The 144,179-nt window shown below is 45.2% G+C and overlaps 1 protein-coding gene, 2 long non-coding RNA genes and 1 other non-coding gene across 6 annotated transcripts; 2 read left to right on the top strand and 2 right to left on the bottom strand.

Moving 5' to 3' along the window:
• Positions 1-20,370: 20,370 nt before the first annotated feature.
• Positions 20,371-63,409, top strand: LOC135231624 (uncharacterized). 2 transcript variants are annotated; one of them, XR_010322411.1, is made up of 5 exons: positions 20,371-20,989; positions 22,857-23,032; positions 55,656-55,897; positions 60,827-60,908; positions 61,669-63,409. It is a non-coding gene; the product is annotated as an uncharacterized LOC135231624 (long non-coding RNA). The 2 variants fall into 2 exon arrangements; XR_010322410.1 differs by lacking the exons at positions 55,656-55,897; positions 60,827-60,908; positions 61,669-63,409 and adding an exon at positions 23,870-32,750 and having other exon boundaries at positions 20,378-20,989.
• LOC111753200 (small nucleolar RNA SNORA73 family) lies at positions 55,406-55,610 on the bottom strand. The gene has a single exon (XR_002788087.1). It is a non-coding gene; the product is annotated as a small nucleolar RNA SNORA73 family (small nucleolar RNA).
• Positions 63,410-66,592: 3,183 nt separating the features above from the next.
• On the top strand, positions 66,593-140,412 carry SLC22A11 (solute carrier family 22 member 11). Of its 2 annotated transcripts, XM_064287862.1 has the most exons (11): positions 66,593-66,690; positions 115,069-115,359; positions 116,890-116,993; positions 119,222-119,376; positions 119,459-119,627; positions 121,360-121,483; positions 122,917-123,032; positions 129,312-129,526; positions 130,707-130,815; positions 131,210-131,413; positions 132,691-140,412. In XM_064287862.1, the coding sequence occupies exons 3-11, from the start codon at positions 116,926-116,928 to the stop codon at positions 132,755-132,757; spliced, it is 1,227 nt and encodes a 408-aa protein (XP_064143932.1). In that variant the 5' UTR covers positions 66,593-66,690; positions 115,069-115,359; positions 116,890-116,925; the 3' UTR covers positions 132,758-140,412. The 2 variants fall into 2 exon arrangements, with proteins under 2 accessions (XP_064143932.1, XP_064143931.1); XM_064287861.1 differs by lacking the exon at positions 66,593-66,690 and having other exon boundaries at positions 114,941-115,359.
• LOC135231623 (uncharacterized) lies at positions 106,929-111,468 on the bottom strand. The gene is made up of 4 exons (XR_010322409.1): positions 110,380-111,468; positions 109,865-110,077; positions 109,498-109,706; positions 106,929-108,168 (listed from the first exon to the last, which is right to left on the bottom strand). It is a non-coding gene; the product is annotated as an uncharacterized LOC135231623 (long non-coding RNA).
• Positions 140,413-144,179: the final 3,767 nt, after the last annotated feature.

Raw genomic sequence — 144,179 nt, 5'->3', positions numbered from 1 at the left:
TTAAATCTGCTGTGGGCTTAGCAACTGTCTCACCAAGCTCATTAGTCTGTAGGTTAAGAAGTTTAATCAGGCTCTGAGAGGTGAAAATGCTGTCCTAACAGTCAAGCTCCCAAGCTTCAGAGTGTGGGCTCATGGTGTCGTTTTTGGTCCCCAGAGACATTCTTTTCTACTTATTTGGGAATTACTGTTCCAGACTGTAAAGTTGCCAGAGAGCCTAGTTTCCCAAATTTCAGGGAACTGTGGAGTGATCGTGTGACACCTAAATCTGAGAGGAAAGAGGCCGCTGTGCTCTGGATGTGTCAAGCTCTGTCATGTTGAGCACTGGGAGCTGCGTTCTGAGGAGCAGTGATGAACCAGGGAGCATTCTGAGGAGAGAAATGAGGATAAAGAAGCCTCAGAAAACAGCATCCCATGAGGCATGGATGCAGTGACTGTGTGTATCAATCAGCTTTTGCTGGGTTATGTTGAATAGCAAGCAACTGCCCACACTCAGTGACTTGTGATAACAAAGACTTGCTCTTGCTAATGTTGCCTGTTGCCTGCAGTGGCTGTGCCCTCTTCCATGTCCTCTCCATTCTAGGATTCAGGCTGAAGGAGCAGCGAGGAAATTGCTGTTCTTGAGGCAGAGGGAAAAGAGTGATGGCAGAACCATGCAATGGCTGTAAAGCTTCTTAGTCACATGACCAAGCCTGTCATCGATGGCAGTGGAGACATAATACTCCCATGGGGGGTGGCGGTGGCTATTTGGCTGGAACAGAGTAGATGCTCAATAACCGATTGCTGAATGAATAAATGGATTCTCTGATCCTGAAAGTGTTTAAGCAAAGGATGGATGCTCATCTGTATTATCTATGGTGGCATAACAAATATTCAAAAACTTAGTGGCTTAAAACAACAATAAATACTTATTATCTTACAGAGCTTTTGTGTGTCAGGAATTCAGGGGCAGCTTAGCTAGATGGTTCAGATTTGGGGTTTCTCATGAGGTTATAGCCAAGACGTCAGCCATGGATGCGATCATCGGTAGGCTTGACTGTGCTGGAGGATTTGCTTCCAAGATAGGTTGCTAACAAGGAGGGGGCATTGATGCTGATTGTTGGCAGGAGGCCTCTCTGGTCCTCACCATGTGAACATCTCTATACAGGTGGTTGAGTGTCCTTGTAACATGGAGGCTGTCTTCTCCCAGAGTAAGTGATTCAAGAGAGAGGTAAAAGCCAAAGTGTCTTGTATGACCTACCCTCAAAAGTCACAATCATCATTTCTACAATATCCTATTTGTGACACAGATCTTCCTTATTCAGTGTAGGAAGGAACTACACAAGGGCACGAACACAAGGAGGTGGGGATCATTGGGGACCATCTAGGAGAGATATGGCTTATAGTATGGGGGGGGGAGAGGAATCTCCCACATGTGAATACTTCCTTCTAAGGTCCCAAAATTCTCATCCTATTACAGCTCAATTTCTAGCATCTCATCATCTAAATCAGGTCCAAACATAGATGAGACTCTTTGTGTAAAGATCTTCAAGCACAGTTTCTTGAGTAGTTTCTCTTTATCTGAAGACCTGTGAGCTAAAGAAACAGCCAGTTTTCTGCTCCCTCATTCCCTAACATACAATAGTGGGAGAGGCATAAGATTACCATTATAGACACTTTTCATTCAAAAAAGGAATCAACAGGAGTCGCTGGTCAATAGAAGTTGTGAAACCTAGCAGGACACATATTGGAATTCCCTTCATTAGGACTTGAGAGCTGGAAAGAATTCTCTGTAGCTCTTGGATTGCTCTATGGACTCTTGATTTTTCTTTCTAAGCTACCTTTCTTTTTCTATGAAAGGTAGCTTAATTAAGCAGGTGATTGTTTTTCTAAGCCTTCTTCCTGCCTATAGAAGTTTGGGAATCCATTTTGTACTATCTCTGTCCCTTTCAGTCCAAGCTGGCAGTGTTTCTGCCAGTAAAATTCTTGTAAAAAGTTTGTGGGTCTCCTATGAACTTTATTGGCGTTTGCTCCAATTAGATATTGTTGAGAAAGCCGTTCTGTGCCTTGGGGTTCTGTTGAGATTGATGAGGGATAATACCTTTAAGCTTCTCAGAAGCCTTATTTAATTGAATGGTTTTCTGATGCATCTCCTTAGATTTTCTGAGGACATAGTAAGATTTTATAGTCACATTCTTGGCTTCATCTTTAGACCATGTTTTCCTGATAGTGCCCTGAATCTTATCTTTTCCTGGAAACTATTTCTTAATTTGAGTATCATTTGTCATCTGAAGCTGGGGATTTTCAAATCCAGAAAGTTCTGACTCCTTTATGTTTAACAGTTCTTACTTTAGTTTATTTCTCTCCTGTATAATTTTACTAAAACAGTCAAGAAGAAATGAGGTGGCAACATTAATACTGTGCCTGGAAATCACCTTAGCTAGATCACCTAGTTTATTAAGTACATTTTCTACTTTCCATTTTTTTTTATAGGTAACAGTGCTGCTAAACTTTCTGGAACTATATAATAAGGATCTCTTTCCTCAGGTTTCCAGTAACATTTTCCTTTAAGTCCTCACATACAACCTCCTCAAAGACTACCAGACTTTGACTAACAGTTGAAGTTCCTAGTGGGATATTAGAATTGCAATGGGTCAGTGACTCCTTTGTGCCCCATCCTCCCCCTTCCTCAAATTTGCAAGTCAATTTCTTACTCAGAACATTTGAATTTGCTTTTCTGTCTGTTTGTGATGCACTTCTTATGGGTGTTCTCATGGCTTGCTTTCTTGCTTAATTCAGGTTGCCACTTAAATGTCACCTCTGGAGAGAGGCTGTCCCTGACTATCTAAAATAGCATCCCTGTTCTCTCTTTATGCTCTGACCCTGTTTATTTTTCTTCACAGCACTTTTCACCGCCTGACATTATACTATACATCTATTTATTTGTTTATTATGTCACCGACATTAGAATGTAAACTCATTTGGGCAGGAATCTTGTCTGTTTTACTCACTGCTAAAATCCGAGTGATTTTAGAGCACTAGGAACAGTGTTCTTGAGACATTACCTGGCACATAATGGGTGTCCAATAAATATTCTCTAAATGAATGAATAAAGTGGGCTCTGCAGAGGCACATAGCCTAGGTAGACAAGGCTCCTATTGGGATTCATAAATCTGTTCTCTTAAGGCCAGTCTGAGAAAGAGGTCATGGGAAATAAAAGGTAGAACCATAGCAGGTTCTGGGGCAAGGATGCTGATGGCAGATTTGGGACTCAAAACAGGGTCTTCCCTGCCAAGTCTGGCCTCCTGTTTTCCCAGAAGGGGTAAAACCTAGAGTGTGATCAGGGGATCTGAGCTGCTTTCCTGGGGAGGGGGGCAAGGCAGTATTTCCTTTTCTAAGAGATCACACCAGTACCCGTTTGGCCCACTGCTCAGCCTGAACAGGGTTTGTGGACGTAAAGAGTCTTCTAAGGCAGGGGGTTTTCAGAGGGATATTAACAGATGAGCGTCAAACACCAAACATCTTCAGTCCCCCTGGGCTGGGCTGAAGTACATGTGTTGGGGCCATAGATTATGGCAGAGATGGGCTTTTGTATGGAAAGATGGACGTGGGGAAGGATGTGGCTGAAGTTTCAAGGATGTGTGTCTGGGGAGGGGTCCATGGAAAGGGAGAGGGCAGAGGCCCCAAAGCAGACAGAACTGGCTAGAGACTCAGCTCCACCAAACCTAACCTGAACAGATGAGAGGCTATTTATAGTCTTTATTTCCCTCAATGTGAATATTCGTACATTTTTGCTATGGAAATATTAATATGTTTGATTACAGGCTGCTGGGGGTGTTACATAATACACAATGAATGCACCACACTGCTTTTCTAAAATGTGAAGAAACCTGATTTCGGAAATATATCTGGTGCCAGGGCTTTTGGAGGAAGATCTGTGGATCTATGAAAGCATTCACTTCCCAGGGATGTTGTTTAAGGGTTGCACAAGAAGATATCTATCAGCTGCTGAGCAAAGGCTTGGTAAATTGTAGGTGCTCAGTAATTAGAATTTGTTACTATCTAGCAATACCTTGATTTCTTTTTTTTTAATATTTATTAATTTATGCATACTTCACAAAGAACCCATTACATGTTTATAAAAAACTACATATTTTTGTGAAAAAATTAGTGTGAAGAGTGGCATACAATTTTACAAATCTCTTTAATATCAAGGTTAACATCAAGGGGGCAGGATCCTCGTATCTGCTTCCGCATTGATTTGCTTCAATAAGCAGTTAGATTGAAGTCCATGGAGAAAATTCAGCTGCAGATAGATATGAGGAATATGCTTTTTCTGATACTACATCAAAACTTGAGAAGTGTTAATTTCCTAAAAGTTAATTGCAATGTGAAATCTGGAAATATATCAATGAATTTCTTGTACTATGTTATGCTGGTCAGTCCTGTATTTTGAATGGATCTTTTACCTCTGCCTGATTTTATAACATCATGCATTGGTCATTTGGAGCCCTGGTGGCACAGTGGTTAAGAGCTTGGCTGCTAACCAAAAGGACGACAGTTGGAATCCTCCAGCCACTCCTTGGAAACACCACGGGGCAGTTTTACTCTGTCCTATAGGGTCACCATGAGTCAGAATCAACTCAACAGCAAAGGGTATATATTGGTCATTTGGAAAATATTGGTACACGGAGTTATACCGATCTTTCATACACGGGTGCATTGCATTATACAATATCAGAAAAAATTATATTTGTTATTATCACTACCCATCTCATTAGAAACATCTTTAAGTATTGAGAAGCTGTCAAGCTCAGAGTAATGGATACACATTTTTCCATATTTCTCATTATTGCTTGAAAGTTCCAACATTGGCAACAAATACTATCAGTTGTTTTTCTTTTTTTAATAATTTTTTGTGCTTTAAGGGAAAGTTTACAGTTTAAGTTAGTTCTCATACAAAAATTTATACACACATTGTTATGTGACCCTAGTTGCTCTCTGTATAATGTGACAGCACACTCTTTCTTTTCACCCTGGATTTCCCATGTCCATTCAACCAGCTCCTGTCCCTTTATGCCTTCTCATCTCGCCTCTGGACAGGAGCTGCCCATTTAGTCTCATGTATCTACTTGAGCTAAGAAGCACTCTCTTCACAAGTATCATTTTATGTCTTATAGTCCAGTTTAATCCTTGTCTGAAGAGTTGGCTTCAGGAATGATTTCAGTTCTGGGCTAACAGAGAGTCTGGGGCCATGTCTTCGAGGGTCCCTCCACTCTCAGTCAGAGAAACATCTTGATTTTTAGGAGAGAGGAGTATACTGAAATTTGAAGGACATGCTTCCCAAGTAAGTAAAAGGAAGAATTGTATAGGATGAGGGCCAGGCTAAGTGAGGATAGAAGTTAAATGCAGTCAGTCTCAGGAAAGGCCTGGGAAGTTACTCCAGGTGGCTGGGAGTTACTGCTCAGTGAATGGATGGTCTCATCTGGAAGTCCAGGAGAAAAGAAGGGTGCCGGTGTATTCTTGGAAGAGCTGATCTCTCCCAGTTCTAGCCCTAAGCTGGCCCTTCTGGGAATCTCTGGCCTTTGGGGAGGAGGTGAGGGTGTATCTTGGAACCTGGGGACCAGTTCAGACAGTGTTACCCGCTGAAAGAGGAGCTTATTAGAGTCAGCGGGAAATTGATGGGATGAACTGGAGTGACCTCCCCCTGAAAGATGGTTTGTGAGAGATGCTGAGGAAACCAGACTGATGCTACTAGAGGGAGCCCCTGTGCTGTCAGGGGTAATTCACACTCAAAGGGGTTGTCTGCCTCCCTCTCAGTAAGACACTAGATAGGGTTTCTCCAATGCCTTCGCATTATAACCAGTGCACACAAGACACTAGAAGGTGTATTAAAAAAAAAGGAAAAACAAAAGCCTCTTTACAATTTTTTTGTACTTGTAGCAACATTAGAAAAAATGGAGGAAAAATGAATTTTTCCACACCTTTGCCTAAAACCTCACCACCTAGGCACCCTTAGATGTCTATGCTTCCAATTTATCTTATACAATTAGGTGCATATATTTGAGATATATACGTGTGTGTGCCTAATCTAAGGTTATGATATTTACATTTATCTATGTTTTCTTTTAAGAGTTTAATAATTTTAGCTCTTACATTTGAATCTTTGATCCATTTTGAGTAAATTTTTGTATATGGTGTGAGTAGACATCCAACTTCATTCTTTTGTATGTGGCTATTCAGTTGTGCCTGAACTATTTGTTGAAAAGACTATTCTTTTCCTCAGTTGAACTGTATTGGTACCCTTGGAGAAAATCTATTGACCACAAATGTAAGGGTTTATTTCTGAACTCTCAGTTCTAACCCATTGATCTATGTGTCTATTCTAATGCCACTAGCACACTGTCTTGATTACTGCACTTTGTAGCAAGCTCTGAAATCAGGAACTATGTGTTCTCCAACCTTGTTCTTTTTTTTTTCAAGATTGTTTTGGCTATTCTGTGTCTCTTGCATTTCCCTATAAGTTTTAGGATTAGCAAAAACTTCTGCAGAGATGCCAGCTGAGATTTTACAGGGATTATATAGAATCTGTGAATCAACTTGGGGAGTATTGCCATTTTCATATTATTAAATCTTCTGATCCATGAACATGGGATGTCTTTCCATATTTAGGTCTTCTTTAATTTCTTTCAACAATGTTTTATAGTTTTTCAGAGTATTAGTTTATGTTTCTTTTATCAAATTTATTCCTAGGTATTTTTTTTTGATGCTATTGTAAATGAAATTATTTTTTAAATTTCATTTTCAGATCGTTCATTACAAGCTATAGTATAGAAATGCAATTGATTTTTGTATTCTGATTTTGTATTCTGCAACCTTGCTGAATTTGTTTGCTTTAATGGTCTTCAAGTGAATTTCCTAGGAATTTTTATATATAAGATCATGTCATCTGCAAATAGAGATAGTTTTACTTCTTTCTTTCCAGCCTAGATAACTTTTTATTTTCTTGCCTAATTGCCCTGGCTAGAACTTCCAGTATAATGTTGAAAAGAAGGGGTAAGAGTGGACATCCTTGTCTTGTTCCTGTTCTTAAGGGGAAAACGTTCAGTCTTTCACCATTAATATGATGTTAAAACCCAGTAAACCAGTGCCGTTGAGTGTGGGTTTTTCACAGATGTCCTTTATCTGATCGAGAAAACTCTCTTCTTAGTTTGAGTGTTTTTGTCATGAAGAGGTGGTGAATTTTGTCAATGGCTTTTTGTGCATTTATTGAGGTGATCATGTGGTCATCTCAGTAGATGTTCTACTTCTACTTTATGGTGTATTGCATTAATTGATTTTCAGAGGTTAAATCAATCTTGCATTTCTGGAATAAATCCCATTCGGTCATGGTATATAATCCTTTGTAGATGTTGCTGGATTTAGTTTGCTAGTATTTTGTTGAGAATTTTTGTGTCTATATTCATAAGAGATATTGGTCCGTTCTGTTTTCTTGTAATGTTTTTGTATGGTTTTGGTACCAGGATAATTGTGGCCTCATAAAATGAATTGGAAATGTTCCCTACTCTTGTATTTTTTGGAAGAGTTTGTGAAGAATTGGTATTAATTTTTCTTTAAAGAGTCGGTAGAATTCACCAATGAAATCGTTTGGGCCTGGACTTTCTTTTGTGGATAGTTTTTTGATTACTAATTCAATCTCTTTCCTTGATTTATGTCTGTTAAGATTTTTTATTTCTTCTTGAGTCAGTCATAGTTTGTGTCTTTCTAGGAATTTATCCATTTTATCTAGCTTATCTAATTTCTTGGTGTATTGTTTATATTCATTTTTAAGAGCCCTTTATAGTATTTGACTGCTGATGGCTTCTTTCTTCTTGAAACTCTCTGTTCTTTGTTTTTAAGACACTCTTTCTTAACAGTCATGTGACTTTGGATAAGTCATTTAACTTCACTAGAATGGGGATTATCACAACACCTCATCATTGGGTTGTTATGAAGATTCAATGAAATGACACCTGGGAAGTACGGAGCATGGTGCCTGGCACTTTGGAAAGGAATACTTGTTAATTGCTATCGGGACTCTCTCCTGGTCTTCTTTCAGTTCCCTGACAATGCATCCTTAATCTTAGAAGGTATATTTTAGGGCAGTGGTTCTTAAATGGGGGTCAATTTGTCTCTTAGAGAACATTTGGCAATGTCTGGAGACTGGCAACTATTGGGTAGAGGCCAGGGCTGCTGCTAAAACCTTGTACGTACAGGACAGCCCCTGGCAGCGAAGAATCTGGCTCAAATAGCAATAGTGCTGAAGTCTCTATGGAAACAGCTCTACATAATTATTGTAGGAAGAATAGAAGATACGGATAAGCCAAAAAAGAAGAAACCAAACCAAATACATTGCCCTCAAGTTGATTCCGACTGGACAGCACCTAACAACAACAAGACATTGTTTTTATTTGATATTAAAATGACATTTAGGAAAACAAAATGACAATGAGTCATGAATTACTGGGAATCTCGGTGGTTGAAAGTTTAAATTTCACCTCTGTTATTGATTTTGTTGGTATATGATTCTACATCTCTTTGCTCCTTGGTTTAAATTCTGTAAAATGAGGGCTAAATGTTTGTTTTATACAAAGGTGAGGTTACAGTTAGCAGAATCTCAGAGTAGGGCCTTGGCCCAGTGCCCAGTTCCCTCGTGGTTTACACATGAGCCCAGAGCAGTGGGAATTCTCCTAGCATTTGTTGCTCAGATGAGGTTGAGCCCAGGGATCCTGATTCCCAGGCCAAAAATATTCCTTGTACATTCCTTTACCTCCCAGGAGGCTCTGAGTCAGGCCATCTGAGGTTCATGGGGCTACAGACACCCTGTACTCAGGCCCTGAGACTCTAGGACCAGGGGCCTTCAGAGCCAGGCAGTCTGCAAACCCAGGGAAAAGAAATTTAGATGTGGGCCAGGAGTGGGGACTGCTGATCTAGCTGTCCTCGCCCCCCTTTATTTTTACAGAAGAAGCAGCTAAGACCCAGCGTGAAGGAGGACTGGCCATTACCAATCCATCCCCCAAAGGCCCTTGGCTGTCATATCAAGACAGCGATGGCTGATACTTGTTCTCTCTCATGTATGCCTGTGTGTGCGTGTGTGTGCGCATGTACGTGCCATATATTTATATGACCTTCTTCCCTTTGTCTGCTTCCCTGATGCAACACGTAGTCTGCAGAGTCTCCTTGATGCCGATGTCACACCACAAAAGGGACAGAGCCCTGGGGACTGGCGACCCTGACGGTGCTGGGCGTCAGGAGCTGGAATCTGTGGTCTCTCTTGCAGAGCAGAGCCCCCAGTTAACAATAGGAGGGGTGGAAGCCTGCAGCATAGACATGCGGCCCTGGCTCTGCGAAAGGTGACTTTGAAAGGCTGCATTTGTTCTTGGTGAAGCCCGGGCAGCTGAGCTTCACTGTGACAAATTGTTCCAGCTTGAGGCCACACTGTCAGGAGCAGCGGGGGAGACAAGGCTGCTTCTCTGTGGCTCGCCTTTAACATTTTTCTTTTTATTATTAACAATTTCAAACAAGTAGAGAGAATAGTACAATGAAGCCCATGTCCGCATCACCCAGATTTGATAATTACCACCATTTTGCCCCGTTTGCTTCATCTATCCTCCTTCCTTCCTTCCTCCCTTATTTCTTATCTTCCCCTTCCTTCCTTCCTATTTTAAATTAAACCTCAGTCATATCACTTCATCCCTATATATTTTCTTTAAAAAAGTCATATTCTTACATAACCATAAAGCTATTATCACACCTAGCAGAATAAATAATAATCTCCTGGGATCACCCAATACCCAATCCACAATCAATTTCTCCTGTTTGTCTTGAAAATAGCTTTTACACTACAGCTGTTTCCTGGGAATCTGGACTCAAAATAAGCCCACATGCAGTGCTTTATCCTTAGGTCTCTTATGGCCTTTCCAGTCCAGGCCTGATCCCCTCCCTTCTTCTCCTCCATTCTCCTTCTTCTTCTTTTTTATTTTTCAGGGTCATCCACTTATTGTAGAAACCTGCTCAGTTCTTCTGAGGATTCTTCCACATTCTAACTCTTCCATTTGCTTCATCATAGTATTGCTACCTCTCCCCTACTAAACAAACAAACGAACAACCAAACCTGTTGCTGTCGAGTTGATTCCTACTCATGACGACCCCACGTGTGACAGAGTAGAATTGTTCCATGGGATTTTCTTGGCTCCTGTAAATGGGAGTTAGCATTAGAGCTCAATTAGAATTATGTTCAACTTGCTTTTTACAAGAACGTTCCATGATGGTGCTGGGTGCTTCCTGTTGCATCCTTTTAGGAGGCACACGTGGTCAGCTGTCCCCCCTTACAGTGATGCTGAAAATGATCAGTGGGTTCTGATGGTGACAGCCTGTCCATTCCATTGTAAAGTTCCTCATTTGGGAGTTGGTCTCCAACGATGGCCCCCCCCATGAACTACTCCTCCCAGAATTCATGTTTTTCCCTTCCCTTGAATCTGCGCTGGCTCTATAACTTGCTTTTGGCCACTAGCATGCAGTTAACGGTGATAACATGTGATTTCTGAGGCTAGGTCATAAGAAGCCTTGTAGCTTCCCCCTTAATCTCTCAGAACACTCACTCTGGGGGAAGCTGGCTGCCACATAAGAAGTCTGACTAGCCTGAGACCACCATGCCGTGAGGAAGCCCAAGCTAGCCACGTGGGGAGATTATGTGAAGAGAGACAGAAATTCCCAGTTAGTCCCCACTGCTCCTGCCATCTTGGCTGAGGCATGAGATATGTGAATGAAGAAACCATCCTGGATATCCTGCCTAGTTGAGCCTTCAGATGACTCCAGCCCCAGCCACCATCTGACTTCAACTCTATGAGAGACCCCAAATGAGACATGCCCAGCCGAGCCCAATCAACTCATGTCAGTCAACCTTGAATGTGAGTAAGAATGTGAGAGATAACATTAAATTGTTGTTTTTAGTCACCAAGTTTTGGAGTGTTTTGTTATTAATTGGTGCACCGATCAACTTTTCCTCTGAAGGTTTCAACCATGGGTGATCATTACCTAAATTGATTATTTTATTACCAAAACAAAACAAAAAAACCCAAACCTGTTGCCGTCGAGTCAATTCCGATTCATAGCGACCCTATTATTTTATTAGAAGTTACAAGATGGTGATTTTCTAATTTACCATTTCTCCGCATGGCTAGGAGGAGTTCGCGGGAATTCTCTTCCTCAACAATTAGGGCTACTTGTTGTTTATTGTTGTTAGGTGCTGTCGAGATGGTTCCGACTCACAGTGACCCTATGTACAAGTGAATGAAACACTGCCTGGTCCTGCGCCATCCTCACAATCGTTGCTATATTTGAGCCCATCGTTGCAGCCACTGTGTCAATCCATCTCATGGAAGGCCTCCCTCTTTTTCGCTGACTCTGTATTTTACCAATCATTATGTCCGTCTCCGTGGACTGATCCCTCCTGATGACATACCCAAAGTTCGTGAAACGAAGTTTTGCCATCCTCTCTTCTAAGGAGCATTCTGGCTGTACTTCTTCTAGACAGATTTGTTCTTTCTTCTGGCAGTCCATGATACAGTCAATATTCTTTGCCAATACTATAATTCAAAGGCTTAAATTCTTCTTTGGTCTTTCTTATTCATTGTCCAGCTTTTGAATGCGTATGAGGTGACTGAAAATGCCATGGCTTGGGTCAGGCAATCCTTAGTCCCTCAAAGTGACATCTTTGGTTTTGAATACTTTAAAGAGGTCTTTTGCAGCAGATTTGCCCAATGCAATATGTCGTTTGGTTTCTTGACTGCTGCTTCCATGGGTGTTGATTGTAGATCCAAGTAAAATGAAGTCCAACTTCAATATTTTCTCCTTTTATCATGATGTTGCTTATTGGTCCAGTTGTGAGGAATTTTGTTTTCTTTATGTTGAGGTGTAATCCATACTGAAGGCCGTAGTCTTTGATCTTCATCAGTAAGTGCTTCAAGTCCTCTTCACTTACAGCAAGAAAGGTTGTGTCATCTGCATACCACAGACTGTTAATGAGTCTTCCTTTAATTTTGATGCCAAGTTCGTTTTCATATAGTCCAACTTCTCAGATTATTTGTTCAGCATACAGATTCAGTAAGTGTGGTGAGAGGATACAACCCTGACACACACCTTTCCTGGTTTTAAACCATGTGGCATTCCCTTGTTCTATTTGAATGACTGTGTCTTGGTCTATGTACAAGTTCTGCATGAGTACGATTAAGTGTTCTGGGATTCCCTTTCTTTGCAATATTATCCATAATTTGTTATGAACCACACAGTCAAATGTCTTTGCATAGCCAATAAAACACAGGTAAACATCTTTCTGGTATTCTCTCCTTTCAGATAAGATCTATCTGACATCAGCAGTGATATTCCTAGTTCCACATCTTCTTCTGAACCTGGCTTGAATTTCTGGCAGTTTCTTGTTGATGTACTGCTGTAACTGTTTTTGAATGACCTTCAGCAAAATTTTACTTTGCGTGGCTTCTAGCATCAGAGCAGCACACAAGCCACTACAGTATGACAAACTGACAGACGACTGAGTGGTGGCTACTTGGTTACCCCGAAATATGGTCCCTAGAGGAAAGGCAGGAAAATTGTGGGGTTCTCTCTTTTCCACTGATGACCCCACTTTTAAAGCAATGACCTGACCCTTCTCTGATCTGTGGCCCAGAACAAGGCAGGAGAGAGCGATGGAGACAGAGAAGAAGACATCTGAAGAATGTGGGCAGGAGACTTGGTTTCCAAGGAAATCACAAGGTAATCATCACTGGGCCCTCTGAAGACCATTATTTCTTTGTCCTTCTAAAAGCCAGATGCTGTCACCTTCTAAGTCAGCTTAGACACTTGAGCAGGCACCAAGATGGGTCCCAAGGGAAGGAGACAATGGGGCTTGGAGAGCCTGTGGGGGTGACTGCTCCCTCTTCTGGGCCCAGCTTCCTCTGACATGGCCTTGTAGATTCCCTCCCCTTCATGGAGTCAGAGTACCCTCTCAAGGGCACATCCCCTTGACCCCAATCTTCTCAGGCCATGAGAAGTGCCTAGTTCTGGGGTAAGGACTACATAGAACATTTTCTTCCCTCAAGCTCTGTGGTGTGATGGATCACTTTTGTGTGACCTTTCTAGCCATGGTCTTGTAATTTCCACCCAAATGGTTGGGCGGAGATATGTGATAGGGTAATTGTGGCCCACCTGAGGGGTTGGTTAGCATTGCGATCCTGCTGGGCTTGAGTTGAGCCATCCCAGAGGCAGGAAGGAGAGGTGCCCACTATCGCCAAGGAAGGAGAGACCTGTAGGAGATGGCACAGTGGACTTCTCAGCCCATGGAGTGAGAAAGCTGAGTGCCTTTGGGCAGAGACTGAGGGCCAAGGAGAGGTGTGCCTGTGAGCACGACTAGGAAGAGGCTGTCCTCATGGAAGAACTGTATCCTGAGCATTCTTGAGCATGAATTGTAGCCTGTTACTTCCCTAATAAATCCCATAACTGTGTGTATAGTCTATGAGTTCTGTGTGGCCATTGCAATGAATTATCAAACCCAGCAGAGAAGTAATGAGTGTTGTGGGAGGGATGGTTGGTGTCAGAATTGGTAAAGATGGTGGAGAGAGGAGGCATGTCTGACTCCTGCCTCACAGGAATCAGCCTTGGGCTGTTGAGCTTGATTCTCTTTCCCCCTTGTGAAGTTAGAGGAGGTCAGACACTGCCCCATGCCGTTTTTACAAGCTTCCAGGAACAAGGAGCCTATGTGGATCAATCAAATCTACTTTTTCTGGCACCAACTATGGGGATAAAAATCAACATAAATCAAAATACCTATTTTTCATTTCTGACACCAACTCTATATGCAGCACTTTTTCCTCTTACCCTAACCACCTAGAGCTAGGTCAAACCCACAAGTTAAAAGGTACAGTCCTGCAGACTGCCAAGTCTGCCCAAGACCTCAGATACCAGCTGCTAGCTTGGGAGTCCTCAGAGCACCCTCACTTCTGACCTGCTAGCTACAAATTCAGAGTTTTCCGACTACTCCCTCAAGATGTCCACTGCAAGCTCTGAGAATCCCTGGACTCCCTCACTTCTGACCTGCTGGCTACAAATTCAGGAGTTCCCTCTACCCCTGCAGGATATCCATGGAGCTTCCGTGTCTAGAGCTTTTATTGGGGGACTCATTATGTAATCCTTTTCTGTGAAGTCAGTTGATAGGAGGTGATCATGAACTATCACATGGTGGGTCTTTCTGGCCTGGCCAGCCCTCACCCCACAGTCATCTCATTACTTCACCTGCATAACCTTAGTTAGGTGTCGTCTTGGAGTTCTTATCAAAGACACATGAATTTCAAGTTTTCTTTTTTCTTTGAGATTATCTCTCATGAACTGAGGACAAGGATCAAATTCTTTGGATAAAGTTAATGTAGACTCCTCAAAGGCCTTTACTCAGAGACCTGCCCTGGGCCTCCACCTGTGCGAATTCTAGATTGAGGACCCTGCCTGATCTCATGATGAGGACTGTCAGGCCTGAGTCCCGAATCCTCCAGATAGGAAACAAGCAGTGACCATGTAGCCAATGACTAGGTGGCTTCAGAGTGAGCCAGGTTACAGTACAGCACCTGCCTGAGGCCACTATTCAATGAGCACTTTTACTATGTTTCAGACACCGCACAGGGCCGGTGTAGAGCTGTAGACATGTCATATCATAATTCTCACAAGAATTCATGAGCTGGATGTGTCCATCATGCTCAGTCTGCAGATGTGGGATGGAGGCCCAGTGAGGTTGAGTCACTTGCCCAAGGTCATCCAAAGTACTCCCTGCTGTCTGCTTGTAAAACCTGACTCAGACTTTCTGTCCTTGCCAGGTCCCCTCCTGCTGGGAGATGTTCTGGTGATGGGAATAACCATGTTATTTTATTATCTACCTGGGGTCACCATGAGTCAGAATTGACTTGATGGCAGCTGGTTAGTTAGTTAACCCAAAATGTGTATAAAGGGTCAGCAGGAGTCATACGCCAATGTGGTGCCCAAGTTCTGATTGTGGCTCAAACAGACAACAGTGTGCTTGGGGCCACGGCAGTCAGGGCATTTCTGAGTTCTGATTGGCTGGTTTTGCTTTGGTTCTGATTGGTCTAGGCAAGGTCTGTAATGCACGTTCCGATAAGTGCTGGGTGCAGTAGCTGCCTGGGCAGTGGAGTGGTGGCTGCGGAGCTTTTGACTCTTCCCTGGTGCAGGATAGGATTTACATTCTAATCCTTCTGGCTCCAAAGCCTATACAGTGAAACCTGTGAGAGCCGGCATTCGATGGAACTGCCTTGTTTCCCCAGGTCTCACAAGTTTTCCACCTTCGACAGGGTGCGGTCTTACCATTTTTCTGTTGCTCTCTAACAGTGGAGAATATTCGAGTTTTCCTTCTCTGACAGGTTTCCACCTTACACAGGTTCTGGCTTTCATAGGTTTTATTGTGTTTTTTTCATTGTACAAGAAACCTTCTGTTCTCAGCTGACAAAGAGACTTTACTATCACTGATTCATTAAGACTCTTCTTAGATATTTTGTTTGATCACAAAGGTCTTACCTCCTTAAATATGGAAATTTGAGAAAACAGAGAAAAAGGGAAACATAGAAGTCACTTTCCCACCATCCAGAGAGAAAACATGTACATCCTTGGACAAGCACTCCTCAGATGGGATGGTGACAAGATGAGAATGTAAGTGAAAATCACTGGGAGGGCTTGTTGGAAACCCAGACTGCAGCCCACTCCCAGAGTGTCCGCTCCAGTGGGTCTGGGCTGGACTAAGGATCTGTGTTTCTAGCAGATTCCGACATGACTCTGATGGTGCCGGTCTAAGGGCCCTACTTTGGGAACCACTGCTCCAGATCAGGGTTTCTCAACTGTGACGCTATTGACATTTGGGGCCGGATCATTCCCTGTTGGGAGTCCCTGGGCGGCGCAAATGGTTGCTTAGCTGCCAGCTGCCAACCAAAAAGTTGGCAGGTCAAGTCCACCAAGAGGTACCTCAGAAGAAAAGCCTGGTGATCTACTTCCAGAAAACCAACCATTAAAAACCTTATGGGGCACAGTTCTACTGTAAAACACACAGGGTTGCCACGAGTCAGAACTGACTCAGGCTCCGCTGGTTACTGGTAATTCTTTGTAGTGGTGGGCTGTCCTGTGTATTGTAGGATGTTTAGCAGCATCCCCGGCCTCTACCCAGTAGATGCTAATAGCAACCCCTCTCCCCCAGTTGTGACAACCAAAAATGTCTCCAGACGATGCCAAGTGTCCCCTGGGGAAGCAAAAAAAACCATATCTACTGCTGTCAAGTTGATTTCCACTCATAGTGACCCTGTAGGACCCTATAGAACTGCTCCATAGGGTTTCCAAGGCTGTAAGTGGAAGCAGACTGCCATATCTTTCTTCCACAAGTGGCTGGTGGGTTTGAAGCATTGACCTTTTGGTTAGCAGTCCAGTGCTTTCACCACTGCGGGAGGGGGGACAAAATTGCCCCAGTTGAGAGCCACTGCTGTGGACTTGCTTCCTAAGTATATTTATGTTCACGCAGAGACACACGTGCTCTCTGTCTCTTACACACATTTTCCTCTCCTCAAGAAAATGGCAAACTATAAATACGGTTTTATGACTTGCTCTTTTTCACCTAACAACACATTGCCAATTAACTCAGCAATTAGGTCTGCTGGCAGCAGAGAGAAACAGGTTTTCCACACAGATGATGTGGAAAGTGTGGCCTCGAGCCTAGCAAGCAGCTTTCAGCCAAGAAACAGGCAGTGGAGGGAGGGCTCTCAGGTCAAGAGTCCTCAGCCAGGCGCAGCTTCCAGAACCTCTGACTTCAGGATGGTGTTAGGGCAGGTGTGTTGACGGCTCACACAGCTGTCTGTCTGGCTTCCCAAAGCCCTGGGCTTCTCTTGTAAGGAAAAGGAGCCATCTGATGAGAAGCCTGTGAACTACGGCTGAAGTAGTCAGGGAGACAGGGCTCTCCCTGCAGCCACGCGCCTTCTCCCAAACTCATTGGGTTCCAGAGATGGTCCAGGAGACCTAGAGCTTGTGCGGACTGTGAAGTAAAAGGCCCTAGCCTTTTGCCTCAGGTGCCACCAGGTCTGTGACTGTACCAGGCAATAGCTGCTCATGCCACATGGCCGTGATGATAGGCCTGTGAGGTGGCTCCTGGGATTCTCTCTGAGACGCTGGCCTCTGCTGTCCCTGGTTATCCTGTTGTCCCTTGTCATGGACTAAATTGTGTCCCCCCCGCCCAAAGTTATGTCAAAATCCTAACGTCTGTACCTTTCTTGTTTGGAAATGGAGTCCTGGTGGTTCAATGGTTAAAAACTCAGCTGCTGACCAAAAGGTTGGCAGTTTGAATCCACCAGCTGCTCCTTGGAAACCCTATGGGACCGTTCTACTCTGGGGGTTTGGTTTGATTTTTTTGGTGTTTGGGAACAGGGCTTTCTTTTGTTATGTTAGGAAGGTCATGCCGCAAGGATGGGTCCTAAGCCTGATCACTTCTGAGTGGTGTCTCATAAAAAGAGCAGGACAGACACAGACACAGGGGGAAGACGGATGCTATGTGATAATGGAGGCAGACCCGTGATGGGCCCAGGAACCCCAAGATTGCCGGCAGCTACTGGAAGTTGTTATACACAGGGTTTTCACTGGCTAGTTTTTGGAAGTAGATAGCCAGGCCTTTCCTCCTAGTCTGTCCTAGTCTGGAAGCTCTGCTGAAACCTGTCCACTATGGGTGACCCTGCTGATATGTGAAATACCGGTGGCATAGCTTCCAGCATCCCAGCAAGACACAAGCCGCCACATTACAATTAACTGACAGACGGGTGGGAAACCCTCAACGAGGTGGATTGACGCAATAGTCACATCAATGGACTCAAACATGGTTAAATGGGCCATGAAGATGGTGCAAGACTGGGCAACATTTTGTTGTGTTATATATATATATATATATAAAGTCATGATCCATAAAATCAGTTGTATTTCTCTACATTTGCCAAGACTGGACTGGATGGTGGGTGTCTTGACTTACATTTGGTTCTACTGGTGTCCTGGCTGCCCAAGGGGCTCAGATATCCGGTGGAAGTGGGATTGGATGAGTCTGAGCAGGATTTTGGCTTGTTCTCCTGGGATTTCCCCAGAAAAGATATGGTAGACCCACGTATTTAGGGAGCAATGATTCCATAGCTATGGAAACCAAACTGTTCTTTTTCTCGGCAATCTCCCAACCCTAATCCTGTGCCTTTAGTCTCTTTTGTACCAAAGAATGTGGAGCAAACCAGAATGTAGCAACCTGGGGAAATGGAGGAGATGGCCCAGTTTTCGGGGCATTTCTGAAAGGAACAGAGAAGCTATTTTCTGTGTTCCGTACGAGGTGTACACAGCTAGCACCCGGGGACAAAGCCAGAAGTACATCTAGTCAGCCTTCCTGCAGCTCTGGGAGTTGCTTCTGGTCTTTAAGAGAAAAGCCTTTGCAATCTGGCTTCTTTGTCTATTGTGCTGTGGAAGCAGTTTTCTGGAAGGTCATGTCTGTCCTCCAGCTGATGAGTGCAGGGTCCTTGCTCGGCCCCCCTCTCCTTTGTCCCTGCTGCAGTGTCTGCTGCCATCCCCTCCTTCTAGAAGCAATGCCTTCTCTTGGCCTTTGGGGTGTTTCCTCTCTGGTCTCAGGCTCCTTCTATGGCTCCTGACTGGGGGCTCCTCTTCTTCCTCTTGACGTTCCCCCTTGATTTTGTCATTGGCTCTCTGTCTTCTATACCCCTCCGTGATTTCACATTTCTCTATGGTTTCAAAGAGGGTTGTGAGCTCCCCAACACTGAAAGTTAAAGAAAAAAAAAAAGACACCCACTCACTGCAGGGCTGATAGAGATTCAGGGACCCTGCAGAGCAGGGGTCTCAAACTCCAGTGCTGGAAATGGCCAGGCGGGTGATATAGCGGAGTGACCTGGGCCAGGTGTGAGGAAATAGGGAGCGAGGGGGCCTGTGGCAAACTAGACAGAGGGTGTGCTGTGTACACGGCAAAGGCTGCTGAGCTCTAGCTCGCCACTGCCCCAGGTGCTGGCCCAGGGCCTCACCACCTTTGCTGGGACACAGGGGCCAGGACAGCGCGGTGTGGCCATGATTCAGGCCAGCGGGTGGACGCTGTATGTCTGCCTCTTGCCTGGGCCCTGGGGCCCCCACTCCTGCTGTAGAACATCCAGTGCCAACCACCAACCACGTGTGCCAGCAGAAGCAGGGCCTGGCTTCTCTTTGGCGCTCAAATCTTGCTCAGGCGCGGCCACTTGGCAGAAGCTAGGTCATGTGCAGACCCGAGTGTGAGGGTATCTGGAAAATGCATTTTGCTTTCCAGCAAGCAGTGAGGCCCTCTTCAAGGGGTTGGAATGCTACGTTCATTCCAATTCTTTTACTTTGTTGTCTTATTTTTCCTTTCTTCTCTTTTACTGGCTTGAACAACCACCCCCATTCCTGATTTGGAAGTTTACCGTGCTTCCCTCATTCTACTGGTGGTTAACTCAAACCTCTAATTCTCTATTACCATATTCAAATTAAATATGAAAAATACACTAGCCCCTACCATTTTACTTGTCCACTCTGCCCACACCATCCCAACTGAGAACTTTTACTTCCTCTCTCACTCCCCTGCTGCTTTCCCAACTCAACTCCTGGTTTCCAGTCTCAGGCTGTTTATCATTAAGTTTCCTCTTGTAATATGCTTCTTGGGTTCCAATAATCCCTCCTAAATAATTGTACACCTACTCCTCACTTATCGACTCTCTTGTTGTCCGACACTCTGCATTTACGACAATAGTAAAAAATTTATTGTCTATTTTGCATATTAACGATGTATGTCTGGCAGTAACAGAATCCTGAGGTGCAAGGAGAGGGTAATGTTGGCTGGTTATGTGGGTAGGTTATGTGTCAGTGTGGCTGGGCCATGATTCTCAGTGGTTTGGCAGTTATGTAACGATGTAATTTGGCAGTTATGTGATGATGTAGTCATCCTTCATTTTTTAATCCGATGTGGTAATCCTCCATTTTCATGTAATGCCAATTTTTGCATAATGACCTGGCCTTTGGAACTTAACCGTGTCAATAAGTGAGGAGTGGGTATAGTATAGCCCTTAGCACACTATCACCCATTTAACTGTTTTTTATAAACAGGCTTTACCAGTCGTCGCAGCTTCTTATACTCTCTGTCTCCCATTCTTTTAAGACTTTTGTTCTGATACAATTTTCAGCTTGTTAGAGTACTTCTCCTACCACCTGTCTGTCAGTTTGTGATACTGTGGTGGCTTGCATATTGCTGTGATGCTGGAAGCTACATCATAGGTATTCCAAATACCAACAGGGTCACCCTTGGTGGACAGGTTTCAGCAGAGTTTCCAGACTAAGACTAGGAAGAAAGGCCTGATAATCTACTTCCAAAAATTAGCCAGTGAAAACCTTGTGTGGATCATAACAGAACATTATCTGACTTACTTGCTTTGGACACATCATTAGGAGGGATCAATTGCTAGAGGAAGACATCATATTTGGTGAAGTATAGGGCCAACGAGGGCATGGGAGACCCTCAGTAAGATGGATTGCCACAATAGTCACAAGGATGGACTTGAACATGCCAGCGATTCGGAGGATAATAGCCAGGACCAGGCAGTGTTTCATTCTGTTGTACGTTTGGAGTCGGCTCCACGACAGGCTACTTTGTGTTATGTGCGACTTGGTCACATGTGTGGGATTCTTGCTGACTTCTACACAAAGGAGCCTTTCTCTAGCTGCCTGGCTGGGGCCTGAGTCTCTTCTCCTTCTCTTATTCGTCTGTAAACTGGTTTCCTTCCTTCTCGCTTCCCGGGACAGGAAGCAGATAAAAAGTCTGCTTCTCTCTTCCTGGGGCTTTCCTGTCTGGAAGCTCCTGTGACTACGTCTCTCTCAGGAGACTTCAGGCATCTCACTGGGCTGCATCCAGGTGTGTATTTTTTATTCATTGCTCCTGCCTGGAGCCCTTTCGAAGCTGGAGATTCACATCTCTCTTCATCTCTACTATTTCCTAAATGACTCCATCTCTTTTTGTTCGTTTTCCTCCTTTTAGAAATCCTATTACTCACAATTTAGGGTCCTGGATCTGATCTCCCAGCCTCTTATCCTTTTCTTGGTGATTTCTTGTCTTTGTGTTTTTGCTCTCTGTTGGGAGCAAGCTCTTCCATCTGATCTTCCGAAATACAGCTTTTGTTCTCAGAGGCCTTTCTTCTTTTCACTTCCCCTACTGAATTGTTAATTCTGGAAGTCATGTGCGTGTATTTTGAGTTCTTGAAGGCCTTCTTCCCGTGTCCTGTTTGCATCCCCCTGTCGGTTCTTGTTCAGATCATAGAGTTCCCTTCCATGCCTGCGGTTAGATGAGTCCCCTGTCCAACATGGGTTGTCACTTTGTTTACAAGCGGTTCTCTTGGCATCTACATGGCCCAGGGGCTGGGGTCTCATGGCCACTTGCAAACCTGCAGAGGGTAGAAGGCGAGGGCTGGTGGTAACCCACAGGGCCAAACTGGGACAGTTCAGCGAGGTGTGTGCAGGCGGGCTCTTTGTATTCTCTCAGGTTTTTGTTGGGGGAGGAGAAAGCCAGTGGCAAAAGCTGTAAGACCCCAACAAGGGCATGACCCCAATACCTACTTCAGATGTGGCAGAGAAGTTTCATGCAAAAATATCCAAGGGCCATGGAGAGCAATGAAAGGGGAACCGTGCTGAGAGAGAAGGTTAGGGCCCCTTCTAGGAGTGGTCTCTCTGCGCAAGGAGGAGTCAAATGGATATGTGGTCATCAGAAGGGCAAACTGTGGCAAGGACAGTGCTTGGTGTTCACTAAATTTGGCTTATATTCTTCCTAATTGGAGCCCTGTTGCCACAGTGGTTAAGAGCTTGGGCTGCTAATCAGAAGGTCAGCAGTTTGAATCCACCAGCCACTTCTTAGAAACCCTATGGGGCAGCTCTACTCTGTCCTGTAGAGTCACTATGAGTCTGATGGGACTCGACGGTAATGTGTTTTTGGTATCCTTCCTAAATAAGCTAAACGATTGTTCGGTTTAGAGAAGACTTTAGGGGATATTTTTGGTTCAAGGTCTAAAGATTGTCTCAGGGCAGTATTTTCCGGGGTTCATCCAACTTCAATAGCCCCAGGAAGTCTGTGATCCATAAGGTTTTTATTGGCTGATTTTTGGCAGCAGATTGCCAGGCCTTTCTTCCTAGTCCATCTAGGAAGTCCATCTGGAAGGTCTGCTGAAATCTGTTCAGCATCATAGCAACACACAAACCTCCACTAAGAGATGGGTGGTGGATGTGAGTGAGGTGCATTGCTGGGGAATCAAACCCAGGTCTCCTCATGGAAGGTTCTACCACCGAACCACCACTGCCCTCACGACTTCTATTACGGAAGCTGGAAATGTCAAGGGCTTGCTTTCCCAGCCTCCCTTGCTGCTACGAGCTGCCCCTGAAACATACACACTCCCATTATTTGGACGTTCTTCATCCTGGACCAATCCTCTAATTTTATTATGTATTTCTTTACCGTTTTCTATTTATTTGACTTTTTATTCTACTTTCTGGGAGATTTCCTTATTCTTATATTGAGTGTCTCATTTCTGCTCTTACATTTTCAATAACCAGGAGTTTCCTCTTCATCTCCAAATGTTCCTTTTCTTTCGTCATCTTGCTTTTGTTTCATTGACGCAAAAATCTTATGTCTCTTAGGACATTAATTAGAGTTTTAGAAACGTTTTCTTCTGCTCATTCATTGTCTTGGTTTTCTCCACATTCCCTTTGTCAGTTTTTTTTTTTTTTTTCCTTAGTTTTGAAGTTTTCCTCAAGTGTTGCCTGGCCCTTGGCTGCTGACTCATGCGTACCGAAGAGTGCCTAAAGTGGAAATCGGAGGCACGCAGAGAATAGGACGTGCCCCCCTCCTGATCTACCAGGATGTCAGTTTCTTCAACAAAGCCTTCTCCAGTGGGAGGCCAGTGATGGCAGCGTGAGTGTTGGGCGTGGAGGGCCTCATTGTTTTAGTTTATTCCCTTGTTTTCAGACAACTTTCAACCCTGCCTTCTTTGGTAATGGCGCCTCAATTCTTGAGCCTTCCTGGGGTTCTGCCGGCTGAAGGGCCTTGCTTCTTCCTTGTATTCCCCTTTGCAGAGACTTCGATTCCAGCTTTCTCTGCTTTGTTGCCAATGACCACACCTCCAGCCGCTTTGCATTGGTCCCTGAATTTTGGCTTTGTGTGTGTGTGTGTGTGTGTGTGTGTGTTTTCTTTTCTTCTTTTTCATTGTGGGGTCATCATACTTTTTAGTGAGTGGGGTCTCAGAGGGAATGGAGATCAAGACAGGTGGTCGAACGATGGTTTTGCCACTTACTAGCTGTGTGACACTGGGCAAGTTACTGAACCTCTCTCTGCCTCTGGTTTCCCATCTATAAAATGGAAAATAGCAGCATGCACATTGTGTGTGTGTATGTGTTGAAGGACACAATACGTGTAAAGCACTTGGTGCAGTGCCTGGCACATGGGAAGGGTGCATAAGAGTTACCTGTTCTGATGACAGGTTAGTTTGCCAGGGGTAACCAAATGACTTTAAATTGCCTTTTTTTTTTTTTTAATAAAGCTTTTGTTTTAAAACAGTTTTAGATTTACAGAATTACTGTGCAGGTGGCATTGAGAGTTCCTGTATGCCCCATACCCAGTTTCTTCTGTTATTAATAGGTACATTTCTCACAATTAATGAATTGGTTTTGATTCATTATTATTAACTAAAGTCTATATACTTTATTCAGGTTTTCTCAATTTCCCCCCAATGTTCTTTTTTTTCTGTTCCAGGATCCCACTCAGGACACCACATCACATTTAGTCGTCATGTCTCCTTAGCCTCCTCTTGGCTGCCATGGTGTCTCAGACTTTTCTTGTTTATGACGACCTTGACAGTTTTGAGGAGAACTGGTCAGGTACCTTGTAGAATGTCCCTCAGTTGGGATTGGTGTGATATTTTACTCGTAACTGGACTGGGGTAATATGTTTTTGGAAGAAAGACCACAGAGAGAAAGTGACATTCTTGTCACATCATATCAAAGGTACATGCTATCACTTTGAGGTATCATTGTTGATGTTGACCTTGATCACCTGGCTGAGGTAGTGTGGGTCAGGCTTCTCCACTGTAAACTTACTCTTTCTCCTTTTCCATTCTGTGCTCTTTGTAAGAAAGTTATTATTTGCAGCCCACACTTAGAGTGGGGAGTTACACTCTACCTCCTTAAGGGGAAAGTATTTACATAAATTATTTGGAATCAATAGATTTTTTTTCATTCTTTAAAAATTTTTTTATTGTGGTAAAAAATACTTTAAAAAACGTGCCATCTTGACAATTTCTACATGTATAATTCAATAACAGCATCAATTGATTTGTAACACTTAAAAATTTGACGATCATTTCTTAGGATTATCAAACATCCTGTCAATATTCAAATTTCCAGTGATCTCATATACGTCATAAAGGTTTAATAAAGACATTTTAACACTGTCTGTTTGATTCAGAATCCAGATAATGTCCACACTCTGTGATTGACTGATGTATCTTTTAAGCCTCTTTTAATCCATACCAAAACCAAAAAACCAAACCCATTGCCATCAAGTTGATTCCGACTAATAATGACCCTATATGGCAAAGTAGAACTGCCCCATAGGGTTTCCAAGGAGCAGCTCGTGGATTCGAACTCCTGACCTTTTGGTTAGCAGCCAAGCTCTTAACCACTGTGCCACCAGGGCTCCTTTAATCTATAGGCCCCTCCATTTCTTTTTTTTGTTGTTGTTGCAATTTATGTGTTAAAGAAACTGGTGGTTTGTCCTGTAGCATTTTCTGCAGTCTAAATTTTGTTGGTTGCATGCCCTTGGTGCTATTTAGCATGTTTCTCTGTCCCCTATATTTTCTATAGTATTGTAGTTGGATCTAGAGCAGGGGTTGGCAAACTTCTTCTCTGAAGGGCCAGATAGTTAATATTTTCGGCTTTACAGGCTGTATGGTCTCTGTCACAATTCCTCAGCTCTGCCATTGTAAACAAACGAGCAGGGCCATGCTCCAGTAAGACTTTATTTGGGACCCTGGTTTGCAGACCCTGATCTAGAAGCTCGATCAGATTCAGGTCTGATTTTTTCGGCAAGCCTGCCTCATTCGTACCGTGTTCTCTCACTAAGAAGCTCTTAATGTTTGGTTGTTGCCAATTGCTTAACTTGAAAAATGAAAAAATAGCTCAAAAATGAAAGTGAAGTTCACCCATGATCCCACCACATTTTTGGGGAAGTGTACAAATTAAGAAGTGAAATCTCTCTTCTCCCCCTCCATACCACTCCCTCCCCCTAACAGAGCCTCAGTTAGCAGTTGGGTACAGTTTCTTCCAGACCTTTTAATATATGTATAAGAACATTACAGCCCTGGTGGTGTAGTGGTTGGCAGTTTGAATCCACCAGTTGCTCCTTGGAAACCCTATGGGGCAGTTGTACTCTGTCCTATAGGGTCACTATGAGTTGGAATTGACTCGACAACAACAGGAAAAAAAAAAAAATTATCTGCATACAGATATACGCATGTAATCTGTGTGGAAGTTGCTTCCTGTCTGCCTCACAAGATGTGTCTGGGGAGGAAATTGGAGTAACTGACCCCCATCTCCACCTCTGGGTGACTGCTGACTCACTTACCCTCTTTGCTGCCTGAGAGACCATAGTGAAGAAGTGGGAGTGGACTAATGTCCCCCAGACCACTATGGAGAGGGGGCATCCTCTCTTCTTTCTGAATTCTGTCTTAATCTTTTCTCAGAATAAACACTACACCCCAGAGAATTTTAACGGACTCCTTCTTGGAACGTTCAGGAAATTTCCCACAAGGATTAAGGGAGGGGGCAGAAACTAGACAGGCCCCTGGTTGGGCCAATTTGCTCCCTTATGCTGGGCAGAGGCAGGCTGGGTGGGGCTCATGGTGGCCCATGGGAACTCCTTGGTTCATTCATTTTCCCAAGTTGGCTCCCTTTTTGTCCTTTGTTGTCAGGCACCTTGTCCCACTCCTCCCCTGGATACACCATCCTACGGTATAAGAAGTCCTAGCACCTCCAGATGTCATGAGTGGGAATGGACTCAAGCAACCAACAACAAAGCACTTGCAGTCCCCTTTAGGGACTTGCAGAGTCAGCTGCCCATGGCGTCCACTAGATGGCGCTCTCTGCCACTCAGTTCTCCAAGCTTCGCTTTGGGTGATGGTGGGGAGAGGGACAGAGCTCTGGTGTGTTTCTGTTGATTCTGGGGGCCAGGGAGGGGTAAGCCCTGGTGCAGAGGACAAGAGATGGGGCAGTCAAAAGCTGGAAACATGCAGCTCACAGACTGGGGTGAACCCACTGAACCCACTGCCGTCGAGTCAATTCTGACTCATAGCGACCCTATAGGACAGAGTAGAACTGCCCCATAGAGTTTCCAAGGAGCACCTGGCGGATTTGAACTGCCGACCTTTTGGTTAGGAGCCGTAGCACTCACCACTGGGGTGAGAAGGTGTGACTCTCAGACTCTGGCCAGTTCCACATCCCGAAGAGACTTGCAAAGCTGGTCATGGAGAACTGGCTTTTGAACTCCTAGGTGGCCACCCTCCCCTGCCCCCAGCCTATCAAAGAGGTGGGGAGGCCACAGGTGAAACTGGAATTTGGAGAAACTTCTTTAGTGAGAATGGACGGTGGCCTGTAAGTGTCCCACCCCTTCCTCAAGTTTCAACATGGAAAGGCATTACCAGAGCCACTCAGGGAGCTTGATTTGTGTCCCCTGTGAACATGGCAGGAGCCCTGGTGGCACAGTGGTTAAGCGCTGGGCTGCTAACCTAAAGGTGGGCTGTTCAAACCCACCAGCTTTTCCATAGGAGAAAGATGTGGTCGTCTGCTTCTGTAAAGATTTACAGCCTTGGAAACCCTGTGGGGGAGTTCTACTCTGTCTTATAGGGTCAACTTTGAATTAGAATCGACTCTGGCAGAAGTGGGTTTTGCGGGGGACATGGCCAGTGGGTGTTTGACATGCACAAGAGACAATGAAATTGTGATTGGTTGGTGAATCTGCCTGAGGCATCGGAACAGAAGGCTGTGGGTCGGAATTAGGGATTCTGCACCTCCTCGTGGCTGCTGTTGTGCTGTGGTTTCCTGATCAGATCTTTTCCCGGGGGCTGCTGCCCCTGCCCCCTGCTCTGGGGAAGTGGCCTCAGCTGGAAAGTTCTGGAGATAGTCCACAGCCAGTAACTAACTGATAAACTAAAACCAAACCAAATCCGTTGCCGTCGAGTCGATTCCAACTCATAGTGACCCTACAGGACAGAGTAGAACTGTCCCATAGAGTTTCCAAGGAGCACCTGGTGGATTTGAACTGCTGACTTTCTGGTCAGCAGCCGTAGTACTTAACCACTACGCCACCAGGGTTTCCAACTAACTACTGATATAGGGACGTAAAAGGCTGCTCTCTTAAATGAGAATGCGGGGGTTTCTGCACGTGGATCTCCTGTTGGCCAGCTGGTCATGAGGCCCCCATCACTGGTGGAGGGTGGACCTGACTGTCCCTGGCATGTGGTAGTGGTGCAGTTGCTCAGACCTGGGACAGGATACAGGTGGCCAGGAGATGTGGCTTGGGCAATATCCTAGGTGTTTGAGAGATATTGGGAACAATCATAATCACGAAGACTGTGGAAAGGGGGGAGGAGGGGCTGTGGTGGATATCATGGATACTTTGTAAAGAGAAAGGGTAGGTCCAGGGCAATGGATCACCAACGGAAGGCAAAGGGAGTCAGGAGGATTCCTTGGCAGCACTGAAGGAGATGCTGCTCTTCTATAGCCAGAGGCAGAGAGCTGCAGAGACAAGCCCAGGACTTGCCTGGACTAGTAAGTGTCAGAACTCCAGAGCAGGCTGAGTTCTCAGCCCAGGGAAGCCTCCCCTCCTATACGCAGGGGGCTCCTGAAGGGGAGGGAGTGGGACCCTGAGGCCTGTGATGGAGCTGTCCGGGGAGATGTCTTGAGAACCTTGAACCCCCAGATTCTCCTCTGCCCTTTGGTTTGCAGAAGTGACCCACTCGCCATGTTGGAAGATAGAAGCCTCCCCTCTTGTTTAAAAACTATGCAGCAACCTCAAATAAAGGAAGCTTCTTTATTACACAACACTTATCTTCCCCAAACTGGGGCCAAATCTCAGCATGACCTGACCAGAGTAGTGCTTTGTCTGCTGTCATGGGTTGAATGGTGTCCCCCTAAAATATCTGTCAACTTGGCTAGGTCGTAATTCCCAGTATTGTAAGGGTTGTCCACCATTTTGTCATCTGATGTGATTTTCCTGTGCTGTGAATTCTATCACTATGATGTAATGAGATGGATTAGCAGCAGTTATATTGATGAGACCTATAAGATTAGATTTTTATAAGATTAGATAGGGTCTTAAGCCAAGCTCTTTTGAGATGTAAAAGAGAGGATCAAGCAGAAAGATGGAGGGACCTCATATCACCAAGAAAGCAGCCCCAGGAGGAGACCTCGTCTTTTGGACCCAAGATTTCTGCTCAGAGAAGCTCCTTGACCAGGGGAAAATTGATGACAAGGACCTTTCCCCAGAGATGAAAGAGAGAAAACCTTCCCCTAGAGCCGATGCCCTGAATGTGGACTTTTAGCCTACTAGGATCTGAGAGAATAAATTTCTCTTTTTTAAAGCCATCCACTTGTGGCATTTCTGTTATAGCAGCACTAGATGACTAAGACACCTGATAAGGGAGAAGAGGGACTAATCAGCAAAGAAGCAGTAGAACCTGGCCAACAGGGGCGGGTAGGGAGTGGAAGACTATTCCTAGGAGTGGATTCTGAAGGTTCTGGATCAAGGGAGTCTGAATATAAACTGGATAAGGGAGAGTTTATCAATACGGAGATACTATCTTATGACATAGACTTTAATCCGGATAAAACCAAACCCCTTGCCATCAGATCAATTCTGATTCACGGTGATCCAATAGACAAGGTAGAACTGCCCCGTAGGGTTTCCAAGGCTGAAATCTTTACAGAAGCAGACTGCCATATCGTTCTTCTGCTGAGCAGCTGGTGGGTTTGAACTCCCAGCCTTTTGGTTAGCAGCTGACCACTTAACCAGGACTTGCCATAGGCTTTAATCCCCTAGAAAGCAAGGCTTCGAATCAGTTCGGAACAGTTCAGTAATTGCTGACATAAGTGAGGGCAGCATACATGTTGCATAGTGACCAAATCTGCTGCCCATTAAATTTTGACCTGAGTTGGAAACAAACCAAGAATAGGTTTGACACGTTGAACCCTAATGACCGACGACCAGATGATTTTTGGAATGATATCAAGGACATCATACATGAAGAAAGCAAAGGGTCATTAAAAAGACAGGAAAGAAAGAAAAGACCAAAATGGATGTCAGAAGAGACTCTGAAAGTTACTTTTGAATGTAGGTAGCTAAAGTGAAAGGAAAAAACGATTAAGTAAAAGAGCTGAACAAAAGATTTCAAAGGGCAGCGAGAGAAGGCAAAGCATTGTAGTGAAATGCACAAAGACCTGGAGGTAGGAAACCAAAGATCGGGAGGTAGGTAGCATTTGTGAAGCTGAAAGAACTGAAGAAAAAACTCAAGCCTCAAGTTGCAATATTGAAGGATTCTATGGGGAAAATATCAAACAACACAGAAAGCATCAAAAGAAGATGGAAAGAATACGGTCACTGTACCAAAAAAGAATTGGTCGACATTCAGCCATTTTAGGAGGTAGCATATGATCAGGAACCGATGGTACTGAAGGAAAGGTCCAAGCTGCTCTGAAGGCATTGGCGAAAACAAGGCTCCAGGAACTGACGGAATACCAATTGAGATATTTCAACGAACAGATGCACTGCTGGAAGCGCTCACTCGTCCGTGCCAGGAAATTTGCAAGACAGCTACCAGGCCAACTGACTGGACGAGTTCCATATTTGTGCCCATGCCAAAGAAAGGTGATCCAACAGAACGTGGAAATCAATGAACAATATCAATAGTATTACACATAAGTATAATTTTGCTGAAGATCATTCAAAAGCTACTGCAGCAGTACGTCCACAGAGAACGGCCAGAAATTCAAGCCGGATTCTGAAGAGGATGTGGAGCCAGGGATATCATTGCTGATGTCAGATGGATCCGGGCTGAAAGCAGAGAATACCAGAAAGATATGTACCTGTGTTTTATTGACTTTGCAAAGGCATTCAACTGTGTGGATCATAACAAATTATGGATAACATTTCGAAGAATGGGAATTCCAGAACACTTAATTATGCTCATGAGGAACCTGTACTTAGACCAAGAGGCAGTTATTCAAACAGAACAAGGGGATACTGCATGGTTTAAAGTAGGAAAGGTGTGCATTAAAGTTGCATCCTTTCACACTACTTATTCAATCTGTATGCTGAGCAAATAACCCAAGAAACTGAACTATAGGAAGAAGTACGGGGCATCAGGATTGGAGGAAGACTGATTAACAACCTGCGTTACACAGATGACACCACTTTGCTTGCTGAAAGCGAAGAGGACTTGAAGCACTTACTAATGAAGATCAAAGACCCCAACCTTCAGTACGGATTACACCTCAACACAAAGAAAACAAAAATCCTCATAACTGGCCAATAAGCAACATCTTGATAAATGAAGAAAAGATTTCATTTTACTTGGATCCACAATCAATGTCCATAGAAACAGCAGTCAAGAAATCAGCCATAAAAAGGAAGGAAGTACTGACAGATGCTACCGTGTGACTGAACCTCGAAAACACTGCGCTAAGTGAAAGAAGCCAGACACAAAAGGTCACACATTGTACGATTCCATTTATATGAAATGTGTGGAACAGGTAAATCCACAGAGACAGAAAGCAGAGTGGTGGTTGTCAGGGGCTGGGGGTCGGGGGAGGATGGGAGTTACTGCTGAACGGGTATTGGGATTTCTTGTTGGGATGATGAACATGTTTTGGAACTTGATATAGAAGGTGGTTGTACAACATTGTGAATGAGCTAAATGTCACTGAAATGTTCACTTTAAAATGTTAATTTTATGTTATGAGAATTTTACCTCAGTAAAGAAAAAAAATCTCTTCTCCCTCATCTGTCTTTCTTTCTGTCTCTATCTCTGTCTCTGTCTCTGGAGCGCGTGTGTGCACACACTGGCCACTGCCATCTTCCTGCTTGCACCAGGGTGAAGGGCAGCTTTAAATGAACTGGAGGGCTGAATTATCACCTGGTCTTGGGTGTAGTAATTACTGAACCAAGACTGGTCTTGACTTGAGAAGTGGCATGTGACTTATATAATATGTCTAAGACCTGTGGGCCGGCCTGTGATTTTGATCTAAGTGGCTGGGAAAAAGGAGCCTCGGAGCAAGAACAGAATTATGCTGCCTTGAGGTAGTATCTCCCGTCCCGTTCTAAGTAGCAGCTGCTGATATGTTGATGGGCTCCCCAAAACCCTCTGTGGAGCTTCAGGGGAGCCTTTCCTCCCATTAACAGAACACTTTCTTTCTTCTGACTTCTATCCTGGCTAAACTATTCATCTTTTCAGATCCTGGTTTTGTTACAAAGCTTTCTCTCATTAACTGATAAGCATGAGTAGGACCAGATCCACCTCTCCAGAATCAGGGGTTTCTCTGGATCCCTCCCTGTTCTCCCAGAGAAGGCAGGAGGCAAGACTGAGTGTGTTGGGAGGTGTCATGGATTGAATTATGTCCCTCTCCCCCGCAAAATGTATGTATTAACTTGGCTAGGCCATGATTCCCAGTATTCTGTGGTTGTCCTCCATTTTGTGATTGTAATTTTATGTTAAAGAGGATTAGGGTGGGATTGCAGCACCGTTAAAAGGTCACATCTGTGATCCAATACAAAGGGAGTTTCTCTGGGGTGTGGCTTGTACCACCTTTTATCTCAAGAGATAAAAAGGAAAGGGAAGCTAGCAGAGAGTTGGGGACCTCATACCACCAATAAAGCAGTGCTGGGAGCTAAGCTTGTCCTTTGGACCTGAGGTTCCTGCGCTGAGATGCTCCCAGACCAAGGGAAGACTGATGACAACGACCTTCCTCCAGAGCAGACAGAGACAGAAAGGCTGCCCCTGGAGCTAGGGCCCTGAATCTGGACTTCTAGCCTACTGGACTGTGAGAGAATAAACTTCTCTTTGTTAAAGCCATCCACTTGTGGTGTTTCTGTTATAGCAGCACTAGATGACTAAGAAAGGAGGTGGGAAGCAAGAAGGAAATTTCAGCTCATCCCTACTCTTAAAAATAGGGTTACGCTAATGTAAAATGGTACAACCACTTTGGAAATCGATTTGGAGCTTCCTTAAAAAGCTAGAACTAGAACTACCGCACAATCCAGCAATCCCACTCCTTGGAATATATGCTAGAGAAGTAAGAGCCTTCACACGAACAGATATATGTACACCCATGTTTATTACAGCACTGTTTACAATAGCAAAAAGATGGAAGCAACCAAGGTGCCCATCGATGGATGAATGGCTAAATAAATTATGGTATATTCACACAATGAAATACTAAGCATCGATAAAGAACGGTGAGGAATCTGTGAAACATTTCATAACATGGAGGAACCTGAAAGGCATTATGCTGAGTGAAATTAGTCAGTTGCAAAAGGACAAATATTGCATAACACCACTATTATAAGAACTTGAGAAATAGTTTAAACTGAGAAGAAAACATTCTTTTGTGGTTACGAGAGGGGGGAGGGAGGGAGGGCGGGAGAGGGGTATTCACTAATTAGATAGTAGATAAGAACTACTTTAGGTGAAGGGAAAGACAGCACACAATACAGGGGAGATCAGCACAATTGGACTAAACCAAAAGCAGAGAAGTTTCCTGAATAAACTGAATGCTTCGAAGGTCAGCGAAGCAGGGGCAGGGGTCTGGGGATCATGGTTTCAGGGGACATCTAAGTCAATTGGCATAATAAAACCTATTAAGAAAACATTCTGCATCCCACTTTGAAGAGTGGCATCTGGGGTCTTAAATGCTAGCAAGCGGCCATCTAAGATGCATCAATGAGTCTCAACCCACCTGGATCAAAGGAGAATGAAGAACACCAAAGGCACAAGGTGCTTACGAGCCCAAGAGACAGAAAGGGCCACATGAACCAGAGACTACATCACCCTGAGACCAGAAGAACTAGATGGTACCCGGCTACAACCGATGACTGCCCTGACAGGGAACACAACATAGAACCCCTGAGGGAGCAGGAGAACAGTGGGATGCAGACCCCAAATTCTCATAAAAAGACCAGACTTTGTTGGTGCCCAGCCACAATCGATAACTGCCCTGACAGGGAGCACAGCAGAGGACCCCTGAGGGAGCAGGAGATCAGTGGGATACAGACCCCAAATTCTCATAAAAAGACCAAACTTAATGCTCTGACTGAGACTAGAGGAATCCCCGCGGCCATGCTCCCCAGACCTTCTGTTGGCACAGGACAGGAACCATCCCCGAAGACAACTCATCAGACATGGAAGGGACTGGTCAGCGGGTGGGAGAGTGACGCTGATGAAGAGTGAGCTAATTATATCAGGTGGACACTTGAGATTGTGTTGGCAACTCTTGTCTGGAGAGGGGATGGGAGGATAGAGAGAGAGGGAAGCTGGCAAAATTGTCAAGAAAGGAGAGACTGAAAGGGCTGACTCAAGAGGGTGAGAGCAAGTGGGAGTAGGGAGTGAGATGTATGTAAACTTATATGTGACAGACTGATTGGATTTGTAAACGTTCACTTGAAGCTTAATAAAAGTTATTAAAAAAAAAAAAGACCAGACTTAATGGTCTGACTGAGACTGGAAGGGCCCCAGTGGTCAAGGCCCCCAGACCTTCTGTTGGCCCAGGACGGGAACCATTCCCAAAGCCAACTCTTCAGACGTGGATTGGACTGGACAATGGGTCGGAGAGGGATGCTGGTGAGGAGTGAACTTCTTGGATCAGGTGGACACTTGAGACTATGTTGGCATCTCCTGCCTGGAGGGGAGATGAGAGGATGGAGGGGGTTAGAAGCTGACGAAATGGACACAAAAGAGAGAGTGGAGGGAGAGAGCCGGCTGTCTCATTAGGGGGAGAGTAATTGGGAGTGTGTAGCAAGGTGTATATGGGTTTTTGTGTGAGAGACTGACTTGATTTGTAAACTTTCACTTAAAAAAAAAAAACACTTAAAGCACAATAAAAATTATTAAAAAAATAGGGTTACGCTATACATCTTGTTTTTAGTAGCTCAAAAGAATGTTTTAAAAATTATTATATATAATATTTCATATTTATTATATACAATATTTAAAAATATCTTATATATAACATATATATGTACTGTCCATACAAAAACATTTGCCATTTCAACATGTTTTACCTGTACAACTCTGTGACATTAGTTATATTCGTCATGTTACATAGCCATCACCATTATCTGTTTCCAAATTTTTGTATCAACCTTAAAAGAAGCTCAGTGCCCCCAAAGAAATGATTCCCTCTTCCCCCCTCCCTCCCTCCCACCCAGAGTCTATTAGTAATAGTCTATTAGTCCATTCGTAACAGATCCTGGCTGAAAGCAGAGAATACCAGAAGGATGTTTACCTGTGTTTTATTGACTATGCAAAGGCATTCGACTGTGTAGATCATAACAAACTATGGATAACACTGCGAAGAATGGGAATTCCAGAACACTTAATTGTGCTCATGAGGAACCTTTACATAGACCAAGAGGCAGTTGTTCAGACAGAGCAAGCGGATACTGATTGTTTTAAAGTCAGGAAAGGTGTGCATCAGGGTTGTATTCTTTCAACATACCTGTTCAATCTGTATGCTGAGCAAATAATCCAAGAAGCTGGACTATACAAAGAAGAACGGGGCATCAGGATTGGAGGAAGACTCAGTAACAACCTGCGTTATGCAGATAACACAACCTTGCTTGTTGAAAGTGAAGAGGACCTGAAGCACTTACTAATGAAGATCAAAGACCACAGCCTTCAGTATGGATTACACCTCAACATAAAGAAAACAAAAATCCTCACAATTGGACCAATGTGCAACATCACGATAAACGAGAAAAGATTGAAGTTGTCAAGGATTTCATTTTACTTGGATCCACAATCAACAGCCATGGAAGCAGCAGTCAAGAAATCAAAAGACGCATTGCATTGGGTAAATCTGCTGCAAAGGACCTCTTCAAAGCGTTGAAGAGCAAAGATGTCACTCTGAAGACTAACGTGCGCCTGACCCAAGCCATGGCATTTTCACATTATATGCATGTGAAAGCTGGACAATGAATAAGGAAGACCGAAGCAGAGATGACGCTTTTGAATTGTGGTGTTGGCGAAGAATATTGAATATACCATGAACTGCCAAAAGAACGAACAAATCTCTTGGAAGATGTGCGGCCAGAATGCTCCTTAGAGGCAAGGATGGCGAAGCTGCGTCTTACATACTTTGGACATGTTGTCAGGAGGGATCAGCCCCTGGAGAAGGACATCGTGCTTGGCAGAGTACAGGGTCAGTGGAAAAGAGGAAGACCCTCAACGAGGTGGATTGACACAGTGCTGCAACAATGAGCTCAAGCATAACAACGATTTTGAGGATGGCGCAGGACAGGGCGGTGTTTCGTTCTGCTGTGCATAAGGTCACTATGAGTCGGAACCGACTCGACGGCACCTAGCAACAACAACAACAATAGACTTTCGTCTCTAGGTATACATCTTTTTCTACAACTTGCTTTGAAAAATTTTATAGGGCCTTCTGGGCATCATCACAGAAACCACAGTCAGCTGTCACCTTCTCAAAGAGGCCACCCTGAACTCCCCGTTTCATTACACCCCCCCAATTCCATCATACACCCCTGATTTATTATCTGTGTTTCCGTAACATTTATGATCTAAAGTTATTTATATGTTTGTTCCTTATTTATTGCCTGTTTCTTCTACAGGAAGTCGGCCCCGTGAGGGCGGGGATCTTATCTTTCTTGCTTGCCACTGCTTCTTCAAGCTTCCTTCTGTGAGAACTGTGTCCAACACACATAGGTGCTCAGTCAATATTTACTGAGCAAATGAATAACTCTAGGTCAACGCAGGTTTATCCACTCCTGGCCTTATTTATCATTATTTTTTTTTATACACATATTTTGTTTATCTTTATTTTTATTTTCTTATTTATATTATTTATACTCACTTATTATCAAATTCTTTATTGACAGACATTTAGGTTTCCACTTTTTTTCTTTTTACAGTTGTTGTTGTAAGTGCCATTGAGTTGGTTCTGACTCATAGCCGCCATGTGTACAACAGAACGAAACACTGCCTGGGCCTGCACCATCCGTACAATCGTTATGCTTGAGCCCATTGTTGCAGCCACTGTGTCAATCCATTTCATTGAGGGTCTTCCTCCTTTTTGCTTTCCCTCTATTTTACCAAGCATGATGTCCTTCTCCAGGGACTGATCCCTCCTGACAACATGTCCAAAGTATGTAAGACGCAGTCTCTCTGTCCTTGCTCCTAAGGAGCATTCTGGTTTTACTTCTTCCAAGACAGATTTGTTCATTCTTTTGGCAGTCCATGGTATAGTCAATATTCTTTGCCAACACCATAATTCAAAAGTGTCAATTCTTCCCACTAATGATACAGAAAAACATGTCCTTTAATACATTTTTTAAATACTCATGCTGTTATTTCTGTCAGATACATGTCTAAAAGTGGGATGACAGAGTTGTAGAGTATAAGCATTTTAAATGTTTCTAGATGTCACCAAATTGTTCTCCCAAAAGGTTGCAGCAGAAGGGTTTGAGCATACCCTCCCTCCCACACTAAGTATTCATTTGGCCAACCTGATGGATGAAATGTGATTATCTTATTGTTTTAATTTACATTTTCCCTTGGCATTATTGAGGTAGAACATATTTTTTCTTTCTCGGTCACTTATATTTTTTATTTTGTGCATTTCCTTTGTGTAAGTACGGTCTATGAGATCTGTGAGGCCACTGCAATGGATCATTAAACCCAGAAGAGAAGTAGACAGGCTGTAGGAGGGAAGGCTGGTGTCCGATTTGGTAAAAGGTTGAAGAGTGGAGGTATGTCTGACCTCCACCTCATGGGAATCAGCTGTGTGCTGATGGTGATTCGCATTATTCCCTATGAAGTTAGGTTTTGATCTTACCACTGCCGCTATTTTACAGATATTCGTACGTACTGTGGTCATGATCCTTTCCTGCAATTCAAATATCTTTTCCTAATCTGTAGTTGGCTTTTTGCATTGTTTAATAGAAGTACTCCATTCTAATGTAGTCACCTTTATCAATCTTGTCCTTTTTGATGCGCTTTTCACATCTCATTTAAGAACTCCTTCTCCTACGCATAGACATGCTCTCCTATATTTTGGTAAGGTATGTATCTTAGTATTAGTTACCCAAGGCTGCTGTAACAAAGTACCACAAACTGGGTAGCTTTAAACATTGGAAATTATTGTCTCACAGTTCTGGAGGCTAGGAATCTAAGATGAAGGTATCGGTAGGGTTGGTTCCTTCTGGAGGCTTTGAGGGAGAATCCGTTCCATGTCTTTCTCCTAGCTTCTGGTGGCTCCCAGCAGTCCTTGGTGTTTCTTGGATTGCAGCTGAATCACTCCAATTTCTGACTCCATTTATACATAGTCGTCTTCCCTCTGTCTCTCCTCCTTTTTTAGAAGTACAACATTCATATTGGATTAGGACCTACCCTACTCTATTATGACTTCAAGTTAACTGACACCATATTCAAAGACTATTTCCAAACAAGGTTACGTTCACAGGTACCAGAGGTTAGGACTTCAACATATCTTTTTGGAGGGCACAGTTTCATCTATAAGACCCCAGAAGCAGACCCTGAGACAAGCATTTGGATGCAAGCAATGAGAAGGGGAAAGAAAGAAGTCAAAGAAGAGCGTGTTGATGAGCAGGTTACTTACCATTGTGGCAACTGAGGCTCAGTCTCCCTGGGGACATTGGGGAGATGATATAGAACATGCCTCAGAGTTGACCTTCTTGAAGGTGAGGAAGCAGTGGTATTTATCCATCACTGAATGAGCACTGTTGCAGGGGTATTAACTTCCTGGCTCTTCCAGCTGCTCCTATAGGGTGAGAGGAAGCCCTTGGGTGTCAGAGTCCCAGGTGCTTGTAGGTGACACCTTTGTATATACTGGAGCAGTGAGTGTGAAGGGGGAGTGGTAGGGCACCCATGTGTCTTCTACTATGTAAGGCTGGAACCAAAGTTTATTTTGTTCCAAATGGACACCCAGTTGGCCCAGCATGATTTATTGCATAGTCTGTCCATTTTCTTACTGGTTTTATTGTATCAAGTTTCTGGGTTCTCTATTCTGGGTATGTTTGCCTAGCCTTGTACCAATATCACGGTGTTTTAATTATTATAGCTTTGTAAGTCTTGAAAATCCTGCCCTTCCCCCTACTTGTTCTTCTTCAAAATTGTCCTGTTTTTCTTGCCCTTTACTTTTTTCCATTTGCATTTTAGGATTATTTGTCAAGTTCCTTGAAAAACACCACTCAGAATTTGATTGAGATTGCATTAAATTTGTAGATTAATTTGGGGAGAACTGTTATGTTTATGATATTGAGTCTTTCTGTCCATAAACTTGCTAGTATATCTCTTTATTTATTCACGTCATCTGAGTTGTGCAGTGTTATTTTGTAATTTACTCTGTAAAGGTCTTATACATATCTCTTAAATTACAATTTCTAATGGTTATTGCTGTTATTCTAAGTGATACTTTCTTCCATTATATTTCCTAATTGGTTGTTGCTGGGGATAGGAATATTATTAATATTTTCTATTGATCTTGTATCCAAGAACTTTTGTTATTGTTGTTGTTTGGTGCAACTGAGTCACTTCAATGTATAGCAACCCCATGTACAACAGAACAAAACACTGCCCAGTCCTGCACCATCCTCACAATCGTTGCTATGCTTGAGCCCATCGCTGCAGCCACTGTGTCAATCCATCTCGTTGAGGGTCCTCCTCTTTTTTGCTGACCACTTACTTTACCAAACAAGATGTCCTTCTCCAGGGATTGGTCCCTTCTGATAACTTGTCCAAAGTACATGAGACCAACACTTGCCATTCTTGCTTCTAAGGAGTATTCTGGCTGTAAAAAAAAAAGTTCTTCCAAAACAGATTTTTTCATTCTTTTGGCAATCTATGATATATTCAATATTCTTCACCAACACCATAATTCAAAGTTGTCAATTCTTTTTTGATCTTCCTTATTCATTGCCCAGCTTTTGTACCCACATGAAACAATTGAAAATACTAGGGCTTGGGTCAGGCACACCTTAGTCCTCAAAGTGACATCTTTGCTTTTTAGCACTTCAAAGGGGTCTTTGCAGCAGATTTACCCAATGCAATACGTTGTTTGATTTCTTGACTGCTGCTTCCATGGTGTTGACTGTGGATCCAAGTAAAATGAAATTGTTGACAACTTCAATATTTTTTCTGTTTATCACGTTGTTGTTCATTGGTCCAGTTGTGAGGATTTTTGTTTTCTTTATGTTGAGGCGTAATGCATACTGAAGGCTGTAGTCTTTGGTTTTCATCAGTAAGTGCTTCAAGTCCTCTTCACTCTCTGCAAGTTTTTGTCATCTGCATATCACAGGTTATTAATCAGTCTTGAATTCCTTCAGTCCTGATGCCGAGTTCTTCTTCATATAGTCCAACTTCTTGGATTATTTGCTCAGCATAAAGATTGAATAAATAGGGTAAAAGGATACAACCCTGACACACATCTTTCCTGATTTTGAACCATGCAGTATTGCCCGATGGAAAAGCTCAATATCATCAGTCAGAACAAGGCCAGGGGCCAACTGTGGAACAGACCATCAATTGCTCATATGCAAGTTCAAGCTGAAACTGAAGAAAATCAGAGCAAGTCCACGAGAATCAAAATATGACATTGAGTATATCCCACCCGAATTCAGAGACCATCTCAAGAATAGATTTGACGCATTGAACACTAGTGACCGAAGACCAGGCAAGTTGTGGAATGACATCAAGGACATCATCCATGAAGAAAGCAAGAGGTCACTGGAAAGACAGGAAAGAAAGAAAAGACCAAGGTGGATGTTGGAGGAGACTCTGAAACTTGCTCTTGAGCATCGAGCAGCTAAAGCAAAAGGAAGAATTCATGAAGTAAAAGAACCGAACAGAAGATTTCAAAGGGCCTCTCGAGAAGACAAAATAATGTGTTATAATGACATGCAAAGAGCTGGAGATGGAAAACCAAAAGGGAAGAACACACTCAGCATTTCTCAAGCTGAAAGAACTGGTGAAAAAATTCAAGCCTCGAGTTGCAATAGTGAAGGATTCCATGGGGAAAATATTAAATGATGCAGGAAGCATCAAAAGAAGATGGAAGGAATACACAGAGTCATTATACCAAAAAGAATTAGTCGATATTCAACCATTTCAAGAGGTGGCATATGATCAGGAATCAATGGTACAGAAGGAAGAAGTCCAAGCTGCTCTGAAAGCATTGGTGAAAAACAAGGCTCCAGGAACTGTTGGAATATCAGTTGAGATGTTTCAACAAACAGGTGCTCACTCGTCTATGCCGAGAAATATGGAAGACAGCTTCCTGGTCAACTGATTGGAAGAGATCCATATTTATGCCTATTCCCAAGAAAGGTGATCCAACTGAATGTGGAAATTATAGAACAATATCATTAATATCACACGCAAGCAAAATTCTGCTGAAGATCATTCAAAAACGGCTGCAGCAGTATATCGACAGGGAACTGCCAGAAATCCAGGCCAGTTTCAGAAGAAGACGTGCAACCAGGGATATCATTGCTGATGTCAGATGAATCCTGGCTGAAAGCAGAGAATACCAGAAGGATGTTTAGCTCTTGTTTTGTTGAGTATGCAAAGGCATTTGGCTGTGTGGATCGTAACTCACTATGGATAACACTGTGAAGAATGGGAACTCCAGAACACTTAATTGTGCTCATGAGGAACCTTTACATAGATCAAGAGGCAGTTGTTCAGACAGAGCAAGGGGATACTGATTGGTTTAAAGTCAGGAAAGGTGTGCATCAGGGTTGTATTCTTTCACCATACCTATTTAATCTGTATGCTGAACAAATAATCCAAGAAGCTGGACTATATGAAGAAGAATGGGGCATCAGGATTGGAGGAAGACTCAGTAACAACCTATGTTATGCAGATGACACAACCTGGCTTGCTGAAACTGAAGAGGACTTGAAGCACTTACTAATGAAGATCAAAGACCACAGCCTTCAGTATGGATTACACCTCAACATAAAGAAAACAAAAATCCTCACAACTGGACCAATGAACAACATCATGATAAACGGAGGAAAGATTGAAGTTGTCAAGGATTTCATTTTACTTGGATCCACAATCAACAGCCATGGAAGCAGCAGTCAAGAAATCAAAAGACGCATTGCATTGGGTAAATCTGCTGCAAAAGACCTCTTCAAAGTGTTGAAGAGCAAAGATGTCACACTGAAGACTAAGGTGTGCCTGACCCAAGCCATGGTATTTTCGATCACGTCATATGCATGTGAAAGCTGGACAGTGAATAAGGAAGGCCGAAGAAGAGTTGACTCCTTTGAATTGTGGTGTTGGTGAAGAATATTGGATGTACCATGGACCGCCAAAAGAATGAACAAATCTGTCTTAGAAGAAGTACAACCAGAATGCTCCTTAGAAGCAAGGATGGCAAGACTGCATCTCACATACTTTGGACATGTTGTCAGGAGGGAGAAGGACATCATGCTTGGCAGAGTACAAGGTCAGCGGAAAAGTGGAAGACCCTCAACAAGGTGGATTGACACAGTGGCTGCAACAATGAGCTCAAGCATAACAATGATTGTAAGGATGGCGCAGGACTGGGCAGTGTTTCGTTCTGTTGTGCATAGGGTCACTATGAGTAGGAACAGACTCGACAGCACCTAACGACAACAGTATTCCCTTGTTCTGTTCAAATGACTGCCTCTTAATTTATGTACAGGTTCCTCATGAGCACAATTAAAAAAAAAAAAAAACTAGTGCCCACAATTAAGTGCCTGGAATTCCCATTCTTTGAAATGGTATCCTTATTTTGTTATGATCCACACAGTCCAAAGCCTTTACATAGTCAATAAAACACAGGTAAATATCTTTCTGGTATTCTCTGCTTTCAGCCAGGATCCATCTGACATCAGCAATGATATTCTTCATTCTGTATCCTCTTCTGAGTCTGGCTTGAACTTGTGGCAGTTCTCTGTTGATGTCCTGCTGCAACAATTTTTGAATTACTTTCAGCAAAATTTTACTTGTGTGTGATATAAATGATAATGTTTGGTAATTTCTGCATTCTGTTGGATCACCTTTCTTTGGAATAGGCACAAATATGGACTTCTTCTAGTCACTTGGCCAGGTAGCTGTCTTCCAAATTTCTTGGCATAGATGAGTGAGCACCTCCAGCACTGCATCTGTTTGTTGAAACATCTCAATTGGTATTCCATCAATTCCTGGAGCCTTGTTTTTCACCAATGCCTTCAGTGCAGTTTGGACTTCTTCCTTCAATACCATGAGCTCTTGATTATATGCTACCTCCTGAAACGTCTGAATGTTGACCAATAATTTTGGTACAGTGACACTGTGTATTCCTTCCATCTTCTTTTGATACTCTCTGAGTTGTTCAATATTTTGCCCATAGAATCCTTCAATATTGAAACTCGAGGCTTGAATTTTTTCCTCCATTTCTTTCAGCTTGAGAAATCCTGAGTGTGTTCTTCCCTTTTGGTTTTCTAACTCCCAGTCTTTGCACATTTCATTATAATACTTTACTGTGTCTTCTCAAGCCTTGCACTGAAGTCTTCTGTTCAGCTCTTTTACTTCATCATTTCTTCCTTTTGAATTAGCTGCTATATGTTTAAGAGCAAGTTTCAGTCTTTTCCAACATCCATTTGGTCTTTTCTTTCATTCCTGTCTTTTCAATGACATTTTGCTTTCTTTATGTATGATGTCCTTGATGTCATCCCATAACTCGTCTGGGATTAATGTTCAATGGGTGTCATGGATTAAATTATGTCTCCCCCAAGAATATGTGTCAACTTGGTTATGGCATGATTCCCAGTATTCTGTGGTTGTCCTCCATTTTGTGATTATAATTTTATGTTAAAGAGGGTTGAGGTGGGATTGTAACACCATCCTTACCCAGGCTGCATACCTGATCCAAAGTAAAGGGAGTTTCCCTGGGGTGTGGCCTGCACCACCTTTTATCTCTCAAGAGATAAAAGGAAAGGGGAGCAAGCAAACAGTTGGGGACCTCATACCACCAAGAAAGCAGCACCAGGAGCAGAGCATGTCCTTTGGATGTGGGGTCCCTGCAACTGAGAAGCTCCCCTACCATGGGAAGATTGAGGACAAGGACCTTCTTTCAGAGCCGACAGAGAGAGGAAGGCTTCTCCTGGAACTGACACCTTGAATTTGGACTTTTAGCCTACTTACCGTGAGGAAATAAATTTCTCTTTGTTAAAGCCATCCACTTGTAGTATTTCTGTTGCGGCAGCACTAGATGATTAAGACAATGGGTTAAACCTCTTCTGGAGATGGGATATACTCAAAATTGCATTTTGGCTCTCATGAACTTGTTTTTAATTCTCTTCAGCTTCAACATGAACTTGCATATGAGCAGTTGATGGTCTGTTGCACACTTGGCCCCGGCCTTGTTCTGACTCTTGATATTAACTTTTCCATGCTAAACTTTTATGAATCTTTAAAGTTGGTAGAAGATTTTGGGTTTTCTGTGTAATTATAGTATCAGCAAAGAATCTTTTTTTTGGCTCTTTTCTCCTATTATTATACTATTTTTTTTTGTTTTTCTTGTCTTATTGAATTGGCTAAGACCTCCTCTACAATGTTGAACAGAGCAGTGGTGCTGGCATCTTCATTTTACTCCTGAATTTTAATGGTAATGATTTTTAGTATTTTAACATTAAGTATGATATCTGCTGTGGGTCTCTGGAAGATATCTATTGTGAAACTAAGGCAATTTCTTTCTATTTTTAGTTTACATCATGAATAAATATTGAATTTTAGTATATATTTTTTTTCTGCATCTCTTAAAATGGTGATGTTCTCTTTTCTTTAGTCTGTTAATGTGGCAAATTTTATTTAAATATTTTTCTAAAATTGATCTATTATTCCTATGATAATCCCAAATTGGTTGCGGTGTGGCTATTTTTAAACATTCGACACTGTATTTGTTTTCCTTGCATTTTACTGGAGGATTTTTACATTTATGTTTAGAAGTGAGATTGCTTCATAATTTTCTTTTCTTGTGCAGTCTTTGTCCAACTGGAATATCGTTTTATCTGTCTTCCTAGAATAAGAAGGGATTGTTCTGTTTTTTATATTATTTAAAGACTTTGGATAAAGTTTCATCTAAGATTTAACATTTATTAGATTATGTTGTTCATAATCTTCACTAATGGTTTAAAAACCCCTACTGTATCAATAGTTATGATAGAGTCGTTTCCAGTGCTTATGCCTTCTTTCATTGGGTTGATTGGACTTGCTAGAAAAGTGTTCATTTTGTTGGTGTTTTCAAGGAATTGCATACTTTTCAGCTTTTGATATTGTTGATTTGTTGGGGTTTTTAGGGAACCCAATAAATATCACCTTTTTTTATTAGAGAATTTTTGTACCTATTGAGAAATAAGACACAAAGGCAAGCAGATGGGAGACCAAAATGTCATCTTTATTGCTGATGAGGTTGATACTGGAGAATGAACTTATATATATACGAGGGTAAAGGCACTTCCAGGACTGAACCCTAGAATGAGACAGATTCATGTACCCCATTACAGACAGAATTGGTAAACTATAACCCCTCCCACCTCACCCTGTCCCACCCCACCTTACCCAACCCTTGGAGACAGCATTTTTATGTGGTTAAGAACAATAGAGGACACATTCTTGGCTGGAAGACAGAGAGGGAGGGAAGGACAGGTGGAGGGAAGAGAGGGCAGAGCAGGACAGGCAGGGCAAGGCAAATCAGAATACAGAAGGGAAGGGAGGGGAAGAGACGAGAAGAGGAAAAAGCAAAAGGTGGGCCCAACAAGTCCACACATGCTTTTGTTTCTCTGTCTGTTAGGGGTTAAACTGTGTCCCCCTCCAACTTTTTATTCATGTTCTAACTTCTGGTATCTGTGAAGGTGACCTTGTTTGGAAATAGAGGCTTTGGAGATGTTATCAATTAATTTAGCCTGAGGTCCTACTGGAGTGTTTTTTTTTTTTTTTTTTTTTTTGCTGTTGTGTGCCAGTCAAGTCAATTCTGGCTCATAGTGACCCTACAGAACAGAGCAGAACTGCCCCCAAGGGTTTCCAAGGAGTGGGTGGTAGATTTGAACTGCCACCTCTTGGTTAGCAGCCTGACTTCTTAACCACTTTGCCACCAGGACTCCCCTTTATGAGTAGTGTCTTTATAAAAGAGAAGAGACACAGATGGACAGAGGGAAGACAGCCACATGATAAGGGAGGCAGAAATTGGAGCGATGCAGCTGCAAGACAAGAAATGCCAAAGAGCACTAGCCATCACCAGAAGCCAGGAGATAAGCATGGAGCAGATTCTCCCTCAGAGCCCTCAGATGGAGTCAACACAGAACTTCTAGCCCCTAGAACTGTGAGATAATAAATTTCTGTCCTTATAAGCTACTCAGCTGGTGGTACTTTGTTAAGGCAGCCATAGGAAAGGAATACAGCATCCAATCTGGGAGTTGCTCCTGTCTCCAGGAGGTATGAGGTGAAGGAGAGGAACCCACCATATACCACCCTCTGCTTGGGAGGCAACATCTGGAGTAGGAAGTAAACAGTCTCCCGGCACACCCCCCGCCACACAATGATTATCTCTAGTATTTAAAAGTTCCTATTTCATTAGTTTTTCTTTTATCTTTTTTGTTTCATTTCTTTTACTTCGACTTGCTCTTTAATATTCTTCTAACTTCTTGAGTTGAATGCTTTAGTCATTGTTTCTAATCTTCTTTGTTTTTTTAAATATCATACAGTTAAGGCTATAAATTTAGAACTAAGTCCCTACACATTTTAACTGCATCCCACAAGTTTTGAAAAAGTAGTAATTCATAGATGTTCAGTTCTTAATATTTTGTCATTTACCTGTAGTTTCCTTTATAATCCATTAGTTCTCAAAGACTAATTTCTTATTTCTGAAGGAGTGGGGTTTAAAAAAACACTTAAAATATTGTGGATCTCCAATTTAACCGCATCGTGATAAAAAAAAAAATTACAGCCTACAGGATACAGATTCTTTGATACTTCTTCGGACTCCTCTGTGATCTTGTAAATGGTAAATTTTTATGCCTGTTCAGTGTGTGATGAAAATAATGAATATTGTCTATTTGTTGGGTCCAGAGTTCTATATAGAGTAGATTAAGCTTGTGAATCACATTGGTCAGATGCTGAAAATCATTACAACAATTTTTTCTGCCTGATGTATTAGTTTCTGATAGATTAGTATCAAAATTTTCCTCTGTGCCTATGGCTTTTCCACTTCCTCTAATGATTGAGTCAGTTTTTGCTTTGCGTGTATTGAAGCTATATTGTTAGATGCATATAAATTTGTTATTTGGGGAATAGAGTGCTTTATCATTATGTTATGTATTTATTTATGCCTAATAATACTTTTTGCCAAACCTTCATATTTTCATATTGCCAAGCAAACTTTCATTGCTTCATAATTGCCTGGTGTGGCGGAGGCTTCTAGTTATCATCCAGTATTAATTTTCCCCTGTTTTCTTAGCACCAGAGCCTAAATTGTATTTGGGGTGAAAATGTACTCAGCTAAAGGACTATATTAAACAGCCTCTCTTGTCGTGAGGTTTGGCCCTGGGAGTAAGTTCTAGCTCATGAAATGCTAGCAGGACAGGAAGGCTGTTTGAAGCGTGTCAACCCAGCCGGGAAGGTATCCTTTTACTCTGTCTCCTTTTCTTTGTGCAGCTTGGAACATAAAGTTGCCTTGATGATGGGACCAAGTACTACTGGAATTGTTGTTAGGTGCTGAGTCAATTTCGACTCATAGCGACCATATCTACAACAAAATGAAATGCTACCTGGCCCTGTGCCATCCTCACAATAATTGCTATATTGGAGCCCATTGTTGCAGCCACTGTGTCAGTCCATTTTGTTGAGGGTCTTCCTCTTTTTCACTGATTCTACTTTACCAAGCGTGATGTCCTTCTCCAGGGACTGATCCCTCCTGATAGCATGTCCAAAGTACGTGAGACGGCGTTTCACCATCCTTGCTGCTGAGGAGTGTTCTGGCTGTACTTCTTCCAAGACAGATTTCTTCCCTCTTCTGGCAGTCCATGGTATATGGGTATGGTAAGCAAATAACCTGAGAAGCTTGACTATATGAAGAAGTATGTGGCATCAGGATTGGAGGAATACTCATTAACAACCTGCAATATGCAGATGACACAACTTGGCTTGCTGAAAGTGAAGATCAAAGACTACAGCCTTCAGTATGCATTACACCTCAACATAAAACAAAAATCCTCACAACTGGACCAATAAGCAACATCATGAAAAATGGAGAAAATATTGAAGTTGTCAAGGATTTCATTTTACTTGGATCCACAATCAACGCCCATGAAAGCAACAGTCAAGAAATCACATGACATATTGCATTGGGCAAATCTGCTGCAAAAGACCTCTTTGAACTGCTAATAAGCAAAGATATCACTTTGAGGACTAAGGTACACCCGACCCAAGCCATAATATTTTCTGTTGCCTCCTATGCATGAGAATGCTGGACAACGAATAAGGAAGACTGAAGAAGAACTGATGCCTTTGAATTATGGTCTTGGTGAAGAATATTGAGTGTACCATGGACTGACAGAAGAGCAGACAAATCTGCCTTGGAAGAAGTACAGTCAGCATGATCCTTAGAAGTAGGGATGGAGAGGGTTCGTCTCATGTACTTTATACATGTTATCAGGAGGTACCAGTCTCTGGAGAAGGACGTCATGCTTGGATAAGGTATAGGATCAGCAGAAAAGAGGAAGATCCTCAACGAGATGGATTGACACAGTGGCTGCAACAATGGGTTCAAACATAGCAAGTATTGAGGATGGCGAGAGCAGGACGGGGAAGTGTTTCATTCTGTTGTACGCAGTGCCGTACGAGTCAGAACCGACTCTACAACACCTAACAACAACAAAAATGGCTTATTCATTGCAATACCCTTTTTCAACAATATAAATGGTGGCTGTACAATTGGATCTCACCAGATGGAATACACAGGAGCTAAATTGACTATGTCTGTGGAAAGAGATGATGGAGAAGCTTAATCTCATCTGACCATCAATTGTTGTTGCTGTTAGGTGCCGGAGAGTAGATTCTGACTTCTAGTGACCCTATGTATGACAGAACAAGACACTGCCTGGTCCTGAGTCATCCTAACAATCGTTGTTATGCTTAAGCCCATTGTTGCAGCCACTGTGTCAATCCATCTCATTGAGGGTCTTCCTCTTTTCGCTGATCCTCTACTTTACGAAGAATGAGTCCTTCTCCAGGGACCGATCCCTCCTCCTAACATGTCCAAAGCATGTGAGATGTAGTCTCATCATCTTTGCTTCTAAGGAGCATTTTGATTGTACTTCTTCTAACACAGACTTGTTCTTTCTTTTGAAGTCCATGGTATATTCAATATTCTTCGCCAACACCACAATTCAAAGGTGTCAGTTCTTCTTAGGGCTTCCTTATTCAACGTCCAGCTTTCACATGCATATGATGTGATTGAAAACAGCCTGGCTTGGGTCAGGCACACCTTAGTCTTCAAGGTGACATCCTTGAATTTCAACACTTCAAAGAGGTCTTTTGCAGCAGATTTGCCTAATGCAATGCGTCTTTTGATTTCTTGACTGCTGCTTCCATGGGTGTTGATTGTGGATCCAAGTAAAACGAAATCCTTGACAACCTCAATCTTTTCTCTGTTTATCGTGATATTACTTCCTCCTCCAGCTGTGAGGATTTTTGTTTTCTTTATGTTGAGGTGTAATGCATACTGAAGTCTGTGGTCTTTGATCTTCATCGGTAAGTGCTCATATGCAAGTTCACGTTGAAGCTGAAGAAAATTAAAACAAGTCCACAAGAGTCAATGTACGACTTTGAGTATATCCCACCCGAATTTAGAGACCATCTCAAGAATAAATTTGACACATTGAAGCCTAAAGACAGAAGACCAGATGAGTTATGGGATGACATCAAGGATATCATACATGAAGAAAGCAAAAGGTCATTAAAAACACAGGAAAGAAAGAAAAGACAAAAATGATTGTCAGAAGACACTCTGAACCTTGGTCTTGAACATAGAGTAGCTAAAGTGAGTGGAAAAAATGATGAAGTAAAAGAGCTGAACGGAAGATTTCAAAGGGTGGCTCGAGAAGACAAAATAAAGTATTATAATGAAATGTGCAAAGAGCTGAAGTTAGAAAACCAAAAGGAAAGACCTGGAATAGTGGAGTAGAAAGGATGAATTTTTGGCCCCCCCCCCCTTTTTTTTTGGAAATGGAACTGTTGTACCATTTCTGGATGACCTTCCTTTGCATCTTTTTATGTGAGAGAGAAATATACTTCTACTATGTATTTTTTAATGAAAAAAATTTTCTTTATGGAAAAAATATATGTAACAAATCAACTTATGTTAAGCCACTGCTTTTTTGGACTTTTATATTCACCCAAAATTAGTCCTAACTTAACTCTGATGTATCTTTTTTTCATGTTTGTGCCTTTATTTTCAGTTTTCTGATGTTGCTTTGTTTTAGGTACATCTGTTCACATATTTTGAATACAAACTCTCTGTTTAGTCACACGTATATTAAAAATTGAATAAAAGCACAAATTTGTGAATATTTTCTAAATAATTTTACCATCATTTAGCATTGTGCCTGGGCCATAGTAAGCGCTTAGTAAATGCTGCAGAAAGATGAATGAACAAATGTGATACAAATATTTTCTTCCATCTGTCATTTTTTTAAAAACTGTAATTATGTCTTTTGCTACAGTGAAATTAAAATTTTTATGTATTAAAAAAAATAAGCCTTTTCTTTTTGGCTTCTAGATTTGTGTATAACTTCCTAGAGAGGCCCTACTCATCATCAAATTATAAATTTTTTTTTCTATATTTTAAATAGCATCATTTTCTATATATCTTTATATTTATCTCTCTATATATCTGAATAAATGTATATATAAATATTTAATTAGAATTTTTTTCATGTGTATGGTATGAGGTAGATGCCTAACTTTGTTTTGTTCCAAATGGATAGTTAATTACAAAGCCAAAATTTTCACTGAATGAAATTGTATTATAAATTAAACCAGTCGGTTTCCTTGGTGTTACTTGGGAGAATTAGTAACTAAAAATGGCAAGGTGGCACCTGGCCTTCTGTAATTCACAAGGAGAGGAAAGAGAATCACCATCATCAACATCAGCCCAAGGCTAATTCTTACAAAGTGGAAGTCAGACATGTCTCCTCTCTCCAAACTTTTTACTAAATTCTGACACCAGCCGTTCTTACTACTTCTCCTCTGGGTTTGATAATTTGTTGCAATAGCCATACAGAATTCAAGGACAATACTCACGATTATGGGATTTATTAGGGAAGTAACAGTTTACAACTCAAGACCAGGAGTGACTCAGGATACAGTTCTTTGATTAGAACAGCTTCTTCTCTGCTGTGCCCACATGTAGGCTTCTCTCTTGGCCCCTCAGCCCCTCGGACCTGGCCTCTGCCTCGCTCAGACAAGTGTTACAAAGCTCTCAGCTCTGCCAATAAGTGTCCAGAGGCACCCCACTCCACCAGTAAGCCTTGGCCTGAAGGCACTCAGTTCTCTCGCTCCATACCCTGGCACATCCATGATAGCCACCTTGCTCCAGGAGCTGGGAAGCCCACTGCTGCCTTGTGTTGGTCTCCGGGTTCTGATGCTATTGTTTCTCTGCTGTGCTTGCTGCTGCTTCTCATGTGTCTTAGTTATCTAGTGTTGCCATGACAGAAATACCACAAGTGGATGGCTTTAACAAAGAGAAATTTATTTCCTCATGGTAAAGTAGGCTAAAAGTCCAAATTCAAGATGTCGGCTCCAGGGGAAGGGTTTCTCTCTGTCAGCTCTGGAAGAAGGTCCTTGTCCTCAATCTTCCCACGGTAGAGGAGCTTTTCAGGCACAGGAACACCAGGTCCAAAGGACATGTTCTGCTCCTGGCGCTGCTTTCTTGGTGGTATGAGGTCCCCAACTCTCTGCTTACTTCCCTTTCCTTTTATCTCTTGAGAGATAAAAGGTGGTGCAGGCCACACCCCAGGGAAACTCCCTTTACTTTGGATCAGGTATGCGGCCTGGGTAAGGGTGGTATTACAATCCCACCTCAATCCTCTTTAACATAAAATTGCAATTATGAAATGGAGGACAACCACAGAATACTGGGAATCATGGCCTAACAAAGTTAACACATATTTTTGAGGGGACACAATTCAATCCATTGCATGTGCCTTCTCTAGTGTTATAGCTCTCTGTCTCCTGGGTATAGGAGGTACAGGGACCCCAGGTCCAAAAGACATGCTCCACTCCTGGCTCTTCTTCTTCTTAGTAGTAGTGCGGTCCCCCCTTTCCACCTCTGGAATGGCTCATTTTAAGCCTAGTGGAATGGCAGAACTGACCAGTCCGCTCATTAGGGCTCCATACACACTATTTGCATGGTCTCACCCCCCACAAGGGTGCCATACACTTTATATGAATTATTAGTAAGCTATCCAATATCCTGGGTGGGTCACAAGCACCTTATTTTCATAGTCCCACCCAATCATTTTGTGGGCATCACAAGACCATACATGGCTGTTGTTGTTAGGTGCCCTCAAGTCTGTTCCGACTCATAGTGACCCTATGTACAACAGAACAAAACACTGTCCAGTCCTCTGCCATCCTAACAATTATTGTTATTCTTGAGCCCTTTGTTGCAGCCATTGTGTCCATGCATCTCCTTGAGGGTCTTCCTCTTTTTTGCTGATCCTCTCCTTTATGAAGCATGATGTCCTTCTCCGGGGACTGATCTCTCCTGATAACATGTCCAAAGTATGTGAGACAAACTCTCACCATCCTTAATTCTAAGGAGCATTCTGGCTGTACTTCTTCTAAGACAGATTTGTTTGTTCTTCTGGCAGTCCATGGCCTATTCAATTCTTTGCTAATACCATAATTCAAAGGCACCAATTCTTCTTTACTCATTGTCCAGTTTTCACATGCATATGAGGCGATTGAAAATACCATGGCTTGGGTCAGGCACACCTTAGTCCTCAAAGTGGCATCTTTGATTTTTAGCACTTGAAAGAGGTCTTTTGCAGCATATTTGCCCAATGTAATATGTCCTTTGATTTTTGAATGCAGCTTCCCTGGGTGTTGATTGTGAATCCAAGTAAAATGAAGTTGTTGACAACTTCAAAATTTTCTGTTTATCATGATGGTGCTTACTGGTCCAGTTATGAAGATTTTTGTTTTATGTTGAGGTGTAATGCATACTGAAGGCTGTAGTCTTTGATCTTCATCAGTAAGTGCTTCAAGTCCTTTTCACTTTCTGCAAGCATATTAAGTAATGCACTTTGGCACAGTAACTATCTTTAAATAGACAAGTTCCATGCTCAGCATCCTCTGCTCAGCGTACTATAAAGTGTACCCATGTGAGAAGAAACTTACTTGGCTTCAAATTCAGGTCTTCAGTTTGGATTGCCTTTGCTTGGTATTTTTTATTTGAGGTTCTTTTTTTTTTTTTTCTTTTTAATTGTTTTTATTGTACTTTAAATGAAGGTTTACAAAACAAACTAGTTTCTCATCAAAAGTTAGTACACATATTGTTTTATGACACTGGTTAACAACCCCACGACATTTCAACACTCTCTCTTCTTGACCTTGGGTTCCCTATTACCAGCCTTCCTGTTTCCTCCTGCCTTCTAGTCCTTGCCCCTGGGCTAGTGTGCCCCTTTAGTCTCATTTTGTTTTATGGGGCTGTCTAATCTTTGGCTGAAGGGTGAGCCTCAAGAGTGACTTCATTACTGAGCTGAAAGTGTGTCTGGGGGCCATACTTTCCGGGTTTCTCCATTCTCTGTCAGGCCAACAAGTCTGGTCTTGCTTTTTGAGTTAGAATTTTATCCTACATTTCCCCCCAGCTCTGTATGGGACTGCCTATTGTGATCCCTGTGAGTGCAGTCAGTGGTAGCTGGGCAACATCTAGTTGTACTGGACTCATTGTGTGGTCCATTCGTCCCTTGTATCTTTAGTTTTCTTCATTCTTCCCTGCTCCCAAAGGAGTGAGACCAACGGAGTATACTAGATGGCTGCTTGCAGGCTTTTAAGACCCCAGGTGCTACTCACCAAAGTAGAATATAGAACATTTTCTTTATAAACTATGTTATGTCAATTGAGCTAGATGTTCCCCGAGACCATGGTCCCCACAGCCCTCAGCCCAGCAATTCTGTCTCTCAGGGAATTAGGATGTGTCTGTGGAGCTTCCATGACCTTGCCTTGTACAAGCTGAGGCTCATTTTTGTTTCTCAATTCATGGGGTCAGTACATATGTTGTGTCCTTCCCACAGGCACTGGATTGGACCAAAGGTTCAGCTGCTCTGAGTGGTGACTGCCCATCTGTTTGAGGTCTCTCCAGATGCTGCCCCAAGTGAATTTTATGCATGCCACACAGTCTTTTAAGTCAGAGGATCCCAAACATGCCCTTCAATTATGGTGAATATTCATCCACTGGTTTTTGACCCAGGAGGTAATAGATAACTAAAGTAAACGTCCAGAAATGTTGCTTTATGCACATAGACTCACGTATAACCCAAAACCCACTGCTGTCGAGTCAATTCCGACTCACAGGGACTCTGTAGGACAGAGTAGAACTGCCCCATAGGGTTTCCAAGGACCACCTGGTGGACTGTAGCTCTTAGCCACCACACCAGCAGGGTTTCCAGGCTTATGTATAGATTTAGATTTTTTTCTAGACAATCCTGTTCCATCCCTATGCCAGTACCATATTGATTTAATTACATTAGTTTTAAATTCTGTGCAAGTAAATTTCCTCCATTATTATTGTTTAAAAAATATATTCTTGGTTATTTACCCACACTTACTCTCCCAGAAGGATTCTGTAATCAAATTGTCAGATTCGATTACAATCCTTACCCCAACCAACCAACAAGAACGTCCAATAAACTTTCCCAAACAACCAACCCTATTGCCATTCAGTTTACAATGATATTTAGTATATTCTGGTTAATTTATGAAGGCTTACATCTTTATGATATTAGTTCTCTCTTTCCAAGATCATGATAGGTCTTTCATTCATTTAGGTCTTCTTCAATAAATTTTTGTATTTTTCTTCATACTTTTGTATTTTTCTTCATGTAGGTCTTATACCTTTCTGAAGGTACTTTATAATTTTTATTATTGTTAATGGGGCCTTTTTATTCCCATTTTATTTTCTAATTATTATTACTGGTGTAAAGAAAAGTTAAAAAATTTTTAAATTATCTTATATCCAGCCACCGTGCTACATTCTCTTACTCTTTTCTCTTTATTTCAAGTTAAGCTTCTTTAATTTTGGGGGTATATAGTTGTGATAGAATGGCTTTTCCTTCCTGGAGCCTGATACCTAGCTAATCTGAGGTAATAGAAAGGGGCCTTTTGTAATGTGGCTCTAGGTTAGGACAGAGCTGGGCTAGATAATCTTCATTTGTCCCTTCAGATCCTCTCTCCACCCTTCTCTGCCCTGGGTTGGGCCCCAGGAGACTGACCTCTATGAACAGTATGACCTGGGTTCCCCTACCCTCTGGCTTTTGGTTGGGTTTGGCCAATGCGAGGCACCATCAAGAAGCTGCAGGAGGGAGGAAGAGAGCCAGGGCATTTGTCCTCCTTGCTCCTGCCCTCCTGGGTTGTGGCTGGGCAGTGCTGTTCCACTGGGGCCTGGGAATTGCCTCCTTTCTTTCCTCCCAGGCTGAAGGTGATAACACACAGATCGCTGCTCCATCTCTTGTTCTGCCTAACCTTACTCATCACTCTGTAATACTCCATTTTTTGCACCCTATTTCACCACCCCTTTTAGTTGCCATCTGTTTCTGCTGGAACCCTGAAGCTTACTTACAGAGGCACTCTGGTTTGGGAGAAATGCGCGCAGGAGGTGAATCTATGATGAGAAAGGCCTGCCGGTGACAATGGACAATGTATTCATTTTTTAAGACCTCTATTAAGCCGTCAGTTTTAAATTTTAGTTGTATTGGACGTGCTTCCTGCTTGGTTTGTCTTCTCAGTCATTGTCCACAGGACTCTGAGAAGCTGTAGGAATATGCAGGTGCAGACTCAAGGCCTGGTTTTACTTTCCACATCATGGAAAGGGACTGTACATCACAGGGCAGAGCCTTATGCTCCCGCAGGCCACCTGGACAGAGCCTGGAGAGAGTGACCTCCTGGGAGTATCCACAGCAACTACTCTTCACATCTCAAAGGTATTTGATGCTTTGTGTGTTACAGAGGGCTTTCATGTCCATGACTGCTGTGGATCGTCAACATGACCCTGTGAGGCTGAGAGGGCAGGAACTGACCCTATTGCAGATTGGAAATCTGAGGCCACAGAAGGTCAAATGACTTGAAGCAGCAAGTTAACAGCGGAACTGGGGAAATCCAGGTTTCTACAGGTTCTACCTCTCCTTAGAGTCAGCAATGTAAATGCTGTATTCTAAGACGCATCCACACCAAGAACCCTCCAAGAGCCAGTAAGTCACAAATGTGGGCTGTGTCTGCTGATTTCATTTGAGAGAACCGACACATCACCAGGGGATTCTCTCACCAAAGTCCTACTCCTTTGTGCAGGTAGAGGAATTATCCTTGGATTGTTTTTTCGTGTTCGATACAAGGAATTTTTTAGTTCATAGAACCTGACCAGTTTTCCAAAGTGATTCCAATAAGCGGGCTCTAGGTCTTTTTTTTAATTCATTAACTTCAGGAGTAAGCAATACAGGTGACAAAGCATCGAATTTAAGATGGGTGCCCAGAGGTGTTTTATGTTTTTTTGTTTAAATTGTGGTAAGTATATGTAACAAAACATTTGCCATTCCAACATTTTTGCATGCACAATTCAGTGACATTAGTTATGTTCATCCTGTTGTTTAACCATCATCATTATCCATTTCCAAATTTTTCCATTGCCCTTAATAGAAGCTCAGTGCCCCCTAAGCAATGAATCCCCTTCCCCTACCCCTATCGTTACTGAATGCAATGGATTTGCTGTTTGTATTCTTGTTAAGAATAACTAAGAATCAAGCAGATTGAAAACAGACATAGTTTATTACTTGCAACAAGTAAGGACACAAGAAAATCAGTCTCCAAACACTGTCTCCCAGAACAAAGGGCTGGAGGAAGTTTTTGTTATGCGGGAAAGGGGAAGTCATACATATTCATTAAATTCTTGGGAAGTGGCATGTATATTTATTGTGGGGCCAGGCTAGGAATTAGCATGGAAGTAGCAGATGGACCCCTGCTTCCGAAGTCTGGTGATTTTTGGTTTCTTGGTATGTCTTAGAGCTCAGGCTTAACTTCAAGTCACTGATTGTCTCACAGCACATGTGTGGGGATCTGGTTTCAGCTGGTTTGTCTGAAAAACATTTGTAAGCAGGGAGATTAGAAGGAAAACAGGATGGGGGGCCTCACAATCTTGCCTATAACCTGCTGTCTGAAGTTGTCCTGTAAAATCCTTCACTGGTACAGCCCCTGGCTCAGGGCCTGTCTGTTTCCTAACTGGTCTCACTACCACCCACCCCTGGTAACTGCTAAGGAACTTTCGTCTCTATGAACTTGCCTATTCTAGATATTTCACATAAATGGGTTCATACAATATTTATCCTTTTGTGTCTGGCATTTCCTGCAGCATATGTTTTCTAGGTTCATCCATGTTGTAGCATGTATCAGCACTTCTTTTCTCTTTATGGCTGAGTAGTATTGCACTGTATCAGAGGTTTTTTAAACTTTGGCTTCCCCAATTTGTTGATGCATGAGCCTCATCTACAAATGAGGATGGTACTGTTGTCTGGGAGAGCTCTTTGGAAGCTGTAAATTAAAGGCATGATTAAAATTAATAAGAACGAAATAAAATGAGAATGAACTAGACATAGAGTCTAAATTATTGATAACCACAAAGTACCGTTAGTACAGGCTGAAATAGAAAAAATGCGACCTTCAGACTGCGCTGCGAAATTCAAATCAACTTCCATTTGCCCTGGACACTAATAATTTGATTGAAAGGCGTACTTGTGACTTAGGAAGAATTTGTACACAACCCTGACAGGAAGCTATCTTTAGGACACTAATGAGCCGAGCTGCCTGAGACGTTCCTTGCTGCGGGCCTTATGCAGCAATTGCTGGCATTGCTGAGCTGCATTAAGTGTTTCTTGGGGAAACCTGGGCCCAAATAGGTAGTTCGAAGAGGCTCCCAGTTGGCTGATTACATCGGGCAAACTAGCTCTGGAGTTCCAAACACTGGGAAAAAAGCACAAATGGATGGAAGAAGAAGCTAGAGACACATTGAGCATTGAGATCAGAGAGAAGAGCGTGGTGTTAAGGAGCCCAAGGAGGAAATTTCCCAGGGGCAGCCCCAGCTTTGCAGTTGGAGTTCTTTTAATTAAATTCAAGGGCTCTTGTTTAAGCCTCAGAGTCTTAGATTTATACCGATCAATGAACTGAATTCAAACGTGGAGAGTATCACGGGACATTTGGGGCTGGCACCTCACAGTGGAACAAAGGGCAGCCATATTGGCGCCGCATCCCTGGCGCATGCGCAGTCACGGAAGCCAGGGGGACAGAGCAGGTTGTACGCAATTGCAACACTTTGGAGAAGAACCCTGGCTTTGGCGTGCGCAGGACCAATTCTCTGACTCTTTACCGGCCACTGGCAAAACAACCCTGAGCACGCCATGGTGACTTCGATTTTTCCTTTAGGGCAAGTCGCAGCACTTCACGGCTGGGAAGATGAGATGGAAGAACTGAGCTGGGCAGGTTGGCTGAACAAGCACGGGGGGAAGGCATCAGACGCAGCTTTCTTTTTGTCTCCACTGCCCCATTTAACTTTATCAAGTGGAAGCTGAAACTTTGGATGGCCCTATGACTGGGAGTCCTTGGGTGGTGAAAACGGTTAAGCACTTGACTACTAACCCCAATGAGGCAGGCGTTTCTGAGAGACCTGCGTTGGCTTATCCTCCTACACAGGACAGAATAAACTGCACGTTCTTCTAAAATTGTCCTCAACAGGATAACCACAGAACCGACCATAGATGGCCTCACCCCAGCTCTGGGTAGAGACTTAACATCCTAAACAACCTAGTGAAAGAAAATCAACCTCTTCCTCCCTTCTGGGGATCAAACCCTTTTCTAAAGAAAATGCATAGTCATCCCCCAGCCCTAAGCACCTGGGTGAAGAACAATCCGGAATATTCATGATGAAGTTGCATCTCCCTGTCTGCTCTCTGTAAAAGCCCACCCCCAGCCTGCCTACGAGCAGTCTTGGAGGTAACATCCCTGATTGCTCCTTTCCTTGTACAACGAAGTAAAGGCGTCTTTCTAATCTCCCACCTCGGCCTCTTGTTTATTGGCTGTAACAAGTCATGCCAAGCAAAACCTGGGTTTTTCACCAGGCAACACAAAGGTTGGAGGTTCGAACCCTGCCAGAGGAACCTCAAAAGAAAGGCCTGGCGATCTGCTTCCAAAAAGGTCACAGCCTTGAAAACCCTATAGAGTTGCAGTTCTACTCTGCACGCATGGGGTCTCCATGAGTTGGAATGACTCCAAGGCAACAGTTATGTCTTTTCTGATCACCCCCAGGGGGAAAAGGTCTGAAAGTCTTAAGAAATACCGTCTCAGTTTAGAACTTGGAGGTTTCTGGTCCAATGTATCAGTCCATGTGTCAATATTCGTTCCAGGCTAAGGCTGGCTTGGCCTGGGGAGGGATCTGGCCAACGTCTTCCTCCTCCTTGGCCTCCTCGTCCCCAACTCACCTGCAGTTTCTGACCTTCCTGACCCTCCTAGGGTGGGGCTGGGGAGGCTGGCCAGGCTGACACTGACCTAAGAGAGTTGTGTGCTTTGGGGTCAGCCCCGGGTTTAGAGCTGCCCCTTTCTCTCCTGGGGGCTGGCACAGGTTATATGGAGACCTTCAAGGGCAGGGTCACCCCACCTTAGTCCCTTGCTCTGAGAGGATGTAGTTTATTCCCATGCTCACTTGCTCCCTCCCCACACTCTAGGAATCAGACAGCCCATCTGCAGCCCACCTCTGCCAAGTCTGCTCCTAGGTGGCTCCTGACTGCACTGGCTCTCATATGTCTGGTCAAACTCTGGGCTGCAGACTGGCCCCTGCTTGTAAATGAGCCATGGGAACAGCAAGCCAGCCTCTCATCTCCATCACTGTACCCCTAACTGCCGGGGGCTCCCATCCAGCTCTTTGGGAGGTTCAGTCCCTCCAGGCTTGAGGTGAGAGACAGATACCCTCCTTTACTCTGGCTCCTCTTACGGGAAGTGGGACTCCAAGCCCTCTCTAAAGAAATCCTCTGTCAGACATGTTCCTGTCCTATGCTTTTATAGTCGAGGTATTGATGAATTGTGAAATCTCTCCTTGTCCCCCTGCTCTGATATTCCTGTAGGGAGGCCCTTCTCACACTTCCTCTGCTGTCTGAGATCTGGTGTCTTGGTGCCTCTGGTGGGTTAGGACTTCAGCATATATTTTGGGGGGCCACAATTCAATCCATAATGTCCCAGTACCACTTGACTCTGGTTCTTAATTCTCTGCCCTCAAATCTCAGCCCTGTTGATTCCTTCCTTGTGGGTAGCCTTGAGTGTTCCTTGGTTTCTTGGCTTGTAGACGATCCTCACGTGGCATCTGTCTTCCCCGGTGTGTGTGTCTCTGTGTCTATTTTGGTCTTTTTATAAGTCGGAAGTGATTAGGTTTAGGACCCACCCTACACTGGCATAACCTCATTAATGTAACACAAGGAAAATAATATTTCCAAATAAGCTCCCATCCACAGGTACAAGGGCCAGGAATTCAACACATATTTTGGGGGGACACAATTCAATCCATAACACTATCAGGTAGTAAACATTCTCCACATTTGTTCTTTTTTTTTTTTTAATTCCCCTCCAGACTTGCTTTTGCAATTCTAGGTAGAACCTTGTGTTTCATATAAAATTTAGAATCACCTTATAAAATTTTACAAGAAATCCTGCTGGGCTTTTCGATTAGGATTGCATTAAATCCAAGTTCAATTTGAGTAGAATGAACATCGTAACAATATTGAGTCTTCCAAACAATGAACACGTCCTATCTCTCCATTTATTTAGGTCTTTAATTTCTCAGATGTTTTATCCTGTAAGGAAGAAGGGGCACGTGAAAGTTGGAGAGCCCAGGAGGGACATGAAGAGTTCAGAGGAGCTGCCGTACTGCTTAGGACTGCCTCCCGCCCCAGCCTCTGAGGCCATGAACCACCCCTTCTTCCTCAGCACACTTTACTTCTTAGACGTTGGTTTCTCTTACTCCAGCTTAGCAGGGACTGAACAAGGACACAGGCTTCTCAGTGTACAGGTCTTGCACATATTTTGTTAAATGTACCCTTAACCAATTGCCATAGAGCGATTCCAACTCCTGGCAACTCCATGTGTTACAGGATAGAACTGCTCCGTGGGGTTTTCTTGGCTGTGATCGTTACGGAAGCAGCTCGCCAGGCCCTTCTTCCACAGAGCTGCTGGGTGAGTTCCAACTGCTACCCTTTAGGTTAGTGAATGAATGCAAACTGCTTGCACAACCCCAAAACCAAAAAACCAAACCCACTGCCGTCGAGTAGATTCTGGCTCATGGCGACAGGGACTCTAGATGTACCCTTAAGTACCTCATATCTTAAAAAAAAAAAAATTTAAGGCTAATGTAAATTGCATTTTGAAACTTTCATCTCCCAATTGATTTTAGCTAGAATATACAGATACAGTTGACTTTTCCATATTGACTTTGTATCCTGCCACCTTGCTAAATGAACTTCGTAGTGAAACAGGTTGAGCCCTGTGCTCACTCTTTTTTGGGCTGGATGGTTCAGACGCAGCCTGTACACACACAGTGCCATGGACAAAGTTGCAGATGTAAGGATGTCCTCAGGTCCAGCCATAGGTTGATTTCATCTTATTGCACTCAACAGAGACAAACCAAGATAAACATCCAGGCAAGGCTGGGACTGGGGTGAGGCCAGAGAGGCATAAAATTTAAGGAATCCCTCGCTCTCAGGGTTGTGCCAGTGCCAGGTCGACCTAGAAAGCAGAGAATGCCGCCTTCAAATTTGCAACCTGCTTCCCCGTTATTTTGAAACCCAAATGGAATTCAACTTTCTGTAAACTCCTTTTTCTATTTCCTTTGTTAGTGTTAATCGGAAGATGGAAGTGAATTTGCAGAAAGCAAATAGACCAAACTAGTAAAGTTGAAAAGTAATTCTTAATTTTTTAATCTCTTGTGTACCTACAGGCATCCATGGCATTCCAGCAGTGCACGTGTGTGGACAGCCTCCATCTGGGCAGTACTGCTAGAAGCCAAGACTCCTCGGAGTCGTCCTGCTCACTGCCCAGATTCTCGGGCTGCCCCAGATGGCAGGCTTCTCGCTGGGCTCAGCTGAGGGACATGGGCTTTTCAAAATAGCTCCTTGCCTCCACCCTACTCCCCTAATTTTTTCTGAGGCTCCAACATCTGGTACACCAAGTTCCTTCTTGGGTCCCACCACACATTGCTTTTGGGCAGAGGAATAGTCCTCCAGCTCCTTCTGAACGGTTAAATAAATACCCGTTGTTAGTTGTTACTTGTTACTTGCCATCTGAGTGGATTCAGAATCATGGTGACCCTACATGTTACAGAGTAGATCTGCTCTATAGGGTTTTCTTGTCTGTACTCTTAACAGAAGCAGATCTGCAGTTCCGCTGGGTGGGTTCAAACTGCCAACCTTCAGGTGAATAGTGAAGCACAAACCGTTTGTACCATCCAGGGACCTATGAAGGCTTTTTACTACCAAGGATTTCAGGGAAGGAGGGATGGGGGCTGGATTTTGAAGTTGCCATGTATCAAGTACGAGGCCAGGCCCTTTGCGTTTAACTCTCATAAAAACTCTGTGAAGCAGGTATTCATTCATTCAGTATCTGTTTAGCATTGTAAAAATGGTGTGGGGGCAGCATCTGACCTCCTCTAACTTCACGAGGGGGAAAGAAAATCAAGATCAACAGCCCAGAGCTGATTCTTATGAGGCAGAGGTCAGACACGCCTCCTCTCTCCGCCATCTTTACCAATTCTGGCACCAACCGTCCCTCCCATGGCACTTTCTACTTCTCTGCTGATAATTCATTGCAACGGCCACACAGGACTCACAGACAATACTCATGATTGTAGGGTTTATTAGAAGTAACAGGTTAATTGTCTTGGAAGAAGTGCAGCCAGAATGCTCCTTACAAGCAAGGATGGCGAGACTACATCTCACATACTTTGGACGTATTATCAGGAGAGATCAGTCCCTGGAGAAGGACATCATGCTTGGTAAAATAGAAGGTCAGCAAAAAAGAGGAAGACCCTTAATGAGATGGATTAACACAGTGGCTGCAACAATGGGCTCAAGCATGGCAACAGTTGTGAGAATGGCACAGGACCAGGCAGTGTTTTGTTCTGTTGTGCATAGGGTTACTATGAGTTGGAACCGACTTGATGGCATCTAACAACAATAGGTTACAATTCATGTTCAGGAATGCTCAGGATACAGTTCTTCCATCAGGACAGCCTGTTTTCAGCTGTGCCTGCAGGCATTCCTCTCTTGGGCCCCTGGGCCTCTGCCCTGCTGGGGCAAGTGTTACAAAGCTCTTTTAGCTCTGCCTGTAAATGCCCAGGGAGCCCTAGTGGCACAGTGGTTAAGAGCCCGGCTGCTAACCAAAAGGTTGGCAGTTCATATCCACCAGCTGCTCCTTGGAAACCCTATGGGGCAGTTCTACTCTGTCCTGTAGGGTTGCTATGAGTTGGGATTGATTCAGTGGCAATGGGTTTGTTTGTTTTTTATAAGTTCCCAGTGCCCCCCTGCTCAAAGGCATTCAGCTTTCTTGCTGCATGGGTGGGAAGCCCACCACACAGCCTCCTGCCAATCCCTCCTGCCGCCATTTCTCTGACACTGCCGTTTTCAGTGTTAGAGCTCACTCTCTCTCTTTCTCTTTCCCCCTCTCTCTTGGCCTCCTGGTTCCAGGAATTTCTCAGTGCAGGGGATCCCAGGTCCAAAGGATGCACTCCGCTCTTGGCTTTTCTTCCTTGGCAGTGGTGAGATCCTCTCTTCCCACCTCTAGGATGGCTCGTTTTAAGCCTAGTGGGATGGCAAAACTGACTAATCCCTTTGTTAGGGTTCCATAGACCTTATTTGGATTGTCCCACCCCACATAGGTGCCATGAACTTTATTTACATTATGAGCAAGCTATCCAGTCCTCTTGGTGGGCCACAATTACCTTATTTGTATACTCCCACCAAATCACTTTGGTGTTAGTTAACAAGACCATGATGAGAAAGGCCACACAAAAGTGAACCATCACATTGCAAGCATCAGTATTTGTTCGGCACTGAGGATTCAGCAGTGAACAAATGAGAAAAAACTCCCTGCCCACAGGGAGCTTCTGTTCTAGTGTGTGTAGGGGGAAGGGGGAGGGGGGCAGGACAGACAATAAATGAGGCAAAGAAGTAACATCAACAACACCTCAGATGGTGATAAGTCCTGGTGGGAAATAAGCCAGGGCCAAGGGTATGGCTCCCACATCTTGGAAGAAGTACAACCAGAATGCTCTTTAGAAGCAATGATGGCAAGACTACGTTTCACATACTTTGGACATGTTATCAGGAGGGATCAGTCTCTGGAGAAGGACATCATGCTTGGTAAATTAGAGGGTCAGTGAAAAAGAGGAAGACCCTCAATGAGACCAGTTGACACAGTGGCTGCGAAATTGGACTCAAGCATAACAACAACTGTGAGCACGGCGCAGGACCGGGCAGTGTTTCGTTCTGTGGTACATAGGGTCGCTATGAGTCAGAAGCGACTCGATGGTCCCTAACAACAGCAATAAAAGCAAGGGGTAGGGAATGCTGGACTGCAGTGGAGATCAGGGAGGTCATGCCTAGGTGACATTTGAGGAAAGATCTGAAGGAGGCGACAAAGTGAGGTGTGAGGATACTTGGGGGGAGAAAGTTCCAGAAAGATGGAACGGTTGGTGCAAAGGTCCTGAGGCAGGAGTGTGTCTGGCATGTTGCAGGAACAACAATCAGCCTGTGTAGCTACAGCAGAATGAGCAAGACAGAAAGAACTAAGCCAGGGTCGAGAGTTAACAGGCTGTTATGGATTTGTTTGTGGTCTCTAAAAATATATGTTGAAGTCCTAATCCCAGTGTGACCTTGTTTGGATATAGGGTTTTTCTTTTGTTATCAGTAAAGTTAATGAGGCCATGCTGGAGTAGGTGGGTCCTAATCCCTTCTGAGTTACCATGTCTCATAAAAGGGCACAACACACACACACACAGAGTCACACAAGGGGAAGACACCGTGAGAATCTGTCTATAAGCCAAGGAATGCCAAGAGACGTCCAGAGCTACCAGAAGCTGAAGGAGACAAGGAAGGACCTTCCCCTAGAGCTTACAGAGAGAGCATAGCCCTGCCAACTCCTTGAATTCAGACTTCTAGCCTCCAGATCTGTTCTTTAAAGCCACCCACGTTGTAGTATTTGCTGCAGTGGCCCTAGGAAACAAAGACATGGGGCAGATTATGTGGAGTCTTGAGGGCCTTGATAAGTCCTCTGAGCAAAGGAGGGACGTGACCTAACTTAACTTTACGTAACAGTGATCTTCAACTCAATGAGACCCAGAAGCCCCTTTCCCAAGAGATGTTTTGTGATACCCTCTATACTATCTCAGGAGCCCAGGTTGCACAGTGATTAAGCTCTCGGCTGCTAGCCGAAAGTTTGATGGTTCGAACCCACCAGCCACTCCTAGGGAGAAAGACGTGGCAGTCAGCTTTTGTAAAGATTACAGCCTTGGAAACCCCGTGGGGCAGTTCTTCCCTGTCTTGTATGGTTACTATGAGTTAGAAGCAACTCAACTGCAATGCATTTGGGTTTTTTGGTTCTTTTTTTGGTACTATCTGGAAATTAAATCAGGACAGACTGGGAAGAAAGGCCTGGTAATCTATGTCCAAAAATTAGCCAATGAAAACTTTATGGATCACGACAGAATGTCGTCCGATACGGTGCTGGAAGAAGAGCCCCTGTGGGTAGGCACAAACAATAGCCGCAACAATGGATTCAAACATACCAATTGTCATGAAGACGGCACAGGCCTGGGCAAAGTTTCATTCTGTTATATGTAAGGTTGCTATGAGTTGGAGCCAACTTAATGGCCACCAATAACATCAACATACTCTACCTATAAAAGGTAATTTTTAAAAATCCACGTATTATCCTAACCATAATATAAAGGAGAAATAAGAAAAAAAAACAAATTGTATTAAAACAAGAGTTGTTGTTGTTAGGTGCCATCGAGCTGATTCGGACTCATAGTGACCCCACGTGTCGCAGAGTAAGACCGCTCTGTAGAGACTTCTTGGCTGTAATCTTTTCGGAAGCAGATCACGGGTCTTTTTCCCCTTGAGGAGCTGCTGGGTGGGTTTGAACCACTAAGCTTTTGGTTAGCAGCCATAAGGTTAACCATTTGTGCTACCAGGGCTCAAAATGTAACCACTCAAGCGTGACACCCTCGAAGACATAACCAAGTGATTCAAGTCCATTATAAGCAGTTTCACTGTGAGTAAGGGGCTTGCTCCTACTTACAATGAATAAGTTTGAGTTTAAGAGAAGAAAGAGATCAGAAGCCACTATCTGCATGAAGTATGGAAAAATGAGAGAACTGAGATTACAGTGGAAGCCAGAACAAAACCACGGTTTGGGAAGTGATGGATGTGAGAGAGAGAGGGAAACAGCCTTAATTGAGGCAAGGATAAAATGCCGTGACAACTATGGACTCTCAGAGGGGAGAAAATGAGGCAGTGTGTCATTCTTGCACAGGAGCTGGGCCTTCCATTCATGACAGGGATACTGCAGTAAAGAAACTTCCCAGAAGGCAGCCTGTCTCAGGGACATCACCCCAGGTGAGGTGGATGGTCGGGGACATTAACAGAGGGACTGTTTAAAGAGGCTGAGGATTAAGGGAAGCTGACAGAAGATGGTACAGCACCCAGGAATAGCAACCAAGGGAAGTCTTACTGCCCCTCCGTGGTGGGCAAGGGGAGGGACAAGGGGATGGAGCAGCTTGCAGAACCCAGATAGAGACTGAGCTGGAGGAGAGGTGCCGCCGGCAAGAGTAGGGGTCCACAGAGGATGGGAGCAGCCAGCCTGAGGCGACGCTGCAGAGGGGAGCTGGGCGAGCAGATACCCTTACTTACTCTCCTCCTGCGCCCTGAGCTTCTGTCAGGGCCTCCCACTCGTGAACAAGAAGGTAAGGAAGCTGGTGACACTTTCCTTGCTGCTCTGCCTCTGGGGATGGGGCAGGGTGGGGAGGAGGAGAGTGAGCCAGAGCCCCTCCCGGCCATACTTCTGTGATTGCTCCCTCTCTTTCGTTGTAATTATTCATTTAGGGGCTTAGACCTCCCACTGACTCCCTGCTCCTTGAAGGGTACTGTTTTAATTTCCTGTGATTGCTGTAACAAAGTTTCACAAACTGGGTGGCTTAAAACAGCAGAAATTTATTGTCTCACAGTTCTAAAACCTGTACAAAAAATACTTTAGTTTATGTAAAATAGAGTTGGGTACAAGGCACAAATAATTATTTTTCTTGGTTTTTTTTTTTTTTTATTGCAATAGTATATTTTATTTAAGCTACTAGATCCACACGCATATGATTTTAACACATCATCAATATAAAAACTAAAAAATGCAGTTTTTTTCATTGTACTTTAGATGAAGGCTTACAGAGCAAACTAGTTTCTCATTAAACAGTTAGTACACATGTTTTGTGACATTGGTTGCCAACCCCATGACATGTCAACACTCTCTCCTTCTAGACCTTGGGTTCCCCGTTATCAGCTTTCCTGTGCCCTCCTTTAGATGAAGGTTTACAGAACTAGTTTCTCATTAAACAGTTAGTACACATATTGTTTTTTGACACTGGTTAACAACCCCATGACATATCGACCGTCTCCCTTCTAGACCTTGGGTTCCCCATTACCAGCTTTCCTGTCCCCTCCTCCCTCCTCGTCCTTGCCCCTGGGCTGGGGTGCCCATTTAGTCTTGTTTTGTTTTATGGGCCTGTCTAATCTTTGGCTGTAGGGTGTACCTCAGGAGTGACTTAAGCACTGAGCTAAAAGTATGTCCACAGGCCATACTCTTGAGGTTTCTCCAGCCTCTGTCAGACCAGTAAGTCTGATCTTTTTTTGTGTGAGTTAGAATTTTGTTCTACATTTTTCTCCAGCTCTGTCCAGGACCCTCTACTGTGATCCCTGTCAGAGCTGTCAGTGGTGGCAGCCAGGGATCATCTAATTGTGCTGGACTCAGTCTGGTGGAGGCTGTGGTACTTGTGGTCCGTTAGTCCTTCAGACTAATCTTTTCCTTGTGTCTTTGGTTTTCTTCTTTCTCCCTTGCTCGAGAAAGGATGAGACCAATGGAGTGTCTTAGATGGCCACTCAGAAGCTTTTAAGACCCCAGACACTACCCACCAAAGTAGAATGTAGAACATTTTCTTTATAAAACCATGTTATGCCAATTGAGCTAGACCTTGAGACCATGGTCCCCACAGCCCTCAGCCCAGTAATTTGGTCTCTGAGGGAGTATGGATGTGTCTATGGAGCTCAAGGAAAACCTCGTGGCATAGTGGTTAAGAGCTACAGCTGCTAACGAAAAAGTCAGCGGTTTGAATCCACCAGACACTCCTTGGGAACCCTAAGGGACAGTTCTACTCTGTCCTATAGGGCCACTATGAGTTGGAATTGACTCAACAGCAATGGATGGATGGATGATGGAGCTCAAGCCACAAATAATTGGCCGACAGATTTTGCATCTACGTGAATGTCCTGTAGAACATTGTAAATGTGCACAGCAAGCTGGAGAATCCTTGACTGTAAGGGACTGTTTCACATACTGGGGAGACCTGTTGTTGTTAGGTGCTGACGAGTTGGTCCCAACTCATAGCAACCCTATGTACCACACTGCCCGGTCCCACGGCATCCTTACAATCATTGCTATGCTTGAGCCCATTGTTGCAGCCACTGTGTCAATCCATCTCATTGATGGTCTTCTGCTTTTCCACTGACCCTCTCCTTTACCAATCACGATGTCCTTCTCCAGGGACTGATCCCTCCTGACAACCTGTCCAAAGTATGTAAGACAGTTGCTCCAGCCTTGCTTCTGAGGAGCATTCTGGTTGTACTTATTCTGAGACAGATTTGTTCATTCTTCTGGCAGTCCATGGTATATTCAATACTCTTCACCAGCACCACAGTTCCAAGGCATCAATTCTCCTTCGATCTTCCTTATTCATTGTCGAGCTTTCACATGTATATGATGCGATTGAAAATACCATGGCTTGGGTCAGACACACCTTAGTCTTCAAGGTGACATCTTTGCCCTTCGATGCTTTAAAAAGGTCCTTTGCAGCAGATTTATGCAATGCGTCTTTTGATGTCTTGACTGCAGCTTCCATGGCTATTAATTGTGGATCCAAGTAAAATGAAATCCTCGACAACTTCAATCTTTTCTCCGTTTATCATGATGTTGCTCATTGGTCCAGTTGTGAGGATTTTTGTTTTCTTTATGTTGAGGTGAAATCCACACTGAAGGCTGTGGCTTTTGATCTTCATCAGTAAGTGCTTCAAGTCCTCTTCACTTTCAGAAAGCAAGGTTGTGTCATCTGCATAACACAGGTTGTTAATGAGTCTTCCTCCAATTCTGATGCCCCATTCTTCTTCATATAGTCCAGCTTCTCAAATTATTTGCTCAGCATACAGATTGAATAACTACAGGGAAATGATACAACCCTGACGCACACCTTTGCTTACTTTAACCACTCAGTATCCCCTTGCTCTGTCCGAACAACGGCCTCTTCATCTGTGTACAGTTTCCTCATGAGCACAGTTAGGTATTCTGGAATTCCCATTCTTCGCAGTGTTATCCATAATTTGTTACGATCCACACAGTTGAATGCTTTTGCTTAGTCAAGAAAACACAGGTAAACATCCTTCTTGCATTCTCTGCTTTCAGCCAGGATCCATCTGACATGATATCCCTTGTTCCACGTCCTCTCCTGAATCCAGCCTGAATTTCTGTCAGTTCCCTGTCGATACACTGCTGCAGCTGCTTTTGAATGATCTTCAGCAAGATTTTGCTTCCATGTGATATTAATGATATTGTTCAATAATTTCCGCATTTGATTGGGTCATCTTTCTTGGGAATTGGCATAAATATGGACCTCTTCCAGTTGGTTGGCCAGGTAGCTATCTTCCAAATTTCTTGGCTTAGAGGAGTGAGCACTTCCAGTGCTGTTTGTTGAAACATCTCAATTGTTATTCCATCAATTCCTGGAGCCTTGTTTTTTGCCAATGCCTTCAGTGCAGCTTGGACTTCTTCCTTCAGTACCATCGATTCCTGATCCTGTGATACGTCTTGAAATGGTTTAACGTTGACTAATTCTTTTTGGTATAATAACTCTGTGTATGCAACCACTAAATGCCAAACACAATTAATGCAACAGCCAAAGATGTTCCTACCAGGCTAAGAGTTCAAAACCCGGGTGTCAGCAGGGCTATGCTCTCTCTGAAGGTTCTAGGGAAGAATACTTCCTTGCTTCTTTCTAGTTTCTGGTGGTTACTGGCAATCTTTGGTGTTCCTTGACTTGAGATGCACCACTTCAGTCTCTGCCTCAGCTGTCACACGGCGCTCTCCCTGAGTGTCTCTGTGTCCAAATTTCTCTCTTCTTATAAGGACACTAGCCGATAGATTAGGACCCACTTAACGTGGTATGACATCACGTTAATTTGATTACATCTACAAAGAAGTCACATTTATAGGTAACAGTGGCTAGGACTTCAATATATCTTTTTGGGGACACAATTCAGCCCAAAACAAGGACCATGTCTTACTCATGTTTGAGCGATCAGTTCCTGGGACAGCAGACCAGATTCAGAGTGCTCAAAATGTTTGTTGGTTGAATCCACCTCCCTTTTGTCTTCCAAGCACCTACAAGGTATTTTCAAGGCCTTATGGATACTTCTTCCCCGTCAGCTGACTCCTTTAGCCTGACTTCAGGGATGAGCCCCATGGGGACCATGCTGAGTTCCTCAGTGGATGATTAGCACAGGGCTTATTGTTCTCCTCTTGCTGGAGATGGAACCTGCCCCTGCCCAGTGCCACCGGTGAGAGGAACCTGACAACCATCCTAGGGAATAGACGTGGGGCCCTGCTCAAGGCAGCAGCAAGGATCACCGGGATCATGGAGGTGGGCGAGAGAAGGGCCTGCGGGACTAAGTCTTTGAGGCAGGACCAGCTTCATGGGTATGCAACCTGTGCGACCAGGGGTCCACGCTTAGAAGTGCCCCACACTTGGTTTAATGCTCTGTGGTTACCATCTTGAATTCTTAATTTTTTAACAAGGGATCCCCTATTTTCATTTTGGGCCCTGCAAATTTTGTAGCTGGTCTTGCTTTAAGGAATTAGTAGAGGAGGGTCCTGGGAGCAGGAAGGGGCAGCCTCATGTGTCCTCAGAGAGCTGTCATGGCTAGAACTCGGACAGGGGACAGAAGATGAGGGGAGAGAGGCTTGAGTTATTATGCTTCCATCTGTCCTGGGACAGGGAGCAATGGCCCTGAGTGAGTAGGGACCAGTATCTCCAGCCTATCTCTTGAACATGGATGAACACAGGTTTCAGAGGTGAAATTGGGTCTCTTTTTATTGCTTCTGTCCTTACAAGAAATGAAGGAAAATTGAAGAGTGAATAGAGTCAAAGATCACCCAAATGTAGAATTTTTTTCTTCTGAGAAAAGAAAAATAGTTTTTAGTGTTCCACTATGGTTTTACCAAGATTGATATGAGCCTGGGGAAGGCCCGCTCCTGAGTGAGACCCAGGAAAAACTGTCACTGAGGGCCCTAGTCCAGGTAGGGCCCCCTCCTCCCAATACACAACAGCTGCAAAGAGTTAGTCCTTAGTAATCCAAACAGTTGACTGCTGATGGCGGCTCGGGGAACCCAAATTGCCAGTAATCTGTAAATCTTGTCTGAGAGTGTAGGAATGTGTCTTAGGTTTATATGCCTTGTGGGAAACTGAGGCTCAGAGGGATTAGGCAACATGCCCAGGGCAAGTTGAGAACTCCTGGTTTTGGATATGGACTGTGAGTGGGCCTTGCTCTTCCATTTGCCGGCCAGCATTTTTTGCATTTGGTTCCTGCAGTGGAGCAAAGAGGGTCACAGCCTTGGAAGGAGCAGCCTTCTTTGGCTTTCTTCTTCCAGCAGGACCCTGGGGAAGGCGTTGGCAGCTCTTGGAACAGGGAATCTTGGCCCTGTCTCCAGTCGTGTCCTCCCTGGCTCACTAAAGAAGAATGTGAAGGGAAGAAGGGCTACGAAGGGCCTGAGTAAAGCCTGGAAGAGTCGTTTCCTCACCTCTCCCCAGTGAGAGAGATACTCTTGGATTATTTGTTCATAAAACAAATACACAGCAAGCGCTTGCCCTGTATCAGCTGCAGTGGTGGGCAGGTGATGGAGTTCTGTCCCCTGGAGTACAGCCTGAGAGTGAGTAAGGTAGAAGAGCCAGACAACAAACAAGAAAGTAACTAACCATGTGCAGATTGTTATGGATTGAATTGTGTCCACCAAAAGAAATGTTGAAGTTCTAACCCCTGTACCTGTGCATGTGACCCTGTTTGGGGAAATAGGATCTTTCTTTGAAAATGTTATCATTTAAGTCATACTGGAGTAAGCTGGGTCCTAGTCCTAATTTTTTCTGAGTGTTGTCTTATAAAAGAGGAGAACAGACATGGAGAGAAAGTGACACACAGGGGGAAGACACCATAAGCATCTGTCTACAAGCCAAGGAATGCCAAGAAATGCCTGGGGCTACCAGAAGCTAAAAGGGACAAGAAGGATCTTCCCCTACAACTGACTGAGAATTTGGACTTTTAGCCTCTAGAAGTGTGAGAAAATAAACTTTTGTTTATTAAAGCCCCCCACTTTATGGTATTTTGTTACTGCAGACCTAGGAAACTAAGACACAGAATGACAAGGGGAAGACCAGAGCGTTATGCTGGGAGGGTACAAAAGAGAAGGAAGGATTCAGTGACCATTTAAAGCTAAGAAGGGAAGGTTGGGAGGCATCACCTGAAGGTTCCGTCCTCTTCTCAGGGCTGTTTCCTAGGGTAGGCTGGGCAGGGCCAAGGGTTTTGGAGGGTCCAAGCTGAGCTCACCCTGAGGCTGCTGGTCACCAGCCAACTCTAACAATGGACATACTCACTGGAGCTACAAGGTGCCAAAAATCTTTTCACAAAGAGTTTGGGATTATCATCAGAATTGGGGGAAGACCTAGACTGAGAAGGCTCAGAATGGAGAGGAAGGGAAGAGTGGGTTGGCTAATTATTGAAGATATTTAGAAATCTTAGCAAAAACCAGCACTTAAAAAAAATTTTTTTTATTGTACTTTAGATGAAGATTTATAAACAAACTAGTTTCTCATTAAAAAATTTGTACATGTGACATTGGTTGCCAACTCCACGACATGTCAACACTCTCCCCTTCTAGACCTTGGGTTCCCTATTCCCAGCTTTCCTGTCCCCTCCTGCCTTCTTGTCCTTGCCCCTGGGCTAGTGTGCCCATTTAGTCTCATTTTGTTTTATGGGCCTGTCTTATCTTTGGCTGAGGGTGAATCTCAGGAACGACTTCTTTACTGAGCTAAAAAGTTGTCCGGGGGCCGTATACTAGGGGTTTATGATCATTTGTTTATAAAGCAAATATATAGCACATTTTTAAAAGAAACCCCCTTAGGGCCTCCCCTTTGGTGACATACCATCATGGAAGGAACCAGAGAAGATGTGAGCAATTTAAAGAACTTCTCAACTCTTAAGTTAGATACAGATGCAGTGACCTCACTCAAATAAATGCCCAATTCCACCAAATTCTGACCTCCACTGCAGTAGCAAAGGAATGAATTACAGTACTCTCCCAAAATGGCGCCTGGGGCTCAGCCCTTTAATTGGTGGATTCAGGTCATGTGACCCAAAGCAGGTCCTTAATGACAGATCCTGTTGATTGTGAGGCTCCAAAATGATACCCAGAGCCTGGGCCTGCTTGTGGAGTGGGAGGAGGGAGAACCTGTCCAACCAAGTAGGCCACACCACATTATACCTAAGTATTTGTTTATCTCAAATAGTAAATTCTTTTTTTTTTTTTTTAAATCTATTAAATTCTGTCTTTATTATCTGTCAATATTATCGTGTCTACTCTTTAATAACGACAGCACTGGGTTTTTTGGGCACTCTTTAAAAAGATAGTAATTTTTTTTGTGGTAAATATATATGTAACTAAATATTTGAGATTTCACAATCTTCACTTATAAAGTTCAGTGACATTGTCTTCATCATATTGTTCAACCATCACCGTCATCTGTTCTGCAATTTTTCCATCCACTTCCTTTCTTGACTGCCAGAACTATAACTAGGGTGCAGTACCAGCACCACTAGGGTGCTGGACCTGACAAGGGAGGAAAAAGACTACACCCCAAAGGAACTGCAAGAATTAGCCAGCGTGTAGTACCAGAATTCCCTGGGATTGGATTTTGAGGGTGCTTAACAACAACAATCACGACAGTCAACAGGACCAAAACACAAGACAGGATAAACCAAAAACCCATTGCCATTGAGTCGATTCTGATTCTGACTCACACTGACTCTATAAGACAGAGTACAACTACCCCATAGTCAGATGGTAAATTCTTGAAAGGGGTAAATAAAGGAAGATTTTTTGAGGACCCTATAAGTTTTGGGAGCCCTGGTGATTTTTTTTTTTTTTTTTGAAGTAGTGGTTGAGAGCTTAACTGCTAACCAAAAGGTCTGCAGTTTGAATCCACCAGCCGCTCCTTGGAAACCCTATGGGACAGTTCTACTCTGCCCTATGGGGACGCTATAAGTTGGAATAGACTTGATGGCAATGGGTTTATAAGTTTGGTCCTTCCTTCCCCACAGCTTCAGAGCTTTCCTTATTATAAAAATATTTCTATTTTCCTGTTTTGACAACTTTTCAAATATATGATTTTGAAAACCAGTAAAAAATACCCATTCAAGAAAATTTGGAAAATGTACTAAAAAGAAAAAAGCGAACTCTGTTTGCATCCGTTTTATAATCTGTCCAACTAGAGTGTAGACTCCATGATCTCATCTCCGACTAGTCCCCATGACCTCATCACCTCCTACCGGTCTTCTCGCTGTTCATCAGCCACACCTCCTGCCTCAGGACCTCTGCATTGGCTCTTCTGACCACTCTGAATCCGTCTTAAACTGCTCCATTTTGTCTCCCCACCCCATAGTGCTCATCACTTTCTAGCATACTACATAGTTTATTTACTTCTTTATTGTATTTATTGTGTGCTGCCTGTTTTCCCCTGCTAGTCTGCCGTTATTAAGATGGGGAAGCCTAGGGGAGGATCAAGGACTTGGTTCTGGACTTTCTAAGGTTGAGATGCCTGTTAGCTATCCCAGAGGCAATGTCAAGTGGGCAGCTGGTATGAGTCTGGGACCTGATAGAGAGGGGTGGGCTGGAGGGCTCCCAAGAGTCCTCAGGATGTGGCTGGTATCCAAAGTCACAGGACAAGCGGGAGGAGCCAGCTAGATAAATCATAGCGCATCTCCACCTTCCCCCTCATTCTGCTCCACATTCCTCCTTTGACTCCCGGAATGCCCCATGCTCTGTCCTGCCCCAGGGCCTTGGCACATGCTGTTCCTTCTGCTGGGAACACTCTCGCCTCTCCTCTTTGCTTCTTGGCTCAACATCACTTCCTCCCTGGCCACACCAAAGCCCTCGTTACTCAAGTTAAGGAGAAGTTCCCATCCTGGTAACAGCCCTTCTCCTTGCTAACAGTGGCCACAGTTGCCATTTTGCTCCTATGCATGTGATGTTGTAATTTGGTCTCCCTGAGCCTGGCCCCATTTCCTCCCCCAGCACAGCTCTGACGGCATCTCGCCTGCCCAGAAGCATACCCACGGACTCCCATTGCTCCCCAAGTAAATCCCAGATGCCTCCACCAGGGAATTCCTGGGTGGTGCAAACAGATAAGCACTCAACCACGAGCCGAAAGGTTGGTGGTTCGAACCCAACCAGAGTCTCCTCAGAAGACAGGCCTGGCGATCTGCTTCTGAAAGGCCATAGCCTTGAAAACTCTATGGAGTAAGTAGTTCTACTCTGCACACGGGGTCACCGTGAGCTGAACGACTCAACAACAACTGACAACAACAACCCCAGTCAGGCATTGGGTCCCCGAACTAGAACGCATCGTTTGCACAGCTTTCTCTTGACGAGGTATCTCTGTTCTAAAGAGCTGGAGCTGCCCACTCTCCCTAACAGGCTCTCTGCGTCTCTGCCCTGCGCTGCACAGCTGCAGGCTGACCTGGTTAGCAGCCTCCTCATGTCCCCAGCGCGGATGCTGGCACCAGCAGCCATCTCTCAGGAGTCACTTCAAACGCGCCTCCTCCCCCACCTCAGGGCTTCCCAAGGCCTTCTACCTAAAAAGCACGGCCTTGCTCCTCTGCGTCCCTTGGGGCTCTGTTTATCTGCACCCTTGGAGCCCTTAACGCAGCTGATCCTTTGTGAATACTTTTTGGCAAATCCACCTTGTGTCCTTTGTTCCTTGAGGACAGCAGCTGAAATGTGCTGGATCAGTGCAGGTAGAACTGACCCAAGTGATGCTGTGTGAATGTGTGTGTCTTTAACACAGAGCTTAAAAAAGTAGAGGCATGCTATCACCCAGTGTTCAGAGAAGTATATAAAATCTCAGCCTCTGCTTTGGGCTCCTGGGTCCAATGGGTCACCCTGACCATAGAAGTAAGTGCTGCAAACCACTGTGGTGGTGTTTTCGTAATGAAGTATTTCCAGTGTGCAAAAAGAAGTATCAAGAATAACACAATGACCAGGAGCTGAGGGGAGGGGGCAACGGAAGTTAATGCTGAAGGGGCGCTGAGTTTCCGTTTGAGATGATGATAAACCTTTAGCGATGGATCATGGCGATGGTTGCTCAGCGTGGTGAGTGTAATTAATGTCGCTGAACGGTACACTTGAAAATAGTTAAAATGGCAAACTTCTTGTATATATACATATGTATGTATATAGTTGTTGTTGTGTGCCATCGAGTTGATTTAGACTCATACCAACCCTGTGTGACAGAGCAGAATGCCCCATGGGGCTTTCTAGGCTGTAATATTTATGGAAGCAGATTGCCAGGTCTTTCTCTTGTAGGGTCACTGAGAGGTGAGCGGTGGGATTCGAACCACCAACCTTTCAGTTAGCAGCTGAGCGTTTAACCGTATTACCACAATAAAAGATTTTAAAAAAAAAAGAAGGATATAATGAAAATCCATGTATCGCCACCGGCCTAAGGAGCAAACGTTCCACATTTCCCGAAGCCCCAGTGTGCCTTCTATCCTGCGGATTATCTTCTCCCCAAGTGATTCCCTCCCCCCATTATTGATCCCAGGCAGGCTCGTATGTTTTTGTTACATGAATGTCCCCTCATAAATAACCTGTAATATTGTCCTGTGTGTTTCTAAATTTTATAGAAATGACATTATATGCTATAGGTCCTCCAGCAATATGCTTTTTTCATTCAGCATTATGTTTTTGAGATTTATCCGTGTTGATATGTGTAGCTTTTAGTCCAGTTGTTTCACCTGGCTGTGTAGTATTCCATTGCTTAAATGTACCATATTTTATGTAGCCATTCTTCTATGGGTGGACATTCTGGATGTTTCCAATTTTTTCTCTAACACAGACAATGCTGCAATGAACATTTGTGTGTGTGTGCAGGTGCACGTCTCTAAGGGACAGACCCAGGAATGGAACAGAGGGACTAGGATACGTGCATCTTCGTTTCAGCAGATGTGGCCAAACCGTTCTCCAAACTGACGTATGATTTTGTACACCAGCAGGGTGTAAGCCTTCAGGTGGAGGCAGAGGAGCTGATTCCCAAGGCTCACATTCACCGCTCGTCCAAACATTCTCTTCTTCACTGTTCCTCTCTCAGGAACGCATCCTATGTGGGTGGTGTTGGCACTAGGGGGCATAACAAAGAATCACAAGCTGGGTGGTGTATAACAACAGAAATGTACTCTCTCTGGGTTCTGGAGGCTAGAAGTCCAAAATCCAGGTGTCAGCAGGGCCAGGCTCTCTCTGAAGGCTCTAGGGAAGAAGCCTTCCTTGCCTCGTCCTAGTTTCTGGTGGCTTCCGGCAGTCAGTGGTGTCCCTCGGCTTGTAGGCATATCACTCCAACCTCTCTGTCTGTGTGCCCTCCGCCCTTCTTGTAAAGACACCAGTTATTAGATTTTGGATCCACCCAAATCCAGTATGACCTCATCTTGATCCTTAACTAATTTCATCTGTTTTGGTTCTGGACCCAATTTCCAAGCAAGGTTACATTCTGAAGTTCTGGGTGGACGTGAATTTTTACAGTAACTGTTTGCTGTTGGGGTGATGCCGACTTATGGGAACCCCCGTATGTGTCAGAGCAGAGCTGTGCTCCACGGGGTATTCAATAGCTGATTTGTCAGAAGCAGATCACCAGGCCTTTCTTCCAACGTCTGTCTGGGTGCGTTGCCAAATGCAGTGGGTTTGCCACTTGCACTCTCATTGAGAATAATTAAGAGTTAATTGGATTTTTAAAGCAAGGCATAGTTTATTACTTGTGACAAGTAAGGAGACGGGGAGATCACTCTCAAAGCACTGTCTCGCTGAACAAAGGACTGGAGGAAGTTTTTATGTTATGTGGGAAAGAGGAAGTCATACATATTCATTAAGTTCTTGGGAAGTGGCATGTGTATTTATTGTGGGGCTGGGCTAGGAATTAGCGAGGAAGTAGCTGCTTGGCATGAGTCTTTTGGTTCTTTGACATAAGTTTTAGAGCTCGGGTTCAACTTCGGGTCACTGATTGTCTCACAGCACATGCGCAGGGGTCTGGTTTCAGCTGGTTTTCCTGAAAAACATCTGCAAGCAGGGAGATTAGAAGGAAACAGGATGGGCGGGGGGCGGGGGGCTTCGTAATCTTTGTAATCTGTTGTTTAAAGTTGTTTTGTAAAATCCTTCACTGGCACAGCTTTCGGCTCAGAACCTGTTTTCTAACGGGTCTCAGGTGTGCTCCAATCTCCAACCTCTCGGTTAGTAGCTGAGCGTGCTAACCGTTTGCACCACCCAAAGGACACTATTCAACCCACTATAGGGGAAGAGTGGTTTTCTAGAACTTCTTTTGACTATGGAGGTGATGTCTTTTGACCAGAAAGTTCTGGAGGGAAGCCCTTGTTCCTAAGTGCATAAAGGCAACAGAGGGAGCCTGGCTGACCAGAAAATTGTCCCTGTTTCAAGAGAGTTTTCAGGGCACCCGGAGGTCTCTGTGTGTGGTGCGATGGATCACCTTTGTGTGTCCTTTCTAGCCATGGCCTTATAACTCCCATCCAGGTGATTGGGTGGGACCATGTAGTAGGATAATTGTGGCCCACCAAAAGGATTGGTCAGTTTTACCATCCCACTGGGTTTGAAATGAGCCACCCCAGAGGGGGAAAAGAGGATTCCACCACCAAGAATAAACAGCCAGGAGTGGAAAGCGCATCCTTTGGACCCAGGATCCCTGTGCTAAGAAGCTCCTGGAACCAAGAGACAGAGAGAGAGAGCTGCAACACTGAAGGCAGTGTGAAGCTGTGGCAAGAGAGACCCGCAGGAGAACTCACAGTGGGCTTCCGGGCCCATGGAATGAGAAAGCTGAGTGCCTTTGGGCAGAGGCCAGGGAGAGGCGTGCCTGTGAGCACAGCTGGGAAGAAGCTGATGGAAGCACTGTATCCTGAGTGTTCCCTAACCTGAATTGTAACCTGTTACTTCCCTAATAAACCCACAGTTGTGAATATTGTCTATGAGTTCTGTGTGGCCACTGCAGTGGATTATCAAACGCAGCAAAGAACTAGAGATTGCCATGGGAGAAACGGTTAGTGTCAGAACTGGTAAAGATGGCGGAGACAGGAGGCATGTCTAATCTCTGCCTTATAAGAACCAGCCTTGGGTTGTTGATCTTGATTCTCCGTCTCTCTTGTGAAGAGAAAGGAGGTAGACACCACCCCCACGCCATTTTTTACACAGCGAATGGGCAAGCTGACCCCCTGCAAGTGAGACCCCCTGAGGCACACCCTAGCCTGACTCCGGCCTGGAGTCTTGGTGCCCTGCTGCACCCAGGCGAGAATTGCTCACCAATTGCTGGCAGTCGGGCTTGGCAGATTTATAGGCACCAAACAAAACAAAAAAATTTGCTTAATAACGTGCTCGTTGTGAAATGTTTTTGTGTTCCGGAGCTCTGACAATGCAAAGTATTTCGGCAAAGAAGAGGCAAATGCCTTTGAAATTAGGATATTCAAAGTAACTACTCAACTCAGGCCTTTTGATATTGCTTTAAGAAGTCTGTTTTGCCCATAATATCATGGTTCTGCTGTTTGCGCCATTTAGTTCACATTTATTCCAATTTTCAGATAGCGACTCCTTCCACTTTACCTTCTGTAATTCAGAATTGGAATCTTTAAGTCCTCAGAAAATTGTTTTTGTAATATCCCAAAGTGAAAACACTTGCAAATGTGTACTTTTTAGAACAAGTGTCAATTTTAAATTCAGGGCAAAAGTAACCTTTTATGTGCCATCTTGCCTGTACTGTAAATCACAAAGTGTTTTATTCTGTGTTCTTTGAGTATGTCTCAATTGCCCTGGGTTTTCATGAGATTGCAATTGCTGGTTATATGGAGTTGAGATGGGCTCAAAAGCTGCTTTATATGCTCTGTATGCTTTGAGCATTTAGCTGACGCTACTCCAGGCCTCCCCAGGCTATGGGCGCATTGGGATCACAGGTCCAGTAACACCCCAGTACACTGGTTCTTGTCCCCAGGCTTGCTTGGAGTCACAGCTCCCTGCAAAGTTCTCTTCATCTCCCTGTCTCAGTCAGGGGTCTCTAGAGAAACAAAACCAGTGAAATTTGTTGCAAAAGACCTCTTCAAAGTGATAAAAAGCAAACATGTCACTTCAAAGAGTAAGGTGCACCTGACCCAAGCCATGGTATGCATGTGAAAGCTCCACAATGAATGAGGAAGACCGAAGAAGAACTGATGCCTTTGAATTATGGTGTTGGCAAAGAATATTGACTGTACCATGGACTTCCAGAAGAACGAACAAATCTGTCTTGGAAGAAGTACAGCCAGAGTGTTCCTTAGAAGCAAGGATGGAGAGACTTTGCCTCGTGTGCTTTGGACATGTTATTAGGAGGCACCAGTCCCTGGAGAAGGACATCATGTTTGGTAAAGTGAGGGTCAGCGAAAGAGAGGAAGACCCTCAACGAGATGGATTGACACAGTGGCTGCAATGATGGGATCAAACAGAGCAACGACTGCAAGGATGGCGAAGACTGGGCAGAGTTTCATTTTGTTGTACGTAGGGTTGCTGAGTCATAAGTAACTTGACGGCACCTAACAACAACTGTATATATGTATATATATACATATATACACACATAGAGAAAGAGGGATTGATTTTCTTCAAAGAATTGGTTCACATGATTTTGTGAGGCTGGCAAGTTCAAAATCCATAGGTCAGGTGACAAACTGGAGACTCCCTGCAGGCTTGTGTCCCAAAATTTGTAAGTTAGGTGACAGAAGAGTGAGGTGAGAGGTCTACTAAAATACCTATTTTTGGTGTGGACGCAGGTTCTCAGGTGGTGCAAATATTTAAGTGCTCAACTACTAGCTGAAAGGTTGGTGGTTCGAACCCACCTAGAGGCTTCTCGGAAGCCAGGACTGGAGATCTGTTTGCAAAGTGTCACAGCCTTGAAAATCTTTGGAACAGTTCCACTCCGCACACATGGGTCCTCGTGAGTTGGAATCGATTAGACAGCAACTAACAAGAAGTCTGGACGCAGAGCATACCCTCAGGAAACTCCCTTTTTGCTCTCAAGGCCTTCGACTGATTGACTGATTGATTACATAATATTACATTATGGAAGGTTATTACAGGTAGTCCTTGACTTACGACGTACTTGAGTTATGGCCAACCGCAGTTATAACCATCTGTTTTTTTTTTTTTTTGTACACTCTTACCATTAGTAATTTGTACTACGTACAGTGTTGCAGCAAGTAATTTGCTGATGTTATTGTTTTTGGATGTTCATTTGCAGGTGTTCAGTGTTATGATTTATTGTTCAAAACACCGCCTGATAGCAGGCAATAATGAAAACTAAAAAAAAAAAAAGAGGTATTCAACTTACTTCAGAGCCGACTTACAACAGAGTCGTTGGAACAGAACCCTGTCATAAGTTAGGGACTACCTGTACATGACGAAGGTAGTCTGCTTTACCTAAGGCCGACTGATTTAATCACATAACTACTCCACGCTATCACCTGTCTGTCAGTTTGTCATACTGTGGTGGCTTGTATGTCGCTGTGATGCTGGAAGCTATGCCACCAGTATTTCAAATACTAGCAGTGTCACCTATGGTGGACAGGTTTCATGGAGCTTCCAGACTAAAACAGACTAGGAAGAAAGCCCTGGCAATCTACTTTCAAAAATTAGCTAATGAAAACCTTATGGATCACAACAGAGCACTGTCCGACTCGCTTGCTTGGACACGTCATTAGGAGGGATCAGTCACTGGAGGAGGACATCATGTTTGGTGAAGTAGAGGGTCAGTAAGGGCAAGGGAGACCCTTGGTGAGAAGGACTGGCACAACAGCAAGGGGCTGGAACATGCCAGCAATTGTGAGGATCACAGACCAGGCAACGCTTCGTTCTGTCGTACACAGGTCTCCGTGAGTCAGAGTTAACTCAAAGGCATCTGTCTCGAACTGCTTCCTGACAGCACATGCAACTGCTCCACGGCAGCAGTTAGACTAGTGTCTGGCCAAGCAACTGGGACCATAGCCTAACCAAGCTGACACAAAATTAACCATCACACTCCCCAAATATCCCTGGGTGTCCCAGGGGCATCCTCCCTGTGCTCGTGCCCAGGAAGCTACCAGCTGCCACCTGCTGGGCATCACCCCCACTGAAGCTTGGTGCTACAGTGCCTGCCTCTGCTGGGGAAGGCTGTCCCTTCTCTTGGTCCAGCCTCCTGTCTTCTGCCCTCAGGTGCTCCAGGCTGCAAGTCAGGGAGAAGATCCTACTCCCTGTCTGGGGAAGCGGTTAATCTGTGCCATTGACCCTCTGAGCCTGGCAGGGTTTCCAAGAACGGCTCTTTCAGGGTTTGATCATGGCCCTCTCTAGGACCCAGGGGACTTGGCTGAAGCACCTGGCTGAACCCTTGGGCTCTTGCCCCCTGCAGGGCAGTGGCTAATGGATCAGAGTCTCCTGCTTGCACCTACTTCCTGTTTCTCCAGTAAACAGATGCCCCAGAGCTGCCTCACCATTTACCAGAAGTTGCTCCATTCCAGCCCAAGATCAAGGTGCCTGGAAAACAAAGTTTTCTCCTGCTGGGAAATGCAGATCACCTCATTAACTGCCTTCCTAAATGCTGAGCGTCTCAGAGTCATTCTGATGCTATTTACTGCTGGGTGCAGCCAAGCACAGGGTGTGCCGTGTAGAACTCCTTCTGAGGGGCTGCAGAGAGGATGAAACTGCGGGAACTCAAGACAGGATATGTCTGCGGGCCTCTCCTGTCCTAGTTCTCCAACTAATGGGTGGGTTGTACTAGTTGACCCCTCTTTGTAGGTGTTGTTGTTAGCTACTGTCGAGTTGCCCCCAACTCATGGTGACCCCATGCACTGCAGAAACACTGCCCAGTCCTGAGCCATTACCATGATAGGTTGGAGAGCAGACCATTGTGCTCCATAGGGTTTTCATTGGCTAATTTTTAGACATAGATGGCCAGGCCTTTCTTCCTAGTCTTAGTCTGGAAGCTCTACTGAAACCTGTTCAGTGTCATGGCAACACACAAGCCTCCACTGAGAGACGGTGATGCATTGGCTGGGAATGGAACCCAGGCTTCTCATATGGAAGGTGAGGATTCTACCACTGAACTCCCAATGCTCCCCTCCCCCACGTAGGGGCAAAGAATTGCAGAATCCAGTGAAGAAGTGAAGCCAGCCATCTCCCACCTTCATGGGGTGGAAGGCATCCATTAGTTGAAAAAAACTGGGCAATAGTATGAGCTGGGCCCTGGACACAGGCCCCATGAACAGCCCTCTTTAAGTGATGGAGCCCCCAGTCACAGCCAAGGACCCCATTTGTCCTGGCTAGTGCTCCCTTCAGCTAAGAAACCTCGTCCAGCTGAGAAGGAATGTGCTGGAGAAGGAAACCCCCAACCTGGGTTTGGGATGACATAAGTGTTTCCTTGGTTGAGAACCAGTTTTAACCCGAGGGAAATTCCGAATTAAGGGTAGTGGTGATGAAGTACGTCAATCAAAATATGTAGCATTTATACTTTTGTGTTAAGCTCAGAAATACACTTTGTATACTTGGTAATTTAGGAATTTAAGAAGTTTAAGAGAGTTTGACATATCTGAGTGTTCCCATCAGGCTTATAGTTCTAATTCAAAATGTGCTCTTGAGCCATTGATTTCAACCTGTGATTGTAAGCTGAAACCTTACTAAGTTGGTAAACCGTTTTTGAGCATCTGAAAATCACCATAATTGTAAGTTTAATGTATTTGATTTATGAGAATCGCTTAAGGACTTCGGAAGACTTGTAGTCAGATAATTTAAAAACTTGGAAAATGGAATATAATAAACTTGATTGCAGCTTAAAATGTTTAAAGGAGTTTAATTAACTAAGTAGGTAAATGGTACAAACATTAATCAAAGTTCTCCCTAAAATTAATGGCTAAAATTTGTTAGATCTATTCATAGACTATGGTTTCTAAAGTTACATTTAAAAGCTCCAGGAAGCATGAGGGCTTAAAAACTAACTTTAAAAACCCAAGTATTTCTGGAAAGTCTTTTTTCTGCTTAAAAGCTGTTCTCAAGAATACCCCCCGAAAAAAAACCCTTGAAGCTGGGCCGGAGAAGTTTCCAACAAAGATGACCCCACAGCCACCTGCTTAACTGATGCCCAGGAGGAAAGGAGCAGTAAGTGTGGCAGGAGGGGCCCTCAGGAGGAGGGGATGTCAGCCCCAGGCCTGGGATCTTCCTGCCCCCCCGCCCCAATTGTGGCGCTAAACAGGTCCCCAGACCCAAGGGAAGGCTGGGAGATCCTAGGGGAACTAGAGACTCAAACTATAAATTTAAATGAAGTACAAAACAAGCAACCCCCTAAAGCCCACTGCCATTGAGTCAATTCCAACTCACAGGGACCCATGGGGTTCCTGAGGCTGTAAATCTCTACGGAAGCAGACTGCCACATCTTACTCCCGGGGAGTTGCTGGTGGTTTTGAACCGCTAAACTTTTGATTAGCATTCGGCCGCTTTCACCGCTGTACCACTAGGGCTCCAAACAAGCAAAGCACATTCTATTTCTTTCTCACTTGAGGTTGTGACCTGAGAATTGTACCTACAACCTGTGTTTCCTCCCAGGGTTTGAGGGAGAACACTGAGGCGGCTTTGAATGACGCTCAGCTGCTGGGGGAGCAGCCAATTCTTTGTTTCCTCTCCCTTCCTCTCCCATCCTCTCCTCTCTTTTCTTTTCTCTCTCTCTCTTCTTTTTTCTTTTTCTTTTTCCTACACCCTCCCCGCTCCTGCTCATGGGTTGCCTGCAGACTTGCTGGCCAGGTCGCCCTGGTTTCGGAAACACCCTTGTATCTGCTCGTCCTCACTGTCCTCCAAACCCTGAATGACACGAAGGCTTAGGGTGAGGGTGTGCGCGCCCCTTCCCCCAGCACTCCTGTGCTGCCTGGGCCCGGGCAGGTGCTGGTCGCGTGAAGCACCTGCTGAGTGAACCAAGGCCATGGCCAAGCCCCTTTCTGGAGATGACTGGGCACCACCAGGACCCCAGGGAGCTTCTGGAAAAGCCAAGTAGTCCCATAGGGACTCTGGGTTTTATAATCAGGACTTGTGATGGCAAAGGAATGTGATGTTCCCTGGGCAGGGGACTATCCGGAGGTGCCCTTGGTGCCGAGCTCCGGCTCTCGAGCACCATGGTCTCTGCTGACATGATGGACCACGTGGGGAGCCTGAGGAGGCTTCAGGTTCTTCTTGTCCTTGTCATCATCTTCCCTGATGTGCTGTGGACACCTCACCAGTGGCGGAGAATTTCTGGCAGCTGTCCCCGGTCATTGGTGCTGTATTCCCAACCTTGACAATGACACCCTCCTCCCAAATGCCCTGCAGAGTTTTGGCCTCATTGCCCTCCTGAGGGTTTTCATCCCCCTGGACTCACGGCAGAAGCCAGAGTCACCAAGGCAATCAGGGGTGTGTTGGCAAAAGGGACACCAGTGTCATTGAGACACTTGGAGGTGCTGACTTCTGCAGGCCTGGGGGACACTGCCACAGAACGATGCAGCGCAGGGACGATGGGCATGACGTTGATGATGTTGTTAGTCTCTGTCAAGTGGATTCCAACTAATGGCGACCCATATGTGCAGAGTAGAACTGCTCCGTCGGGTGTTCAAGGCTGTGACCTCTCAGAAGCAGATCGCCAGACCTATCTTCCAAGGCACCTCTGAGTGGGTTTGAACCACCAACCTTTCAGCTGATTGAGGAGATAATATTGGAGCCATTGCTTCCTGTCCTTGAGCATAAGGAATGTGACCCAGCTGGAGCTGGACTCACTAGGACTCACAAGGACTGGGCCCTGAGGTATAAAGACAATACCCAGGACAACCTTGGAAAACATCTTCTAGGGAACGTTTCACATAAACTAATCAAGTAGCACAAAAGACCCACATATTTTCCACTCTTTTTCTATTAGCATCCGGTGAATAGTAAGATTTGTTGGAATAATGAGGACCCACCTGACTGTCCTTACTGACACCTGTAAAAAAAAAACAAACCCAGTGCCGTGGCATAGTGGTTAAGTGCTACTACTGACACCTGTACTAATGATTGTTAAGAAAGATGATTCAAAATGTAGGATCACGGTGACTTAACAGTTTTTAGCCAATCTGTGAAAAGGTGAAGCTTTTTCAACGACTTTGCCCATTTGTAGTGTTAGTATGTAGTAATGATTCTGTAACGTTCCTCGTACTCAGACAGACAGGACTCTGGCAGCAGGCTTGTCTGTTTCCTACTTTAGCCTCGTTGCATATATGCGGAATCAAACCTTTCATTTTGTTTTACTATAAACTTTGTGATGTTTTTACCCTAGAACACAGCTAGTAGTTGAGTGCTTAACTGTTCACACCTCACCTCAAATGGTGGACGGGTCACCACCTTCAGCTTTTCCTTGTCTTTCTACGGTGCATTGATAGCAGCAAAAGCCACACCAATCCCTACAATTACCAACTGAGCAGCTGCCATCGAGTCAGTTCTGACCCACTGGGACCCCATGTGTGTCAGAGTAGAACTGCGCTCCATGGGATTTCCAATGGCTGATTTTTCAGACATAGACCACCAGCCTTTTCTTCTGAGGTGCCTCTGGGTAGTCTCAAACATCCAACCTTTTGGTTAGCAGCCAAGTGCGTGATGAGGGATAGAATCAAATCAGAGGCATCTGTTTGTAAAATGACTGGGCTAACTCCAAGAGTTCAATGTAACCTTTCCCCCAGACTTTACCTTTGTTGCCCAGGAACCAACCCATATTATTGTTAAGGGCGTAAGTTTCTTTGACATCAGGATAAAGAATGTGAATACCTCTTGGTAACTCATTTATTCCCTCTGAACAAGGTAACTTTTAACAGACCACTCCCGAAAATTCCCGGCATGGCATTGCTTTGTGACGAACATGAAGGCCCCCTTGACCCCATGTCTTTCAGTTACGTCTTTTAGCCGATCAATGTATTCATGTAACTAATAATGTCAAAGATTGTGCTTTATTTTGGCTTGTCTTTACTGATCTCAATCACTGTAAACCAATCAGAATATTGTGTTTTGCACTTCCTTCTCCAGCTCTTCCACTGTCTGCCCCCAATTGCTCCGCCTTGGATTCCTGTGCTCCCTTTGCTGGAACTCAACCTTTGCCGTGGAGATGTTTTTGTGTGTGTGTGCTGCAGCCGTCTCTATTCCCGCAATAAAATTGCTTACTTTCCATTTTAACCAGGCTTCCTGATTTTGCTCTGAGACACATGTTAACCATTTGTACGGCCCAGGGACCTCTCAGCCTGCATAAGCCTGGAATCCTGCAGTTTGGGTTCAAGTCCGGACTCCATCATTTACTGACTGTGTGACCTTGGCGCCTTTCTTTCCCTCTCTGAGCCTCAGTGTTTACAGGTGTAAAATGAGGATTAAGTTTGGGAACGCTGTCTATCTGCTCACGGCGCTGTTCTTGCCGGTGGCCCTGCTGGAAATAGGCCGCCCGAGTTGCAGTGGGTGGCAGCGCCCGCTGCGTTGCGCAGGTGCTGTACCTGCGCTGTGGCAGCGCCAGCGCGCTCCTCACTACCTTGGTGCCCAGCTGAGGGTGCGCAGGACTGGCCACCGCCTGAGCAGCAGCACCGCGCCTGGGCCCAGACCTTCTTCCCCTTAGAGCTGGTTCTCTGAGAGCGTTTCCCGTCTGTCGGTTTTCTCCAACTCCACCGGAAAATTCAGCCCGGACCCTCCGGCTTGAGGGCGGACCGGTCAAAAGCCACGTGTGCAGAGCCGCGACGCTGTCAGGTCGAGGCTGAGCGGCTGCAGGGGCAGGCCAGGGAGGGCGGGGAGGGCTGGGGACCCGCTGGTGGCTCTCGGTGACTTTATGTCCTGGGATGCCGGTCAGGTCCAGGGCGCTAGCTAAGGAATGGCGGAGCCCAGCTCTATTTGGCAGGTCTTCCTCTGAGAATCTGGCTCCAGAGCCCAAGTGTCCCCTGACCAAAGGAGGCCCCAAGTTAGACAAACCCAGTTCCCTCTGGCAGCTTCCCACCAACTTAGCCTCATCTCTGGGTAAAAGCCCTTTGCAACGAAGTGAGGTCAGGCAGTAAAGTGCACTGCATAGGCCTGGCCACAGTGCCGTTCAATAAATGTGTCCTCGCTGCCCCTGCGTCTCAGATTTTATTTGCTCAGCATGCAGACTGAATAGGTATGATGAAAGGATACAACCCTGATGCACACCGTTCCTGACTTTAAACCACTTGTTCTGTTCCAAAGATTGCCTCTTGATCTATGTACAGGTTCCTCTGGAATTCCCATTCTTCAAAATGTCATCCATTATTTATTATGATCCACACAGTCGAATGCCTTTGCATACTCAATAAAACACAGGTACATATCTTTCTGGTATTCTCTGCTTTCAGCCAGGATCCATCTGACATCACCAGTGATATCCCTGGTTCCACATCGTCTTCTGAATCTGGCCTGAATTTCTGGCAGTTCCTTGTCACTATACTGCCAAAGCTGCTTTTGAATGATCTTCAGCAAAATTTTACTTGTGTGTGGTACTAATGACATTGTCTGATTATTTCCACATTCCGTTTCATCACCTTTTTTGGGAATAGGCATAAATATGGATCTCTTCCAATTGGTTGGCCAGGTAGCTGTCTTCGAAATTTCTTGGCGTAGATGAGTGAGCACTTCCAGCGCTGCATCCGTTTGTTGAAACTTCTCAGTTGGTATTCCGTCACTTCCTGGAGCCTCGTTTATTGCCAGTGCCTTCAGGGCAGCTTGGACTTCTTCCTTCAGTACCGTTGGTTCCTGATCATATGCCACCTCCTGAAATGGTTAAATGTCAACCAGTTCTGTTTGGTTTAGTGACTCTGTGTATTCCTTCCATCTTCTTTTGATGCTTCCTGCGTCGTTCATTATTTTCCCCATAGAATCCTTCACTATGGCAACTCGAGGCTTGAAGTTTTTCTTCAGTTCTTTCAGCCTGAGAAATGCCTAGCGTGTTCTTCCCTTTTCGTTTTCTATTTCCAGGTCTTTGCACATGTCATTATAATACTTTGCTTTGTCTTCTCGCCAGCTGCCCTTTGAAATCTTCTGTTAAGGTCTTTCGCTTTGTCATTTCTTCCTTTGGATTTAGCTACTCAAAGTTCAAGAGCAAATTTCAGAGTCTCTTCTGACAGCCATCTTGGTCTTTTCTTTCTTTCCTTTGTTTTCAATGACCTCTTGCTTTCTTCACGTGTGATGTCCTTGAGGTCTTTCCACAACTCCTCTGGTCTTCAGTCATTAGTGTTCAACGCGTCAAATCTATTCTTGAGATGGTTTCTAAATTCAGGTGGGATATACTCAAGGTTACACTTTGGCTTTTGTGGACATGTTCTAATTTTCTCCAGTTTCAATTTGAACCTATTCTATCTGTATGCTGAGCAAACAATCCAAGAAGCTGGACTATACGAAGAAGAATGAGGCATCAGGATTGGGGGAAGACTCATTAATAACCTTTGTTATGCAGTTGGCACAACCTTGCCTGCTGAAAGTGAAGAGGACTTGAAGCACCTAGTGATGAAAACCAAAGACCACAGCCTTCAGTATGGATTACATCTCAACATAAAGAAAACAAAAGCCTCACAACTGGACAAATAAGCAACATCATGACAAACGGAGAAAAGATTGTGGTTGTCGAGGATTTTGTTTACTAGGATCCACAGCCAACACTCATGTTAGCAGCTGTCAAGAAATCAAAAGACACATTGCAGTGGGCAAATCTGCTGCAAAAAACCTCTTTAAAGTGTTGAAAAGCGAAGATGTCACCCTGAAGACTAAGGTGCCCCTGACCAAACCCATGGTGTTTTTAATTGCCTCATATGCATGAGAAAGCTGGACAATGAATAAGGAAGACTGAAGAATTGACGCCTTTGAAGTGTGATGTTGGAGAAGAATATTGAATACACCATGGACTGCCAAAAGAATAAACAAATCTGTCTGGGAAGAAGTACAGCCAGAATGCTCCTTAGTAGCTAGGATGACGAGACTACATCTCACATACTTTGGACATGTTGTCAGGAGGAATCAGTCCCTGGAGAAGGACATCATGCTTGGTAAAGTGGAGGGTCAGAGATGGATTGACGCAGGGCTGCAACAGTAGGCTCAAGTGTAACACCGATTGTGAGGATGGTGCAGGACCAGGCAGTGTTTCGTTCTGTTGTACATACAGTCGCTATGAGTGGGAACTGACTTGATGGCACCTAACAACAACTCTGCTGCTGGATTGAGGCAGCAACGGGCAGGGCGCACACCACTGTCGGGCCAGGAGAATTCTAGGTGGTGTTCAAAAAATAACCCAACGGCTTCCCTTCCCATTGATTTGATCTCATGGCAACCCCCTGTGACCGAGTATGGTTTTCTAGGCTGTAATTTTAATCTTTAGGTGACAGATTACCAGGTCTTCCTCTCATGGAGCTGGTAGGTGAGTTTAAACCACAAACCTTCAGGTTAGCAGCCAGGTACTAAACTGTTGTGCCACCAGGGGTCGCTCTGAGTTGGAATCAACTCTACAGCACCCAACAACAACGGCAATCTTTCTGGGAGCAGATTGCCAGGCCTTTCTTCTGGGTTTAACTGGGCTAATCTTTAGGTTAGTAAGTTGAGCCCAAATCGAATTTGCACCACCTAGGACCTTCAGTGGTGTCAAAAAAAGGGGTTAAATATGTGTGACCACACTTAAAGTTATTTCCTTTTCTATTTCAGCCCCTCTGAGTAGCTCAAGGGAGAGTCTCCTGAACACTCACTAAAAAAAAAACTAATACCTTAGTATTTAAAAAACGCAGAGAAAGCCAGCCTTAGGCTCAGGGTCCTCGGCAGCCAGCCTCAGGCTCAGAGCCCTCGGCAGCCCCAGGGTCCTTCTGGAATATTGGGATGCTGGCTTTGTCTTCACACGATGCATTTGTACCATTTCCTTCTATCTGTGGCAAGTGATGCTGGTTTTCCAGTTATGGTGTTTGAAATAAACATTCCACAGAAGATAAATTACTAAATTTAAAAGTCAGTTGACAGAAATTAAAATAATAATAATACAGATGACCCGAAGGTCTGAAGATGTCAGTCACAGAAGTTTGGGAAATCCTGGTCTGAGGCAAGATGAGCATCTCCTGCTGGGTCAGGAACTGGTTATCCCATTACTGTGTCTTCTTCTTGGGCTTTCCGGATGCCTCGAACCCGGGCCAAGATGATTCTGGAAACCCGGAACATAGATTTATTTATTAAATATGGACATGGTGCTTTCTGTGTGGCCAGACAGTATTCTAAAGGATTAACTAGTATTAACTCATTATCTCATTTCATCTCACAGACAGGGAGATTGGTACTCTTATCCCTGTTTTGAGGAAGACCGAAGAATTGACACTTTGAATTGCGGTGTTGGTGTAGACTGTTGAATGTACCATGGACTGCCAAAAGAATGAGCAAATCTGTCTTAGAAGAAGTACAACCAGCATGCTCCTGAGAAGTAAAGATTGAGAGACTACATCTGACATGCTTTGGACATGTTATCAGGAGGGATCAGTTCCTGGAGAAGGACATCATGCTTGGTAAAGGAAAGGGTCAGTGAAAAAGAGGAAGACCCTCAACATGATGGATTGACACAGTGGCTGCAACAATGGGCTCAAGCATAATAAGGATTGTGAGGATGGCACAGGACCCGGCAGTGTTTTGTTCTGTTGCATATAGGGTCGCTATGAGTTGGAACTGACTCAATGGCACCTAACAACAACAACATCCCTGTTTTATGACAAGGAAACTGAGGCACAGTGAGGTGGGCTAATGGCCTTAAGGTCACCCAGCCAGTAGGTAGCAGCTTTGAGATTTGAACCCAGGCTGTCTGGCTCAGAGTTTGTGCTGTGAGCTTCCCCTGTGGTTCCAGCTTCCTAGCTCTCATGTTCACTGGCACAGGGTTGATGCTGCAATTTTGTTCCCATGGAGCTTTCTAAGTGTGTTTCTGGGCAGAGAGACACTGTATGGATTGAATTGTGTCCCCCATAAATATGTGCCATAAATCCTAATCCCTATGAGTCCGGACTCGGGGGCAGTGGGGTATACCTGCGGCTGTAATCCCACTTGGCAATGGGCTTTCTTTGTTATGTTAATGGGGCAGAATTAGTGTAACCCTTAAATCAATCTCTTTTGAGATATAAAAGAGCAGAGAAGCAAGCAAGCAGAGATGGAGAAGAGACAAGTCACATGATCACCAAGGCACCTAGGAGCAGAAGCTGAAAAGAAACAAGGACCTTCCCCGAGAACGACACAGAGCGAGCCTTCCCCGAGAGCCAGTGCCCTGAATTCCAAATTTATTTTTAAACTGTGAGAAAAAAAAAAAAAATTCTGTTGGCTAAAGCCACCCACTTGTGGCATTTCTGTTATAGCAGCACTAGGTACTGAGACAGGTGCTCTGCAGAAATGTGGGCCTTCCGCCCGGCCTTTGGTCTATCTGGTGCAGGCTGCCTTGCAGCCCTGGAGGGCTGCCTCATGGTTTACAGCAGAGGCTCAGGGGCCCATCACCAAGAGGGGCCCTACTATTGGGGACTGTGGAGTGGAGATCTCCTTGGCTGGTATCCCCAGGTGGGGGAAGCTGACAGCACTGAGAAGGAGTGTGGCGGTCAGTCTTCTTCCACAGAGTAAGGGGAGTGCTGGCCACTGAGGTGTGAAAGGGCACTGCCAGGCTCCTCCCTTCGGGACACAATGATGGAGGAGGTGGGGGGAGTGGGCCAGCTATACATTGGCCTGGGAGCCCCCTGGCCTGTTCTGGAGTTCACAAAAGAGCCCTTAACCTCCTCCCCAACATCGTTTACAGCGTCCTTCCGTCATTGCCAGCCTGGAGGCTGTTCTTCTCTCCGAAGTTAAGGGCCTTCTGCTGCTGGAGGACACCCAGGGCATAGAAAGCTGTGAGCATCCTTGAGGGGAGATAGGGCTGCTGATGGGGGAAATGGAGGGCCGAGGTCCTGTTGACAAAATCACAGTGGGGTAGGGGCTCCCTGGTGGCGACGGAGGAAGCCCAAAGGAGTTGGAGTGTCCTGGGGTAGGATGTCCTGTCCTCCTGGGAGGCTTTTGGGATCTAGGTCTCCCTCAGCCTCCAGGTTCTGGTCTGTCTGCCATTTGTGAGTGGCAGAAGGCCCTAACCCATAGGTTAGGTTTGAACTCAGGTCTGAACTCAGTGACTCAACGCCACCTTGGGGGACCCGATTGGGTGGCCTCAGTCATCCCATGCATACGGGCCTACCGGCCTCTATACTAACCCGAGCCCCACAGCCTGGGCTGCATGTCCCCCAGCCACTTACTTACTCAGCCCCCCAAGACCCACATTTGTGTTCCAGAAGCAGGAAGAAGCAGAACCCCTCAAGAAAGGGACACCATCGAGTCAGCCTGACCGTAGTTCTCCTCTTGTGGGCCTCACGGGAATCCAGGTTCAAGCCTCCCACCTCCAGGGGTAGCACCTCTCTCCTCACCTCATGTCCGTGAGCACAGGACCCTGAGGAGAGAACACGGCTCGAACCCCTTCTCCCGGCACAGGTACCCAGACGCCCTGTCTCTTTGTGTTTCTGCTGAGCTTCTGCGGGTAGCCTTAGTCCCACCCAGCCTATCTCATGAGCCACTTCCCTTGCCACCCTTCCAGAAGGGTAACAGCCTCCCACACCCCACTGTCTTCATCTTCCTGGGCCTTCCCTGCCCACTAATCGGCCCTGGCCCACAGCCTTGGGGACCAAAGCAGTGTGATGTGCTGAAAAGAAATCACGTTGTTGATGAGTAAAAATGTCTAATAAAATGTGAAACATCTAGAGTGCCAGCGCCACTTCCCCCAGGCACTGGTGACAATGCAACACTCGTCAGAGTCACCCAGACAGGGTGTGACACGCCAAGGGCCCTGGGCGGCAGGCCTGATGGACCTAACACGAGCAGTGTGGACAACAGAGGCCCTGCCCTGGTGGAGGAGGTGTCAGCGCTCACTTAAGTGACTTCAGGTCTGAAACCTTTTACAGCAACGTCAGCCCCAGCCCTGTCTGGGCAACTGCCACCCACCTTCAGATCCTCGGGTTCCCACAAGAGGTCAGACACCTCTTTTATAGTCTGATATCCTTGACCTTTGGCATTCATTGCTGTCTTTATGTATTTATCGAATACTTACACAGTAAAACCTATAAAAGCCAAAACCTGTGTAATATGGAAACCTGTCCGAGAAGGAAAACTCAAATATTTTCCACTAAAATGAGAGATAGAAAAGTGGTAAGATGGCACCCTGTCACAGTTGGAAACCTTGAGAGAACCAGAAAAACAAGGCAGTCTGGTTGAGTTCCGGCTCTCACAGGTTTCACCATCTAGTGTTTGCTTTTATTATGTGCCAGTCACTGTTCTAAGAGCTTTACTTACCAGTGCAGTGAATTCTCACAACTCCATAAGACAGAAACTATTTTTATAATTGTTATATTACAGATAAGGAAACTGAGGCACAGAGAAGTTAAGTCACTTTCCCGAGGTCTCTGGGCTGATAAGAAGTGGAACTGGATTCAAATCTGGGCAACCTGGCTCCAGAGCCCCTCCTTTTTTTAATTGTACTTTAGATGAAGGTTTACAGAACAAACTAGCTTCTCATTAAACGATTAGTACGAATATTATTTTGTGACATTGGCTGCCATCCTCATGACATGTCAACTTTCTCCCCTTCTGGACCTGGGGTTCCCTATTACCAGCTTTCCTGTCCCCTCCTGCCTTCTCATCCTTGCCCCTGGGCTGGGGTGCCCATTTAGTCTCATTTTGTTTTATGGGCCTATCTAATCTTTGGCTGAAGGGTGAACCTCAGGAGTGACTGCACTACTGAGCTAAGAGGATATCCAGGGGCCATACTCTGGGGTTTCTCCAGTCTCTGTCAGGCCAGCAAGTCTGGTCTTTTTTTGTGCGTGAGAGTTAGAATTGTGTTCTACATTTTTCTCCAGCTCTGTCCTGGACCCTTTTATGTAATTGCTGTCAGAGCAGTCAGTGGTGGTAACCGGGTACCATGTAGTTGTGCTGGGCTCAGTCTGGTGGAGGCTGTGGTAGTTGTGGTCCATTAGTCCTTTGGACTGATCCTTCCCTCATGTCTTCGATTTTCTTCATTCTTCCTTCTGAACCCGTGTTCCTAACCACTGTGCTGTGCTGTTCCCTCTGTGTTGGGTTTGTCTACTTTCTTGTCTGTTCCTCCCTGGACTGTAAGCTTTGCGAGGTCAGGCTCTGTGTCTGTTTTATTCACCCTGGCATCCATAGAAAGTGGCACAGTGCCCAGGTGCTCAATAAAGATGTGCTGATTGAAATAATGAGGGGATGAATGAATGAGGGCCAAGGTCACCTGTACATTGCAAGAGTCAGGGTGGGAACTTAATCTCAATTTTTGGAGTTTACATGTTTATGGTGAATGTGTATATCTTTTTTTGTTATTCTTGCTCAGAAATTGTTGGGACCTTTCAACCTAGAGACTTAAGCCTTTCTTCAGCTCAGAGAAATTTTCTTCTCTTATTTCTTCTATTATTTCAACCCCCATGTTAAGTGTTTCCTCTAACTCCTATTAGAAAGTCAAAAACCCTGGATCTAATTTCCAAGTCTTTTAACTTTTTGTTCATTTATTTTTTACCTCTTTCTCCTTTAGCACTGTGTTCTAGAAAACACCTTTAGTGCAGACTTCCAGTTCACTGTGTTCATAGCATTATTCAATTCATTAATTGATGGTCTTAGAATTTGTTGGTCACATTTTTTCTTTTGTTAATGGTATATTTCATTTTTTTGTTGTTGCAGAACATACGCCAATTCAACAATTTCTACATTCACAATTCAGTGACATTGATTACATTCTTTGAGTTGTGCAACCATTCTCACCCTCCTTTTCCAAGTTGTTCCTCTCCATTAACATAAAATCACTACCCCCTAAGGTTCCTATAAGTCATTCAAAAGGGTCTGCAGCAGTACATTGACAGGGAACTGCCAGAAATTCAAGCCAGACTCAGAAGAGGACATCGTCTAAGTACAGCTACCTCATGAGAGCAATTAAGTGTTCTGGAATTCCCATTCTTCCCAATGTTATCCATAATTTATGATCCACATAGTCGAATGCCTTTGCATAGTCAGTAAAACACAGGTAAACATCTTTCTGGTATTCTCTGCTTTCAGCCAGGATCCATCTGACATCGGCAATGATATCCCTTGTTCCACATCTTGATTGCATTTAGGTGGACGTTAGTCACAATCTTTAGGTCTTACCCGTATCTGTTTTCTAGTTTGCCTTTGGATTTTTCAAACTATTTCCTTTCTCAGTTCAATGGGATTTGGGGAGGGAGGAGAGATAAATACGGGTTCTCCATGAGCCCTCTTGAGCCCCATATGCTCCTTTATGTCCCTGGGGAACCAGATCACAGCCTCCAGGAGACCTGTGTGAACCAAGCCTCCAGCCTTCTGCCTCCCTCAGGCAGTGTCCCCAGGCAGATTCCTTAAAGCCAGGATCTTTAGCAAAGAAGTGGCTAAGGGAGTCTGGCTGTAGCTGGGACTGAGATCAATGAGGAGGAGAGTTTGAAATGAAATCTACCTGCTGCCAGGACCAGGGGGAGGGGACAGGAAGCAGGAGAAGGGGGCAGGGGAGAACATGTCCCCAGGCATCAGCCTATATGGGCTCTGCAAAGTCTATAAGAGACTACAAAAAACAAATACAAATTCCTGACCCATCAGCTGGTGGATTCAAACTGCCAACCTTTTTTTGGTTAGCAGCTGAGCTCTTAACCACTTCGCCACCAGGGTTCCCTTTAAGAGACTGGTCTTTGTAAATTCTAGCATGGCACTGTCAACACATTTCATGGCCTCATGTGCAATTTAGCCGGCGGTTTGAGCTCACCGAGCCACTCTGAGGGGCAAAGATGTGGCAGTCTGCTTCTGTAAAGATTATAGCCTTGGAAAAGCTATGGGGCAGTTCTACTGTGTCTATAGGGTCACTGTGCTTCAGGACCGCCTGAATAGCACCCAACAATAGCAACTCCAGTGCTCGATGGCACAGAGAATAGACATCAACGTGGCTGCGGCCCTCTGCAAGCATGCCCTCTGACACACCAGCCTTCATTTATTCAGCAAACACCCATTAGGCTCCATCAGTGTACAAGCAGGGTTTAGGTGGGGGGCAGTTTAAGGATAAGACTTTTTTCATCCTTTGGGAGGTTATTGATGAGGAGGCAGCCGTATATTATATAACAACAAAACTCCTCTTAGAAAACTCCTCTGAGAAGGTAGGAGAGGTTGTCCGGTGCTTCTCCAACTTCACTACAAATCTCCTGGGATCTTGTTGATTCAGTGGGTCTGGGGTGGGACCTGAGATCCTGCATTTCTAAAGAACTCCTGGATACGGCAGATGCTGCTGGTCAAGGGACCACACTTTGAGAAGGGTAGAAGGAAGCCAAAGTTATCGAGAGCTTCCCACTACACTCTTGCTGTCGTGCTGTGGGTGATGCGGGGACCCGCAGGGACCCCACCAGGAACAGAGTTGCCTCCGTGGCCTTTCAGGGAGGCCCTGTGTCCACCCCCAGGCCACGGCAAGAGTTTGGCAGGTCAGCCTAGTCTGCAGGTCCCCTAGTGCCCAACACCCCCCCTCCCAGGGCTTCACGTCACCCCAGAGGGAAAGTGTTGGGGGGTGGGTTTGCCTGGGCAGGACACCCACCCATTAGCTTGTGGGCTTGGGCGGGAAGGTCATCTTCAGAAACTCAAGCCGGCCTTGTCCTGCCGACAGCGGAGGCTAGGGGCCTGGGTCAGACATGGTTGGGTGGGCTCCCAGAGCTGCCATCCATCTTCATCTTTGTGCCGATAGCTCAGCAGTCTTCAGCCACTGCCTGGTGCGCTGGGCTCCACCGCTTGCTCTTGATCAACGCCGAGACTCCGGGGAGGCTAAGAGGTCACACCGTGCTGGATGTGGCCTGTGACACGGGCAGGGAGGATGAGGGCAGCTTGGGGCCAGGACAGGTGTGGCCTTCCTTGGGACCAAGCTGGGGACCCTCCCCAACCCAGGAGCTTCAGGGCCTCTTTCCAAACAGGAGGGATGGAGAGGGAGGGGGCACTGACCCAAGTTAATCAGCTTAAAGGTTAACCCAGCATGTGACCAGGACAGGACCTTACCATGGGGGTTGAGGGGTGCTGCCCATTATAAAAAAATACTTCAAAGCTCTGAAATACTTTACAAGCCATCAAGATTTAAAAAATTTTTTTATTGTACTTTAGATGAAGGTTTACAGAACAAACTAGCTTCTCATTAAACAATTAGTACATTTACTCTTTTACGACATTGGTTTCCAACCTCACGACATGTCAACACTCTCCCTTTCTCTACATTGGGTTCTCCATTACCAGTTTTCCTGTCCCCTCCTGCCTTCTCATCCTTGCCTCTAGGCTGGTATGCCCCTTTATTATCATTTTGTTTTATGGGCCTGTCTAATCTCTGGCTGAAGGGTAAACCGCAGGAGTGATTGCATTACTGAGCTAAAAGGGTGTCTGGGGGCCATACTCTCGGGGTTTCTTCAGTCTCTGTCAGGTCAATAACCCTGGTCTTTTTTTGCGTGTGTGAGTTAGAATTTTGTTCTACATTTTTCTCTAGCTCTCTCCAGGACCCTCTATTGTGATTCCTATCAAAGCAGTTAGTGGTGGTAGCCGGGTATCATCTAGTTGTGCTGGACTCAATCTGGTGGAGGCTGTGGTAGTTGTGGTCCATTAGTGCTTTGGACTAACCTTTTCCTTGTGTCTTTGGTTTTCTTCATTCTCTCTTGCTCCAGATGGGGTGAGACCAGTGGCATATCTTAGATGGCTGCTTACCAGCTTTTAAGACCCCAGACGCTACTCGCCAATGTAGAATATACAACATTTCCTTTACGAACTATGTTATGCCAATTGAGGTTGGTGGTGCCCCGAGACCATGGTCCCCAGTGATTTGATCCCTCAGGGAGTTCAAATGTGTCTATGGAGCTTCCATGACCTTGCCTTGGACAAGTTGTGCTGGCTTCCCCCGTATTGTGCACTGTCTTACCCTTCACCAGTTACTACTTATCTATTGTCTGTTTGGAAACCCTGGTGGTGAAGTGGTTGAGTGCTACGGCTGCTAACCAAAGGTTGGCAGTCTGAATCCACCAGGTTCTCCTTGGAAACTCTATGGGGCAGTTCTACTCTGTCCTATAGGGTCGCTGAGTCAGAATTTACTCAATGGCAATTTTTTTTTTCAATTGTCTATTTAGTGTTTTTCCCTCCCCTCCCCCCCTCATAACCATCAAAGATTGTTTCTTTTTGTGTGTATATCATTTCATGAATTTTTATAGTAGTGATCTCACACAATATTTGTCCTTTTGTGACTGACTTATTTCACTCAGCATAGCGCCTTCCAGATTCATCCATGTTGTGAGAGGCTTCACAGTTTCATCATTGTTCTTTATTGTTGTGTATTATTCCATTGTGTGTGTGTACCGTAGTTTGTTTATCCACTCATCTGTTGACGGGCACTTAGGTTGTTTCCATCTTTTTGCTGTTGTGAATAACGCTGCAGTGAACATGGGTGTGCATGTGTCTATTCATGTGACGGCTCTTATTTCTCTAGGATATATTCCTAGGAGTGGAATTGCTGGATCATATGGTATTTCTATTTCTAGCTTTTTAAGGACGTGCCATATGGTTTTCCAAAATGGTTATACCATTTTGCATTTCCACCAGCAGTGCATAAGAGTGCCAGTCTCCCTGCAGCCTCTCTAACATTCGTTATTTTCTGTGTTTTGATTCCTGCCAGTAATGCCGGGGTGAGATGGTCTCTCATTGTGGTTTTGGTTTGCATTTCTCTAATGGCTAGTGATCACGAGCATTTCCTTATGCGTCTGTTGGCTGCTTGAATGTCTTCTTTGGTGAAGTGTCTGTTCATTTCCTTTGTCCATTTTTTAATTGCGTTATTTGCCTTTTTGTTGCAGAGGTATTGGATTTTCCTGTAGATTTTAGTGACTAGGCCTTTGTTGGATATGTCATAGCCAAATTTTTTTTCCCAGTCTGTGGGTTCTCTTTTTACTCTTTTGGTGAAGTCTTTATTTATTTACATTGTGCTTTAAGTAAAAGTTTACAACTCAAGTCAATTTCTCATACAAAAACTTATACACACATTGTTATGTGACCCTAGTTGCTCTCCCTATACGGTGACAGAACACCCCTCCTCTCCACCCTGTATTCCCCGTGTCCATTCAACCAGCTTCTGTCCCCCTCTGCATGTCTATGTGGGTCAGGGTCAGCTGATACTGATGATCAGACTGTACGGCAATGATTTTTACCTCTGTCTCCGCAGTGGGAGTGCTTTCTTGCTGATGAAACTTGGGTCCCCAGGGCTTCAGCATGGGGTCCGGCACCTGGTAGGTGTTTCTTATGTGTTTGTGGAGCTGAAGTAATGAATTCTTTCAAAGACTTGAGATCTGGGTCTTGGGAAGCAGGAGGTTATAGCTAGAAAACAGGTTCAAGAGCTAAGTGGAGTAAATGTGTGTATCGGTTTCCTAGGACTGCTGTAGCAAATGACTACAAACTGGGCGGCTGTAGACAGCAAAAAGTTATTCTCTCACAGTGCTCGAGGCCACAGGTCCAAAATCAAGGTGTCACCAGGGCCTTGCTCCCTCCAAAGGCTCTAGGGGAGAATCTTTGCTTGTTTTTTCTAGCGTCTGGCGGCTTCACGCATTCCTTGGCTTGTGGCTGCATCAATCCAGCCTCTGCATCCGTCTTCATATGGCCTTCTCTTCTCCCTGTCTCTCCTCTGTGTGGAGATTTAGGGCCTACCCAGATAATCCAAGATTATCTCATCTTGAGATCCTTAACTTAATTATACTTGCAAAGACCTTTTTTCCGAATAAGATCCTATTCATAGATTCTGGAGATTAGATGTGGAAAGATCTTTTTGGGGTCCACCATTCAATCCACTACAATGTGCAAGGAAACTGGAATTCCAAACTCTCTTAAAGGAATGCAAAAAGGGAGTCTATTTACACCTGGGGTGGGTTAGTCCAGCCCAGGAGACAAGTCCAGGAGTAGTTGAGTGCCGTGACCTGCATGGTAATCCTCTGGCACCCATGGCAGTGTAGCCAGAGCACTGGACTCTGGAGTTCAGACACTGGGGTTCTGGCCCCTGCTCCATCACCCCCTCAGACAAGCAAGTCACCTCTCTGAGCCTCTTGGGTTATTTGGCAAGATGGAACACATCTCAGGATCCTTCTGTCTCTACGACGCCATCCTGGTGCCCCTTTGATTTACTGACCAACTCACAAAGGGGAATCCATAGGCAGCAGGCAACCCGGAGAGAAGCATGGAGTTGGGGTTAAGAGTGGATTCTGGTTCAAACTCCCTGAGGGATCAAATTTCTGTGCTGAGGGCTGTGGGGACCATAGTCTAGGGGAACATCTAGCTCAACTGGCATAACATAGTTTATAAAGAAAATGTTCTACATTCTACTTTGGTGAGTAGCGTCTGGGGTCTTAAAAGCTTCTGAGCAGCCATCTAAGATACTCCACTGGTCTAACTCCATCTGGATCAAGGGAGAATGAAGAAAACCAAAGACAAAAGGGAAAGATTATTTCAAAGGCCCAATGGACCACAACTACCACAGCCTCCGTCAGACTGAGTCCAACACAACTAGATGGTGTCCAGCTACCATCACTGACTGCTCCGACAGGGATCACAATAGAGGGTCCCGGACAGAGCTGGAGAAAAATGTAGAACATAATTATAACTCACAAAAAAAAAGAAGAAAAAGAAAAAGACCAGACTTACTGGTCTGACAAAGACCAAAGAAACCCCGAGAGTATGGCCCCCAGACACCCTTTTAGCTCAGTAATGCAGTCACTCCTGAGGTTCACCCTTCAGCCAAAGATTAGACAGGTCCATAAAACAAAACAAGACTAAACAGGCACACCAGCCCAGGGGCAGGGACAGAAGGAAGGAGGGGACAGGAAAGCTGGTAATGGGGAACCTAAGGTCGAGAAAGTGGGAGTGTTGACATGTTGTGGGGTTGGCAAACATTGTCATAAAACAATATGTGCACTAATTGTTTAATGAGAAGCTAGTTTATTCCATAAAAATTCATCTAAAGTATAATAAAAAAAATCTCCATATCTGCATTGAATCGGTAAATGTTTAAAGCAGTAGTACACAGGAAACACCTAAAAGGGGATATTTTCTTTGTGCTACACCATTTCCCAATAAAACTATTGAAAAGTGGTTCACATTTTCACTGGAGTGAAAAAAAAAAAAAGAGAGTGAATTCTGGTCGTACACCAGTGTTTATTGCTGAATTATTCACAATAGGCACAATGTGGGAGCAACCCAAGTGTCCATCGACAGATGAATGGCTAAACAAAATGTGGCCTATCCATACAATGAAATATTACTTTGCTATAAAAAGAACGGTGTCCTGGTACATGCTAACACATGGATGAAACTTGAAAGCATTCTGCTGAGTCAAATAAGCCAGACACAAAAGGATAAATATTATATGATCCTATTTACATGCAGGAAACCCTGGTGGCGTAGTGGTTAAGGGCTATGGCTGCTAACCAAAATGTCAGCAGTTTGAATTCACCAGGCATTCCTTGGAAACTCTATGGGGCAGTCCTACTCTGTCCTATAGGGTCACTCGCTATGAGTTGGAATCAACTCGAAGGCAAGGGATTACAGGTTATTTATATGCAGTATTTAGAATAGGCAAATGCATAGAGACGGAAAGGAGGTTAGTGGTTGCTAGGGGCTGGCTGGTGTAATTCCTGGGTGTTGAAAACAGTTCAGCTACTAACAGAAAGGCTGGTGGTTCGAATCCACCCAGAGGCACCGAAAGTCACAGCCACTGAAAACCCTTGTGCAGTTCTACTCTGAAACATACGAGGTCGCCCTGAGTTGGAATCAACTTGGGTTGGGGGAGGGACATGGGGAATTATTGTTTAATGGGTACAGATTTTCCACGTGGAGTGATGAAAAAGTTTTGGAAAAAAACAATGGTGGTGATTATGCAACATGCGTGTATTAGTGCCAGTAGATTGTACACTTGAAAATGGCTAAAATGGAAATAAAAAATGCTACCAAAAAAAAAAAGAAGAAGGGTATGGCACTGGGCCAGACTCCCTGGCTTTTGACCACCTCCCCCTTGTGTTAGCTGTGGGAGTTGGGAAAGTCATTGAATCTCCCTGAGCCTCGTGTCCTCATCGGTCTCAAGGGATGATGACAGCACCCACCTCCACAGTTGTCCCAGCATCACCAAGGCCATGCAGGTGGTCCCTGGTCTGGCATGCTGTCATGGGAGCTGCTGTTTATCACCTTGCAAGGCAGGGCTCTGACTCCCTGTTCTAGGTTGAATTCTCCCCAAAGCCAAACGTGAAAGATTTGAGTGGAAATAGTTTATTTGGGAGGTGGTCTCAGGAGGCATTGGTACGGGAAGTGAGACAGGGAAAAGAAGGAAGCCTGGGCACCTAGGACTCGGGGAGACTGCGTAGATGCTGAGTGTCTCCACGGGGGCGAGGGAGTTGGGGCATTGATCCACCAGCCACTGTCGGTCCCTGGTTGGAGTTCCCCCACGGAGCTCCCATGGCCAGAGAAAACCCTCAGGCACTTGCAGTAGGAGCCATCAGAAGACACCAGAAAAGAAGGTTTATAGACCTTCTGCACTCAAAACCAAAGGAAATAAGTTGAACAGTAAAAGATGAGCCCAGTAGCTGGAGCGAAGAGAAAAGCCGGCCCCAGGCCGCCTGCGCTGAGGAGGGCCAGCCAGAACAAAGCAGAGGTGCCCAGTGAGTCCAGCACAGCTGCCGGACATCACAATTCTGGCTCTCGGGTCAAAGCTTAAGTGGGCACGCAGGGATACAGGCTCACTGGAGACTGAGAACAAGCTCAGCAATGCTTGCAGCCTGTGCCCAGTGAAGGAAATAAACTCCGCTATGAGGCTGTCTCTAGGGTCACTCTGAGTCAGAATTGATTCAACGGCAATGGGATTTTTTTTTTTTTTTTTGGTTTATGAGGCTGTCTAGTTCAAATCTCCCCCAACCCTGGAAACCACAAGCTGTGCTCAGACCCTCTCTGCCATTTCTCCTCCCCCCATCCTGCTCCTAAACCTTGCTTCTTGGCTGTCTTCATTCCTGGTGCTGCTCTAACTGAAACACCACAAATGGGTGGCTTCAAAGAACAGAAATGTATTCTCTCATGTTCTGGAGGCTGAAAGTCCAAACCAGGGGCTCAACCCTGTTGATTCCTTCCTTGTTGGTAACCCTGGGCGTTCTTCAGTTCCTTGGCTTGTAGATGGTCCTCACATGACCTCTGTCTACCGCAGTTTGTGCTTGTCTCTGTGTCTAATCTGTTCTTTTATTTAAAATTAATTAATTTTGTATTGTAGTAAATACATACGTAGGAGCCCCCATGGTGCTGTGGTTAAGTGCTTGGCTGCTAACTGAAAGATCGGCAGTTCAAAACTGCCAGCCACTCCTTGGGAGAAAGATGTGGCAGTCTGCTTCCATAAAGATTACAGCTTTGGAAACTTCTGTGGGGCAGTTCCACTCTGTCCTATAGGGTCGCTATGAGTCAGACTTGACCTGACGGCAACAGGCGATGGGTGAGATGATACATGGAAAAAAATGCTCTGTCAATCAACATTCTTCACGTGTCCAAGTCAGGGACATTGTGTCCATCACATCTTACAACTGTCACCATCGTGTTTCCAAATAATCTGTTCTTTTTATAGCTCAGCAGTGGTTAGGGTTAGGGCACACCCTACACTGGTACGACCTCGTAACAAAGAAAACCCTGTTCCCAAACAGGCTGACATCCACAGGTATGTTGTTGTTGTTAGGTGCCATCGAGCTGGTTACAACTCGCAGCCACCCCATGTACACCAGAACAGAAACACTGCCCAGTCCTGTGCAAACTTCTCAGTCAGTCCTATGTTTGAACCCATTGTTGCAACCACTGTGGCAATCCATCTCACCAAGAGTCTTCCTCTTTTTTGCTGACTCTCTACCAAGCATGATGTCCTTCTCCAGGGACTGGTCTTTGCTGATAACATGTTCCAAGTATGTAAGATGAAGTCTCACCATCCTTGCTTCTACAAAGCATTCTGGCTGTACTTCTTCCAAGACGGGTTTGTTCATTCTTCTGTCAGTCCATGATATTTTCAATATTCTTCATCGACACCATGGGATTTCAACACATATTTTGTTGTAGTTCTTGTTAGGTGCTGTCGAGTCTGTTCCAACTCATAGCGACCCTATGCACAACAGAACGAAACACTGCCCGGTCCTGCTCCATCCTTACAATCGTTGTTATGCTTGAGCTCATTGCTGCAGCCACTGTGTCAATCCACCTCGTTGAGGGTCTTGCTCTTTTCCGCTGACCCTGTACTCTGCCAAGCATGATGTCCTTCTCCAGGGACTGATTCTACAAAGTATGTAAGACGCAGTCTCGCCATTCTTGCTTCTAAGGAACATTCTGGTTGTACTTCTGAGACAGATTTGTTCATTCTTTTGGCAGTCCATGGTATATTCAATATTCTTCACCAACACCACAATTCAATCTTCCTTATTCATTGTCCAGCTTTCACATGCATATGATGTGATTGGAAATACCATGGCTTGAGTCAGGCGCACCTTAGTCTTCAAGGTGATATCTTTGCTTTTCAACACTCCAGAGAGGTTCTTTGCAGCAGATTTACCCAATGCAATGTGACATTTGATTTCTTGACTGCTGGTTCAATGGCTGTTGATTATGGATCCAAGTAAAATGAAATCCTTGACAACTTCAATCTTTTCTCCATTTATCATGATGTTGCTCATTGGTCCAGTTGTGAGGAGTTTTGTTTTCTTTATGTTGAGGCACAATCCATACTGAAGGCTGTGGTCTTTGATCTTCGTTAGTATGTGCTTCAAGTCCTTTTCACTTTCAGCAAGCAAGGTTGTGTCATCTGCATAATGCAGGTTCTTAGTGAGTCTTTCTCCAATCCTGATGCCCTGTTCTTCTTCATATAGTCCAGCTTCTCGTATTACTTGCTAGCATACAGATTAAATAGGTATGGTAAAAGGATACAACCCTGACACACACTCTTCCTGACTTTAAACCAATCAGTATTTCCTTGTTCTGTCCGAACAACTGCCTCTTGATCTATGTAAAGGTTCCTCATGAGCACAGTTAAGTGTTCTGGAATTCCCATTCTTCGCAGTGTTATCCATAATTTGTTATGATCCACACAGTCGAATGCCTTTGCATAGTCAATAAAACACAGGTAAACATCCTTCTGGTATTCTCTGCTTTCAGCCAGGATCCATCTGACATCAGCAATGATACCCTGGTTCCACGTCCTCTTCTGAAACTGGCCTGGATTTCTGGCAGTTCCCTGTCGATATACTGCTGCAGCCGTTTTTGAATGATCTGCAGCAAAATTTTGCTTGCGTATGATATTAATGATATTGTTTTATAATTTCCACATTCGGTTGGATCACCTTTCTTGGGAATAGGCATAAATATGGATCTCTTCCAGTCAGTTGGCCAGGAAGCTGCCTTCCATATTTCTTGGCATAGACAAGTGAGCACCTCCAGCGCTGCATCTGTTTGTTGAAACATGTCAATTGATATTCCATCAATTCCTGGAGCCTTGTTTTTCGCCAATGCCTTCAGAGCAGCTTGGGCTTCTTTCTTCAGTACCATTAGTTCCTGATCATATGCCACCTCTTGAAATGGTTGAATATCGACTAATTCTTTTTGGTATAATGACTCTGTGTATTCCTTCTATCTTCTTTCGATGCTTCCTGCATCATTTAATATTTTCCCCATAGAATCCTTCACTATTGCAACTCGAGGCTTGAATTTTTCTTCAGTTCTTTCATCTTGAGAAACGCTGAGTGTGTTTTTCCCTTTTGGTTTTCCATCTCTAGCTCTTTGCACATGTCGTTATAATATTTTTACTTTGTCTTCTCGATACACCCTTTGAAATCTTCTGTTCAGTTCTTTTACTTCATCAACTCTTCCTTTTGCTTTAGTTGCTCGATGTTCAAGAGCAAGTTTCAGAGTCTCTTCTGACATCCAACTTGGTCTTTTCTTTCTTTCCTGTCTTTTCAATAACCTCTTGCCTTCTTCATGTATGATGTCCTTGATGTCATTCCACAACTTGTCTGGCCTTCGCTCACTAGTGCTCAATGCGTCAAATCTATTCTTCAGATGGTCTCTAAGTTCAGGTGGGATATACTCAAGGTCAAATTTTGGCTCTTGTGTACTTGCTCTGATTTCTTTCAGTTTCAGCTTGAACTTGCATATGAGCAATTGACGGTCTGTTCCACACATATTTTGAGGGGGACACAATTCAATCCATAACACTGGGAGAGACAAGAAAGCATCTTCCCCTAGAGCCTTGGGAGAGAACACAGCTCTGTGGACACCCTGAATTTGGACTACTAGCTCCCAGAACTCGTAGACAATAAATTTCTGTTCTTATAAGCCACCCATTTTGTGATATTTTTGATCTGGCCATCCTAGGAAACTAATACATAATCCAAATGCCCCTTGACAGGAGACTGGTTTTCTTAGTTATCTAGTGCTGCTATAAGAGAAATACCACAAGTAAATACCTTTAACAAACAGAAATTTATTTTCTCACAGTTTAGGAAGGTAAAAGTCTGAATTCAGGGTGCCAGCTCTAGGGGAAGGCTTTCTCTCTCTGTCAGCTCTGGAGGAAGGTCCTTGTCTCTTTGAGCTTCTGTTCTTGTGATCTTCACATGGCTTGGTGTCCCTCTTCCCCCATCTCTGCTTCGCTTGCTTGCTTGTTTAATCTCTTTTATATCTGAAAAGAGATTGATTTAAGACACACCCTGCATTACTCCTGCCTTGTTACTGTAACAAACAAAACCACAGATATAGGGGTTAGGATTTACAACACATATTTTTGGGGGGGGGGACACAATTCAATCCATAACACCGGCTAAATAAATTATGGTTGAGTCCTTCAGTGAAGTACTACACAACTGTAAAAATGACTGTGGAAGCTCTTTACCTATGAAAAGGGAGCCAACGTGTCCTGTGACAAGAAGTCAACGATGAATGCAAAACTACCTCTTTCGTAAAGAGAAGTAAAATACGAATATACGTTTACCCTTGTTTATATTTTCAGAAAAAAAGCTGGACATTTGAACAAGAAATTGAAATTATGATGGGGTGGCAGGCGGGAACTGTGTAAATAGAGGACACACCTAATCACTTTCAAGTTATAAAAAGAACAGATTATTTGGAAGATAGACCAGGAAAAGGAGATGTAAGAAAGAGCCTTTTCTGGGAATATCTTTTTTGCATTTTCTAATTTTGAATCATGAGAATTTACTACCTATTCAAAAATGTAAATGTCTTGGAAGAAGTACAGCCGGAGAGCTCCTTAGAAGCAAGAATGGCAAGACTTTGTCTCACCTACTTCGGACATGTTATCCGGGGGGACCAGTCCCTGGAGAAGGACATCATGTTTAGTAAAGTAGACGGTCAGCGAAAAAGAGAAAATCCTCAATGAGACGGACTGACACAATGGCTATAATGATGTCCTGAAACATACTAAGCATTGTGAGGTTGGTGCAGGGCCTAGCAGTGTTTCGTCCTGTTGTACATATGAGTCAGAACCGGCTAGATGGCACCTAATAACAACAACAACATTAAAAAATGTAACTACTAAGACAGGAACCATTCCCAAAGCCAAGTCTTCAGACAGGGGTTGGACTGGACTATGGGACAGAAAACGAAACTGGTGAGGAGTGAGCTTCTTGGGTCAAGTAGACACATGAGACCATGTGGGCAGCTCCTGTCTGGAGAGATGAGAGGGCAGAGGGGGTCAGAAGCTGGCCGAATGGACATGAAAATAGAGAGTGGGGAGAAGGAGTGTGCTGTCTCGTTAGGGGGAGAGCAACTAGGAGTATATAGCAAAGTGTATATAAATTTTTGTATGAGAGACTGACTTGATTTGTAAACTTCCACTTAAAGCACAATGAAAAAAAAACTTAAGTGCTTAAGGCATATGTTTGAAGACGCATTCAGATTTTTCTAGAAGAATATACACTGTTGGTGGCAGTTGCTTCTGGGCAGTGAAGCTGGGGGTAGTGGAGGTAAAGGACTTGTGTTTGCCATTTCATACCTTCTAGCCCATTGGAACTTTTGCCAGGCACACGCATAACTTCTCAGTTAAAAACAACTAATTATGATTATTTATGTTGACACGTTTGAATACGTAGAAAAAGGTGTTCACATGGGTTCCTCTGGAGTGGGGTTGCTGGGGCCAGCGCTGCAGACACGAGCTTTCCTTTCATTCCTTATGAGAGTCTGTGATTTTTTTAGGACAGCAAGCTGTAAAAAATAGAAGAATTGAGTTAAGGAGGCTCCCTTCATTCCCCAACCCATAAAGGCACACGGGGTGACTTTGGAGGGGGGCTTATAAAAATGAGGTCCCTGGGAGGCCCAAACGGTTTGCAGGTGATTACTAATGGTTGGCGGCTTGAACTCACCTGGTGGTGGTGTGGAACAAAGGCCTGGCGGTCTGCTCCTGTAAAGGTTACAGCCAGTGGAGCTGTTCTAGTCGGCAACACACGGGGTTGCCAGGAGTTGGAGTCAACTCGATGGCAACAGGTTTGGCTTTGGTTTTACAAAAATGAGATTTTAAGACATGTAGGGCCCAGGAGACCTGAGCTTGAAGAAAGAAGCATCTTAAGCTTGTGGTGCTGTTGGAAAAAAAAAAAAACCTCAACGTTATGTCCCGTGAGGCAGAAGTGAGGAATTGAAGAGATAAGCTCTGGTTTTGTCCTTTTCCGGTTCGTGAGCATCTCCCTGCACCAACGGGCCCAGTGGGGCGAGGCCTGCCTGCCAGAATGGCGTGAAGATGACTGGAGGTTTTATCTTCACCGTTTCTTTGACTTTCCAATGGACACAGAGGTGCAGTGGGAAAAGCCTGGAAAGCGCAGTCAGGACCTGAGACCTCGTGGAGCCCTACCTCCCCTTGCCCCAGCCTGGCAAAGGCCCTCACCTTCCAGGAGTGTGAGCAGGAGCCAAACAAGGGGTCTCAGCCAGCCCAGCTCGATCTGAAATACTGTGACTCCAACTGGAAAAGAGAAAAAAAAGTAACAAGGGGTCGGTCGGTTGTAATGATGATGATGGTGACTAATATTTACTGAGCCAGGCTCATTCAGTCCCAGCAAAAAGCTGGAGTTCAGGATTCAGGTCAGAATTAGGGCCAGCAGAGGGTGGGTAGGTGGGGGGTGAAGTCACCTCACCCCCGGGGTACAAGAAGGAGTCAGTTCCAGAGGGCTGGCTGGCTGAGAGGTGCTGGGAGGGGTCAGTTCATTATCTCATTCCATCTTACTACCTTAAGTGGAAGACATCTTAACCAAAACCAAACCCATCACCATTGAGCTGATTCCAGCTTACAGTGACTCTAAAAGACAGGGTAGAACTGCCCCATACGGTTTCCAAGGAACACCTGGTAGAATTGAACTGTCAGCCTTTTGATTAGCAACCAAGCTCTTAACCACTACGCTACCAGGGTTGCCAGAGACATCTTAGAGATGGGGAAATTGGAGTTCTGAGAAGGAAGTGAACTGACTAGATCATTCGGCCACCGAGCCTGGCCTTTGGTTTAGCTGATGGTGTCAAAAAAAAAACTCAGGACACCACTAACAGATTGCTACGCAGGTCATGGAGCCCTGGTGGCGCAGTGGTTAAGCGCCCGGCTGCTAACAGAAAGGTCAGCGGTTCAAACCCCCCGGCCCCTCCATGGGAGAAAGATGTGGCAGTCTGCTGTCTTGAAGATTACAGCCTTGGAAACACTACGGGGCAGTTTCCACTCTGTTCTGTAGGGTGACTATGAGTGCAACCGACTCAACCGCAACGGGTCTGGGTTGGACTTTATGCAGGTTTCATAGACAATAGGAAATTGAGCAACACGTTGTTTCCCCAGTAAAAAAAATAGTGCTTTGCTTAATTGGGATTCTTAAAGTGCTTTCTGTACAAAGTGATCAGGAACTTTTGAACAAAATTTCAGATTGGTTGACATTTACATAACTTCGCTAAACAGCTACAGACAATCGCAACATAAGTAAGTCTTGGTTACAAGACTCCTAAAGTTTTGAAAACAGGATATTTTCATCAATCCTGAAAGCAGGATATGTTCATTAGTTTTGAAAACAAGATGTTTATTCATTTTAATTGTGTCTGAATTTTAAGCCACAGTTAATGAGTAATGAAACCAGCCTTCCTGGTTTCCGTGGGCCTAGTTACCCAGCTACCAAGGTTAGTTTACAGAATAGCAAAAATATTATTTATTTGCTACAGTGCAAAGATTTTTAATAGTATTTAACAAGATGACCTTTACTGTCGTGACTACTAGAATTCTTTATGTCTTCATGATGCAAAAAGTATAATTTTTGACAATGGGAACCCTTGGCCAACGAAGTCAACCTAATGACAAGTCTGGTTCTGTGAAAAATAAAGATTCACTTTACACGAATTAACTTAATGAGACATTCTGAAGGGTTTGTCGGCTATCATCTGAGGCTGCCTGCATCCCCGCCAAACCCCAGTCCCCCCACCTGCACCTGGGTACCTTTGGGGGATGGGCACCTAGGAGGAGGCCAGGATGTGCGTGATGCGGAACATGCTGCGATTCCAGGTGTGACCACTAGGTGGCAGAGCAACTGCACCAGCCCTGCCCCCAGCAGTCCCAGAAAAACAGAAAATTACAGAATAAAAATTCCTTGGCCTGGAAGCGGAAAGTCAGTTGGAGATGCTGAGAGCCTTCTGGCAAATCCAAGATGTTTGACCTTTTGCTGTAAGCAAAGCTAAGGGGTATCCATGACAGGCAAAGGGCAAGAGAGAAGAGAAAAATTTCAAAAGCATAGGAAGGAAGGAGAAAGAGAAATGGATTCCCTCTCATGCCTTGCCTTTCAGCAACCACCCCTAGCCCAGCGACTCGCAGCGCAGCAACATCACCCTGAGTGTTTATTTTAAAATGCACAGACCTGGGCACAGCCCAGCCCAAAGGCAGGGGCCTGGGGAACTGCATTTTGGCCAGCACATCTGTGGTTTCTGCTACATGTGCAGGTTTGAAAACACCAACATGGCTGCAGCCTCATTTCACAGATCTGAAACCTGCAGCCCGGAGAAGGGAGGTCAGTGCTCAAGGTCGTGAACCTGCAGCCAGTCCCCCTCTCAGTCCAGGAGTCCCCTTGGGGATGGAGCTGGCACCAACAGAAGAATCAAGCTCGGTTCTTCCCAGATGAAACCTGGCCTCTGGGCTGCGCCCAGTTAGTCTGTCTCCTGAGGCTCTTTTTCTTTGGTTTGAGTCATTCTCTCCCCCATCTCTCTCTATTTGCTATTTAAAAATTTATGAGTTCCTGCCCCGGGAGGCAGGGTGAGGAAGGAACCCCAGCTTTGAAATCCAGGCCCAGAATCCTGACTCCAGCTTCCCAGCCAGGAACCCTCTGCAGAGTTCTGGAAGCTGCGATCCAGAGGCCCACCACACAGCTCACCTCCACACAGGACCTCTCCCACCACCTCTCAGATGGCTTCCGGAACTGACTTCAACCCCCACTCACCTACCACCACTGGCCTTAATTCTGACTGGAATCTTCATCCCAGCCTTTTGCTAGGATTTTGTCCAGGAAGTGAGGATCCTGGCAGCGGCCTGAGATAGGCTGGAGGCTGGAGGGCAGCTGCCCAGGGGCACTGGAGAGAGCTCAGGCTTGGTTGCCTGGTGAGGATCCCAACTCTGCTGTGTGACCTTGGATAAGCTGCCTGCTCTCTCTGAGCCTCAGTTTCCTTATCTGGGTGAATTAGTAGCACCTCTCTCCTGGACTGCTGTGAGGACTGCAGGAGAGGGTCCAGGCTGTGTGGCTGGATCAGCTGCCTGGGAGCACAGCCCAGGTGGGGCAGTGGGGTGGGAGCTGGGTGCCCCCCTCCCCACACTGACCTTAGCACCAAGTTGGGTCAGTGAGGCATGACTTTTCTCACTTCCCCAGACCACCCTGCTCAGCCCTGGGGCTCACGAGGGTTTCTAAGAGACGCCAGGAAATCGTGGCCATGGCTCCTACTAGTGGGAGCTTACAATCTAATAAAGGCAACCTGGAACCTCAAAATAGAAGCGTCCCAAAATAGTGCATTGGGAAGCTGGTCTCCCCATGCTGCCTGGTAGGAGGTGAGCATGGCGGAGGTGGGGAGAGCACTGGAATGCATCCTGGACGGCCCTCCTCCCTGCTCTGACCCCCATACCAACTCCCTCCCTTTGGAAGCCTTAGGGCATGGACCCCCTATAGGAAACGCCCTGCCCTCCCCAGTTGTCAAGCTGAGCTTCAGTGAGATGGACAATTAATTGTCCAGGATGGGTTATCAGTTGGCATCAAATCGAATCCGACTCACGGTGACCCCAGGTGTTGCACGGTAGAACCACGCTCTTCAGGGTTTTCATCCCTGGGTGGCAAAAATGGTTAGCATTCGACTGCTAGCTGAAAAAGGAGCCCTCATGGTAAAATGGTTAAGCACTGGGCTGCTAACTGAAAGGTCAGTGGTTTAAACCCACCAGCTGCTCCTCTGCAAGAGAAAAGACCTGGCAATCTACTCTCGAAAAGATTACAGCCTAGAAAACCCCACACGGCAATTCTACTTTGCTCTGCAGGGTTGTACACGATGACAACACTAGCTGAAAAGTTGGCTTTTCCAACCAGCCTAGCAGTTCCATGGACAAAAGGCCTGGCAATCTGTTTCTGTAAAGATTACCACCAAGAATACCCTGTGGAGCAGTTCTACTCTGTAGTACATGGGTCACCATGAGTTGAATGGACTCCATGGCAGTGGGTTTGGTTTTCGACCTTTGGAAGGAGATCACCAGGCCTGTCTTCCAAGGCACCTCTGGGTGGGTTCGAACCACCAACCTTTTGGTTAGTAGCCCAGTGCTTAACTGTTTGCAGCACCCACAGACCCTATGGGTTAAGGTTAGACCAACGGTTTCTTGACTTAAAAGACCCCAGGGAGGTTCTGACAGTTTAAGATTTAAGAATGAGGTCAGCCGGCTGGCAAGGAGTTACCCAAGGTCCTGAGTTCTGGAACTCCACCTGCCTGTTGCACCCACACCCAGGAGCCCACGCTCAGATTAAACTTTAACAGAGCCAATGGCCAAATTGCTGTTTCTGCCGCAACTGTAATTCAGTAACATGACAACACATTGTGTCTTATTAAAAAAGTCTGCTTGATCTTTCACCCTGGGTGCTGGAGAACCTAGAAGACAGCTCAGCCCTCCCACCATAGGCCCCTAGAATATTGCTGGAAGCTCAGATAGCCCAGGCAACTGGGCCGTGACCTTTGTTTCCTGGACTCCCCCCATCCCCCCAGAGCATTGGGACATAGCTGTGGGAGGAATTTTCTACGAGGACCTCAGGCCGTCTGAAGACTGACCCCACCGGTTACTGAACAGCTGATCCCACCTCCAAGCCGGCAGGCAAGCAAGGGTGGAGGTCTTGGCGGCCCAGGATCCTGCACAGGCAGGTGGCTCTGAGCGGCAGGCCAGGTGCTCACCTGCTCGTCGACTCCCAGGACCCTGCCTGTGGGTGCAGCAGCCCTGTCCATGGCATTCGCAGAGCTCCTGGAGCAAGCGGGGAACATGGGTCTCTTCCAGGCCCTGCAGATTTTCACCTTCCTCTTCCCCTCCATCTTGCTGCCCTCCCAGCTGCTTCTGGAGAACTTCTCGGCTGCCACCCCAGGCCACCGCTGCTGGGCCCCCACGCTGGACAATGGCTCTGAGGTACCAGCAAACCTCTCCCTTAAGGACCTGCTGACCGTCTCCATCCCGACTGACCCCCAACAAGGGCCCAGCCATTGTCGCCGCTTCCGCCACCCACAGTGGCACCTCCTGGACCCCAAGGTCACGGCCACCAATTGGAGTAAGGAAGCCACAGAGCCGTGCGTGGATGGCTGGGTCTACGACAGCAGCACCTTCACCTCCACTGTTGTCACCCAGGTAAGGGCCCTCCCTCCCCCACAGCACACAACTCACCTCCTTCCCGGCCTTGGAATGATAGCCCATGACTGAGAGGAGTCGTACTGTCTGCATGGCGGCTGATAAATGTGGTGACGCCCTCAGTACATACCATGCTCTTATGATGCCCCAGATCTGATCTGGGGCTGGAGTTACAGAGATGAACTGGGAGACTTTCAACAGCTTACATTCTAAGGGTGGATTCAGGCTCAGTCAACTTTAAATCAGTAACAACGGCAGAGGGAACCCTCACGTTGTGCCTTCTCAGTGCCAGGCCCTGTTTCAAATACTTTCCCTGGAGTCACAATCTCTCCACAGTCTTATGAAGTGGGTACTAGTATTATTCCTGACAGCACAGAGAGGTTAAGTAACTTGCCCCAGGACACACAGCTAAAACGTAGTAGAACTGGATTCAATCCTGGTACTCAGCTCGCTGCAGCTAGGCTCCTCATCACTCAGCTGGCTGGAAGCAAAGACAGCAGGGTCCCTTAGGGTCTGGCTGATGAGAGAAGGCGGCAGGCACGTGAAGATGGGGGAGATTGGCCAGCCAGGACACAGGGGCCGAGTAGGAGCGTGTCTGGGGCGCAGATGGTGAGGGCCCATGGCTGAAATGGCTGGGAGAGCGGGAGGACCAAATCGTGGTCAGGAGCCTGGGTTTGCTCTTCTGTGCAAGGGAAAGTCCTTGGAGCGTTTGGGGCAGGGAAGGGATGTGGCCGATTTACATTTTTAAGGGGTTCCTTTGCTGGGTGGAGCATGCCCTGTAGGGGCCAGAGGGGGCTCGAGACGGGGTGGTTGGAGAAGACCACCGTGGTGGGAATGCAGCAAGGAGCTGTTAGGTGTCAGATTTCACAGGTGAAACTTGCCAAGCCCTCTCCATTCACCCTCACAGCCCTGTGAGAAAAGCAGCCTTCTTGTCCTCATTTTCTGGATGAGGAAACTGAGGCTCAACAAGGTGGCATGACTTAGCAAAATTCACCCAACTAGTAATCAGCAGAGTTAAAATTCAAACTTTGTGGTTTAACCACTGCCCCCCACTGCACACCATTGACCGCCACCACCCACCAGCACCAACCACTGCCCACCACTGCCAGCCACCGCCAGCTCCTGTTCTGCACTGTCTGCCGCTACCCCCGTGACCTGCCGCTACCCCTCGCTGCCCGCCAAACTTCTTTTAACAAGAACTTGTTTGTTTCCCAAATTTTTCTGCTCCTCCAAAGCCCTCTGTGTGTCTGTGCAGCCAAACCCTGTTTGGCCAGGCCGTTGAGCTCACTGTCAGAAGCAAGGCTGGGCCACATTTCTGCCAGCTGGAGCAGCTGGGCTTCAAGTCCAAGCCCTGCTGCCAGCAGACCCCCTTCCGCCTCTGTGGCCTGCTGCTAGGAATCTGGGGTCTCGTTGTCAGTGTCTGCACCCCCAGGACCCAGGCTGACCAGGTGTTCCTGGCCAGGATCTCCTTCCTCTGCCTCCCTGCCCACTCTCCTGCCTCCTGAGCTGTGGTGCCCTCCTCTTTTCCAGTGGGACCTGGTATGCCACTCCCAGCACCTGAAGCCTATGGGCCAGTCCATCTACATGGTCGGGATTCTGCTGGGATCCACCGTGTGGGGCCTTCTCTCCGACCGGTGAGTGTCCCCTCTCCACCTGCCCTGCATTGTGGATGTGGGGGCTGGCGGCTCAGGTGCACACGGGCCCTGGGAGTCAGAACCTCCCTGAGCAGTGATGGGCCGGTGTCTGGCCGCTGCCAGGGACCAGGCTGGTGTGACTCACAGGAACCCAGCATCTGAGCCTTGATGCCCAGTTCCCATTTACTACGAGAAACAGCCAGGAGCCCACGCTTCCTGTGTCCTCCACATTCTCACCGCCAGGTTTCCACCAACCGTTAGGAGCGCCTACTGTGTACCAGCACAGAGCACCGGCAGCCCAGCACATGGACCTCCTCCTGCTTCTTTGTTTTTAGTTTTATTTTTGGTGAAAACACACATACTAAAATATACACCCATTCAACAATTTCTATATGTAGAGTTCAATGACACTGGTTACATGCTTCCCGTTGAGTCACCATTCTCGCTATCTCTACCCACATTGTTTTACCGCCATTAACTTAGACTTTCTGTGTCCTAAACTTCTCCTCTGTGTTTTACAGTTGCTGTTGTCAATTTGATCTCATATAGATAATTCTCTAAAAGAGAGCACTTTGAACATTATTCTTTACTAGCTGAGCTAAACTGTTGTGGAATTTAAAGATGACTTCACGGGATAGTGGCAGTTCAAGCCTTAAAGGTTATCTCAGGGCAATAGATTTGGGGGTTCCTCCAGTCACAATGCGTTTAGTTAGTCTGGTTTCTCTCAAAATTTGAAATTCTCTTCCACAGTTTTCCTCCCTTTGATCAGGATCAGGATTCAGTAATGGTAGCTGGGCACCATCTAGTTCTTCTGGTTTCATGGCAATAGAGGTAGTAGTTCATGGAGGCGATTAGACCTGCAGTCCTTTCCCTTCTCAGTTTCCTGGGCCTCCTTCTGCCTCTGCTGCTGTAGGCGAAGACAGGCCAATTGTTGTATCTTGGATGGCTGTCTGCAAATTTTAAAATCCCAGGCTCTACTCCCTGAACTAGGACTGACCTCCTTTTAAGGGCAAGTGCACTTACCCTATGAAGGAAGAGCCTGGGGCGCAGGAGTAGTGATCCATTCTCCTGGTTTTCCTCCCATTTCCACCTCCCTGCCATTTCTTTTCAGCCTACCTGGCTGCCTCATCTTCCTTCTCCTCCTCAACCTTCTCCCCAGGACTCAGTCCTGAGCCTCCTTCTCTTTTCCATCTCCACTCTCCTCCTGCTCAAAGCTTCACTGCCTAGTGCTGATAACACCTAAATTACTGCCCTCACCAGCTTGTAAATCCAAGGAGCCCTGGTGGTGCAACGGTTAAGCACTTGGCTGCTAACAGAAAGGATGGCAGTTGGAACTCACCCAGTGGCTCCGCAGGAGAAAAACCTGGCAATCTGTTCCTGTAAAGACTACCAAAGTTGAACTTGTTGCCCGTGGAGTCGATTCTGACTCATGGCAACCCTAAAGGACAGAGTAGAGCTGCCCCGGTAAAGCAGTAGTTAAGCACTGGGCTGCTAACCAAAAGGTCGGCGGTTCGAACCCACCAGCTGCTCCTTCGGAGGAAGATGTGGCAGTCTGCCTCTGTAAAGATTACAGCCTTGGAAACCCTATGGGGCAGTTCTACTCTGTCCTATAAAAAAAAAAAATTTTATAGGGGCTCTATTTTATTACTCGGAATTGACTCATATTGACTCCTCCACCACCCCTAGATCCTCCCACCCCAACCCCAGATCCTCCTCCTCCACCATCCCTACCACCAGCCCCTCTCCTGTCAGCCCAGCCCCTCCTCCACCACCTCAGATCCTCCCCAGCAGTCTCTCCATCCCAGAAAACAGGTCTCCCCAACCCTGTGGCAACAGCTGAACCCTCAGAGCCTGCCCTGGTTCTTCTCCTTCCCTCATCTCCCACATTCACATAGGCTCTTTCTCCAGAACACATGCCCAGGCCACCTCTCTCCCCTCCGCACTGCCCCTGTCCAAGCCGCCATCACCTTCCGCCTCCCAGATTCAACAGCTGCAGCTCAGAGAGGCGGCATCACCTGCCGAAGGTCAACTAGGAAGGGCAGAGCTGGGACTCAGATCCAGCCGTCTGACGCCAAAGCCCATGTTCCTGGCCACAAGGTTATGCCGCCTCCCTGTTTCCCTGCCGGAAGCATCCCGAGGCGCTCCATCAGCACCACAGCTTCGGGGACCCCTCAGCAGGCAAGCACCTTACTTCGCCAGGACCCCACCAGGCTTGTCTCTGGTCACAGGTTTGGGCGTAAGCCGACATTGATCTGGTGCTGCCTGCATGTGGCTGTGACCAGCACCCTCACAATCTTCGCCCCGAATTTCCTCATCTACTGTGGCCTCCGGTTCGTGAGTGCATTTGCAGTGGCCGGCATCGTGATGACCTCGACAATGCTCCGTGAGTGTGTCCCTCATCTGCTTCTGCCCTGGGGTGGGGGGCAGGGGACGGGGGACAGGGCCTCACTGCATGTGCCTTTCAGTGGTGGAGTGGACCCCGACACCCAAGAGGGCTGTCTCCATGACGATACTGGGATGCTTCCTCAGCTTGGGCCAGATGGGCCTGGGCGGCCTGGCCTTCGCCCTGCGGGACTGGCGGACGCTCCAGCTGGCTGTTTCAGTGCCCTTCTTTGCCACCTTCCTGGCTAACTGGTTGGTAGAGAGCCCGGGGCCTTTTCCCTTGGGGCGGCCATCACAGAACAGGGGACTGGAGCGGGAGGCTGCCCCCTCACTCCCACGGCCCTGGCTGGCCGCGGGGCTGAGACATTGGGAGTCACGAAGGGAGACGGTCTGAGCAGTCCTCAAAGGGAATCTTTGGGATTCCCAGTTCTGGGGTAAGCATGGTCACCGGAGGTCTCGGTACCTATCTAGCCAGGACGGGCCTTAATTGGCTCACATAGTGGTTAAAAAAAAAAAAAGTTTGTAACAAGATGCCAACATTTAAAGATGAGGAGTTTTTTTTTTTTTTCTTTTAATCGACCAAAGAAAGAAAAATAGTATTTCTACCTTCTTGAGAACCTGGAAGATCTAGAGACATTGGGCTGAACTTGGGCTGAATTTGGGCTGGAGTCGAACAGCAGCTGCACCCTTTGCCCTAGCCCCCACCCTCCATGTCCTCTGGGCCTTCCCACATTGCCCCACCCCCACCAGCCTGCTCCCTCACGGCTCTTCCCCACCTGGGCATCACACAGTGACCAGCAGCCCAGATATGCAAGTCTACCATCGTCATGGTTATTTTTGGTGCTCCCCAAATCCCTGAGATCTGCAAATACCTGCTGCTTGGGTGGGGACTGGAGGAAAAGATACAAGGAAACAAACACAAATGAATGTCCCCATAAGTGGCTTTGTGCCCATGAGCCACAGCAGAGTTGGCCTGGGCCAAAGGAGTCCTCTGTGGGGCAAACAGGATAACAAGGACTCATTCATTCATTCCCAAATATTCACTGAGCTCAGGCCCCTGCCAGACGTGGTCTTAGGTATCAGAGATACATTAGTAAGCAAAACAGACGAGAAGGCTCTGCCCACATGGAGCTATGTTGTATTAACAGTATCAGGAGGCATGGAGGGAGACAGCCCATCATTACACTTATTAGGCCACCCTGGTCGCAGCTGTTGGGTACACACTGGGTGCTGTTCATACCACCGGGTGTGTATTAACACATTTTCTAATGAGGAAGGTATTATTATTATTATTACTACCACCATTTTCAGATGAGGCCCAGAGAGGGTAAGTAACTTGCCCAAAATCACACAGCTGGTGAGGGCCAGAGGCAGGATTTGAACCCAGGCAGGCTGGCTTTTTTAACCACTATTTCAAACTGCTTCAGGAAGCTCTTCTCAACTTCCATGCAAATGCAGCTGAGCCCCTATGGGCTGGGCAAATCTGGGAGCCTCCTTCTGTCCATCTGCCCCCGAGGAGACTGGGAAGAAGCAATTGGGTTTTATAAAGCCACTCAGTTCTGGTTGGGGATGTTTTAAATGTGCTTCTTTTTAAAAAGTCAGCACCATGTGGCCTTTCTGTCACTGAAATGGCCCCGGAATCCCTGGAGGAGTGGCTGTGTCTAGGGACACCGCATGGTCAGGCAGCCTGATGCCCTGGCTGGATGAAAGACTCCTGGCAGCCAGGGAAGCAGATGGGGATGGCATGGAGAAGGAGAGGGTGGCCAGGCATTGCGACTCATCTTTACTCTGGAGCTGTCAGGGGCCGCCAGTCATCCAGCCTGGCATTAGTAGTGAGGCAGGAGAGGCACCTGCCTTCTCTTCGCTCCCACTGCAGCTGAAGGGTCTGCTGTCCACCACCACCTCCCCACCTCTCTCATCCAGGAGGATCTCACAGTGCGTACAAATTAAGCCATGACCCAGCTAAACACCTGCTTTTTACCAGGTGGTTGCCAGAATCTGCCCGGTGGCTAATTATCATGGGCAAACCAGACAAAGGGCTTCAGGAACTCAAAAAGGTGGCCAGGATCAATGGCCAGAAAGAAGCCAAAAAGACACTGACCATAGAGGTGAGATATTGCTGTTTGTGACCCAGAATGTGGGACTTGACCCAGGAAATGACCTGCACTAATAAACTGAATTCTCATCAGCCTCACCACTGCCCACACCAACACCACCAATACCACCACCAACATCACCATCAACATCTCTACAAAGCACCAACATCAACACCATCACCACTATCACCATCACCTTCACCACCACCATTACCATCAACATCACCACTCCTACCATTGTCTCCACTATCATCATCCCTACACAAACACCATCGCCAGCACCATCACCAACGACGCACCAGTAGCAACACCATGGGCATCAGCGTTACAACCATCCATACTCACACCACTACCATAACCACTACTATCGCTATCAACACTATCATCATTACCATCATCATCATCCCCACCAGCACCCACCACAGTCCCCTTCATCTTCATTGACATTCACCTCTATAAACACTACTGTCACTGTCACCAACCTTGCCATCACGTGGTGATAATAATCGCCATATCACCTTGTCACCATAACCACTCTATCGTCGTCACCTTCACTACCAACACCACCATCATTACCATCATCGTCATCTTCATTTTCATCATTACCAACTCCATCAACACCACCAGTACCATCACCAACATCACCATTAGCATCTACAAAACACCACCAACACCCCCGCTACCACTATTCTCATCACCTCCACTGCCATCATACCATCCAGCACCACCTCTCCCACTCCATCACCACCTCGAATAAAAATATCATCATTATCAACACCGTCGGCACCCCCAGCACCACATCTCTTACTCACTGTCTCCACCCACGTATAGTACACAGTCACCCCAAGGGCCTTCTCCGTGTATTTGGGGGAACAGGACCTCCTTATCTGAAGATAGTTCAAGGAAGCAGGTGCCAGCGGTCAGAGGGCACAGAGTCCCTCAGGCAGGAGGACAGGGGAAGTCTTCCAGGAGGAGGTGAGCTAGAGCAATCAGGACTGAGCTGACCCCAGCGTGAGCAGGGCCCAGAGGCAGAAGGCAGTGGTCCAGTGAGTTCAGGAGGGGACAGGACAGGCACTTGGGGAGCAGGGAGGAGCTGGGTGGGATGGAGTCGGGGTACCCTGAAGCCAGCCATGGAAATGAGGAGGGTATGGGGCTCTGTGTGGCACCTGCCAAGGGCATCTCTGCAGCATGGACTGAGGAGGGCGGGGGCTGGGACACAAGACCCCTGCTAGGCTCAGGATAAGTGGGCCAGGTCTGCAGAGGAGAGAGCTCAGGTAGAGACCCAAGAGCAACTTTTCTGCCCCACCTCCACCTAGGACTCCAGTCCATGGAGGCCCGGGCCCAGGCCAGGCTCCCCCATCACTCTGCTGGCCTGGACACCAGTTCCCTGGCTTGGGGGATGGGGTGGGGCCATCACTCCACACTCACTGGGCTGCCTCCCCTAGGTGCTGATGTCCAGCATGCAGGAGGAACTGGCCTCTGCCAAGACCCGCCAGACGTGGCTGGACCTGTTCCACATGCCTGAGCTCCGCTGGAGACTCTTTGGACTGTTTGTGGTGATGTAAGCCATCTGAGGTTGTTCCTTCCAGGGACGGGGCTGGAGACAGGTAGAGGGGTCTCAGGAGGGAAACAGCATCTGCTGGACCCTCAGGGGGCATTTCTGGCTGGGAAGTTAAAGACCTCAGGAGGTGGGAACCCAGGAGGCAGGGGAAAGGGGTGTGTGCACATGTCGTTAGAGGGCAGCTTCAGTATGGATTACACATCAACACCAAGAAAACAAAAATCCTCACAACTGGACCGATGAACAACATCACGATAAACAAAGAAAAGGTTGAAGTTGTCAAGGATTTCATTTTACTTGGATCCACAATCAACACCCATGGAAGCAGCAGTCAAGAAATCAAAAGATGCATTGCTTTGGGCAAATCTGCTCCAAAAGGCCTCTTTAAAGTGTTGAAGAGCAAAGATGTCACCATGAAGACTAAGGTGCCCCTGACCCAAGCCGTGGTGTTTTCAATCGCCTCCTATGCATGTGAAAGCTGAGCGATGAATAAGGAAGGCTGAAGAATTGACGCCTTTGAATTGTGGTGGTGGAGAAGAATATTGAGTATACCATGGGCTGCCAGAAGAACAAACAAATCTGTCTTGGAAGAAGTATAACCAGAATGCTCCTTAGAAGCAAGGATGGCGAGACTACGTCTCATATACTTTGGACATGTTATCAGGAGGGACCAGTCCCTGGAGAAGGACATCATGCTTGGTAGAGGGTCAGCGAAAAAGAGGGAGACCCTCAGTGAGATGGATTGACACAGTGGCTGCAACAATGGGCTCAAGTATAACAAGGACTATGAGGATGGTGCAGGACCAGGCAGTGTTTCTTTCTGTTGTACATAGGGTCGCTATGAGTCGGAACTGACTTGATGGCACCTAACAACGACAACAAGCTAGAGAGGCAGGCATAGGATAGTGACCCTGGGCAGCATCGCTCATAGAGGGACAACCACATGTTAGGCATTCTTACCCCTCACGGCAACCCCATGAGATAAAAACATTCATGATGTCCGTTTTACAGATGGGGAAACAGAGGCTCAGAGAGGTTAAGTTGATGACGAAGCAGGCATTTGGACCCAGGCAGTGGGGCAGGGACTGTGCTCTCAGCCTCTTGGTGGAGCCACCTACCAGCTGGGCTTTGTCACTGGCCAGCCCCCATGCTGAGCCACGGTCTCCTCACCCTATCCCTAGGAGGTGAATAGAGGAGGCATTGCTTCAGCACCAAGGTCACCTGGGACCAGGGAAAGGCCTCTTAAAATAAATTCAGTCAACTACCTCCATTGCCACTAGACCAGAAGAATGGGATGGTGCCCAGCTACCATTACTGAACATTTTGATCAAAGACCTAATAGGTGGATCCTGGTCCAAGGGAGGAAAACTGTGGAACAGAATTTCAAATTCTTACAGAAACCAGACTAACGGAACCCATTGTGACTAGGGGAACCCCCAAATCTATTGCCCTGAGATAATCTTTAAACCTTGAACTGTGACTATCCCATGAAGTCACCTTTATATTAAACAGTTTAGCTCAGCCAGTAAAGAATGTTCGCCTTGAGCAGTGCACTCTTTTTTGTTATTGTGATTTATTTTTTTAATTGTACTTTAGATGAAGGTTTACAGAACAAAGTAGCTCCTCATTAAACAGTTAGTACACATATTATTTTATGACATTGGTTAACAACCCCAAAGTGGTGAGCTCTTTTAAAGAATTATCTATATGAGATTAAATTGACAACAGCAACTCTAAAGCCCGGAGAAGTTTAGGGGCAGAGAGTTTAAGTTAATGGGGGTAAAACAACACATACACACAAAATCGATTCAAGGGACACCCAAAAGAGCGTATTAAAAGGTTTGATTGGGACTTCATCTTGAAATAAACCTAAAGATTAGGGAAACATTTCTTTTTTGTTGTATTTAACCACACATGGGTTATAATGGCAAAACTTTGCTGAATCTTAGAACAATGAATGGATCAAATGCTTTTTTTTTTTTTTTTGGCTTAAATGTTTTTGGATAAATTTGGGGTTTTTTTTATGCCAGGCTTCCTCTCTCTTTCAGGCGCCAAGCAGCAGGCTTTATTATTCAAATCACAGCCTTCGAAGCGGCTAACCTGGTTGGTTTTCTTTTCTTCGGCTGTTAACCCAGATCCTCACAGGCAGCAGCTCTGAGCATGAGCCAAGCTGCTCTCCCAGGTCACTTTCCTTAACTTCATGAAACTCTTCGGTTTCTGCAAGAATTGAGGTTTTACCTTGCATTTGCTTGGCCCTGGGCTGTCAGATGTTTGCTGGAAACAAAATCGGTGAGAGACTGTCCAACTATAATGTTGACACCGAAGGGAAGCGTTAAGCTGGGTGCCTGGTTAAGCAGATTTGCCTGTTAGAGGGGGGATGGGCTTTTTTTTTTTTTTGATGGTTTATTTTATTTTACCTTACTTGTTATTGTTGAGAATAAACACAGCAGAACATACACCAATTCAACAATTTCTACATGTACAATTCAATGACTGATTACATTCTTCAAGTTGGACAATCATTTTCATTCTCCTTTTCTGGGTTGTTCCTACTCCACTAATATAAACTCACTGACCCCTAAGGTTCCTATCTAATCTTTCTAGTTGCTGTTGTCAATTTGATCCCATATTGTTGTTGTTGTTGTTAGGTGCCTTTGAGTTGGTTCTGATTCATAACAACCTTATGGACAACAGAACTAAACACTGCCCGGTCCTGTGCCATCCTCACAATCGTTGTTTCGCTTGAGACCATTGTTGCAGCCGCTGTGTCAATTCTTCTTATTGAGGGTCTTCCTCTGTTTTGCTGACCCTCCACATTACCAAGCATAATATCCTTCTCTAGGGACTGATCCCTTCCGATAACATGTCCAAAGTATGTGAGACCTAGTCTCGCCATCCTTGCTTCTAAGGAGCATTCTGGCTACGCTTCTTCCAAGACAGATTTGTTCGTTCTTTTGGCAGTCCATGATATATTCAATATTCTTTGCCAACGCCACAATTTAAAGGTATCAATTCTTCTTCGGTCTTCCTGATTCATTGCCTAGGTTTTGGCATGCATATGAAAGCAATTGAAAATACCATGGCTTGGGTCAGGAGCACCTTAGTCCTTAAAGTTACATCTTTGCTTTATAACAATTTAAAGAGGTCTCTTGCAGCAGATTTGCCCAAGGCAATACATCTTTTGATGACTGCTGCTTCCGTGGGTGTTGATTGTGAACCCAAGTAAAATGAAATCCTTGACAATGTCAATGTTTTCTCCATTTATCATGATGTTGCTCATTGGTCCAGTTGTGAGGATTTTTGTTTTATGTTGAGGTGTAATCCATACTGAAGCCTATGGTCTTTGATCTTCATCTGTAAGTGCTTCAAGTTCTCTTCACTTTCAGCAAGCAAGGTTGTGTCATCTGCATATCACAGGTTGTTAATGAGTCTTCCTCCAATCCTGATGCCTCCTTCTTCTTCATATAGTCCAGCTTCTCGGATTATTTGCTCAGCATACAGATTGAATAGGTATGATGAAAGGACACAACCCTGGCGCACACCTTTCCTGACTTTAAACCACGCAGTATCCCCTTGTTCTGCCCGAACAACTGCCTCTTGATCCTATGTACAGGTTCCTCATGAGCACAATTAAGTGTTCTGGAATTCCCATTCTTCACAATGTTATCCATAATTTGTTATGATCCACAAAGACAAATGCCTTTGCATAGTCAGTAAAACACAGGTAAATATCTTTCTGGTATTCTCTGCTTTCCGCCAGGATCCATCTGACATCAGCAGTGATATCCCTCATTCCACATCCTCTTCTGAATCCAGCTTGAATTTCTAGAAGTTCCCTGTCGATGTATGTCTTAGTCATCTAGTGGTGCTATAACAGAAATACCACAAGTGGATGGCTTTAACAAAGAGAAATTTATTTTCTCACAGTCCAGCCGTGGGTTTAGTGGAGTAGGTTACAAGTCCAAATTCAGGGCGTCGGCTTTCTCTGTCAGCTCTGGAGGAAGGGCCTTGTCCTCAATCTTTCCCTGGTCGAGGAGCTTCTCAGGCGTAGAGACACTGTGTCCAAAGTGTCCGCTCTGCTCCTGGTGCTGCTTTCATGGTGGTATGAGGTCCCCAACTCTCTGCTTGCTTCCCTTTCCTTTTATCTCTTGAGAGATAAAAGGTGGTGCAGGTCACACCCCAGGGAAACTCCCTTTACATTGGATCAGGGAGGTGACCTGAGTAAGGGTGGTGCTACAGTCCCACCCTAATCCTCTTAACATAAAATTACAGCCACAAAATGGAGGACAACCATACAATATTGGGAATCATGGCCTAACCAAGTCAATACACACATTTTGGGGGAAACATAATTCAATCCATAAAAACGTACTGCGGCAACCGTTTTCAAATGATCTTCAGCAAAATTTTGCTTGCACGTGATATTGATGATATCGTTCGATAATTTGCCCATTTGATTGGATCACCTTTCTTTGGAATAGGCATAAATATGAATCTTTTCCAGTTGGTTGGCCAGGTAGCCATCTTCCAAATTTCTTGGCGTAAACGAGTGAGCACTTCTGGTGCTGCAATCCATTTGTGGAAACATCTCACACTGGGATTCCATCAAGTCCTGACCCTTGGTTTTCACCAACGTCTTCAGTACCATCAGTTCTTGATTATATGCTACCTCCTGTAATGCCTGAACCTCAACCAATTCTTTCTGGTGCAGTAACTCTGTATTCCTTCCATTTTCTTTCGATGCTTCCTGCGTCGTTCAGTATTTTCCCCATAGAATCTTTCACTATTGCAACTCAAGGCTTGAAATTTTTTCTTAAGTTCTTTCAACTTGAGAAACGTCAAGCGTATTCTTCCTTTTCGGTTTTCTAACTCCAGATCTTTGCCCATTTCATTGTAATACTTTACTTTGTCTACTCAAGCCGCCCTTTGAAATCTTCTATTCAGCTTTTACTTCATTTCTTCCGTTTGCTTTAGCTACTCAAAATTCAAGAGCAAGTTTCAGACTCTCTTCTGACATCCATTTTGGTCTTTTCTTTCTTTCCTGTCTTTTTAATGACCTCTTGGTTTCTTCAGGTATTATGTCCCTGATGTCATTCCACAACTTGTCTTGGCCATTCATGTTCAATCCCATGTAGATAGTTCTTAAAAGACTGCAATTCTCAAGGCAGGCATTCTTTACACGTTAAGCTAAACTATTGTTTGGTTTAAAGAAGACTTCAGGGGATATTTTTGGTTTAAAGATTATCTTAGGGTGATAGTTTTGGGGGCTCATCCAGTCTCAACAAATCCAGAAAGTCTGGATTCCATGAGAATTTGAAATTCTCTTCTGCATTTTCCCCTTTTGCTCAGAATTCTTCTATAGAATCTTTGAGGAAATGGGTTTTTAAAGTAGTCAGGAATAATTTTGCATTGTGGCTACTTGTGAATCTAAATTCGACCTCCAAACTGCAGCAATTCAGACACTGTAAGTTCAGCCACTCAGGAGAGTGTGGCAGGTGGCGTCCTCCAGGAAGTGGACTCCGAGATGGAGATTAGGGAACAGGGAGTTTATTGGGGATTGCTCTCAGGATCTGCTCCAGTGGAAGGAATCAGGATGGGGCAGGGGAGAAGTTGGCCACAGAACAGGATGCCATCACAGCAAAGCCCAGCCACCCCTTGAGAGTTTGTGAGCCCTTCTGAGTCATCCCCCGGCCCTTGTGGCCCAGTCACTGGCTGCCACCCTCATAGCTGAGGGCCAGCACCCCTAGAGGCTGAGGGAATCAGACTTTCCATTTGAAGGGGGATCTGGGCAGTACAGCCCAGCCCCACACAGAGACCCCATCCTAGGACTGTTCCCACTTTCCAAGATGAAGAAGTAGGGATCTAGAAAAGATCACAGTCTTGCCCAGGTTCATGGCTAGTAGAGCACAGGCCTGGGCCAGGGTTGGGTGTGTGGGTCAGAGGTGAAGGGGCAGCTCGTATTGATCCGCAGAGGCCCCTGAGAGCAGGCTGGGTGCTGAGCCCAAGAGGGTCATGTGTTCTGGCTGGTCAGCCAGCTTCAGTCCTGCCCTGAGGCCCATGAGCAAAATGGACTTCCTGCCCTGTCCTGGTTTCAGTCTGGCCCTGGGGAGACATGTCCTGCATTCAACAGGCTTTTCAGGGCTTTGGCTGTGACAAGCTCAGCGTGGCCGACCTTGCATGCTGGGCTATGCTCTGCCAGGACTGCCCAGGGGTGGGGTGATGCTGCAGGGGACCTCCCCTCTGTGCCAGCTGGACCGACTTCCTAGCTCTGTCCTGCAGATTCTCTGTAACGTTCTCCTACTACGGGCTGGTCCTGGACCTGCAGAACCTGGGCAGTGATATCTTCCTCCTCCAAGTCCTCTTTGGAGCCGTGGACTTCCTGGGCCGGGCCACCACCCCCTTCTTGCTCAAGTTCTTCGGCCACCGCGTCACCATAGCCAGCTCCCAGTCCACTGCTGGCTTCTTCATTCTGGCCAACGTGCTGGTGCCACGAGGTGAGGTCAGGGCAGTGCAGAGAGGGTGGGCTTACGGGTGGTAGCCAGGGAGACTGACTTCCCTGCCTACCCCAGTTGTCTGCACACCTGTGACCCCTTCCACTGCTGACCCCACACTTGTGCAGTTTTGCAGCCACGCCCTCTGAGCATCTTTCTGCCTGTGTCTATTCCTGTCATGAACTTTGCTGTGTCATCTCAGGAGTTCCCTCCCCAAGCAGCCCCCAGCCCATTTCCCTGGTGAGAAAATTGAGGCCCAGACAGGTGAAGCAAGGTGGTCAAGTTGCTCAGCTAGTATGTGACAGAGCCAGGGCCAGGACTCATGGGGTTAAGAGCCAGAAGATGAAGCCTGGAGGGAAAGAGGGACCAGGAAGACCAGGGGGGCAGCAAAGGCACCAAGCAGGGAAAGAGGGGACAGAGAGAGTGTGTTTCTTCTCTCTTGTCAAGGAAGCATGAGGCACTGGTGAGCAGAGGGCTGGGAGGCTGCCGAGGGCCACCAGTTCCTCTTGTCTTCTGAGCAGCTGTGGTGCCTGAGAAACTTCTCCATGGTTCCTCTTAGCACCCCATGAGAGAGACTGGGGGTGGTGTGGGGAGCCAGGAGGAGGGCAAAGACGTCCAGGGACTGCCTGCTGCCGAGGGGGCTGCAAGAGGAGGGAGGGTGGCAGTGTGAGCCGAAAACTCTCCGAGAACATTTCTAGAGCCTTCCTGTGGGAGCCACACTTGACAGTTTATAAGACTCTTCATAACCAAGAGGTGGGTGGGGGAGCTGAGGCCCAGGCCAGTGATCAGACCTCAGCTTCCTGACCAGGACTCCTTCCACCCACCCAGGATCCCCCGTGAAAGTTAGGGTCCCCCGAGGCAGGTGGAGGGGACAGTAGGAAGGCTTCAGGACTTCTGGCCTCCCCAGGGCCTCTGCTGTGGCCTGGGCAGGGCCTGGCCCCCTTCTCTCCTAGGCCGTTGGGGGCAGACCAGGATTGTGGCCCTCAGCTGCCCCCTGCCCACCCATCCCAGAGCTGGCCTTACATCTATCTGCCCAACTCCTCAAGCCACCGACCGTGATTTCTAATTCTTCACCGTGGCCCTGCGAGGGACCAGAGTCGGCCCAAGGAAGCCTTGTAGGGGAGTCCCCCCACCGCCTGGCTCCTCTCAGGCAGACCTCATGCTGACCCCCTCCCTTGCCCAGATTTTCAGAGCATGCGCGTGGTCTTTGCAGTGCTGGGAAAGGGATGCTTCGGGGTAACCTTAACCTGCCTCACCGTCTACAGGACTGAACTCTTCCCAACTTCTCTGCGGTAGGCTGGGGCTGCAGGCCATGCTGGGGAGGGTTTGCTGGGACACCCCGGGAGGGCTAGAAGGGAGGGAAAGGAGGGTCAGGTATCCAGGGACACAGCAGAGCATGAGGGGACCCAGCTGCCCACATGGAGCTGGACAAACAGGCCTCACCTTCCTTCCCCCAAAGACCCTAAGGAGTTCCCTGTGAAGGATTCTGGAAGTTCCCTGGAAGAAGACCCCCTCTCTAGATGGGCAAATCTGTGAGGCTCCATGGAGGAAGTGACTTTAGGGGAGGCTTTGAGCCTAATTTTCCCTCCCTGGTATCGCCTGGCCCATCCAAACTGGCCCTTCTCTGGTAAAGTCCCCAGTAGTGGCAGGAGTGACATGGGCTTGCACCCTCCCCTTCACCCACAGGATGACAGCAGATGGCCTCCTGCAGGCAGCAGGCCGTCTGGGGGCTGTGATGGGCCCTCTGATTGGGATGACTCGCCAGGCCCTGCCCCTGCTGCCCCCCCTCTCCTATGGTATCGCCCCCATCGCTTCCAGCTTCCTCCTCCTGCCCCTCCCAGAGACCAAAGGACTTCCACTCCCCGACACCATGCAGAGCCTGGAGAACCAGTGAGTGATCTGTGGCTGCCCCGGGATTGGGGCTGGGGGTTCTCTAGGGCTAAGATATAGATGGGCTGCGGCTACAAATGTGGGGGCAGGCCCACCCATGTCCCTGGTATAGGAGACACAAGAGGTCAGGGAGACAGCCTAAGCAGAGGAGGCAGGAACTGGGCTGGGCTTGTCACCCTGATGACACTAGATGGCAGCTAGAGTTTGTTAAGCACTCACAATGTTCCGTCAGCACAGAGAGATCAAAGCTTGTTTCTGAAGCCATTTTAATCTTCACAACAATCCAGTCAGTAGAGTGCGATCCCCATTTATAGATGGAAAAGCTGAGGCTCAGAGAGGTGAAATAACTTACCCAAAGCGATTGTACCTTAAACCGAAAAAAAGAAACAAACCCGTTGACGTCAAGTCGATTCTGACTCATAGCAACCCTACAGGACAGAGTAGAACAGCCCCATAGAGTTTCCAAGGAGTGCCTGGTGGATTCGAACTGCCAACCTTTTGGTTAGCAGCCATAGCACTTAACCACTATGCCACCAGGGTTTCCAATTGTACCTTAGGGAAGGAAATGTAATAGTTAAGAGCACAGGTTCTGCAGCCGATTGCCTGTGACTGAATTCCCTGCCTACTTAAGAGAGTTACTTAATCTCTCTCACCAATACTGACACAAGAGGATATAGATAGCCTCAACAGTCTTAGTTAAATCTCACAAAGAATTCCAGACCCAGACAGATTAACAGATGAGTTATTTCAAACCCTCAAGGAACAGAGTGTTCTACTGTCAAATACATTCTTTGTGAGACTAGAAATGATAGAACACTTTCCAACTCCATTCTATGAAGCCAGGATAACTTCCCTAGGCTTTAGCTTCCTCCTTTGTTAAAAAAAGGTATAAAAAGTATATAGGTATACTTTGGTCATGTTATCAGGGAGATCAATCCCTGGTAACGAGTCAGCAAAAAAGAGGAAGGCCCTCAACGAGGTGGATTGACACAGTGGCTGTAAAAAGGCTCAAGCATAACAACAATTTTGAGAGTGGCACAGGACCGGGCAGTGTTTCTTCTATTGTACATAGGGTTGCTATGATTTGGAACCCACTTGATAGCATCTAAGAACAACAGCAGCTTTAAGCCACTGTTCTATCCTCTGGGAACACCACAGTAAATAAAACCCTAATCTCACAGGGTTTACTAGAAGACTTGACCCCAGATCTACTCTCCTAAAAGCCCAAGCCTGTAACCATTTCACCATGCATCATTGCAGTCTTCTGATTTTTCTAGAAAAAGATCAACACCAGCACAGAGAGGCCAGCGAGAGGTGGTCAATACAGAAAGCACTTGGTTCTAGAAACGCTGCCCGCGTGGAACCCCTTTGGCCAAAGACCCCTGGGAAAGGAGTTGCCAAAGGTGGAGACCAGTCGAGCAACCTGGAGGGTTCGGTGTGGCTAAGTGGGCAGCAAGGCCTTCTACTGCAGCTCCCGCTTTCGCCACACCCTCCCGCTTTCATCATGCCCCTCCCACCATGCCCCCAGCCACGCCCTCCTGTTCTTTCCGGTGAAACTGGCCGTGCATAGCCAGATGCCCTGGTCAGAGTCTCCTGGCTGCCCACAGAGCTGCTTCATTAGCAAGACAGGTCCTGTCCTGTCCCTGCCAGGCTCGCGATTTCTCTCGGCCGCCTCCTGACTCCTTTCGCAAGACCTGGCTCTGCAGGATTCTTTCCTCTGGGCTTCCAGAGTGGATTGTCAGACAGACAAGGGCAGGGTCCGGATAGGGTTCCAGCCTCCCCTCACCACTCACAGAGTTCTCATCTTTTAAGATGGGGTTGACCATGGAACCTGTCTCCCAGGGTGGGTGTGAGGATCACCTGATGTTAGCACAGGCCAGTCTGAGAAATAGAGCTGAGCACAGGTAGGTGTCCAGGTCGTGTCCCCCACAAGGTACCCAGCCCAGGGGCACATGAGGCTGAAACCAGCCCAGGTTACACTGGCCCAGTCACCCACCTAATGAGGGCTGCAGTCATCCAAGAAAGGGGCACTCTTTTGCCATTTGCCTGTCTGGAGAGGGCATGTTTTCCTAATCACACAAAGACACTTTGTGTACTGACAGCAGCCCAGGCTGTTAGAACCATGCAATCACTGAGGCTGGCCACCTGTCCAGGGCCGAGGAAGACAGCCTGATAGGTGGGGGCTATGCCCAGAGTGACATGGCTGAGCCCTGGCCTGACTCCCAGGCAAGCCCCTTTCTAGCACACTGGGCTCCTGGCGGCTCACCTCAACCCCACCCAGGTGCTGGTCTCTGCAGCCTTGCCACAAAGTCACCCCCACACCCTTCCCTCCCCACCTGAGTTCCAGACCCTTCAGACACCTGCCCACTCTGCACTCCCCTTGGATAACTTGGGGACATTTTTAGCCCTTGTTCCTCATCCAGGCATTCCAAGTCACCTCTCCCACACCTGACACACAGCAGCTTATCAATTCTACCTCTTCAGTAGCTTCCAGATCCATCTACTTGTCCATCACCATGGCCACCTTCATCTCTGGTCCCTGAACTATTGTTCTCTGGTGTCCATTGCCCGCCACACAGCAGCTTCGATGGTTGTTTGGAAACACAATTCAAATCAAATCCCCTCTCTGCCACCTTCTGGTGGCCCATGATAAAGGCAACACTCCTTCCCCCACCAGCAGGTCGGGCCCCTGTGGGTCACCAGCCTTATCTCCTACCACATACTTCCCCAATACTTCCCCAGCTACAGGGACCTCCTTTCAGCTCTTCCAATGCATAAGGCCCCCTCCTGCCTCAGGGCCGTTGCACATGCTGTTCCCACTGTGGACCATTTTCCCTCTTCACCTTCCAGGTCTCCATCAAGCATGACTTCCTCAGGAAAGCCTTCCCTGACCACTTCCCACCCCCAACCCCCCATCCTTTTCTACCTCTGCTATCAGACTACTTTCTTCAAACCCTGGTCCTCTCCTTCAAGGCACTTGTATCAACAAAGAATTGCACTCCTCTTTGCACTATTCACTTCCCTTTAAGAAGGGAAAGCTGTCTTGCCTGCTCCCACAGTGCCCCAGTGCCTGGCACAGGGTGGCATGTAATGGACACTCAATAATATGTGTGGCAGGAATGAATGTCAGTCACCATCCCGTGCCCCTTACCCACATCCTGGCTTCCCAACAGGCCTGGGGACTATTTCTGAGCAGTCTGTAGTCGGGAAAAGGGGGCGGTAAAGAAAGAGGCAGCCCTGGCCAAGGAGCTGGAGCCCCCCAGATGACTGGACCATCTGCTCTAAGACCCCAGGCAAATCCCTTTGCCAATCCCCTGCAGACCTTGGGCTCAGAGCCAAGGCAGGTCACAGGCCAGGGCAGGGGGAGAAGAGAGGCCAGCCTGGCTGCTGCCTGCCAGGTTCAGCTCCTGGCACGGTGGCACTGAGGTACCCTGACAGCCACATCTATGTCAGGACACTAAAAAGCAAACATTAAACTTACAGCCCTTTTATTAACTTTCCATTTTTATCAGTTAACACATGTACTTAGTTGCAAATAGTTCAAAGTCAAGTAGTTACTACAAAACCTTTGTTTCCAAATCCAGCAGTGCCCCACACCGGCTCCCCTCTGTTTCCCTTCCCTGGAAGCACCCACATCCCTCTCTTTGAGCTGATTGCTTTTTGTCACCATTACCTCTCCAAATAACAGGCTTACATGGGCCCTTCTGGAAACCCTGGTGGCGTAGTAGTTAAGTGCTAAGGCTGCTAACCAAAAGGTCGGCAGTTCGAATCCGCCAGGTGCTCCTTGGAAACTCTACAGGGCAGTTCTACTCTGTCCTATAGGGTCGCTAAGAGTCAGAATCGAACCGATGGCAGTGGGTTTGGTTTTTTTTTATGGGCTCTTCTTAGGAGTCCCTGGGTGGTACAAACGGTTAAACACTGGACTACTAATCAAAAAGTCAGCGGTTCATACCCACCCAGAGGCATCTCGGAAGAAAGGTGTGGTGATCTACTGTCTTAGGCTGGGTTCTCTAGAGAAGTAAAACATATAAATACATATATATAAAAAAATAGAGAGATTTATATCGAAGAAATGGCTCACACGATTGTAGAGGCTGGAATGTCCTAAGTCTGTGAGTTGGGATAGAGGCTTCTCCTGATTCATGTAGCCTTGGGGGCTGGCGAATTCAAGATTGGCAAATCAGATAGAAGGGCTATTACTCACAGGCTGCGAAGATGGATGAATCCCAAGATTGGCAGGCAGGATGGCAGGTAAGCTGCTAATTCAAGTCCCAAGAACCAGAGGTCAAATGAATGGGAGACAGTTGCAGGACCCAGAGTGAGCAAAAGCCCACGAGTCTTACCAGAAAGTCCACTTACACATTCAATGCAGGAAACTCTCTTTCAGCTACTCACAGTAGATCCCATCACGGAAGTGATCGCATTATATCAAATCTCATCATGAAAGTGATCACATCATCATATGACTCCCAAACTACATCATAACTGCCAAACCACTGAGAATCACAGCTCCGCCAAGTTGACACATAACTTTAAAGATCATATCTGCTTCCAAAAGGTCACACCCTTGAAAACACTATGAATTGCAGTTCTACTCTGCACACATGGGGTCGCTATGATTCAGAAGTGACTTGACGGCAACTGGTTTGATTTAGTTATGGGTTCATTTTGATTTTTCACTTTCAGGCATTATCTGTTGACTTCCCACCACGGAAGAGGAAAATTTTATTCCCTTTCCTACCTCATACCTAGCCCCTACACAGATCCTTCCCATTCCCAAATATCTCTAGTATCTTTGTATCATAACTATGGTTAGATCCTTATTCAGTGTTTCATCAGCATGTTATTGTGGGGTTTACATTAACTTTACCCAAAGAATTTTTAACAGTTTCTGAGAGATAATCTTTTTAAAAACCTTGGAACTTAAGTGTCTTCAATAAGGACTCCGGACCATACCTAACTAACAGGTTATGCCAATGAGGTGTTGAGGAGACTCTAGGGTGGAGGTGGCCAGGTCAGAAAGACCCACCTCATACTGACCGGCCTTGGGAGAGAGAGCTGGAGTTTTATGAGATCCCCAATAAATGCTCTGGATGCTCAATTTCCATGGATTGCCTCATTGATGAAAGAAATAGATGCTTGTGGGAGGGTAGTGCATCCCTTTGGGACATGGAAGCCCCATGTTGTGAACCTTCCTGGACCTCACCTTATAAGTCTCTTCATTTGTATACTTTCTTGCTAGAATAAAACTGTAGTCACAAGTATAACACTCTGTGAGTCATTCCAGTGAATTATGGAACCAAAAGGAGTAGTGAGAGCCAATAGGTCAGAGGTGAGGGGGGCTGAGAATCCCTGAGCTTATGGCTGGCATCCTGAGGGTGTAGAGGGAGCCCCTAATTTGTAGCCAGCAGGTGAGAAATGAGAAAGCCTGGGAGGACTTTAAGCTTATGGCTGGAATGCTGATGGGGTACTGGGAAAACCTCAAATTTGTAACAAGCAGATCAGAAGTGAGGGTGCTGTATGGACTCCCAAGGTTGCAGCTGGCACCTGAAGTCTTGGGCCAACTTGGCGTTCTGGAGAACTGCGCCCTTTAACTTGTGAGCACTGACCTCACTCCAGATAGCTACGGTCAGAGGAAGAAGTGCTACATGGGCAGCTGGTGTCAGGACTGAATAGAAAAGTAAAAAGTGGTTAATTCATCAATTTTTATATTTGGATTTGATTGATCCACTCACTTTTGCAAATGCTACTCATAACCCCCCCCCAAAAAAAACCCAGTGCCATCGAGTAGATTCTGACTCAGAGCAACCCTATAGGACAGAGTAGAACTGCCCCATAGAGTTTCCCAGGAGAGCCTGGTGGATTCGAACTGCCGACCCTTTGGTTAGCAGCTATAGCACTTAACCACTATGCCACCAGTAGCCAAGCAATATAGAGCCTGTGATGCCTTTTCCTTACAACTTTTCATTTTCCCCAGAGTTAACTATCGCCTTGTTTTTCTTTTACTTGTTTTCTTTATGCTGTAATCCAATGCTATTTACATTTAATGCTTTACATTTAAAAGAAGAAAACTCTCAAATCAAATACTTCACTAATACCTTAAGAAACTAGAAAAAAAAAAGGAGCAAATTCAGAAGAAAGGAGATAATAAAGAGCAGAAATCAGAGAAATATGAAAACAATAGAGAAAAATCAATAAAACCAACGGCTGGTTCTTTGAGAGATCAATAAAAACCATAAACCTCTAGCCAGACTGATTAGGAAACGGAGAGAAAAGACACATATTATGATATCAGATATAAGAGTGGAAGCATCACAACAAATGCTACGGACATCAAAATGATACTAAGTGAATATTATGAGCAACATTTTACCAATAGATTTGACGACTTAGATGAAATGGAAAAATTTCTTTAAAGACACAACTACCAAAGCTCACTCAAAAAGAAGTAGATAACTTGAATAGCTCTGTGTCCATTAAACGAATTAAGTTTGTGGTTTAAAACTTTCCCACAAAGAAAATCCCAGGCCCAGATGGCCTTACTGGAGAATTCTACCAAACACTTAAGCAAGAAATAATACCAATTCTACACGAACTCTTTCAGGACACTGAAAAGGTGGTAATATTTCCCAACTTATTCTATGAGGTCAGCATTACCTAGATACCAAAACCAGAAAAAGAAAAGAAAGTTATAAACCAACATTTCTAATGAACACAGACACAAAAATTTTAAACATTTAGCAAATTGAATTCAGTAATATATAAAAAAGGTCAACACATCATGACCAAATGAAGTTTATCCTAGGAATGCAAAGTTGGTTTGACATTTGACAGTCACAGTTAACAAACTAAATTATTAACAATCTAAAAAAGAAAAACCATATGATCATCTCAATAGATGTAGAAAGAGAATTTGACAAAATTAAACATCCGTTTCTGATAAACAACATTCAGCTATCTGGGAATACCTGAGAACTTCCTCAGTCTGATAAAGGGTGTCTATAAAAACCACAGAGCTAACATCCTAGTTAATGGTGAAAGATCAAATGCTTTCCCTTTAAGATCAGAAATGAGACTACGGTATCCACTCTTACTGCTTCTATTCCGCGTAGATCCTAGCTAGTGCAATAAGACAAGAAATTATTTAATACAGATTGGAGAGAAAGAAGTAAAACTGTCTATGTGCAGGAGAAGTAATTATCTATATGGAAAACCCTGAGAGATCTACAAAAACGTTACTACTCATTGCCTTTAAGTTAACCCCAACTCATAGCTTCCCTATAGGACAGAGTAGGACTGCCCCATAGGGTTTCCGAGGTAGGGCTGGTGGATTCGAACTGCCGACGTTTTGGTTAGCAGCTGAGCTTTTAACCACTTCACCACCAGGGCTCCAAAAATGTTACTAAAGAACTAATAAATGAGTTTAGCAAGGTTGAAGGATACAAGGTCAATATGCAAAAGCTTGCTGTATTTCATATACTAGCAACTAACAATCAGAAATGTACAATTTTGAAACAATACCATTTAAAAATTGCACAGGAAAATATCATATCTAGGGATAAATTTGACAAAGCAAGGCATTACCTGTAAATATAAAACTACAAAACATTGCTGAAAAGAATTAAAGAAAACCTAAATAAATGGAGAGATATCTTGTGTTCATGGATAAGAAGACTCAACAGTATTAAGATGTCAATTCTTCCCAAAGAACCTACAGATTCAACACAATCCCAATAAAAGTCCCAGCAGGCCTTTAAAATGAATTGACAACTCATCCTAAAATTTATATGGAAATGAAAAGGACTTCCAGTAGCCAGCCAAAACAATTTTTAAAAAGAACAAAGTTTGAGAACTTTTGTTCAATAGACTAGAGTTGAGAATACGGAAGCTGAATCATGCGTATATGGTTAATTGATTTTGGACCAAGCTGCCAAGTCAACTCAATGAGTAAAGAATAGTCTCTTTAACAAATCATTCTGAAACAATTTGATAGTCACAAAATTAGAGACAGAGAGAGAAAAGGAGAGGTAAAGAAGGGCAGAGGGGGAGACAAGAAGGGAGGAGATGAGAAGGAAAGAGAACTCAAACCTTAATTTACACCATATACAAAAACTAACTTGAAATGTAAAAGCTAAATGTGAGAGCTAAAATTACAAAACTTTCAGAAGAATCCAGGAGAAAACTTTAGCAACCTTGGGTTTGACAAAGATTTCTTAAATAGAACACACACACAAAAATATGAACTATATATAAAAGAAAAAAATTGATATATTGAACTTCGTAAAAACTAAAAACTTTTGCTTTTCAAAAGACATAGTTACAAAAGTGAAAAGGCAAGTCATAAACTTGGAGAAAATGTTGCAAAAATCTATACTTGACACAGGACTTCTAACTAGAAAATATAAAGAACTCCTACAACTCAACTATAAAAAAGACAATCCAATTTAAACAATGGACAAAAAAAATTTGAAGAGACGCTTCACTAAAGATGTTACATGGATGGCAAATAAACACTTGAAAAAATGCTAATATCATTAGTAAAATGTAAATTAAAACCACAATGAAATACTACTACATGCCCACTGGAATGGTGCAAATTAAAAAGACCAAGTGTTGGGGAAGATGTGAAGCAACTGGAACTCTCCAACATGGCAGTGGGAATGTTAAATGATACAGTCATTTGGAAAACAGTTTGGCAGTTTCTTAAAAGCTTAAAGAACTGTATAACACAAAACGGGAATCTTAATATAAACTATGGACTTTAGTTAATAATAATATATTGATATTGGATCATCAATTGCAACAAATGTACCACATCAGTGCAAGATATTAATAACAGGAATGGGGGAGGAAGGTAAATGGGAACTCTGTACTTCTGCTCAATTTTTCTGTAAACATAAAACTGCTAGAAAAAAAATAGTCTATTTGAAAAGAAATTAAGGAGGCAGAGCCAACATGGCACTATAGACAGAAGCACCATGCCCTCCTTCTGCAGCAAAGATCTGAAAAACTAAGTGAAAGAGATACAAACATTAATCCTGGAACCCAAGTATCAGATGAAGAAATAAAGAACTTGATCAAGCACCGAATGGAATAACAAACTGACAGAAAACAGAGAATGAGAAGAGCTAAGAAGTGGAGGTCCCATATCAGCTAACATGGCCAGATTCACCATCTTGGGCTACAGCTGTCAAAGTACTCAGGGAATAAGGGAGGGTAACTCCATGGAGCTCCCAGCAGGAGACAGAACACTCGGTAACCAGGGATACATGCTTTCCCACCCCCATCCTTCCCTCTATGCAGCCTCTGCTGCCTGCCAAAGGGTCATGGCTGCTCGACCAGAGAGACACTAGCTCACTGCCACTGGGGTCTCCCTCACCCCCAGCAGCTGGACTCTTCAGCGCTACTTTTTGTTTGTTTGTTTGTTTGCCTTTTTGTTGTTGTTTTTCTCTCTCTCTCTCTCCTTTCCTTTCTCTCACCAAGTTAGCTCTGTGTGCCATCCCCTCCTGTTCTTGACAGGCTGTAATTTTTTTGGTTTGTTTCCTTTGTTCTTTTTTTGCTGTTATTGTTGTTTATTTGTTTGTTTTTTTTATTTTTGGGGGGGGTTTTGTTGTTGTTGCTTCTCTCTTCCTTCCTTTCCTTTCTCCCACCGACCCACCCCATGTGCCACTGCCAACTTCTTGATGGGCTGCGTTGTACTGCTTGGCTGGAGAGCCTCTGCCACATGGCCTCCCCAGGTCCGCACTGCCCCCACAGGCCAGCTCCCTCAGTGCCATATTTTTTTCTTTATCTTTCCCCTTCTCCTTTTCCTTCTCCCTCCCACCTAGGCCCTGCGCTGCCTCCACTCCTTCCTGATAGGCTGTGCTGTGCCACCTGGTGAGTGAGACATCAGCTCTCTGCCACCCCAATTCTGCCATATCCCCAACGACCAGTGCCCCACCATTTTTTGTTGTTGTTTTTAATTCATTTTTATTTGTCAGACTGTTGATTTATTCTCTCTCTTTTCCATCTCACCTTTCTTTTCTCCTACCCACCTAGCCCCATGCACCACTTCTTGACAAGCCGAGCCACACTGCTTGGCTAGAGAGCCACCAGCACACAGCCTCACACTGGGTCTGCCCTATACCCACTTGCTGAATCCTACCACATTGCCATTTTATTTGCTTTTTCTCTTTTACTTCTTTTTACTGTTTTTGCCTTTGTTTCTCTATCTTCTTTCTCTTTTTTCACCCGCCCACTTAGCTCTGCACATCACATCTTATCCTTTCCCTCCTGCCTATCTGAACCACGTCCTGAATGCCACACCCCCGAGTGGTACTGACTCGGTCCCCTGGACCCCACCCTGCACTGCCACCCAGACCCACTCTACTGTCCCCAGTTCGTGCTACAAACTATCCACCCCTTCTGGACCTACCTTGCTGCACAATAGCTGAGTGACTGGCCCTGCCCACTTGGACAAGGTGGTGAGAAGTTTATGCCCACAGGTGAGCAAACAATAAAACACACCAAGCCCACCTGCCCAAACATGAGCAAATAAAAAAAAGCAGGATGAAACAATCAAATCTACAATCAACAAATGAAGAAAATAATTCTTGAATGTCCCAGAGATAGCAGACAATATCAAAACATATTAAAAAAAAAAAAAACAGGAGGCGATGGCTCCAGAAAATGACGAAAATAAAAAAGATGACCTTCTGCCAGAAGAAAAGGCACTGGAACTACATCATAAGGAGTTCAAAACTCTAATATTCAGGGTTCTCCAACAGATGAATAAAAATGCAGACAAAAATGAAGAAAAAGTAGGCAAAATCATGAAAAATACAGACAAAACAATGGAAGAAATCAGGAAAACAATACAGGAACAAAATGTCCAAAAGGAAAAAAAAAAAAAAAAAACTAGAAATCACACAAAACCAGCAATTAGAAATACAAAAGATAAACAACAAGATTTCAGAAATGGACAGCGCAATAGAAGGTTTTAGGAGCAAATTTGAAACAATGGAAGGCAGGAACAGCTAAATTGAAAACAAATTCTTGGATACCACTTTGAGGGAAAAAATCAGAGAAAAGAGCGAAGACAAATGAAGATACCCTGAGAATGATGTGGAATACAATCAAAAGCAAAAATTTGTGTGTGATCAGAGTTCCAGAACAGGGGGAGAAAACTGAAAACACAGAGAGGACCATTGAAGATTTTCTGACAGAAAACTTCCCTAATATCATGAAAGACAAAAAGTTGACTATCCAAGAAGCTGAACCAGCCCCATATAGGATAGACCCCAAAAGAAAAACACCAAGACATATTATAATCATGCTCACTAAAACCAAAGAGAAAGAAAGAATCCTGACAGCAGCTTGAGAAAAATGAAAAGTCACACACAAAGGGGAAACAATATAACTAAGCTGTGATTACTTGACAGAAACCATGCATGCAAGAAGGCAATGGAATGACATATATAAAATCTCAAAAGAAAAAAAACTGCCAACCAAGAATAATATATACTACAAAACTCTCACTCAAATATGATGGTGAAATTAGAACATTTCCAGATAAACAGAAATTAAGGCAATATATAAAAACCAAAACAAACTTATAAGAATTATTAAAGGGAGTCCTTTGGTTAGAGAACCGACAACGACCTGGATCTAGCACATAAGACAGCATCAGCCAGATACCAACCTACGTAATGAACTCTCAAGGATAAAACAAAACTAAAAAATTTATAACGGGGAACCAGAGACTTCAATCTGTAAATGACAACAACATCAGAACAATAAAAGAGGGAATAAACAGTGTAGGTATAGAACTTTCAAATGGAGAGGAAGTCAAGGTGTTATCAAGTAATGGAAGACTGATTTAAACCTAGGAAGATAGGGGTACATTTCAAGATAACCACAAAGAAAGTTAACAAACTTACTCATCAAAATAAAGAAGAAAAAACATAAAGTTTCAGTAAACACAAAAAACTGCAAAAACGAAAGAAACTTAAAAAAACAAACAAAAGGAATTCAGCACAGAAGAATAAAAAGAACAAAGAAAACATCAGCACCACAAAAAAGTACTACAAAATGACAGCAATAAACTCACACCTATCAATAATTACACTGAACACAAATGGCCTAAATGGCCCCGTAAAGAGACAGAATGACAGAATGAATTAAAAAAAAACCCAGAAACCATCAATATGATGTCTACAAGAGACACATCTTAGAAACAAAGACATAAACTTATTAAAAATCAAAGGATGGACAAAAATATATCAAGCAAACAGCTACAGGAGTGGCAATATTAATCTCAGATAAAATAGCCTTTAAAACAAAATTCATCATAGAAGACAAAGAAGGGCATTATATAATGATTAAAGGGACAATTCACCATGAAGGCACAACCATAATAAATATCTACACACCCACTGATAGGGCTCCAAAATACATAAGACAAACTCTAACAGCACTGAAAAGAGAAATGGACAGTTCCACAATTATAGTAGATTTCAACACCACTCTCAGTACAGGACAGAACATCTAGAAAGAAACTCAACAAAGATATGGAAGATCTAAAGACCACAATCAAACAACTTGACCTTGTAGACATATAGAACACTCCATTCAACAGCAGCAAAGTACAGATTCTTTTCCAACACACATGGAACATTCTCCAGAAGAGACCACATCTTAGGCCACAAAGCAACCCTCAACAAAACCAAAAACATTGAGATAATACAAAATATCTTCTCTGATCATAAAGCCATCAAAGTAGAAATTA

Source organism: Loxodonta africana, chromosome 7, assembly GCF_030014295.1.
Source record: "Loxodonta africana isolate mLoxAfr1 chromosome 7, mLoxAfr1.hap2, whole genome shotgun sequence".
Lineage (NCBI taxonomy): Eukaryota > Metazoa > Chordata > Mammalia > Proboscidea > Elephantidae > Loxodonta > Loxodonta africana.
The sequence above is the reverse complement of the archived record's forward strand: the minus strand, read 5'-3'. Positions and strand labels throughout refer to the sequence as shown.

Bases quoted from the DNA above. Each gene is read 5' to 3' on its own strand.
- SLC22A11 (XM_064287861.1), top strand. From the start codon at position 114,967: ATGGCATTCGCAGAGCTCCTGGAGCAAGCGGGGAACATGGGTCTCTTC. The intron at 115,360-116,889 runs GTAAGGGCCCTC...CCTCTTTTCCAG, and splicing joins CCTCCACTGTTGTCACCCAG to TGGGACCTGGTATGCCACTC. The intron at 116,994-119,221 runs GTGAGTGTCCCC...CTCTGGTCACAG, and splicing joins TGGGGCCTTCTCTCCGACCG to GTTTGGGCGTAAGCCGACAT.